At 38.1% G+C, this 144,179-nt stretch overlaps 1 long non-coding RNA gene and 1 pseudogene across 1 annotated transcript; one reads left to right on the top strand and one right to left on the bottom strand.

The window, feature by feature from the left end:
* Positions 1-47,388: 47,388 nt before the first annotated feature.
* Positions 47,389-105,394, bottom strand: LOC116646821 (annotated as a pseudogene).
* Positions 105,395-132,562: 27,168 nt separating this feature from the next.
* On the top strand, positions 132,563-141,927 carry LOC116646845. The gene is made up of 4 exons (XR_004302226.1): positions 132,563-132,661; positions 133,259-133,357; positions 141,566-141,719; positions 141,900-141,927. It is a non-coding gene; the product is annotated as an uncharacterized LOC116646845 (long non-coding RNA).
* The last annotated feature ends 2,252 nt before the right edge of the window (positions 141,928-144,179 follow it).

Genomic DNA, 144,179 nt, shown 5'->3' with positions numbered 1-144,179 from the left:
AATTTATGAGAGAGAGAGAGAGAGAGAGAGAAAGACAAAACAGGAAAATGTGATGTTTTCAGGAGCAAGAACACTGTATGAACACCAACCCCAAGATGACTCTGATAGTGGAATTAGATTTTTAAACTATTCTTAATGACCTAAAAATGTGCTTGCAATCCACAAAAACAGGAAATGTCAGCAGAGAAGTACACTAATTTTAAAATTGTAAGTTTTAGAAGTAAGATTTGTTTAAAAAGTCACTGGATGTACTCAACAGCAGGATGAAGATAAAACAAGTGAGTCTGTGAACTTAAATTGATAGAAATTATTAATTTTTTTAAAATTTTAGATGAACCAAGCCTCAAGGGCAATATCAGAATGTCTAATGTGTACGGAACTGGAATCTCAAAAGTTCAGAAATAGCCCGTGGAAGAACAGTGAATCACTAAAGTAGTAATCGGTAAAAAGTTTGTGCATACGCCAACAAAAAGTCAGTTTGCAAACCCAGGGCACTCAAACCAAACATGGAATGAGGCTCAGGGATATATAGTTATAAAGCAGGTTATATGGTAAGGAGATAATGACTGCTTATCTTTCACTGTGATTGGTTAGAATATTACAATTTTTTTCACGGATTGAGAAATGGTCAGTGGTTACTCCATATCAGCCATGGGGAACAGCTCGTTTTGCTGATGATTTCCAGAGGCATGAATAAGAAATGACCCAGGTCAAGTTCGTCTTGCAAAACAAGCTAAATTAAGCTTTGCTTGTATGACTAAATTGGTTTGGTCTGCTTGGGGAATTGTCAGGGCTGGTCTCCACTTGTTTCTGATTTTTTAACAGTTCCCATTCTTTTGATCCTTCTCTTGCGTGCTGAGTATATGACCAACCAGGAGAGCATTATTCTCAATGACCACCACTGATGTATTCAGGCTGAAAAATCACATAGGCAATGTTTCCACCAGTTGATTCACTGGGCTGGAGGGCCATGTAGCCGTGGTCCTTACCATTTATGTGGTTATTCTTGATTTCATCCAGGTGCCTAATCTCAATGGATACCCTTTGGTCTGTGAGTGTCAGCCGACAGGCATTGAAAACCCTTGAGAGTAGGGGCGCCTGGGTGGCTCAGTCGTTAAGCGTCTGCCTTCGGCTCAGGTCATGATCCCAGGGTCCTGGGATCGAGCCCCGCATCGGGCTCCCTGCTCCGCGGGAAGCCTGCTTCTCCCTCTCCCACTCCCCATGCTTGTGTTCCCTCTCTCGCTGTCTCTCTCTGTCAAATAAATAAAATTTAAAAAAATAAAAAATAAAAAAATAAAACCCTTGAGAGTATATACTGTACTAGATAAGTTAATATGAGGACTTTAGGAGAATAGCCAAGGATTTGAAAAATTGCCCAGAGTGGAGATCCCCAGGAATCAAGACTTAAAGAGCTCAATAATTCAAATGGGTTATTACCAGAATCGGGTCTTACCTTTCTAATACAGTCTACAATTGTACTGGATTATGTGTAGTTGGGTTTCAAATTTTTAAGTTATTTACAAAGACAAAACATGTATTAGCAAACACCTATTCTCATGAACATTCAGGATAGGCCGTGAGGATGTTTTATTTCAGAAGGCAGTGTTGCAAGGGAGCTTCCACCTGAATTAAGCTTCTCTATGACTTGAGCAATCAGGTAACATGATGAAGCATTTCTACAGGAACAAAAGAAAACAAGCGTTCATAGTTCCAGCAAATTATAAATTCAGTGTCTAAATTTAGAGCACATTCAGTTGAGAAGATTTCTAGATTTGAGTTGGAAGCACCTCCAAATGGTGGAATGAGCCTGGCAGTTTCAGTCTGATGGATTTTCCTGGATTGCAGTGTGATGGTCTTTGTCATCAAGTATCCTGCTGCTTTTTCTTGAGTGGCCCCATACAGCAACAGGTGTGAAGGTTGTCAATATGTGATCTGTGGTGGTGGTGGTGGTTTTTCTGAAATTTACAAGTAGGTGACACCTCGAAGATGATTAACAGAACTGGACTCAGATAATGGATACACCATAATGGATCCATCATATTCTATTGAAACAACTTTTTAAGTCATTTTTATTAAATGTTTATGGTGAAACTAATTTGATTGTAAAAGAAGACTTAGTCTTATTGAACTGCTTTGATTATTTACATAATTGTGGTAAAACTAGTGATCTATGCATATTCTCAAGTAGGACACTTCAGTCAAAGCTTTGAATAATATCCATGGGGCTTTATTGGCTCAAAAGTCAAGCTTAACTCTTTAAAATTGTTTGGTAATAAGGAATCTCAGATTATACCTTTAGAGTCTCTCTAAGCTAATAAACCAAGCTCCAGCCTTGTCCAATTGTGTCCTATTACAAGAAGAACTGATTCTTATTATAAACTCACAGAAATATATACCTTGTCATGAAAAAAAAAAAGGGTGTTAAGTTTCTGGGGGTGCCTGGGTGGTTCAGTCAGTTGAGCATCTGCCTTAGGCTCAGGTCATGATTCTGGGGTCCTGGGATCGAGCCCCAAGTTGCGCTCCCTGCTTAGCACGGCGTCTGCCTCTCCTTCTCCCCCTGCCCCTTCCCCTCACTAATGCTCACTCTCAAATAAAATCTTAAATAAGTTTCTGAATTTTGGAGGGATCAGGTAAAGAGAAAAGCTAAATGTTTCCACCTTTGTTGCAAAAATATACTTCACCAAGGGGTGCCTGGGTGGCTCGGTCATTGAGCATCTGCCTTTGGCTCAGGTCATGATCCCAGGGTCCTGGGTTCAAGCCCCGCGTCAGGCTCCCTGCTCTCCGGGAAGCCGGCTTCTCCCTCTCCCACTCCCCCTGCTTGCTTTCCAGCTCTCTCTCTCTGTCAAATAAATAAAATCTTTAAAAATATGTATATACTTCACCAAATTGCTGTAAATTATAGTTTAAAAGAGGAAAGAGGGGCACCTAGCTGGCTCAGTCAGAAGAGCATACAACACTTGATCTCGGGGTCATGAGTTCGAACCCTACATTGGGTGTAGAGATTACTTAAATAAAAACTTAAAACAATTTTTTTAAAAAGTGTGAAAGAAAAGGGAGTCTTTGGAATCTGGAGAACAAAACACTAAAGAACCAGCAACATAATTATAATCCTCTTCTTCACTTCATTTAGTCCCCTGTAATTCTTGTTTTGCTTTATCTTGGGTTAGCAGCTTTATGAATCAATTTTTCATTACAGTTTTAGAAATTCTTATCCAGTTTAGTGGTATGATCTTAAGTATTGGAAACGTGTACTTGCTAGAGCTCTTCCCATGAATCCCCTTAGAGATGAAGCTCTTTTGCAGGAACACTTTTGCAAAAGCGTCAGAATAGAATAACTGCTTATGAGTGACAAGTCTTAAAAATAGCCACGATTAAAGATCTGGTGAGAGTTCACATATGTACAATGAAATGATGCAATTGACACATTTGATTATTTTTGTGATAATATCTTAATAGCTACAATTATGACTGACAGTACTATACTAGGACATGTCAGATTTGGGGGAATTTCCTATAATTTCTGAATTACTTATTTTAAGGTCCTATATCTCCCAGAAATATGATCTGAAAGGTTAAATATTTTATTTCATGATGTTTCCCATGCAACTTAATAGATCAAGTAAGTCTAAATAAATGAACATTTCTTTTTTTTTTTTTACTTCAAAATTTGATTTGGAGAAGTTGTTATAAATGTCAAAATACTAAAAACATTTGATCAAATCGGATCATGGGTCACTGTGAAACGATTCTTGGTTATCCATTCAACCAAAGTGGCAATTAAGATTTCAAAGGCAAGTACAGAAGGTTGCATAGTTTAAAAAAAAAAAAAACTTTGTTCTTTTAATATATAAATAAAGCCTATTCAGATAAAATAAACTAAGAGCACTTGTTGTCAATGGATACACACTTCAAGAAATACTTGTGATTTAACAAGCCTCTCCGGTGATTCTGATCCATGTTATGTTTTGAAAACCACTGATGTAAAACAGGAATTTGGCACTTCCTACAAGGTGAACCTAAATCTTTGCCATCGCCTTTATGGTCTAGGATTGTATGATTTAATAACCTACAGTAGGGACTATGGCCCGCTGAGCTACACCTCCGTATTCTTCATGTGGACGGGCAGTGCTACTACATGATTCCAGGGTAAAAGTGTAGCGTAGAGTTTAAGAGTATTCTAAACTGACGTCTACCTGAAATCTAGCCCTATCATGGCACCCTGAGCATCACTAGCTTGGTTAGCATTAGGAGACAACAGTGTCAGAAGGCCATGTTACCTACAGGGTAAAATAAAGCCATGGAAGCCACAGGGATATTCCTTCAAGTAGCTTTGCAGGCATTGCTTGATCAGGCATAAAAGCAAAGCAGAGAGGAGTGCAAAAAAATATGGCCAATGGACTGATTCACAGGCATACAGGAAGCACCCTTTCGGGGATGATGAGAAATCACTAGGACCTCTTTTTGGTGGGAGAGGGAGGAGGAAGTGTAATGAAGCATTATACAGTTCTTGCTTGAGCTAGTCAGAGGTTCACAGTCACTTAAAATATGGCAGTAGGGTAAACTGTCTTCATTTGGTGTGGCCAAGGAATAATTGAGCTTCAAAGGTCTGTGTGTGGCAAAGGACTGGTCAAGTGGTAGGAAAAGTGTGGTGGAAAAAGAATGCCAAGAGTAACCATTACTCTTGAAAGTTAGTGTTGACACACTGTTGACTATAACATGGTTCATTACAGGGCAGAGGTGAGTGTAATGTGCTCAATGTCCATATGTCGATGCTCAGTGGCCTCAATCTGGTGGGATAAGGGGAAAGAGCCTTCCACTCCACAGTTCACTCGGGTCAGGGAGGAGAATCTAATTGGGGTGTGGGCTTTCATTGGTTGCGAGGGAGACAGTATGGTGTTGTAGGTAGGATCTGGGTTAGGAATCCATACAGATATGAGTTTATCCTTCACATGACCTTGAGTGTTTTACTTCTCCTTGAACTGCAGGGAGATAATCCTAGTTTTCACCTATAGGATATAATTATTGCTATTGTTCTCCCCAACCAGTTTGACATTTGATTTTTTTTTTTTTAAGAGGAAATTTAGGAAGATTTTAGTTTCTAATTTTCCCCCTCTATAGAAAGCATTGTTGATAAATGCTGAGCTATAAAGAAATAACAGCTGGGGAAAACTTGGAATGTCAGCCAGAAGTTCCTGAGCATAAAAGATCTAGTGAAGAGTGTGAGCACCAAGGGGTGTCCTATTGCTTGTGATTTGGCATGAACTTCCCTATGATATCTACCTATCATAAGACTCAGGGTATATATTTTACGTTTGGAGGAAAAACCTACATTATTTTCTATATTGATGTCTGTACTTGTTGCTTGGATCATTTTTATGAACCCCCCCCCCCCACCCCCGCCAAAGACTTTGTAAAGCTAGGAAGTGTTTGCTCACTCCCTATATTAGGTAAATGTGTTGTTTCATGAAAAGTCATCTCCTTATAAAGATAACTCACATTTGGGGATACAGCTGGTGCATGCTCAGAGGAATTCATAACTGCACACAAATATAAATCCCATCCCGAGGATCTTTCCTTCTGAATGCCCCACAGAATTTTGCCATATGGTGTAACCTTGAGTTTTTCTCTCTCTTCTTGCCCAAATGTATCATTTATTACTGTTTTTTTATAGCACTTTTAAAATTCTATGCTTTCCACACTTGGGATTTCAAAATCAGTAATCCTTCCTTTCCTCTCTCCTGTCTTACATGCCTTCCTCTCTCTCCCTCCCTCCCTTCTTTCTTAACCTCTTTCTTTCCTTTTCTCCTTGCAGTTTTTCAGTAAATTAAAAACCTTCTGATGTTCTTCCCTCTGTACGTAAGGAATCTCTTTCCCCTAACCGCCCTTAAGATCAATTATCATATGGTTTCACTTATTTGTGGAACATAAGGAATAGCATGGAGGACATTAGGAGAAGGAAGGGAAAAATGAAGGGCGGGGGGAATCGGAGGGAGAGATGAACCATGAGAGACTATGGTCTCTGAGAAACAAACAGGGTTTTGGGGGGGGGGATTGGTTAGCCCGGTGATGGGTATTAAGGAGGGCACGTACTGCATGGAGCACTGGTGTTATACGAAAACCATGGATGGTGGATCACCACATCAAAAACTAATGGTGTATTGTATGGTGACTAACATAATAAAATTAAAAAAAAAAAACCTGTAAAGGTTAGGGAATAATGGATTGAACACCATGTATTCATTGCCCAGTTTAAAAAATAAGAATAAATCTCCTTGTATACCATCTCCAGCCCAGCTACTCTTCTCTCCCACTACCAGAGGCATCCGCAAAATTTGATGTTCATCATTCCTGTGATGATAGAATTTGACCACATAGGTATGCAACCATATACATATAGGTACTGTCTTTTTTTTTTTTTTTAAGATTTTATTTATTTATTTGCTAGAGAGATAGCACAAGTAGGCAGAGTGGCAGGCAGAGGGAGAGGGAGAAGCAGGCTCTCCGATGAGCAGGGAGCCCGATGCGGGGCTTGATCCCAGGACCCTGGGATCATGACCTGAGCTGAAGGCAGCCACTTAACCTACTGAGCCACCCAGGCGCCCTCATATAGGTATTGTCTTAATCAGTTTTAAAACTTTATATACATAGTTTTATATGATTTCTATCCTGCAACTTCCTTTTGTTCTTTTTTTGGCTCACAATTTTGTTTGAAACCCGGCTTTCAAATTTATTGTTTGCCAAATAGACATTTTAAAAACCACGACACACTTCCCTATCAATTAGAAATCTCAAAAATCCTTTGTTAAATTGTATACCCTCTATGTAAGGTATTGCATTGGTTTTCCTCTGCTGTTTTGCCTTGGACTGAGAGAGATGTCCTCACCAGCTGAGAATAGGGTGTGGTCCAGCACTGCCTACATGCATCTCTGCTCATCTCTTGCCTAGCATGTTGGGGGCTGTGCATCCTTCTGAGGATAGAACGTTAGGCAAGAAAGCAGGACAACAGCTCAAGGGCCTGGCTTGGAGTAAACCTCCAAGTTAGCTTTTGTCTTTATGCAGGCCATGGTTTCACTGTCTCTTTGGAAGAAACACTTCTATTCTCTAAAGGTTCCTTCCCCCACTGCCCAGAACACTGACATCTAGAATTGATGTTGTCCCCTCTGAAAAAGGCTCTGGGTGTCTCTTCACTAGTTCCTGTAGTAGCCTCCACGTAAATAGTGTCAAATAGAACTCACTAAACTGTACAGGAAAAATAGCTTAAAGGGGGGCGGAGCAAGATGGCGGAGGAGTAGGAGACCTGGATTTCATCTCCTCTCAGGAATTCAGCTGGATAGGGATCAAACCATTCTGAACACCTACAAACTCAACAGGAGATCGAAGAAAAGAATAGCAACAACTCTCTGAACAGAAAACCGACCACTTTCTGGAAGGTAGGACGTGCGGAGAAGTGAATCCGAGGCGTTATTCGGGAGGATAGACGGCGGGGGAGGGGCCTCCGTCGGCCGCTTCTGGCAAGTGATAGAGCCGCGGAGCACAAAACCGGAACTTTTAGAAGTCTGCTCCGCTGAGGGACGTCACTCTGGTGGCGAAGTGGGGGGTGGAACCCTCGCAGGACAGTGTGGTCTCAGGACCCTCGGGGTCACAGAAAGACCGGGGGTGCCTGAGTGCGGCAGAGCTCCCAGGTATCGGAGCGGGGAAGCCGGCTGTAGAGACGGAGCCCAGGCGCGGGCTCTCAGCTCGGGGCTGCTATAAACCGTGATCCGCGGCACAGTCGGGCCCCTGCTCCTCCAGCAGGGACCCAACAAGCGGCAGATCCGGGGAGACTCACCTTCTTCCCCCGGGAGGAGAGGTGCGGGAGCGCACCGCGGGGATCTGCTGGGTTTGGAGACTCCACCCGGGGTCGGGTGCCAGATAGAAAGGCGTGGTCACAGGCCGGGTGAGCGCGGAGTGCGGCCGGAGACCGGGGAGACGGGAGTGACTGACTGCTTTTCTCTGGGGGCTCGCTGAGGAGCGGGACCCCGAGTTCTCGGCTCCTCCGGGGCGGAGACTGGGAGGCCGCCATTTTCACTCTCCGCCTCCAAAGCTGTACGGAAAGCTTGCAGGGAACAAAAGCTCCCGAGGGCAAACCCGAGCAGATTACTTAGCCCGGACCGGCAAGGGCGGGGCAATTTTGCCTCCGGCAAAGACATTTGGGAACCACGGCAACAGGCCCCTCCCCCAGAAGATCAGCGAGAACAGCCAGCCAAGACCAAGTTTACCGATCAATGAGAATGGCAGAACTCCAGCGCTAGGGGAATACTGCACATAGAATTCATGGCTTTTTTACCATGATTCTTTAGTCTTTCAAAGTTAATTATTTTTTTTAACTGTCTTTTTTTCCTTTTTCCTTTTTTCTTTTTTTTTGAATTTTTCTTTTTCCCTTTTTCAACCAACATCTTATCAATCCCTTTTTTAAAAAAAAAAACATTTTTATTTTTCATTTTTAAAGTCATATTCTATCCCTTCATAGTAGTTACCCATATTTTTGGCATATATATATAAGTTGTTCTCTCTTTAAAATCTTGAGATAGTTTCTTCTAACAGATCAAAATATATTCTAAATCTCTAGTGTATGGTTTTTTTCTACTCTCCTGCCTGATCACATTCTCTCCCTTTTTTCTTTTTTTTTTTTTAATCCTCTTCTTTCTTTTTTCAAACAACTTATCAAATCCTTTTTTAAAATTTTTTATAATTTCCATCTTTACAGTCATATTCCATCCCTTCATCATATCAACCCTTATTTTTGTACATATATAAGTTTTTCTTTCTTTAAAATTTTGGGAGGGACTTTCTTTTAACAGACCAAAATACACCCAAAATCTAGTGTGTGGCACTGATCTATAATCCAGCCTGATCATATTTGATCACATTCTTTTGTTTTGTTTTGTTTTGTTCTGCTCTTGTTTGTTTTTATCTTTATCTTTTTCTTTTTTCTTTTTTTCTTTCCTTTTCTTTTTTCTCTCTTTCCCTTTCTTTTCTCACTGCTTCAGGTCTTTTCTGATTTGTTTAGAGTATATTTTCTGGGGACGTTGTTACCCTGCTAGCATTTTGTTCTCTCATTAATCTATTCTCCTCTGCACAAAATGACAAGACGGAAAAAATCACCTCAACAAAAAGAACAAGAGGTAGTACCGACTGCCAGGGACCTACTCAATACGGACATTAGTACGATGTCAGATCTAGAGTTCAGAATCATCACTTTAAAGATACTAGCTGGGCTTGAAAAAAACATGGAAGTTATTAGAGAAACCCTTTCTGGAGAAGTAAAAGAACTAAAATCTAACCAAGTAGAAATCAAAAAGGCTATCAATGAGGTGCAATCAAATATGGGGGCGCTAACTGCTAGGATAAATGAGGCAGAAGAAAGAATCAGTGAGATAGAAGACCAAATGATGGAAAATAAAGAAGCTGAGAAAAAGAGAGATAAACAACTACTGGATCACGAGGGCAGAATTCGAGAGATAAACGATACCATGAGACGAAACAACATTAGAATAATTGGGATCCCAGAAGAAGAAGAAAGAGAGAGAGGGGCAGAAGGTATAATGGAGCAAATTATAGCAGAGAACTTCCCTAATTTGGGGAAGGAAACAGGCATCAAAATCCAGGAAGCACAGAGAACCCCTCTCAAAATCAATAAAAATAGGTCAACACCCCGACATCTAATAGTAAAACTTACGAGTCTCAGAGACAAAGAGAAAATCCTGAAAGCAGCTCGGGAGAAGAGATATGTAACCTACAATGGTAGAAACATTAGATTGGCAACAGACTTATCCACAGAGACCTGGCAGGCCAGAAAGGACTGGCAGGACATATTCAGAGCACTAAATGAGAAAAATATGCAGCCAAGAATACTATATCCAGCTAGGCTGTCATTGAAAATTGAAGGAGAGATCAAAAGCTTCCAGGACAAACAAAAACTAAAGGAATTTGCAAACACGAAACCAGCCCTACAACAAATATTGAAAGGGGTCCTCTAAGCAAAGAGAGAGCCTAAAAGCAACATAGACCAGAAAGGAACACAAACAATATACAGTAACAGTCACTTTACAGGCACTACAATGGCACTGAATTCCTATCTTTCAATAGTTACCCTGAATGTAAATGGACTAAATGCCCCAATCAAAAGACACAGGCTATCAGATTGGATTAAAAAACAAGACCCATCGATATGCTGTCTGCAAGAGACTCATTTTAGACCTAAAGACACCCCCAGATTGAAAGTGAGGGGGTGGAAAACCATTTACCATGCTAATGGACACCAAAAGAAAGCTGGGGTGGCAATCCTTATATCAGACAAATTAGATTTTAAACCAAAGACTGTAATAAGAGATGAGGAAGGACACTATATCATACTTAAAGGGTCTATCCAACAAGAAGATCTAACAATTGTAAATATCTATGCCCCTAACATGGGAGAAGCCAATTATATAAGGCAATTAATAACAAAAGCAAAGAAACACATCAACAACAATACAATAATAGTGGGGGACTTTAACACCCCCCTCACTGAAATGGACAGATCGTCTAAGCAAAAGATCAACAAGGAAATAAAGACTTTAAATGACACACTGGACCAAATGGACTTCACAGACATATTCAGAACATTCCATCCCAAAGCAACGGAATACACATTCTTCTCTAGTGCCCATGGAACATTCTCCAGAATAGATCACATCCTAGGTCATAAATCAGGTCTCAACCGGTACCAGAAGATTGGGATCATCCCCTGCCTATTTTCAGACCATAATGCTTTGAAACTAGAACTCAATCACAAGAGGAAAGTCGGAAAGAACTCAAATACATGGAGGCTAAAGAGCATCCTACTGAAGAATGAATGGGTCAACCAGGAAATTAAAGAAGAATTAAAAAAATTCATGGAAACCAATGAAAATGAAAACACAACTATTCAAAATCTTTGGGATACAGCAAAGGCAGTCCTAAGAGGAAAGTATATAGCAATACAAGCCTTTCTCAAGAAACAAGAAAGGTCTCAAGTAAACAACCTAACCCTACACCTAAAGGAGCTGGAAAAAGAACAGCAAAGAAAGCCTAAACCCAGCAGGAGAAGAGAAATAATAAAGATCAGAGCAGAAATCAATGAAATAGAAACCAAAAGAACAGTAGAACAGATCAACGAAACTAGGAGCTGGTTCTTTGAAAGAATTAACAAGATTGATAAACCCCTGGCCAGACTTATCAAAAAGAAAAGAGAAATGACCCAAATCAACAAAATCATGAATGAAAGAGGAGAAATCACAACCAACACCAAAGAAATACAAACAATTATAAGAACATATTATGAGCAACTCTATGCCAGCAAATTAGATAACCTGGAAGTAATGGATGCATTCCTAGAGATGTATCAACTACCAAAACTGAACCAGGAAGAAATAGAAAACCTGAACAGACCTATAACCACTAAGGAAATAGAAGCAGTCATCAAAAATCTCCCAAAACACAAAAGCCCAGGGCCAGATGGCTTCCCAGGGGAATTCTACCAAACATTTCAAGAAGAATTAATACCTATCCTTCTGAAACTGTTCCAAAAAATAGAAATGGAAGGAAAACTTCCAAACTCATTTTATGAGGCCAGCATTACCTTGATCCCAAAACCAGACAAAGACCCCATCAAAAAGGAGAATTACAGACCAATATCCCTGATGAACATGGAGGCAAAAATTCTCACCAAAATACTAGCCAATAGGATCCAACAGTACATTAAAAGGATTATTCACCACGACCAAGTCGGATTTATCCCTGGGCTGCAAGGTTGGTTCAACATCCGCAAATCAATCAACGTGATACAATACATTAACAAAAGAAAGAACAAGAATCATATGATCCTCTCAATAGATGCAGAAAAAGCATTTGACAAAGTACAGCATCCTTTCTTGATCAAAACTCTTCAGAGTATAGGGATAGAGGGTACATACCTCAATATCATAAAAGCCATCTATGAAAAACCTACAGCGAATATCATTCTCAATGGGGAAAAACTGAGAGCTTTCCCCCTAAGGTCAGGAACGCGGCAGGGATGTCCACTATCACCACTGCTATTCAACATAGTATTGGAAATCCTAGCCACAGCAATCAGACAACAAAAAGAAATCAAAGGCATCCAAATTGGCAAAGAAGAAGTCAAACTCTCACTCTTTGCAGATGATATGATACTTTACGTGGAAAATCCCAAAGACTCCACCCCAAAACTGCTAGAACTCATACAGGAATTCAGTCAAGTGGCAGGATATAAAATCAATGCACAGAAGTCAGTGGCATTCCTATACACCAACAACAAGTCAGAAGAAAGAGAAATTAAGGAGTCGATCCCATTTACAATTGCACCCAAAACCATAAGATACCTAGGAATAAATCTAACCAAAGAGGCAAAGGATCTGTACTCAGAAAACTATAAAATACTCATGAAAGAAATTGAGGAAGACACAAAGAAATGGAAAAACGTTCCATGCTCATGGATTGGAAGAACAAATATTGTGAAGATGTCAACCCTACCTAGAGCAATCTACACATTCAATGCAATCCCCATCAAAATACCATCCACTTTCTTCAAAGAAATGGAACAAATAATCCTAAAATTTGTATGGAACCAGAAAAGACCCCGCATAGCCAGAGGAATGTTGAAAAAGAAAAGCAAAGCTGGCGGCATCACAATTCCAGACTTCCAGCTCTACTACAAAGCTGTCATCATCAAGACAGCATGGTACTGGCACAAAAACAGACACATAGATCAATGGAACAGAATAGACAGCCCAGAAATGGACCTCAACTCTATGGTCAACTAATCTTTGACAAAGCAGGAAAGAATGTCCAATGGAAAAAAGACAGTCTCTTCAACAAATGGTGTTGGGAAAATTGGACAGCCACATGCAGAAGAATGAAACTGGACCATTTCCTTACACCACACACAAAAATAGACTCCAAATGGTTGAAAGACCTCAATGTGAGACAGGAGTCCATCAAAATCCTAAAGGAGAACACAGGCAGCAACCTCTTCGACCTCAGCCGCAGCAACTTCTTCCTAGAAACATCGCCAAAGGCAAGGGAAGCAAGGGCAAAAATGAACTATTGGGACTTCATCAAGATAAAAAGCTTTTGCACAGCAAAGGAAACAGTCAACAAAACCAAAAGACAACTGACAGAATGGGAGAAGATATTTGCAAATGACATATCAGATAAAGGGCTAGTATCCAAAATCTATAAAGAACTCATCAAACTCAACACCAAAAGAACAAAGAATCCAATCAAGAAATGGGCAGAAGACATGAACAGACATTTTTCCAAAGAAGACATCCAAATGGCCAACAGACACATGAAAAAGTGTTCAATATCGCTCGGCATCAGGGAAATCCAAATCAAAACCTCAATGAGATACCACCTCACACCAGTCAGAATGGCTAAAATGAACAAGTCAGGAAATGACAGATGTTGGCGGGGATGCGGAGAAAGGGGAACCCTCCTACACTGTTGGTGGGAATGCAAACTGGTGCAGCCACTCTGGAAAACAGTATGGAGGTTCCTCAAAAAGTTGAAAATAGAGCTACCCTATGATCCAGCAATTGCACTCCTGGGTATTTACCCCAAAGATACAAAAGTAGGGACCCGAAAGGGTACGTGCACCCCGATGTTTATAGCAGCAATGTCCACAATAGCCAAACTGTGGAAAGAGCCAAGATGTCCATCGACAGATGAATGGATAAAGAAGAGGTGGTATATATATACAATGGAATATTATGCAGCCATCAAAAGGAATGAGATCTTGCCATTTGCAACGACGTGGATGGAACTGGAGGGTATTATGCTGAGCGAAATAAGTCAAACAGAGAAAGACATGTATCATATGACCTCACTGATATGAGGAAGTCTTAATCTCAGGAAACAAACTGAGGGTTGCTGGAGTGGGGGGTGGGGTGGGAGGGATGGGGTGACTGGGTGATGGACACTGGGGAGGGTATGTGTTCTGGTAAGCGCTGTGAATTGTGCAAGACTGTTGAATCTCAGATCTGTACCTCTGAAACAAATAATGCAATATATGTTAAGAAAGAAAAAAAGAAGAAGAAGAATGTAGCAGGAGGGGAAGAATGAAGGGGGGGTAATCGGAGGGGGAGAAGAACCATGAGAGACGATGGACTCTGAAAAACAAACTGAGGGTTCTAGAGGGGAGGGGGGTGGGAGGATGGGTTAGCCTGGTGATGGGTATTGAGGAGGGCACGTTCTGCATGGAGCACTGGGTGTTATGCACAAACAATGAATCATGGAACACTATATCTAAAACTAATGATGTAATGTATGGGGATTAACATAACAATAAAAAAATTAAAAAAAAAAAAGAATCCTTCTAAACAGTGTTCCATGTAGCCACTTACCAATCAATCTGAGTTAGTACCTGAGTTGAAACTATTTGCTTTATCCTTGTTTGTAGCTTCAGTGTCTTTATAAAGAGTTAAATTGAACTAGTTGTAGTCATGTTAGAGTTAAACTAAACTAGAAGGAACATGGTAAATTTTGAAGAAGTTTTAGAAAATGAAGAAAGAATGAGGAAGATATTGATATCAGGGATGGTGCCCTTCCCTGGACTCTCACTAATAAAATCGCTATTCTAGAACAAATTGATACTGTTTTTGGTGAGTTGTTTCTTCTTACTTTATTAAAAAGAATCATTTAAAAAAAAAAAATAGCTTAAAGAGAAGCCTTGCCAGTAAATGTGAGAATAAGAATTGGCCAAGTGGAAGAATGAAGGGGGGAAATCGGAGGGGGAGAAGAACCATGAGAGACGATGGACTCTGAAAAACAAACTGAGGGTTCTAGAGGGGAGGGGGGGGGGAGGATGGGTTAGCCTGGTGATGGGTATTGAGGAGGGCACGTTCTGCATGGAGCACTGGGTGTTATGCACAAACAATGAATCATGGAACACTATATCTAAAACTAATGATGTAATGTATGGGGATTAACATAACAATAAAAAAAATTAAAAAAAAAAAAAAAGAATTGGCCAAGTGTATAAAGAAAAGATTAAAAGCAATTTTTTTCTTTCCACTTTCCTTCTAATCTATTTTTTGTTTAATTCAAATATGGTTGACATACCATATTATATTTGTTTCAGGTGTAAAAAATAGCAAGTCAACATTTACATATATTACAAAACGATCACTGTAGTAAGTCAAGTTATTATCTGTCAGCCAGCATAGAAAGTTATTACAATATTATTGAACTATATTCCCTATACATCCTGTGACTTATAAATGAAAGTTTATATCTCTTAATCTCCTTTTACCTATTTCACCCATCTTCCCATCTCCCTTCCCTTTGTCAGTTCTCTGCATTTGAGTCTGTTTCTATTTTGTTCATTTTTTTTTAAGATTTCACATGTAAGTGGAATCACACAACATTTGTCTTTCTCTGACTTATTTCACTTAGCATAATGCCCTCTAAATCCATCCATATTTTTGCAAATGGTAAGATTTATTTTTTTATGGCTGAGTAATATTTCTTTGACTATATATACCACATCTTCTTTATCTTACCATTTATCGATGAAAACTTGAGTTGATTCCATATCTTGGCTATTGTAAATAATACTACAATGAACATAGGGGTGCATATTTCTTTTTAAATTACTGTTTTTGTTTTCTTAGGATAAATACCCAGGAGTAGAATTTATGGATCGTATGGCAGTTTTGTTTTTAACTTTTTGAGAAACCTCCATACTGTTTTCCATAGTGGCTATACCAATGTATATTTCTGCCAAGAGTTCATGAGGGTTCCCTTCACTCCGTATCTTCGCCAAAACATTTCTTGTCATTTGGATACTAGCCATTCTGACAGGTATGGTTTGGATTTGCGTTTTGCTGATCTCACTGTGGTTTTGATTTGCATTTTACTGATTATTAGTGCTGTTGAGCATCTTTTCATTTGTTGACTATATGTCTTCTTGGGAAAAATGTCTATTCAGGTCCTCTGCCCATTCTTTACTCAGCTTGTTTGGTTTTTTTTTGGTGTTGAGTTGTAGGATTTCTTTATACAGTTTATCTTTGAACAATGTGGGGGGTAGGGGCCCCAACCCTCCACATAGTCAAATCTGCATATGACTTTTTGTTCCCTCCAAAACTTTACTAACAGCTTACTGTTTACTGTAAGCCTCACCAGTAACAGTCAGTTAACATATTTTGAATGTGTATTATATACTGTATTCCTACAGTAAACTAGAGAAAAGGAAATGTTATTAAGAAAATCATAAGAAAAACAGAGTATGGTATGCATTATAAAAATCCATGTATAAGTGGACTTGTGCAATTCAAACCCATGTTGTTCAAAGATCAGCTGTATATTTTGGATACTAACCCCTTATTGGATATATCATTTGTAAATATCTTCTCCCTTTCAGTAGGTTGCCTTCCCATTTTGTTGATGATTTCTTTCACTCTGCAAAATCTTTCTAGTTTGATGTAGTTTCAATTGTTTTTCCTTTTGTTGCCCTTGCCTGAGGGGACTAACCTGGGGGAAAAAAAAACTGCTAAGATGGATGTCAAAGAGCTTCCTGCCTATGTTTTCTTTTAAGAGTTTTATGGCTTCATGTCTTCTGCCCATTTCTTGACTGGATTATTTGTTTTTTGGGTGTTGAGTTTGATAAGTTCTTTACAGATCTTGGATACCAACCCTTTATCTGTTATGTCATTTGCAAATATCTTCTCCCATTCCATAGGTTACCTTTTCGTTTTGTTGACTGTTTCCTTTGCTGCGCAGAAGATTTTTATCTTTTTTTTATTACTATTATGTTAATCATCATACATTACATCATTAGTTTTTGATGTAGTGTTCCATGATTCATTGTTTGTGTATAACACCCAGTGCTCCATGCAGAACGTGCCCTCTTTAATACCCATCACCAGGCTAACCCATCCTCCCAACCCCCTCCCCTCTAGAACCCTCAATTTGTTTTTCAGAGTCCACAGTCTCTCATGGTTCGTCTCCCCCTCCAAATTCCCCCACTTCATTCTTCCCTTCCTGCTATCATCATGATCTTTTTTTTTTTTTTTTAACTTATAATGTATTATTTGTTTCAGAGGTACAGGTCTGTGATTCATCAGTCTCACACAATTCACAGCACTCACCATAGCACATACCCTCCCCAATGTCCATCACCAGCCACCCCATCCCTCCCACCCCCCACCACTCCGGCAACCCTCAGTTTGTTTCCTGAGATTAAGAATTCCTCATATCAGTGAGGTCATATGATACATGTCTTTCTCTGATTGACTTATTTTGGTCAGCATAATACCCTCTAGTTCCATCCATGTCATTGCAAATGGCAAGATCTCATTCCTTTTGATGGCTGCATAATATTCCAGTGTGTGTGTGTGTGTGTGTGTGTGTGTGTGTGTGTGTGTGTGTATTTTCTTTATCCATTCATCTGTCGAAGAACATCTTGGCTCTTTCCACAGTTTGGCTATTGTGGACATTGCTGCTATAAACATCGGGGTGCACATGCCCCTTCGGATCCCTACATTTGTATCTTTGGGGTAAATACCCAGTAGTGCAATTGCTGGATTGTAGGGTAGCTCTATTTTCAACTTTTTGAGGAACCTCCATACTGTTTTCCAGAGTGGCTGCACCAGTTTGCATTCCCACCAACAGTGTAGGAGGGTTCCCCTTTCTCCGCATCCCTGCCAACATCTGTCGTTTCCTGACTTGTTAATTTTAGCCATTCTGACTGGTGTGAGGTGATATCTCATTGAGGTTTTGATTTGGATTTCCCTGATGCCGAGCGATGTTGAGCACTTTTTCATGTGTCTGTTGGCCATTTGGATGTCTTCTTTGGAAAAATGTCTGTTCATGTCTTCTGCCCATTTCTTGATTGGATCATTTGTTCTTTGGGTGTTGAGTTTAAGAAGTTCTTTACAGATTTTGGATACTAGCCCTTTATCTGATATGTCATTTGCAAATATCTTCTCCCATTCTGTTGGTTGTCTTTTGGTTTTGTTGATTGTTTCTTTTGCTGTGCAAAAGCTTTTTACCTTGATGAAGTCCCAGTAGTTCATTTTTGCCCTTGCTTCCCTTGCCTTTGGTGATGTTTCTAGGAAGAAGTTGCTGTGGCTGAGGTCGAAGAGGTTGCTGCCTCTATTCTCCTTTAGGATTTTGATGGACTCCTGTCTCACATTGAGGTCTTTCATCCATTTTGAGTCTATTTTTGTGTGTGGTGTAAGGAAGTGGTCCAGTTTCAAAGAAATGGAACAAATAATCCTAAAATTTGTGTGGAGCCAGAAAAGACCCCGAATAGCCAGAGGAATGTTGAAAAAGAAAAGCAAAGCTGGCAGCATCACAATTCTGGACTTTAAGCTCTATTACAAAGCTGTAATCATCAAGACAGTATGGTACTGGCACAAAAACAGACACATAGATCAGTGGAACAGAATAGAGAGCCCAAAAATGTACCCTCAACTCTATGGTCAACTAATCTTCGACAAAGCAGGAAAGAATGTCCAGTGGAAAAAAGACAGTCTCTTCAACAAATGGTATTGGGAAAATTGGACAGTCACATGCAGAAGAATGAAACGGAAGCTTTTTATCTTGATGAAGTCCCAATAGTTCATTTTTGCTTTTGTTTCCCTTGCCTTTAGAGACGTGTCTTGAAAGAAGTTGCTGCATCTGAGGTGAAGAGGTTACTGTCTGTGTTCTCCTCTAGGATTCTGATGGATTCTTGTCTCACACTTAGGTCTTTCATCCATTTTGAGTTTATCTTTGTGTATGGTATAAGAGAATGGTCGAGTTTCATTCTTCATGTGGTTGTCCAATTTTCCCAGCACCATTTATTGAATAGACTGTCTTTTTTTCCATTGGATATTCTTTCCAGCTTTGTCGAAGATTAGTTGACTGTAGAGTTGAGGGTCCATTTCTGGGTTCTCTATTCTGTTGATCTATGTGTCTGTTTTTGTGCCAGTACCATACTGTCTTGATGATCACAGCTTTGTATTACAGCTTGAAGTCAGACATTGTGATGCCCCCAGCTTTGGTGTTCTTTTTCAACATTCCCCAGGCTATTCTGGGTCTTTTCTGATTCCATACAAATTTCAGGATTGTTTGTTCCAGCTCTGTGAAAAATGTTGATGGTACTTTGACAGGAATTGCATTGCATGTGTAGATTGCTCTGGGAAGCGTAGATATTTTCACAATGTTTATTCTTCCAATCCATAAGCATGGAATGTTTTTTCATCTTTCTTTGTGTCTTCCTCAATTTCTTTCATAAGTGTCCTGTAGTTTCTAGAGTACAGATCCTTTACCTCTTTAGTTAGGTTTATTCCTAGGTATCTTATGGTTTTTGGTGCAATTGTAAATGGGATTGATTCCTTAATTTCTTTCTTCAGTCACTTCTCCAAAGAAGACCTACAAATAGCCAACAGACACATGAAAAAATGCTCCACATCACTTGCCATCAGGGAAATACAAATCAAAATCACAATGAGATACTGCCTTACACCAGTTAGAATGGCTAAAATTAACAAGACAGGGAACATTAAATATTGGCGAGGATGTGGAGAAGGGGGAACCCTGTTATACTGTTGGTGGGAATGCAAGCTGGTACAGCCACTCTGGAAAACAGTATGGAGGTTCCTCAAGATGTTAAAAATAGAGCTCCCTATGACCCAGAAATTGTACTACTGGATATTTATCCTAAAGATACAAGTGTAGTGAAAAGAAGGGACACCTGCACCCCAATGTTCATAGCGACAATGGCTAAACTGTGGAAGGAGCTGAGATGTCCTTCAACAGATAAATGAATAAAGAAGATGTGGTTCATATATACAATGGAATATTACTCAGCCATCAGAAAGGATGAATACCTACCATTTACATTGACATGGATAGAACTAAAGGGGATTATGCTAAGTGAAATCAGTCAAGCAGAGAAAGACATAATTGTTTGACAATTCTTGTATTCCACATATGGTTTCGCTCATATGTAGAATACAAGAAATAGTACAGAGGATCATAGGGAAGGGGAGGGAAAACTGAATGGGAAAAAATCAGAGAGGGAGACAAACCATGAGAGACTCTTGACTCCGGGGAAACAAACTGAGGGTTGTAGAAAGGGAGGTGGGGGGGGGGATGGGGTAACTATGTGATGGGCATTAAGGAGGGCACATGATGTGATGAGCACTGGGTGTTATACGCAACTAATGAATCCTTGAACACTATATCAAAAACAAATGATGTACTATATGTTGGCTAATTAAATTTAAATTAAAAGTTTTATGGCTTCAGGTCTCACACTTAGGTCTTTAATCCATTTTTGAGTTTATTTTATGTATGGTGTAAGACATGTGGCAGTGCAATTTTCTCAGCATCACTTATTGAAGAGACTGTTTTTTTTCCCATCATATATTCTTGCCTCCTGGTCGTAAATTAATTGACCATATAAGTTTGGGTTTATTTCTGGGCTCTCTATCCTGTTACATTGACTTATATGTTTATTTTGTGCCAGTACCGTTCTGTTTTGATTACTATAGATTTGTAGTATAGTTTGAAATCTTGGAGTGTGATGCCTCCAGTTTTAAGATTGCTTTGGCTATTTAGGGTCTCTTGTGGTTCTATACAAATTCTAGGATTATTTGGTCTAGTTCTGTTAAAACACACACACACATACACACACACACGTTATTTGTCTTTTGGTAGGGATTGCATTGAATATGTATATTGCTGTGGGTATTGTGGACATTTTAACGATATTCTTGCAGTCTATGATCATGGTATATCCTTCCATTTATTTGTATCCTCTTCAATTTCTTTCATAAATGTCTTACAGTTTTCAGGGTACAGCTCTTTCACCTCTGTGGTTAAATTGATTTCCAGGTATTCTTCTTGATGTAATTGTAAAGGGGATTGTTTTCTTAATTTCTCTTTCTGGTAGTTTGTTATGAATATATAGAAACAAATTTCTGTGTATTTTGTATCCTGCAAGTTTCCTGAGTTCATTTATTACTTCTAACAGTTTTTTGGTGGAATCTTTAGGGTTTTCTAGATCTCATCCTCTTTTTTAATGCTCTCTCAAGTCAAGCTTTTACTTCCTCCATGCTACTCACATTTCCAAGGTAAACTTCTTTTATTCCCTCTATTTTATTTTTTGGTGTGCATTCTTCTTTCCACTTGTGTTTCCCATTCTAATTCTACTCATGGGTAGTACAGTACAGTAATTAAAGGCATGAGCTCTAGAGTCAGACCTGTGTTCCAATCCTGGTCCAGCCATTGACACTGGTGTGATTTTTGGCAGATTACTTAACCTCTCTCTATCCCAGTTTTCTCCTCTGTAAAATGGGATGATTTTAGTATCTTCCTCAGGGGTCATAGGAAGTAAAAAATACCAATATTAAAAACCTGTTGCATGTGACTGATACCTAGTCCCCTCCTCAAAGCTATTAAATATCATCATCTTTTACATTGTATTTTTCATTCTCTTCTAACTCTTGTCATCTAATCTTCACTTGTTTTTATTCACCTCACCTCAACTCCCTTAAGTTCTTTTGCTGGGTAAATTCAGGCTGTCTTTTTCTAAAAGTGGGTATCTAGAAATGGAACCGACTCCAGACAAGAACAGCAACAGGAGAGTTAGAAACCCACTGATGTAGATAATGTAGAGACATGGTGTGTGATCTGTGTAGAACACGAAGTTATGTTATCATCCCATTGTGGTTCTGCTGTAAATGATCATTTATTGTACTCTGAAGCACGGAGCAATGATAATGGATTTGGGAACTTTAAAGAAATCATGGATAAGCTAAACCAGATGATCTCTCATGAATGCTGCTGCCAGCTCCTACCTCCATGTACTCACCATGATCAACCTCAGAGGAGTCTTCTAAATGCCTTGCTGGAGCTGGGAGAATATTCCAGAGGAAGGAGAATATATGGCAGGTATTTTCTAATGGAAGGTACTTCAGGAAGGGTGACCAGCTTCAACAATGGGACTCACGTTGTCAAGCTCCCATCACTCTGGGATGGCCTGGTCATTGTGTTTCTTTTGCTCATCCACCCCTGGGGGAAACAAAGGGGCTTCTGCTCTCTAGAGAGTAAGAAATCCTTTGCCAGATCCTCTCAAAATCCCAAGAGTGACATTGGTACAGAATGATGAGCTTAACTGTGCCCAGACCTGGATGCATTAAAAAGAGAAATATGGGAGCCATACCTGTAATTTCAATTTTCTAGTAGCTGTATTTTTTAAATTTTTTAAAAAGATTTTATTTATTTTTTTGACAGAGAGACAGCGAGAGCAGGAATGCAAGCAGGGGGGAGTGGGAGAGGGAGAAGCAGGCTTCCTGCCGAGCAGGGAGCCCGATGTGGGGCTCAGTCCCCATGACCTGAGCCGAAGGCAGATGCTTAACGACTGAGCCACCCAGGTGCCCCTCTAGTAGTTGTATGTAAAAAGTAAAAGGACACAGATGAAATTAACTTTAATATTTAACCCAACATATTATCATTTCAACATATAAAATTATTGAGATAGCTTACATTTGGGGATTTTTTTTTAATTAAGTCCTTCAAATCTGGTAGACATTTTATGCTTACAGCACCTTGCTTTAGGCCAGTCACATATCAAGTGCTTGATAGCCATGTGTAGGCTGGTAGCTACTGAATTGGACACGACAGCTTTCAATCAAGAAGCCTTCTAGTGCATGAAACCTGACATGTTCCCTGACCCATATGAAAGAACAGGAATAGCAAAGTGTCTTTTCTTAGTTTCAGAGAAAAACATTTGCTCTACAGATAAATAGGCTTTCATCAAGAGATGCAGAAGGATGAGACTAGGGCCAGGTCAGACTCCCTCAGGTAGGTCTTTTCCTAGCTGAGTTGCTCCACTATTAACATGGAGTTCAGCAGTCAGATCCATCAGCTCTGTGTCCACCAGGTCAGCTGAACTTGGGGAGTCTATTTACAGGGAACTACTCATTTTACTTGCACTGTTCCAACCTCCTTTCCCTGAAAGGGTCTTTAAAAGGAGAACACCCAGAGAAGCAGCCTCCCTGGAAGACTACTTACAGGGTTTCAAGGAGGAGAGACTCTCAAATCCTGCTGAAACGTTTAAAAAAAAAAAAAAGACCTGAGCCTGGATTGTTGGGGAGGTCAGAGACCACCCCAACTGCACCCCAGCCTGTGAGGCAGACAGAATCCACACTCAGCTGTGTGTGAGCTAGACATGTATGTCCATGGACCTACAAGTCCCAGCACAAGAGACCTGAACTGGGTTTTAGGGAAGGAACAGTGTGAGAATGGGACTGAGCAACTCTTTGGAAGTGGTAGGTGTCACTGTGATGGAGGGGAATTGGGACATGGTCTGTGGGGCTCTGATCACTAGCTAGAGAAACTTACATGTTCAGGAATGTAGAACATTTGAGGTTTTTGAGAAAGGAATGGACCTCTAAGAAGACCTGTACCTTGGGGGCTCCTGGGTGGCTCAGTCGTTAAGCATCTGCCTTCGGCTCAGGTCATGATCTCAGGGTCCTGGGATCAAGCCCCACATCGGGCTCTCTGCTCAGCGGGAAGTCTGCTTCTCCCTCTCCCACTCCCCCTGCTGTGTTCCCTCTCTCACTGTCTCTCTCTGTCAAATAAATAAATAAAATCTTAAAAAAAAAAAAAAAAAAAGAAGAAGACCTGTACCTTGCCTAGGAGGAGGGGAAATGAGAGTGGACTCTGGCCACCCATGGCCTAACTCATCTTCAGCATCTTGGGCAGCCTCTTGATCTTGAAGGTTCCTCCTTCGCCTTGTTGGGGTCAGACAAGGCACAGTCTGGCTTAACAGTGATCACAGCAGGGCTTCCTCCCAGTTTGTCATCTTTACTGGGGTGCAGCCTGTGTACTGATGAGAAGTATAAAGCTTCTAGCAGGACCTGGGGGGTGGCGGGGATGGCATTAGAGAGCTAGGGCCCAACGCTGGGCATCGTGGACTCCCGCCTCAGACCCCACTTACTTTGAGAGGTTCCCAGCAGAGGAATGAGGCCAGGAAACTGCTTAAGAAAAGACACAAGACATTCTTGCTTTGAGTCCCCCACCACCACAGCCACCAGAAGCACAGGGCTAGTGGCAGTTGCTTCTGCAGACCTTCCACCAAGCCTGGGGAGGTGAAGACTCTTACTCTTCTAAACTTTCCTTGCGTGTATGGGTCCAATGGTCTGATAGTCACTGCTATCTCTGATTCCTAACAGAGACCTATAGTAACAACAAAATGGGCAACAGTCCACCCTGAGAACTGTGGAAAAGAACAAAGTCACAACCAGACAGCTTACCCACCCTCCAGGGGTCTGTGGCACCCAGGCTTCTGCCACACTAAGCCACTGCTTCCCCATACCCCCTGATCCAACACTGTGGTCTAATTTTTGGAAATTTTCAGTATTTCTCATCTGCTGTTAGTCTTCTTCCTTGTTTCCTAGATTGTTATTCATTCTTTAAAACTATTGTCATTTTTTGAGGGGCAAGGGAGGGAGGTCAAAGGAAGGATGAAATAGTAGTGGAGGATTACCATTTATCTCACTAACTGGCAGGAAAGCCCTGACTACAGGCAATCGGACATGAAATGTACGGTTGACCCTTGAACAACATGGGTTTGTACTGTGTGCGTCCACTTATACATGGATTTTTTTTCCTATACAGTACAGTACCGTAAATGTATTTTCTCTTATGATTTTAACTTTTCCTTTCTCTAGCTCACTTTATTATGAGAATACATTATATAATACACATGACATATGTGTTAACTGTTATTGGTAAGGCTTCCAGTCAACAGACTATTAAAGTGTTGGGGGAATAAAAAGTTCTACATGGATTTTCAACTATGTCGGGGAGGGTCAGTGGCCCTAACCACTGCATTGTTCAAGAGTTTATTATCTAAAGTAACAAAAAGATGAACAGAAGCCCTAAAAGGAACAATATAAGGAACAAGTTTCACCGTGGTGGAGAGAAGCTGGAAGTAATCCAGATTTCTCCTCTTTCCCAATGGCGACTTAGTGGATTCTAATGTCCATGTGATCAATAAGCAGAAGTATTAACTTTAATCCATGTTATAACTCCCTGATGACCTAAAAGCCAGAAATGGTTCCCTCTTTGGAGGGACTGAGCAGGGTAAAGCACTTTCTATGTCATACCATTCAATTGTACTTGGGCTTGCTTTAACATATAAATTCTTATTTAAGAATTAAAAAAAGAAACTATTTGTGACCTTCAGTTTTGTCAGAGATTCCTGAAACCTGAACATTCCAGCTACACTAATGATTATAAGTAACTATAATCACAGCAGTTTCATTGGAAATTCTACCAGATTTATACCCTTATTATGGATTTCAGCTGACCCAGAGAAAAGTAGCAATGATGGATGTGACCTCTTCCATTTCCCTGTACCACAGGAATTCTGGGCACTCATTCTTTTTCACTTTTTATTTTGAACATTTTTTAAACATTTCTATAAGTGGGTAGAATGGAATAGTATAATGAATCCTCAGATACTTATTATCTGGTTTTAACAATGAATAACATTTTAATATATTTCTCCATCTATTTTGTTTTGTGTTGGCTGAAGTATTTTAAAGTAAATGTCAGACAAATGACATTTTACCTCCCAATATATATGTATGCCTCTTTTTTTAAAAAATGGCATTTCTTACATAAGGACAATGTCCTTTATCATTTCTAAGAAGATTTACAATAATGCCTTAAGTTCATCTAATACCCTATTCATATGCAACATTCCCCAATGGTCCCCAAAACCTCTTTTATCAAACCAGGGTCCAATAAATTATCACACATCCCAGTAATTGGATATTCTACCTCTTTCAAAATTCTCTTTAAAAAGTTTTACTGAGGTATAATTGATACACTGGACGTATTTCATTTATACATTTTGAGTTTGGACATATGCATACACCCATGAAACCATTGTCACAATCAAGGTAGTAAATCCGTCCATCACTTTGAAGTTTCCTTGTGCCCTTTGCTTTTATTTAGTTTTTTTGTGTGTGTGGTGAGGACACTTAACTTGACCTACTCTCTACAATTTAGGTGCATGATACAGTATTGTTTGTTATAGACACAATGTCGTATAGCAGATCTCTAGAACTTACTCATCTTGCATAACAAACTTTATATCCATGTGCAACTCCCCATTTTTCCTTCCCCCAGCCCCTGGCAACCACCATTCTGTTTCTTAAGTCTTAATCTAGGTTAGTTATCCAAAACAACTCCCCCCCTTTTTTTTTTCTTGACCTTGACTTGTTAAAAACAGGCAATTGTTCTGCAGAATATCCCATTTTCTGGATTTTTCTTGTTTTTATTGGAGTATAGTTGGCACACAGTGTTACATTAATTCCAGGTGTACAACAGTGATTGAACAAATTTATACGTTAGGCTGTGCTCACAAGTGTAGCTGCCATCTGTCACCATACAATGCAATTACAGTATCAGTGAATATGTTCCTTATGTTGTGCTCTTTATTCTTGTGACTTATTCATTCCATATCTGGAAACCCCACCCTCCCCTCTGGCAACCATCAGTTCTGTGTATTTATAGGCCTGAGTCTGCTTTATGTTTGTTTATTCTTTTTTTATTTTTTTTTTAGATTCCACATATGCGTGAAATCATAAAGTATTTCTTTCTCAGTCTTATTTCACTTAGCTTAATATCCTCTAGGTCAATCCATGTTGTTGCAAATGGCAAAATTTCATTCTTTTTTATGGCCAAGTAATAGTTTATTGTGTGTGTGTACACACCCATCTTTTTTTATGCATTTATCAGTGGACACTTACATTGCTTCTATCTTGACTATTGTAAATAATATTGCAATAGACGTAAGGATACATAGCTTTTCAAAGTGGTGTTTTCATTTTCTTGGGGTAAACGCCTGGTAGTGAACTTATTGAATCATATGGCATTTCTACTAATTTTGGGAGGAATTTCTGTACTGTTTTCCACAGTTGTTTCACCAATTTATATTCCCACCAATAGTATATGAGGGCTCCTTTTTCTCCCTACAGCCTCTGGGTTTTCTTATTGTTTCCTCATAGTGTTACTTTATTTGCTCCTTTATTCTTATAGGTTTCTTACAGCCTAGAAATTAGGTCTGGGGATACTATTAGATTCTGGTCAACATTCTGGACAAAAATTCTTCCCACTGTATCACATCAGAAGGCATATGGTGATGGATTGTCCCACTTTTAGCAATGTGTAGGGGGTTTAGGTGGTGGCAGGCTGCATTCCCAATTGTTTAGATGTACTTTCTCTGACAGCCAGGAAGTCATTCATGGGGTGATATTTGGGCACCTTGTGAGTATCTTCAACTACTTTAGAATATATTAATGACTATTACCTACATAAATGCATTAGGAGTTTAAAACCTGGTGATTTTCTAATTCTACATTTATTAGCTGGAACAATTCTGTTAAGAACGTTCCTTCATCAGATCCTTTCATCTCTTTGGTTTCCGTGAAATACAATTTACACAGGAAAAGCAAGATGAATTATTTTGCCTTAATTCTCAAATTTTATTTTATTTTATTTATTTTTTATTTATTTATTTATTTATTTTAAAGATTTTATTTATTTGACAGAGAGAGACACAGCGAGAGAGGGAACACAAGCAGGGGGAGTGGGAGAGGGAGAAGCAGGCTTCCCGCAGAGCAGGGAGCCCGATGCGGGGCTCGATCCCAGGACCCCGGGACCATGACCTGAGCCTAAGGCAGACGCCCAACGACTGAGCCACCCAGGCGCCCCAATTCTCAAATTTTAAAGTAAAGTAACTCTATACTAGCTACCTCTAATGATGATAAATGAGATTTTCTCTCTATCCCTCTTTCTCTCCCCTCCCCATGATCTTAAAGAATTTTATATATTCAATGTATCTCAAACAATTGTAGTTCTTTTCAGTGTGCAGACTCCCATATTTGACCGGTGAGAGCCCCCTTGAGTTCCTTTTCAGAGAAGAAAAACTCCACTTTTTTTTATAAAAAAGAATTAAGCATTACCTATGAAACTTTTATTCATGGCTGCCAGAAACCTGAAAAAATAGAGGCGGTGAACTCAGAATTATCTTCCAAGGTAAAAGAAAAGTATGTGATATTGAAGGTAGAGGACTAGGAAGAAACTAAGAAATGTCAGACATTGCAGGGTTGGGAAAGAGTTGGATAGAAGTAAATCAAAGAGCAAACACAAATAACCTCAGGACGGTTTTTACAATGTACATGAAATTTTGCTGCAGTTGTTTTTAGGCTACATTTTGACATTTACACCTAATCCAGATATCCTTCCAAATAAAGGGAAGAGAAGAGACCGAGACAGACCCACTTGGTTCTTCTAAAAGTATTTAGGAATGTGCATAGCTGTCACCATGCCCCTCCATCACCCACACCCCGACCAGAAGTCCTGCTTCTGAGAGTTACCTTGCCCTTTATTATCTTATTTTTATTTTTTTATTATGTTCAATTAGCCAGCATATAGTACATCATTAGTTTTTGATAGTGTTCAACGATTCATTTGTTGTATATAACACCTAGTGCTCATCACCACAGGTACCCTCCTTAATACCCATCACTCTGTTACCCGCTCCCTTCTGTAACCCTGTTTGGTTCCCAGGAGTCCAGAATCTCTCATGGTTTATCTCCCTCTCTGATTTCTTCCCGTTCAGTTTCCCTCCCTTCCCCTGTGGACCTCCGAGCTATTCCTTACCTTGTCCTTTAACTCCATGGCTGACTCCGGAGTCCTTCCTTAATTTTGAAAGGGCCTTCCACGTCTTCTGTAATGTTTATTAATTATATCAATAAGGATTTTTCTATTTTTAGGAGATAAAAATTTAAGGAATTCTGCTATATTCCCCAGAATACTGTCTACTGTTTTGCTAATGGAACAGGGCAATTCCCCTAAGCCAAAGTGATTAAAAACACGAGGTATTTGTACTCTCTCGACAACAGGGAATTGAGGGTTGCTGGAGGGGGGAGGTGGCTGGGGGGATGACGTAACTGGGTGATGGGCATTAAGGAGGACACTAGATGTGATGAGCACTGGGTGTTGTGGGCAACTGATGAATCACTGAATTCTACCCCTGAAGCTAATAATACAGTATATGTTAACCGGAATTAAAAAACAAAAACACTAGGTATTTGTAGCGTTAGTTGGCTTTTCTTTTACATAATACAAGTGCCTGGCAAGCTTTGATTGCCTCACACCCACTTGGAGGAGGGCTACCAAATAAATAAGCATATCACCAGCCACAGGGCTAGTTAAAGAGGCAGGCCACCTCCCCCAACTGAGGCTCCTTTGTTTTAGAGATCTTAGCTGATTTCACCAGTTTTATTTTTTTCTTCTCACACTTTAAATTCCTGCTCTTATGCTTAAAATTCATCAGTAAAGAGTGAGCCTGCAAAATCCTAAGCCTCCACCCTCAACCCCAATAAAAGCAGAACCCTGGGTTCATAGGTACACTCTCTCTCCTCATAATCTTGCTGTGTGGCCCCAGGTGTGTGTAATTTTCAGACCTTATATCAGGAAGACCTTTATTTTTTTCAAAGTTTCCTCATGGTTATTGCTCAAGGGTGTCCTGCATTCATAACCGCAAGGGCCAGTCCAACCACATCATTGGTTATTGATAGGCTGAGACTGGCACAACATAGTATTTTATGATGACAGTTATTACTCAAGTTACAGCTCAACTCAAAAGAAATAAAGCCAAAATTTAAGCCAGAATCTAAATCTGGTTACGCAATTATAAAACCAAAGTTTAATTGTAGGATTGAACAGCAAATTTCCCATAATAAATTTAGTAATAAATATTAGTGAATAAAGTAGTAAAATATTTGGGTGAAGCACAGGGAATGAGATTAAGTTCAGGGGTGGGGTAAAAACTGACAATGATTTGAGAGCGTTCAGTTTTCACATTAGCTAATATGCAGCAATAAAGGCTAAAAGTTGAATGCTACCCCATCCCACCACCTCCAAAAAGGATAAAATTGACCAAAAAAAAAATTTTGCCTCAACACTTACTATTTCACAACCATTATCTTGCATAGGTCTTACAAAAGATCTGCAACCTAAGAATTGAGCATGGTTACATAGATGGAGTAGGGGTGGACATGTCTGTGAAGTAGAGAACTGCTCAGTCAAGAGTGGGCCATGGGGACTTAGGATCTTTTGCTACTAAAATTCAGGCTTGGTTTGATTTCACTGCAGTCTTTGTTCCTTTAATCTGATGAGCATGAGGGAACAGAAGAATAGAAGTATTTGGCTACACTGAATTTGGTTTATTAAAATTAGGCATCTTGATGCATTAGAGTGGAACTATTCTTATGGTGGCATACTTCCTTTCCTTGAAATGATGATCTGAACAACAGGCTAAACAACCTAACGCATCACATCGTATGTATCAGCAAGTGTTGGTTGTTAACGTTGACTTTGATGATAAAGATAGTAACAGCTTACATTGAGCACTTACATTGTTGCAGAGTTATTTCACTAAGTACTTTAGATTAATCCTAGCAAGTAGATACTCTTAGTATCCATTTCACAGATGGTGCAACTGAGGTACAGAGAGGCTAACTAACTTGTCCAAGGATGTGGCGCTAGTAAGGGACAAAGCTGGGATTCAAAACCAGGCTGTTCAGAACTTAGTTTCTTAATCACTATTTCATTATGATTGTATTCTTTTATTGGCAAATACATTCATCATTCATTCTTTTTTTAAATTTTATTTTATGTTAATCACCATACATTACATCGTTTTTGATGTAGTGATCTATGATTCATTGTTTGCAAAAAGCACCCAGGGCTCCATTCAATACATGCCCTCTTTAATACCCATCACCAGGCTAACCCATCCCCCCACCCCCCTCCCCTCTAGAACCCTCAGTTTGTTTCTCAGAGTCCATAGTCTCTCATGGTTCTTTCATCCAGTGGTTATATATTGAATGCTTCCTATATCCAACACAATTATGCTGGGCATTGTAGATAGAAAAATAAGACTAGAACTCTTCCCTTAAAGTGGAATCTAGTGAACATTTTCACCTTAGGTTTACTCAGGATAACCCACCCAAGGTTTTAAGTTTGTCCTTTTCCGAAGTCCCCAGCCAACTCTCTCAGACCTCAAAATTTCCTGGGGCCCAAACAATTCTCGTGACTCTTATCTCCACAACAGACCCAGAAGGAGGACCCACTAGACCCACATCCAGTCCTGGCAGAGAGAGCTGTTCCGAAGATGGAGGAGGGAATAAGAAACGCCTACTGAGTCACCAGGCCACTGGAGAGAAACAAGGGAAGGTATGCCCCAGTGTGTGGTGTATTTACTTGTACCTATTCTTACTCTTCCCAAATCCTTCTCACTGAGAAGCAGGTGGCCTTATTTCAAACTTGCAAATGAGAAAACAAGCTCACTGAAGTTAAGTGGCTTTTTGAAGGTCATCCGACTAGTTAAGTAGTGAAGATTACATTTGAATTTAAGAATGTTTAACCTAGGGGATGATGCTCTTTCCACTCCAGCAGAGGCCTCATGCCTTCAGGGTTGGCTGGCGTCCACTCAGGCGATCTGGCGAGATCTGATTATGTGCATCTCCTCCAAGTCCATAGTCAGTGATCCCCCGTTTGTAGTTTGAAACCAGCCACGGAGGGGAGTACTTACACCACAGAAAGTGGCAGATGCTACAAATCAGGGCATTTTTTGTCCAGGCTGCTTGTTGTTGAACCCTTACCTGCACACCAGTGGGATCTGTTAAATGGAGAACAGGCGTGTGACCTAGGTTAGAAATGACTCTTAGCTGGTCTGCATGATGGAGCCAGGGAGAGTTAGGTTAAGAGGAAGGCCAGCCAGGAATATCCAGGTATGCCAGTCTAAAAGAACTCTAAACCAAAGGTCAGCAAATTTTTCTATAAAGGACCAGATGATAAATACCTTATGCTTTGTTGGCCATATATTCTTCTTTGTTTTATTTTTACAAACCTTTAAAAAGGTAAAAACCATTCTTTCCTTGCAGGTAATATAAAAACAGGCTGCAGGCTGGATTTGGCTGATACCCATCAGTCTGCCAACCCCCGCTATAAACTAGCATCTGTTCTATAGAAATGCCAAACCTATTTGTTTCAATTATTCTTAGAGAAAGGGTTTTTTGTGATTGGAAGGAGTACTGCCATCATCTGCTTAGAGTATGAAACACTGAAAACACCACCTGCCTACCCCCTAAAGACATTAGCCTCATACCAAACTGCCTTCTGAGTAGAGCAGATCTTTTTAATCCCAGAGCTTTTATTTGGCTTAGTGGGATATGCAGCTTGGGGTCCGAGCTGAATTGCTTAGGACAACTGGGGCAGCTTTGAACTTTCTCTGCTTTACCACTGCATAGGCCTCTGCTTACCTTCTCAATTATATGCTCACTAAATAAGTGCTATTCATAGCGAATAGTTAAAATGGTTATTTCTCTGCCTACATCCCACTTTGCAGAAAGTACATATTCTAGACCTGTGATCTAGATAATTAAGACAGAGATGAATAAAGTATACAAGAAACATACCCACCTATATTCCAGAGCATTTTTATTCCATTACCATGCCTCCCTTCTTCCTGGGATAACTAATATGTAGGAAATGGAGTGAACTTCCGTGAGTGCCTGATTCCGCCCCTCTTTTATCTTTTCTTCATGAAGTGGAGCAGAAAAGGAGGCCTAGAGACCTACTTTCACTGGATCCAGAGTGGGGGAGGGGAGGGACAAGCTGCCTGTTGTCAGGCCCCACTGAGGCTGCTTTTCCTTGTCCAACCTGCTGACAAAGTTTCCATGAGGATTGTGAATTACGTTTCTTGGGATTTGCTTCTCTCTACTTCCCACAGGGTCCTGTGGTGAGAACTCAGGCAGGCAACAGGTTTAGACGAGCACTGAGGAGGGATAGACAGGGCAAATATACATACATAATAAACTGTTTCACCTTGGGGAACGTGGTAGAAAGGGGATACCTTAGGGTATCATTCTAAAGTTGATCCTGTTGCCAGATTGCCAGGATGGATGTAGTCGAATTACATTGGAAGACTATTAAAAAAATACAGATTCCTGAGCGCTACTCAGGAAAAGTTTTATTTGGTTGGTCAAAAGTTAGATCTGGCAATCCATGTCTTCTAAAGCCTTCACAGGTACCTGTGATGTCCAGGCCCCTGGGGGAAGCTGACCCTGAAAGTGCCCTCATAGGCAAAGGCATTGGTTCTCTGAGTGTGGCCTGCAGTAGTTTCTAAGTGGTCAGGAGATGTTTGGGTAGTTCTCAAAGGAAACCACTTAAACATTTTGTGTATTTCTTAAGTGTGAAGTGAAATACATTCTTTCACACTCTCCTTAGGCTATTTTGAGGTGGGTTTCTATCACCTGTTTTTTTTGTTTTGTTTTTTGTTTTTGTGAAGTCTTATTGAATACAAAGGACTAAAGCCATGAAAGAATTTATATAATTGTTAGGCAAAATTATGATTTTCCCAAAGCTTCTCTATATTCTTAATAAAAATTGCTTTCTCAAAGATGGTGCATGAATCATAAGGTTGGTTTAGTCAGTTGGTCTTTCTTTAGATTTTATTTTAATTCCAGTAGAGTTAATATACAGTGTTCTATTAAACTCAGGTGTATAATACAGTGATTCAGTAATTCCATATATTACTCAGTGCTCATGATAAGTGTACTATTAACCCCTTCACCTATTTCACCCATCCCCCATCCACCGCCCGTCTGGCAACTGCCAGTTTGTTCCCCTGGTTTTTTGTTTCCCCTTTTTTCTTTGTTCGCTTGTTTTCTTCAAGTCCACATATGAGTGAAATCATATGGTATTTGTCTTTCTCTGACTTACTTTGTTTAGCATAATAACCTCTAGGTCCATCCATGTTGTTGCAAATGGCCTTATTCCTTTTTATGGCTGCATAATATTTGTATATGTATCACGTGTTCATCTATTGATGGATGCTTAAGTTGGCTATTGTAAATAATACTACAATAAACATAGGGATACATATCTCTTTTTGAATTAGTGTTTTTGTATTCTTTGGGTAAATACTCAGTAGTGAAACAACTGGATCATATTGTAATTCTATTTTTAATTTTTTGAGGAAACTTCATACTGTTTTCCACACTGCACCAGTTCGGGTTCCACCAACTGTGCATGAGGGTCCCTTTTTCTCCACAACCTTGCCAACACTTGTTATTTCTTGTGGTTTTGATTTTAGCCATTCTGAAAGGTATGAGGTAATATCTATTGTGGTTTCAATTTGCACTTCCCTGGTGATTACTGACGTTGAGCATCTTTTTTTTGTGTTCCATTGGCCATCTGTATGTATGTCATCTTTGGAGAAATGTCTCTTCATGTCTTCTACTCATTTTTAATTGATTATTTGTTTTTTTGGTGTTATAAGTTCTTTATAGTTTGGGGACCTATATACATATATGTATATATATACATACATATACATGCATATATGCACTTATAGATATGCATATACATATACACATGCATATTCACACAGACACACATACGCACACATACACATTTATCCTTTTACTGGATATGTCATTTGCAAATATCTTCTCCCATTCAGTAAGTTGTCTTTTAGTTGTTTCCTTTGCTGTGCAGAAGCTTTTTATTTTGATGTAGTCCCAATAGTTTATTATTGCTTTGATTTCTCTTTTCTCAGGAGACCTATTTAGAAAGATGTTACTACAGCCCATGTCAGAGAAATTACTGCCTGTGCTTTTTTTTCTGGAAAGGTCTCTTTAAGGTTTCAGGTCTCACAATTAGGCCTTTATTCATTTTGAGTTTATTGTTGTGTATGGTGTTAGAAAGTGGTCCAGTTACATTCTTTTGCATGTAGCTGTCCAGTTTTTCCAATACCATTTGTTGAAGAGACTTTCTCCCATTGCATATTTTTGTCTCTGTTGAAGATTAATTGACCATTTAATTGTGGGTATATTTCTATTGATCTGTGTGTCTATTTTTGTGCCAGTACCATACTGTTTTGATTATTACAGCTTTGTAGTAGATCTTGAAATCTAGGATTGTGATACCTCCAAATTTGTTCTTTCTCAAGATTGCTTTGGCTGTTGGGGGTCTTTTGTGGTTCCATACAAGTGTTAGGATTATTTGTTCTAGTTCAGTGAAAAATGCTGTTGGTGTTTTGATGCATTAAATTGCATCAAATCTGTATTAAATTGCATTGTATTAAATCTGTAGATTGCTTTGGCTGGTATGAACATTTTAAGAGCAATTGTTATCCCAATCCATGAGCATGGAATATCTTTCCATTTGTTTGTGTCATCCTTAATTTCTCTCATAAATGTCTTACAGTTTTCAGAGTACAGGTTTTTCATCTCCTTGGTTAAGTTTATTCCTAGGTATTTCATTATTTTGATGCAATTGTAAACGGGACTGTTTTCTTAATTTCTCTTTCTGCTACTTCATCATTAGTGTATAGAAAATGCGACAGATTGGGATGCCTGGGTGGCTCAGTTGGTTAAGCAACTGCCTTCAGCTCAGGTCATGATCCTGGAGTCCCTGGATTGAGTCCTGCATCAGGCTCCCTGCTCAGCAGGGAGTCTGCTTCTCCCTCTGACCCTTCTCTCTCTCATGTACGTTCTCTCTCACTCATTCTCTCTCTCTCAAATAAATAAATAAATAAAATCTTAAAAAAAAGAAAAAAAAAAAAAAAAGAAAATGCAACAGATTTCTGTAGATGGATTTTTTTTGTATCCTGTGACCTCACTGAATTTATCAGTTCTAGTAGTTTTTTGGTGAAGTCTTTTGGGGTCTCTATATATAGTATCATGTCATCTGCGTATAGTGAAAGTTCTATTCTTCCTTACGAATTTGGATGCCCTTTATTTCTTTTTGTTGTCTGATTGCTGTGGCTAGGACTTTCAGTACTGTGTTGAATAGAAGTGGTAAGAGTGGACATCCTTGTCTTGTTTCCGATCTTAGGGGAAAAGCTCTCAGTTTTCACCACTGAGGATGATGTTAGCTGTGGGTTTTTCATATATAGCCTTTATTATGTTGAGGTATGTTCCCTCTAAACCAACTTCGCAGAGTTTTATCATGAGTGGATGTTGTACTTTGTCAAATGCTTTTTCTGCATCTATTGAAGTAATCATATGCTTTTTTAAAAAATTTATGTTAATCACCATACATTACATCATTAGTTTTTGATGTAGTGTTCCATGATTCATTGTTTGCATATAACACCCAGTGCTCCATTCAATACGTGCCCGCTTTAATACCCATCACCAGGCTAACCCATCCCCCCACCTCCCTCCCCTCTAGAACCCTCAGTTTGTTTCTCAGAGTCCAGAGTCTCTCATGGTTCGTCTCCCACTCCGATTTCCCCCCCTTCATTTTTCCCTTTCAACTATCTTCTTTTTTTTTTTTTAACATATAATGAACTAGAGGGTATTATGCTAAGTGAAATAAGTCAATCAGAGGAAGACATGTATCATATGATCTCACTGATATGAGGAATCCTTAATCACAGGAATCATATGCTTTTTATCCTTTCTCTTGTTCATGTGAGGTACCACACTGATCGATTTGCAAATATTGAAGCACTCTTGCATCCCAGGAATAAATCCCACTTGATCATGGTGAATGATTTTTTAATGTATTGTTGGGTTTGGTTTGCTACTATTTTGTGGAAGATTTTTGCACCTATGTTCATCAGATACTGGCCTGTAGTTCTCTATCTCTCCCCGTTGTTGTTGTTGCTATTGTTGTTGTTTGTTTTAAGCCTTTATCTGATTTTGGTTTCAGAGTAATGCTGGCCTCATAGAATGAATTTGGAAGCTTTCCTTCCTCTTCTCTCTTTTGGAATAGTTTCAGAAGAATAACTCTTAACTCTTCTTTATATGTTTGGTAGAATTCACCTGTGAAGCCATCTGGTCCTGGACTTTTGTTTCTTGGGAATTTTTAAAATTACTGATTCAATTTCATTGCTTGTAATCAGTCTGTTCAAATTTTCTATTCCTTCGTAATTCAATTTTGGGAGGTTCTATGTTTCTAGGAATTTATCCATTTCTTCTAGGTTGTTCAAATAATTGGCATATAGTTTTTCATAATATTCTCTGTAATCCTTTATATAACCATAGTGATGGTTATTTTTCTTCTGATTTTGTTTGAGTCCTTTTCTTCTCTTTTTCTTTTTCTTCTCTTTCTTCTCTTTTTCTTCCCTTTCTTCCCTTTCTTCCCTTTCTTCCTTTTCTTTTTTTCTTTCTTTGAGTCTGGCTAAAAGTTTAACAATTTTGTTGATTTTTTTCAAAGAACCAGTTCCTGGTTTCACTGATCTTATCTAATGTTGTTGTTGTTTTTGTCTTTGTTTTTGTTTTTTTAGTTTCTATTTCCTTTGTTTCTGCTCTAATCTTTATTATTCCCCTCTTTCTACTGGCATTTGGCTTAGTTTGATCTTCTTTTTCTAGCTCCTTTAGGTGTAAGGTTAGGTTGTTTTAGTTTTTTTGCTTCTTGACATAGGCCTGTATTGCTATAATCTTTCCTCTTAGAGCAGCTTTTGATGCAGCCCAAAGATTTTGGACCATTGTGTTTTCATTTTTATTAGTCTCCATGTGTTTTGGTTTTTTTTTTTTTATTTCCTCTCTCTGATTTCTTGGCTGACCTGTTCATTTTTGAGTAGCATGTTATTTAACCTCCATGTGTTTGTGCTCTTTCCAGATTTTTTCTTGCAGTTGATTTCTAGTTTAATAGCGTGGTGGTCAGAAAAGATGCATGGTATGACTTCAATTTTTTTAATTTGTTGAGATTTGTTTTGTGGCCTAATATGTGATCTCTTCTGGAGAATGTTCCATGTGCACTTGAAAAGAATGTGGATTCTGCTGTTTTAGGATGGAATGTTCTGAATATATCTGTTAAGTCCATCTGGTCCAATGTGTCACTTAAAGCCACATTTTCCTTTTAGGTTTTCTGTTTAGATGATCTATCCATTGATATAAGTGGGGTGTTAAAGTCCCCTGCTATTATTGTATTACTATCAGTTACTTCCTTTATCTTTGTTATTCGCTGCTATATGTATGGCTATTCCCATGTTGGGTACATAAATATTATAATTGTTATATCTTCTTGTTGGATTATTCCCTTTATGATTATGTAGTGTCCTGCCTTGTCTCTTAAAGTCTACTTTGTACAATGTTAGTATTCCTACCCTTCCATTTTCATGAAAAATGCTTTTCCATCCCTTCACCTTCAATCTGCATGTGTCTTTAGGTCTAAAATGAGTCTCTTATAGGCAGCACATAGATGGATCTTGCTTTTTTATCCATTCTTTCAACCTATGTCTTTTGATTGGAGTATTTAGTCGATTTACATATCAAAATTATTGAAAGGTATATACTTGTTGCCATTTTGTTACTTTATGGTGATTTTGTATTTCTTCTCTGTCCCTTTCTTCTCTTGATCTCTTCTTCACCAGAACCTGGCACTTCACGGATGTCTTATGTGTGCCCTGCTGTTGTGACTGAGCTGCATTTGCCTTTAGTACAGTCATCTATAGTGGCTCTCTTTGCTTGTTGTGTGCAGGGTTTTGTCCCTGTGTTGTTAATGGGTCAGTCTGAGGCCACCTTGGATCTGAGTGGAGTCAGAGCACGCATTGGCCAGAGCTGCAGAGACACTGAACCACAGGGTGCTCTCCCTGTGTCATCCCCTGAGAAACTTTCACTGATGGGCAGGGCTTGTGGCCAGACAAGATGTCTGCCTCCAACCCACTGCTGGGGCACCAGGCAGACAGGTATGTATGGTTATCTTCCCCTCTCCCTGGGGCAGGAGTCACTTCGGAGTGGTGCTGGCCCCTATCAGGGCTGCTTACACACTGCCAGGCTTGTGGCTTTGCTTTGGAGGGACTCCTGCTGAGGGCATGTTGGAGGATGTGTCTGCAGGAGAACACGGGGGTGGGGGACATGGTGGCAGTAAGGTCTGCCAGGTCCACTCCAGGAGGGGATTTGTAGCTGCCTGGGAAACCTGCCAAGGCTGGCTGGGTCAGAGGGGGCATTTCTGCAGAATCACACAGGGGTGGGGCAGGCTATTAGCAAGCTAGGTGGAGAGGGTTGGAACTGTGCTTGCTCCCATGGGTGTCTGTGTATCCAGGCTGGGGGGTGAGAGAGACAAATAACATTTACCAGCTCCTTTGTTCTTGGAGAAGTCTCCCAAAGATCCCTGCCTCTCTAGCACATGTGCTGGGATTATTAAATCTTCCAGTATACTCCAGACATTTTTCAAACTGCTACTTCTGTGCTGTATCTCAGCTGGGCTATTTGTTGTGCTGTCTTTTTAAGGACGGGGACTCACCTCCCTATAGTCTCCCGCTCTCCCAGAGCCCAGCCTGCTGATTTTTAATATTCCAGGTGTTAATCCCCACTGATTGCCCCTCTGGTTTTCAAAGCCAAATATTATGGGAATTTGTCTTTCCAGTGTGAGTCCCTCACCCCGGGGTACCTGGCATGGGTCTGTTCCTCTCTCCTCTCTGCACCTGGGGCATTCCTCCCTCCCATGGATAGTCCTGCAGGTCCATTTGTCTCCTGATGGTGTCTCCACCCTTCCCTACCCACTTTGAAGTAGCCACTTTTCTTTGATGAAGCCATTTCGCTGTTTAGAGTCTGCTCTGCCAGTCTTCAGATCATTTCCCCTGATGTGGCTCTTACCTAGTTGTATCTATGGGGACTAGGTAAGCCCAGGATCCTAATACTCCACCATCTTCCCTAGAAGTCCTTTTTGACTGATACTCAGTTAACAGTTTGGTCTTTGTGAACATTGTTTTTTACATTATTACAGTGTTTTGTATGTGTTAAATAAACATTCTATTGGCCTCTATTTAATTTTATATGCTCACTACAGAACAAAGGCTTAAGAGTAGATTATTGAAAGGAAATGTAGAGATAAAATTAGTAACATAAATACTTCAACTCAAAGTAATTTTTAAACACAGTGAAGGACTTCTTTTCAAATATCTGTGAATATGGTGATTTTATGCAATTAAATAAAAAAAGTATAAAAAGGCAATAAAGCCAAGAATCTCTCATAATTAAATTTTATGGCATCAGTAATCTATTTGTCCTTTGAGTACTATTTTTTATGAGATTTTGTCAAATATGCAGTAGAAGAAAAATATTTGATGTCTGTATTTCCTTCACTTCTGGCAATAGACTCTGGCCACAAGAGTGGGCATATGGTCTAGGCTTGATAATCTAGATCATTTGTCCCCCTGGCCACTGGCACTGGTTCCAACATGGACATGTAACTCAAACTGGGAGAACCAGAATCTTCTGGTTTTTATCTATATATAGACACTAGGAGAGGGTTCTAATCCTCTGGGATTACAAGTCACAAGGACATGTAACCTTTTTCAGCTGTCACATGTAAAGATCCTACCTGAAAATCAAACCAACACAGAAACACAGGGCCAAAAGGTGGCGAGGGGAGACAGAGAACTAACATTGTACTTTCAGCACCTGGATGCAACATCCCTCGACTTTTCTGCCTTCTCTGCATTTTCCAGTTATATGAGTCAATACATTCCTTCCCATCCCTCATTAAGTAGTTTGAGGTGGATTTATATCACCTGTAAAAAAAAAATTCTAACACAGAAGTCAAAGCCATCAAAGATTTTTATACTTGTCATACAAAACACAGTCCCCCCCTCTGCTAAAGCAATCTGCTTTTCTCTAGAGCAAGAACAAAATATTGCCTTCCAGTACAAATTTGATGAATTCTATCAATAAAGTCAAAGGAAATGCTAGAATTACCAAGCTATCACTCAGCATTGCATACCTCATAGCGAGAAAATGTGTAAGTCAAACCACTGATAAGTTTATAAAGCCAAGCGTGAGGTTTTTTTTAAATTTAATTTTATTATGTTAGTCATCATACAGTGCATCATTAGTTTTTGATGTAGTGTTCCATGATTCATTGTTTTCGTATAACACCCAGTGCTCCATGCAATACGTGCCCTCCTTAATACCCATCACCGGGCTAGAGGGGAAGGGGGTGAGGGGATGGGTTAGCCCAATCATGAGTTAATGACAAACACGGCTAGTGCTAAATCAGAAGGAACTGTTGGTAAAATTCTTTCATCAAATGAAACTGCTGTACAAATATTATGTCAATAACATACAGTGTGAATTGAAAGGTGTGTACTAGAACACATTTTGCTTCGTAGTAGGTTAAAGTGATTGATAAGGTAGAGTATGAGTTATTGGCATCTGTGCACATTTATAAGATTGAAGCTCTTAATTTTTTGCTTCTGGTTTTTCATTGAAAATTCATACTTAAGAGGAAGAATGTTCATGTATGTTATTTTGTGAACTATGGTATAGGATGGAAAGGAGCATTGGGATTTCTCCTACTGGAACAAGAGCTGTGTGTGCAGCATGACTTATGCCTGAAGACCATTCACTTGCTGTTTTATCAACAGAACAGTTTTTAAGCAATGTGCTTCCTAATGTTGATTCATTATGGAAGAAAATAAGGAATTCAAGTCATTATTGGTTACTGAACAACTGAGACTATTTCATTTCAGCAGGTTGGGCAAAGAAATGAAATGCTCTTGATTTCCACATTAAAGTTTATTTGCTATGAAAGGAAAAGAACCTACATCAGGAATTTGTGTGGTAAAAAAACACATAACATGAAATTTACCATCTTAACCATTTTTAAATGTACAATTCAGTAGCATTAAGTATATTCACATTGGTGGGCAATAGATCTCTAGAACTTTCATCTTGCAACACTAAAACTATACCCACTAAACAGTAATCCCCCTTCCCCTCAACATTTGATATTTGCCTTTCTACTTTGTTTTTATGATTGTGATTACTTTAGAAACTTCATATGAGTGGAATCATACAATATTTGTCTTTTATTGACTGGCTTATTTTGCTTAGTATAATGTCTTCAACATTTATCCATGTGGTAGCATGTGACAGTCTCCTTTTTAAAGACCATATTGTATTCCATTGTATGTATATACCATGTTTTCTTTATCTGTTCATGTATTGGTGAACATTGTGTTGTTGCCATATCTTGACTATCATGAATAATGCTGCAGTGAACATAGGAGTGCATATTATCTCTTTGGAAACCTGATTTCAGTTCTTTCATATACCCAGAAGTAGAATTGTTGGTAGAATTATATGGTAATTCTATTTTTAACTCTTTGAGGAGCCCCCATATAGTTTTCCATAATAGTTGCCCCACTTTACATCCTGAGTTCCAACTTCTCCACATTCTCACCAATACTCTTTATTTTCTGTTCTTTTTTTTTTTTTTTCTGTTCTTAGGATAGTGGTCATCTTGATGTGTGAGGTGATATCTCATTGTGTGTGTGTGTGTTAACTTTTATTGAAGTATAGTTGACATAAATATTAGTTTCAGGTGCATGAATTGTAGTTTGACAAGTCTACAAGCTATGCGCACCACAAGTGTAGCTGCCATCTGTCACCATACAACGCTATTACAGTACCTTTGACTATATTCCCTCTGCTGTACCTTTTATTCCCATAAATTACTAATTCCAAAACTGGAAGTCTGTATCTTCCACTACTTTTCACTCATTTTGCCCATCCCCCATCTCCCTCCTCTCAGACAACCATGTTTGTTCTCTGTACTTAAGGGTGTGATTCTGCTTTTTATTCTTTCTTTGTTTTGTTTTTTAGACTTCACATATAAGTGAAATCATATGGTATTTGTCTTTGTCTGAATTATTTAGCATATTACTCTCTAGGCCCACCCATGTTGTTGCAAATGGCAAGATCTCATTCTTTTTTATGGCTGAGTAATATTCATGTGTGTGTGTGTGTGTGTGTGTGTGTGTGTATCACATCTTCTTTTTCCATTTATCTATCAGCACCTACATGTTGCTTCCATATCTTGGCTATTAAAAAGCTGCAATAAACATAGGGGTGCATATATCTTTTTGAAATACTGTTTTTATTTTCCTTGGGTAAATACCCAGAGTGGAATTACTGGATCATTGGGTATTTCTACTTTTTTTTTATTTTTTGAGGAAATTCCATACTGCTTTCTACAGTGTCTGCATCAGTTTACTTTCCCACCAACAGTGCATTGAGGTTTCTTTTTCTCCATATCCTCACCAACACTTACTATTTCTTTTTTTGATGCTAGCCATTTTGACAGGTGTAAGGTGATAGCTCATTGTGGTGGTGATTTTCATTTGCCTGAAGATGAGTGCTGTTGAGCATCTTTTCATGTGTACATTGGCCATTTGTAGGTCTTTTTTGGAGAAATGTCTAAGTCCTTTGACCAATGTTTAATTAGGTATTTATTGTTATTGAGTTATAACATTTCCCTATGTATTCTAGATATTAACCCTTTATCAGATATATGATTTGCAATTATTTTCTCCCATTCTGTGGGTTGTCTTTTCATTCTGTTGATTCCTTTGACATGCAGAAGTTTTTAAATTTGGTGTAGTCCCATTTATTTATTTTTTTCTTTTGTTCTGTGCTTCTGGTGTCCTATCAAATAAATCCTTGCCAAACCTAATGTTCTAAGATTTTTTTCCCTATATTTTCTTCTAGGGTTTGAATAGTTTTAGGCGTTTTATTTAGGCCTTAGTCCATTTTGAGTTAGCTTTTGTATTTGGTGTGAGGTAAGGGTCCAACCTAATTCTTTGCATGTGAATATCCAGTTTTTTCAGTACCATTTGTTGAAAAGACCATCCTTTCCCTATTTGTAGGCTTGGCACCCTTGTTGAAAATCATTTTGCCATATATGCAAGGGTTTATTTTTGGGTCTTGTATTCTGTTCCATTGGTCTATATATCTTTTTTATGCTCCCATTATATCACCATATTTACTCTTGCTTTGTAATATCATTTTGAAATCAGGCAATCCGAGTCCTCTAACTTTGTTCTTCTATTTCAAGTTTGTTATGGTTATTCAGGGTCCCTTGAGATTCCATATAAATTTTAGGATTTTTTTCTATTTCTGAAAAAAAAAAAAAGCCACTGGAACTTTGGTAAGGATTGCATTTGTAGATTGCCTTCGGTAATATGAACATTTTAACAATATTAAGTCTTCCAGTCCACAATTATGGGATGTCTTTCCATTTATTTGTATCTTCTTCAGTTTCTTTTAGCAATGTTTTATATTTTTCAGTGTACAAGTCTTTCACCTCCTTGGTTAAGTTTATTCCAAAGTATTTTATTCTTTCCGATGCTGTAGCAAATGGGATTTTTTTCTTAATTTCCTTTTCAAATTGGTCATTGTTAGGTATGGAAATGCAACTAATTTCCAGATGTTGATTTTGTGTCCTGCAAATATGCTAAATTTACTAGTTCTAACAATTCTGCTGTGGAATCCTTAGGATTTTCTACATATAAGATCATGTCATCTGCAAAGAGATAATTTTAATTCTCTTCCAATTTGTATATCCCTTATTTCTTTTTCTCATTTAATTGCTCTGTCTAGAACTTCCAGTACTATGTTGAATTGTGCTACAAGCCCTTGTTTTGTTCCTGATCTTAGAGGAAAAGCTCTCAGTCTTTCTTTATTGAATTTTGTTAGTTGTAGGCTTTTGATATACAGCTTTTATTATTTTGAGGTAGTTTCCTTCTATTCCTAGTTTGTTGAATGTTTTTCTCATAAAAGGACATAGAATTTTGTCAATTTTTTTCCTGTATTAAGATGATGTGGCTTTTGACATTTTGTCAGTGTAGCGCCTTACATTGATTTTAATATGCTGAACTATCCTTGTTTCTAGATATAAATTCCACTTGGTCACAATGTACAATCCTTTCAATGTGCTGATGAATTTACTTTGTTAGTATCCTGTTTAAGATCTTTGCATCAATATTCATCAGGGGGGATATTGGTCTATAGTTGTCTTTTTGTGTCTTTGTCTGTTTTTTGTATTGAAGTAATGCTGGCCTCACAGAATGTGTTAGGAAGTGTTCCCTCCTATTCTTTGTAAGAGTTTGGGAAGGACTGATGTTAATTATTCTTTAAATGTTTGGTAGAATTCTCCAGTGAAGCTATCTGGTCCTGGGATTTTCTTTGTTGGGAGGTTTTTGATTACTGCTTCAATCTCCTTGTATTAAATGTAGTTATATTTTTTTCAGATTTACTCATTCTTCGAGTCGGTCTAGGTAGGTTACATGTTTCTGGGAATTCATCCATTTCTTTTGTGTTGTCCAATTTGTTGGCATATAATTGGTCATAAACTTCCCTTTTGTAGCACTTTTGCTGCATCCCAGAAGTTTTGATATTTTGTTTTTATTTTCACTTGTCTCCAAATATTTTCTAAATTTTATTTCTTCTTTGACCTATTATGAGCACATTAATTTCCATATATTTGAGAATTTTTCTGTTTTCCTCATGCTAATGATTTCTAGTTTCATTCTATTGTGCATACATGGGTTTTTGAAAGAGGCCTGATAATACCAGTAAAGAACCTTTTTACCATTTCAAATGGCTTACTCAAGTCTTACATATTAGCAATATAGTCAATGTCTGCAATAACCTGAAACTACCACTTTAAGCCCAAAACATTATAAAATATGTAGATAGCAGGATTTTTTTTTTTTTTTAAAGACAGCTGGAAGTAAATGTCTTAAAAGTTAGGAGTTTGACACTTAACATTTGATGAATTCTTTTCCTCACCATAAAATTAATAAAATATCACTGGCTTATTTTTAAAAAACACATCCAAATACTACAACAAAACTTAAAAAAAAAAAAATACTCTCCAAAGGCAATGCAAGCAAATATTGTGCTGTCAGTACAGTGCCACTAGGCACATGTGTCTATTGAACACTTGAAATGTGATTATTGCAACCAAGGAGCTAATTTTTAATTAAACAGTCACATGCGACTCGTGGCTATGATGTTGCACAGTGCAGGTCTAGAACAAGAGAAGTGATAGATTATCATTATTTTATACTAATTGATCACATTTACATTGGGGCGTGTGAGATGGGGTGGAAGGCATGTTGTAGAGTGACATAGACAAACTTCAATGTATTCAGAGAAGAGCCATAAGTAAACTAGACACTTTGTCCTACTAGAACTAGGATGAAGGAATTTGGAATTTGAAGTGGCCTTGGCAGGGAAATGCTAACTCATGTAAGCAGGTAAGAGTACAATAGCTGGAAGAATAGATTTATTTTGAAAGTTTCGTTTAGGGGAACCTGGCTGGCTCATTCAGTAGGGCATGTGACTCTTGATCTTGGGGTTGGGAGTCCAAGCCCCATGATGGGTATAGAGATTACTTAAAAAAAAAAAATCTTTAAAAAAAAAAGTTTCCTCTAAAAAGAATTAGAACTAGTAGGTAACTTGATACAAGAAAGAGCTTTCTAATGTGTGTTCCCTTGTTGAGAGGAGCCCAGTCCTAACCTGAACTTGGCCATGGCACTATTACTGTACTATAATAGTATAGTAATATACTATATTACTATAGTGTGTGTGTATGTGTGTGTGTCTATATATACACACACACTCACTATAATATGTATAATCACTTCCTCTCACTATGAAACACATTCCAAACAAAGGAATCATCCTGGAGTAACAACAGTTCCACTCTTGAGACCTTGAACGTGTTAATGGGAAGAGTGCATACTTTCATGCTGAAAGGAATATTTAGAGACAAAGTTCATAAAGTCATTTCAGGTTCTCTGCAGGGGATCTCACCTCATACTTTTAGGGTCTACAAGACTCAGTGTTTCAGGATCTGTATCTTGACCTAATACTTAGTTTCTCTCAATGCACTCGTGCATTTTTGACTGTGATCTCTGACTCTTACTGGGATCCAAAGGACAACTGGGTACCAAATTCCAAATAATTTTCTTAAGAAGACTTCTTTTATGATTCCACCAAGTTTTCTTTTGCAGCATTATTCACAATTACCAAAAAGTGGAAATATCCATCAACAGATGATGTCCATCAAAAGATGATGGATAAACAAAATGTGATTTGTACATAGAAGGAAATGTTACTCAGTCTTAAAAAAAAATTCTGACACATGCCACAACATGGATAAACCTTGAGGACATTATATTGAATGAGATAAGTGGATACAAAAGACAAATACTGTATAACTCCACTTATATGAGCTAGTTAGGGTAGTCTAATTCATAGAGACAGTAGAATGGTGGTTGCCAGGTGCTGGGGATAAGGGAGAATGAGGAGTTAGTTTATGGATACAGAGTTTCTGTTTGGGATGATGAAAGGTTCTGGGGATAAATCATGATGGTTGCACAATATTGTGAATATATCTGAATTGCACAGCCACTGAATTGTACACTTAAAAATGGTTTAAATGGTAACTTTGTTATGTATATTTTACTATATTTTTTAAATTTCATTTCTTCATACTTGGATTGCATTTAACTGTCCTTATAATGTAAGTTAGGTCATTATAGACAATGGTTAGTACTGGTTTTTCTGTATTTTTTCCTCTAGCAATATAGTTTAAGAACATGGTAATCCAATTTCCAATCACATAATCAGGTGGATGGGCATTATTAGTGCCATATGCAATAATCACGTCCCAGGCATCAATAATACCCACATTGAGACCCACAGAAATATCCCTCATAAAATTTTGAATATAGCCATGGAAATCACTAAACATCTCTGCGTTCAGATATATCCCCCTGGTATTTTCAGTTTTAGGGGTCACCTTGGTCTCTGGGCTTTTCAAGAGTAGACGTTCAATGACCTTTTGAACATTGATGGTCCTATGAGGAAAATCATAACAGAAAAGGATCTAATGTGCTGGCCAAGGGTAATGACAATGGCTGTGTCACTCTATCTGGCCACCAGATCAATTTCCCTTGGGATATATAGTTTTCATCTGTCACTGAAAACAGATTTTTGGTAATAAATGGATGATCATGTCTTTCCACTGAATCAAAATACATCTTTCAGCATCACGAAACATACATTTTTTTTTTCCACTCATGGTTAGTTTTGTTTCTTCCACAATATTCAGATGTGCAAGAAATTTCACAAGAGATCAAGTCAGCAACCTCATAAGAGGCAGCAAATTCTTTACAAGTCAACAGGCTCTTAAACCCACAAAAAGACAAGAAGCAAGTTTAAGATCATAAAACGTTAAAGATGAAATTCCATCATGTCCTTTTTTCAGCTCTACTGCAAATTTAACAAATATCAGTGTTAATTATACTTTGTCATATGATTTGAGCTTGCTTTAACCTCCTACACTGAATAGAAGGCTCATTTCATACACAAAATCTTTCACGTCTGGCTTCCTTAAAACCACAGGTGAACATTTCTAGTGCCAAAAAGAATTTAGCAAAGCTAAACTACAGGAAAATGCAAGTTAGTAAGCTTTTCCTTGGCGCTTTTGAGTAACAGTGTAAAGTCCTCAAACTGATACTTAGAAATGGTAAAGACATTATCTTGATAATTTCATTTTAGTTTCAAAAGCAAACATTGTAGAAAGCATTCATGTTTCTGTTACCATTTTTAATTTAACTTAATCATGATGATCAGTATTTAAGGTCAAAAGGTTAGTGCCCCAATTCTTTTTTTTTTTTTTCTTAAGATTTATTTATCTGAGAGTGAGCATGCACACCCAAGAGCACAAGAGGAGGAGAGGCAGAGGGAGGGACAATCCTCAAGCAGACTCCATGCTGAGCGCCACAAGGCTCCATCTCATGACCCTCCAAGATCATGACCTGAGCCAAAACCAAGAGTCAGACGCTTAACCAACTGAGCCACCCAGGTGCCCCAAAGTGCCCCAATTCTATTTCAAGATTTGCCATGTGTCTTCCATTAGTGTGACCATATTTATGCCATTTACCTTCCCTTTAATAAGGTTGTGGCTGAGGGTGCTTCTGCTAGTTTTCGATGCCTGGAGTTTTCAATGCTTACCATATGTTGAAGACCCCAGTTCCATGATGATCAAAATATTTTAAAGCTGATGGAAAGCAAACCAATAAATCTTTTTAACAAAAGGAAAATAATCATAATTTTAAAATGCACACATTTGTAAAATTCTAACCAAGAGAATTTCTAACTAAAATAGCATTACTGCCTTTGGGAAGAAAACTGTATCAGATATATTAAAATCTTAACACAATTTTTGGGGGCACCTGGGTGGCTCAGTCAGTTAAGCGTGTGCCTTCAGCTCAGGTCATGATCTCTGGGTCCTGGGATCGAGCCCCATGTTGGGCTCTCTGCTCAGTGGGGAATCTGCTTCTCCCCCTCCCTCTGCCTCCTCCCCCCTGCTCATGCTCTGTTTCTGTCTCTCTCTCTCAAATAAATCTTAAAAAAAATAAAATCTTAACACAGCTTTTAAACTTTTTATTAAGATATAGGAAGAGGAAGAAAAATGTTAATATTTGTGAATGAAAAAAATAAAATTTAACTTTATTAAAAGCCCAAATCCAAATGTTTGACAAATTTTTAAAAAAGTAAAACCAGCATCAGGAAAGAAGTAAAATTATTATAAAAACAACCTCAGAAGCCAACTGTAATTTCAAAATAAAAATACATACTTTTCACCACTTTTTGTAAGTAATAAGTTCACTCTTGCAGTGTTGAAGCTCCCATGAGGTAGGGAAGTTTTCTCTTCAAGCAGTCATTTATATTTTGCATTTAATTTGATCTACTTACAAAATGCTATAATCCACCTTCTTTTTACAGTATAACCACTGGGGAAAGGAGTCTTCATTCCAATCTGACCTTTTTTTTTTTTTTTTTTTTTCTGTGTTCTCACTCTCTGGTAATAAAAACACCCACAGTAAATCATTATTACCACAAATTATTTCTGAAACAAATTCTTCATTTATTCCCTTTTCCTCTTTTCCTTCCATCCTTCTCGATTTATACCCTCCTCTCTTCCATAAATATTTAACAAGATCATGTTAAAGGGATGACTTAAAAACTCACTGTTGAATAGTCTTACTAATGAATAGTTTATCCTAGAGTGGGGATAATTTTTCTTGTGCATTTGCAATATCTTCCTCAGTCTTTACCTTGTCCCCAAAGCTACTCAACAGCTAGCCAAATCAGGAGGAAATGTATGGGCATGAAATAGGATTCAGTAGCCCAGCTAAATATTGTACCAATAACATGACCTTGTTAAGTTGTAGATCTTCTCCTCAAACTCTATTTATCCATGAAGAAATTTTGAACATGTTTCTGAAATGATGTCCCACATTGTTTATTTTGAGTGTACCAGAATCAGGTTCTCAGGTTAAACATTCATTGTTGTGCCCAGGCTGAACATAATATTATCATTGTGGTCTGATTAGTGCTGAAAAAGGGAAGACCTCTTTATTCTTAATACTCTACTATGAAATTAGCCTAAGCTTATTCATTGATTCATATGAAGCTTTCACCCACCTAAGACTCAGGTCATTTAAAAAAAATTATTATTGAAGTATAGTTCATATAAAATGTTATATTAGTTTCATGTGTACAACATAGTGATTCCACAGTTCTACACATTACTTAGTGTTCACTGCGATAACTATAGTCACCATCTGTCACCATACATTATTACAGTATTATTGACTGCATTCCCTATGATGTACTTTTCATCTCCATGACTTATTTATTTTATAACTGCAAGTTTGTACATCTTAATCCCCTTCACCTATTTCATCCATCTTCCTAGCCCTATACCCTTCTGGCAACCAACACTTTGTTCTCTCTACTTATGAGTCTGTTTCTGGCTTTCTGTTTTTGTTTTGCTTCGTTTAGATTCCACACAAAAGAGAAATCATACGGTATTTGTCTTTCTCTGACTTATCTCACTTAACATAATACCCTCCAGGCCTATCCATATTGTTGCAAATGGTAAGATCTAATTCTTTTTATGGCTGACTAATATTCCATTGTATTTATATATACCACATATTTTTTTCCCATTCATCTACTGATGGACATTTAGGTTGCTTCCATATCTTGGCTATTGTAAATAATGCTGCAATAAACATAGGGGTGTATATATCTTTTTGAATTAGTGTTTTCATTTTCTCTGCATAAATACCCAGTAAAATTATTGAATTACATGGTATTTCTGTTTTTTTAAGTTTTTATTTAAACTTGAATTAGTTAGTGTATAGTATAATATTGGGTTCAGGAGTAGATTTAGTGATCCATCACTTACATAGAACACCCAGTGCTCATCACAGCAATTTTTTGTGGAACCTCCATACTTTTTTCCACCAGTGAATGCAACAATTTACATTCCCACAAACAATGCACGAGTGTTCTCTTTCATCCACATCCTCACCAACACTTGTTATTTCTTGTCTTTTTGATTCTAGTCATTCTGACAGGTATAAGGTGACCTCACTGTAGTTTTGATATGCATTTCCCTGATTAGTGATATTTAGCATCTTTTCATGTGTCTGATGGCCGTTTATGTATGTCTTCTTTGGAAAAAATGTCTATTCAGGTCTTCTGATTTTTTAATGGAATTGTTTTTTTGGTGTTGAATTGTAGATGTTATTTCTATATTTTAGATATTAGCCCCTTAAAATATCATTTGCAAATATTTTTCTCCCATTCAGTAGGCTGCCTTTTAATCTCGTTGATAGTTTCTTTCAGTTTGCAAAAGCTTTTTACTTTGGTGTAGTCCCAATACTTTATTTTTGCTTTTGTTTCCCCTGCCTAAGGAGACATCTAAAAAAATGTTAGGGCTGATTTCAAGAGATGACTGCCTGTTTTCTTCTAGGAGTTTTATGGTTTCATAAAGGTCTCTAATCCAATTTGAGTTTATTTTTGTGGATGAAGTGAGAAAATGGTCCAATTTCATTCTTTTTCATGTAGCTCTTCAGTTTTCCCAGTATCAGTTACTGAAGACACTACCTTTTCCCCATTATATATTTTTATCTCCTTTGTCATAGATTAATTATATAAGTGTGGATTTATTTTTGGGCTCTCTATCCTGTTCCATTGATCTATGCCAATAGCAGACTGTTTGGATTACCATAGCTTTGGAGTATATCTTGAAATCTAGGATTGTGATACCTGCAGCTTTGGTCTTGTTTCTCAAGATTGCTTTGACTATTCAGGGTCTTTTGTGCTGCATACAAATTTTAGGATTATTCTAGTTCTGTAAAAAAAAAAAAAAAAGATACTATTTTGATAGGGCTTGCTTTGAATCTGTAGATTGTTTGGGGTAATATGGACATCTTAACAATATTCTTCCAATCCATGAGCATGGACTATCTGTTCATTTGTTTGTGAAATCTTCAGTTTCTTTTATCGATGTCCTACAGTACTTTTCAGAGTATACTTCTTTCATTTCCTTGGTTAAGTTTATCCCTAGGTATGTTATTCTTTTTGGTAAAATTGTCAATGGATTTTTAATTTCTCTTTCTGATGCTTCATTATTAGTGTATAGAAATGCAACCAATTTCTGTAAATTTTATATCCTGAGACTTTACTAAATTCATTTATTTCTAATAGTTTTTTGGTGAAGTCTTTAGGGTTTTCTATATGCAGTATCATATCATCTGCAAATAGTGATAGTTTTACTTCTTTGTTATCAGTTTGGATGCCTTTTATTTCTTTTTGTTGTCTGATGACTGTGGCTAGGACTTCTAGTACTATGTTAAATAAAGGTGGTGAGAGTGGACATCTTTGTCTTTTTCCTGATCTTAGAGGAAAAGCTCAGCTTTTCACCATTGAGTATGATGTGAACTGTGGGTTTGTCCTATATGACCATTTTATGTTGAAGTAGTACCCTCTAAACCTACCTTGAGGGTTTTTATCATGAATGTATGTTGAATTTTGTCAAGTGCTTTTTCTGCATCTATTAAGATAATCATATGGTTTTTATCCTTCCTCGTCTTAATGTGATGCATAATACTGATTTGCAAATATTGAGCAATTCCTGCATCCCCAGAATAAATCCCACTCGATCATAGCAAAACATCATTTTATTTTATTGTTTTGTTACTTAAGTACAGTTGACACAATGCTACATTAGTTTCACATGCGTAATGTAGTGATTGGACAACTATATGTTCATCTGTGCTCACCACGAGTAATAGCCACCATCTGTCACGATGCAGCATTACTAAAATACCATTGACTCTATTCCCTATGCTGTACCTTTCATGCTAATGGTTTGCTTATTCCTTAACTGGAAGCCTATACCTCCCACTCCCCTCACACTTTTTGACCATCCCCTTACCTTCTTCCCTCCAGCAACCATCAGTTTGTCTTCTGTACTTATGGGGTGTGTTTCTGTTTTTGTTAGTTTCCTTGTTCATTTGTTTTGTTTCTTGGGTTACACATATAAGAGAGATCATATGGTATTTACCTTTCTCAGACTTATTTCACTTAGAGTAATGCCCTAGGTCTGCAAATAGCAAGATCCCATTCTTTTTTTTTTTTTTTTTTTTATGCCTGGGTAATATCCCATTGTATTTATATACCACATCATCTTTATCCATTCATCTATCATGGACACTTGGGTTGCCTCCATAATTTGGCTATGATAAATAATGCTGCAATAAGCATAGGGGTGCATATATCTTTTCAAATTAGTGTGTTTATTTTTGGGGGGGTAAATACCCAGTAATGGAATTACTGGATCATATGGTAATTTTATTTTTAATTTTTCGAGGAACATCCATACTGTTTTCCACAGTAGATGCCCCAGTTTCCCACCAACAGTGCACAAGGGTTTCTTTTTTTCTACATCCTCACCAATGCTTGTTATTTCTTGTCTTTTTGATTAGAGCCATCCTGACAGGTGTAAGGTGATATTGCATTGTGGTGGTGATTTTCATTTGCCTGATAATCAGTGATGTTGGGCATCTTTTCATGTGTCTGTTGGCCCTCTGTACGTCTTTTTTTGGAAAAATGTCCTATTCAGGTCCTCTGCCCATTTTTTAATCAGATTGGTTTTTTTGGTGTTGAGTTGTAGGAGTTCCTTATATATTCTGCATATTAACCCCTTAGGAGATATATCATTTGCAAATATCTTCTCCCAGTAAGTAGGTTACCTGTTCATTTTGTTGGTTTTTCTTTCCTGAAGCTTTTTATTTTAGTGTAGTCTCACTAGTTTATTTTTTCTTTTGTTTTCCTTGTCTAAAGAGACCTATCTAGAAAAATGATGCTAGGGCTTATGTCAAAGAGATTACTGCCTGTTTTCTTCCAGGAGTTTTATGGTTTCAGGGCTCACATTTAGGTTTGTAATCCGTTTTTAGTTTATTTTTGTGTATGGTATAAGAAATGGTCCGATTTCATAATGAAGTACCTGAAAGAGAAATTAAGAAAACCATCCCATTTAAAATTGTACCAAAAAATAAAATACCTGGAAATAAACTTCACCAAGGAGGTGAGAGGCCTGTACTCCGAAACCTGTAAAACATTGACTAAAGAATTGAAGATGACACCAACAAGTGGAAAAGTATTCCATGCGCGTGATTAGAATAAAAGGTCCATATTACCCACAAACAATTTACAGATTTAATGCAATCCCTATCAGACTTCCAGTAGCATTTTTCACAGAACTAGAACAAATAATCCTAAAATTTGTATGGAGCACCAAAGACCCTGAATAGCCAAAGCTGTCTGGAGAAAGAAGACCGAAACTGCAGGTATCACAATCCCAGATTTCAAGATATACTAGAAAGCTGTAGTAATCAAAGCGGTATGCTGCTGACACAAAAACAGATATGTAGATCAGTACAACAGGATAGAGACACAGAAATAAACCCACACCTGTATGGTCAATTAATCTATGACAGAGGAGGCAAGAATATACAATGGGGAAAAGATAATCTCTTCAATAAATGGTATTGGGAAAACTGGACAGCTACACAAGAGAAGTTTTTAAAATGTATTGTTGAATTTGGTTTGCTAATATTGAGAATTTTTGCATCTGTATTCATCAGGGATATTAGCCTATAGTTTTCTTTTTTCATAGTGTCTTTATCTGGTTTTGGTATCATGGTAATGCCAGACATGTAGAAGGAGTTTGGAAGTTTTCTTTCCTCTTCTATTTTTTGGAATAGTTTGAGAAGAGTAGGTATTAGCTCTTCTTTAAGTGTTTGGTAGAATTCACCTGTGAAACCATTTGGTCCTGGACTTTTGTTAATTGAGAGTTTTTTGATTACCAATTCAATTTTGTTACTAGTAGTCTACTTGAGTTCTCTATTTCTCTCTAATTCAGTTTTGAAATATTACGTTTCCAGGAATTTATCCATTATTTCTAGGTTGTCCAATTTGTTCACATACAATTTTTAATAGTATTCTCATAATCCTTTTTGTATCTGTGGTATTGGTTGTTATTTTTCCCTTTCATTTTTTATTTTATTTGAGTCCTCTCTTGTTCCTGATGAATCTGGCTAAAAGTTTATCGATTTTATTTATCTTTTCAAAGAATCTGCTCTAATTACATTGATCTTATCTATTGTTTTTTAAATCTCTATTTATCTTACACTGTGATCTTTATCATTTCCTTTCTTTACTGATTTTGGGCTTTGCCTCCCCCCCCTCTTTTGTTTTTAGTTCCTTTAGGTGTAAGGTTAGATTGTTTTAGATTTTTATTTTATGAGCTAGGCCTGTATTGCTATAAACTTTCTTCATAGAACTGCTTTTGTTGTGTCTCAAAGATTTGGGACCGCTGTTTCCATTTTCATTTTTCTGCAGGTATTTTATTTCTTTGATTTCTTCATTAGCCCATTGGTTATTTAGCAGCACATTGTTTAGCCTCTACGTGTTTGCATTTTTGCATTTTCTTCTTGTAACTGATTTCTCATTTCATAACTTTCATCAGAAAAAATGTTTGATATGATTTCAATCTTAAATTTATTGAAACTTGTTTTATGGCCTAACATGTAATCTGTAGAATGTTCCATGCACATTTGAAAGGAATACACATTCTTCTGTTTATGGATAAAATGTCCTGTATATATCTGTTAAGTCTATCTGGTCTAACGTATCATTCAAAGCCCCTGTTTCTTTATTGAATTTTCTGTCTGAATTCTATATCCACTGATGTAAGGGGGGGGGGGCGTCAAAGTCCCCATCTAGTATTGTTATGGTCAATTTCTCCATCTGTTAATTTTCGTTTTATGGATTTAGGTGATCCTACATTAGGTGCATAGATATTTACAGTTGTTACATCCTTTTGTTAGAGTAATCCTTTTATCATCATGTAATACCCTTCTTTATCTCTGGCTACAGTTTTCAAGTCTATTTTGTCTGATATAAGTAGTGCTACCACAGCTTTTTCTTTTTTTATCTTTTTGCTTCCATTTGCATGGAATATCTTTTTCCAGCCCTTACAGCTTCAGTCTGTGTATGTCTTTAGGTCTGAAGGGAGTCTCATGTAGGCAGCATATAGATGGATCTTGGGGTTTTTTGTTGTTGTTTTAATGACTGTCATACTATATCTTTTAGTTGGGGCATTTAGACAATTTACACTTAGAGTAACTATTAATAGGTGTGTGTGTGTGTGTGTGTATATATAGACATTTTACTGGGTACTTTTTTGTTTTTGTAGTTCTGTTGCTTTCTTGCTCTCGTGTTTTGATAGCTTTCTTTAGTGTTATGCTTGGATTACTTTCTCATTTTTTGTGTATCAATAAGTTTTTGATTTATGATTACCACAGGGTTCATACATAATATCCTATGTGTGTAGCAATCTATATTAAGTTTATGGTTACTAAAAAGAAAAGTTGATGATTACTTAAATTTAAGCACATTCTAAAAGCACTACAACTTTACTGTTCCCTCCACGTTTTATGTATATGATGTCATTTTACATCTTTTTTACTTTTTGTATCCCTTGATTAGCTTTTGTAGATATAATTGATTTTACTACTTTTATATTTTAATCTCCATACTAGCTTTATAAATAATTATTCTACATTTACTGTTTGCTTTTACCAGTGAATTTTTTTCCTTTCATAATTTTCTTCTAGTTATGGCCTTTTCTTTCCATTTAAAAAATTCCCCTTAACATTTCTTGAAAGGCCAGTTTAGTGATGATGAACTCCTTAAGCTATTTTTTTGTCTGGAAAACTCTTTATCTCTCCTTTTAATCCTGAATCTTGCAGGGCAGAGTATTCTTTGTTGTACATTTCTTCCTTTCAGCACTTTGAATATGTCATGCCATTCTCTTCTGGCCTGCAAAGTTTCTGTTGAAAAATCAGCTCATAGCCTTATGGGATTTCTCTTGTACATTACCAACTTCTTTTCTCTTGCTGCTTTTAAGATTCTGTCTTTATCTTTGATTTTTGCTTTTTAAATTGTTATGTGTCTTGGTATGGACCTCCTTGGGTTCATCTTGTTTGAGGCTCATCTGTTTTGAATCCAGATGTCTGTTACCTTCCCCCAGATTAGGGAAGTTTTAAGTTATTATTTAAGTTTCTGCCCCCTTTCTCTCTCTCTCTCTCTCTCTCTCTTTCTCTCTCTCCCCCCTCCCTTGGGATCCCTATAATGTGAATGTTATTATGCTTGTTGATGTCACAGGTCTCAAAGTATGTATGCATGTATGTATTTTGCTGTTCAACATGGTTGCTTTGCACCAGTGATCCATTCTGCATCCTCTAACTTGCTGTTGATTCCCTCTGCTGTATATTTTATTTCAGTGATGTATTCTTTAGCTTCTGATTGGTTACTTATATTTTCTACCTCTTTGTTGAAGTTCTTACTGAGTTTATCAACTCTTCCTTCAAGTCCAGTGAGTATTTTTATGACCGTTACTTTGAACTCTTTATCAGGCATATTGCTTACCTTTGTTTCATTTCTCTCTTTTTATGTGATTTTTTTTTTTCTAATTCTTCATTTGGAACATTTTCCTCTATTTCTTCATTTTGTTTATCTTTCTGTGTAGTTCTTTTTTTTTTTTTTCCTATGTATCAGGTAGGTCAGCTATGTCTCCTGGTCTTGGAAGTAGTGGCTTTATACAGAAGAATTTCTGTGGTGCGCTGTAGCATAATCTCCTTTGGTCACCAGAGCCAGGCCCCCCATGGGTTTCCCCTGTGTTAGCTACATGTACCATCCTGTTATGGCTGAGCCATAATTGCTATAGGCATGCTGGTGAGTTAAGTTGGTCCTCAGCCCAAATTACTATAATGACCCACTTTGTTTATTGTGGGAGCACTGGTGGGCCAGGTGTGCTCCTTATGCTGCTAGAAGACTCAGCTACAGACCCACTGGTGAGTGGGACCAGCCCTCAGCCCACCTGTCTGCTTTTAGCCACTGTGACAGCTGTGGGAGCATCAAAGAGCAGGGCTCATTCTCTACACAGGCAACTGATAGGCCCAGCTGCAGGAACTGTGGGATGCTAGTGTGTGGGCTTAGTTTCCACCCTCTTCAGTGCATGAGGGGCTGCCCACTGACTGTAACAAGGTGCTTTGGAGGGGTGCCTCCTGGGGCAAGTGGATTGGGTGAGACAGGTCTGCAGGGGAATGCTGGCTCCAGTGAGCATTTGGCTATGTAGGCTGGGGGAGGGTAAGAAAAATGACACCTACCAGCACTTTCATTCCTATAGAAAGCTCCTGCCCCACCCCAGCACACATCCTGAAATTAATAATAAATCTCTTTCACATATACCCCAGACACTTCTCAAACTGCTGCTCTGTACTATGTCTCAGGCTGAATTATCTAGTGGCTAGCTCTTTAAGGGATGGGATTCCATTTCCTATTGCCCTCTGGCTCTCCTGGAGTTAAATCCTGCTGATTTTCAAAGCCCGATGCTACAGGGACTGGTCTTCCCAGTGCAGGTCTCCAAGACCAGGGATGCCCAGTATGGAGTCTGATTCTTTTGTTCCTCTGTGCTTGTGACGTCCTTCCCATTTGTGGTCAGTTATGCCAGGGGTTTGGTTTCCAACTGCATCTGCACCCCTCCTACCCTTTCTGATGTGATCTCTCTACAACTAGCTGTGGAAGATCTCTTCTGCCAGTCTTCAGATGGTTTTTGGAGTCAGTTGCAGTACATATAGTTGTTGCCTCATTGTGTCCATGGGACGAGATGAGCTCAGGATCCTAATATACTTATCTTTCCTCTCTCAAGAATCAGGTCATTTATATGTTTTTCCACTTAAGCAACTATATCTTTTTTGTCATCTACCTGCATTGTTGGGACTTGTGATATAAGTTTAGGAACTTAAATTCATGCATATTGTTATATCAGGTTTATAAATGGCTCAAAAAATAATAATCTGGCATTATCTTCTAGAAATTGTGGTCCAGGAAATAGGGAAACCATAGAAGTGTTAAGAGGACTCAAGTGGTCTTGAGTCTAAGAACTTTCTTCGGTGTAAAATTTGGGCATGGATGATGGCTGCCATGGCAGAGAGAAGGGCTGTCTTTTCCATACACTGTGAGCTTTCAGTGGGTTCATGATTGATTTATATGTTCTCCACAGGGTTTTGCAAAGTTCTTTGCATACAGTAGGTCCTCAGTAAACATTTGCTGAATACATGAGAAAGGGGCAATAGGTAAATGGATACACCATTGATTGTTATAATGAAAGTCATTTGCTTTTTCTGAAATTCACTTCAATTCCAGTATAGCAGAAACATCACTTTTATGAGTGAGATGGCTTTGTATTGACCACTGAATTTCCTGTGATAAAGTTGAAAATATCCACAGTAATTGCTAGTTTGTAGAACTTTAATCAAGATGGTTTGGCTGAAACATATCTGAGAAACCACCAAAGAAACTTTCTAACTCAGTAGCTTATCTGAGACATTTTCACGTTACCCAATTATTGGATTTTCAGGAATAAATCTTAAGTTGAAATAAAAATAACCTGTACATTTTGAGAGTAGGCAGCTGAAATTAAGAGTTACTTAGACTTTTAGATCTGACTCAAGGTGAAAATTGGTTAAAATTGATATGAAAATAATTTCTAAGAATAAAGTCCTTCCTGTAAAACTCAAGATGACTGGTACTCTTTGCCCCAAGAAATGAAAGATGAAAGTGGTTAATGTGAATTTTCTCAAAGTAAGAATGTCTTTTAGATGGATAAATTGTGAACACAGCAAGCAACAGCACAATAGACTTACTGTTACATGGTAAAATCTCAATGGAGGTAAAGTTCTTCATCATTTCAACAGAAAATGGGAAAATAAATTAGCCTGGTATCTGCCCAGATATTAAAGTAAAAATCACTAGCAGGGGGATGTGGGGTGGGGCATGAGGTGCTAACAAGGGATGGAGAGATTAAGCCACTCTTAACTCTCTGCAAATGTTTTTTTCTTCTTTACCTTGATATATTTAAGATATTCTGAGAAAGTAAATGGGTCAAGATTCCGGAAAACTGTTCTCCTGGTAATAGCAGGGATCCAAAGATCCAGAAAGAGACATTTGCAACTAATCCAACATGTCTTTGGTTTTTATCTTCTAAATGATTTTCTACTGCAAGCCAGCCTTTCCGTCTTTACTGCCTGTGGTAATTCAGGCCTTCATCAACATTTTCCTAGGCCAGTACTTCTCAAACTTGAGTGTACATCAGAATTATCTGGAGAGCTTATTACAACTGAGATTGCTGAACTTCATCCCCAGAGTTTCGATTCAATAGTTCTGGGGCACTTGAAGAGCTATCTCTACCCCCCATATTCAAAGCATCATTAATTCACAATAGCCATGATATGGAAACAACCTAAATGTCCATTGATAGATGAATGAATAAAGAAAATATGGTTTATATGTACAATGAAATATTATTCAGCCTTAAAAAAAAACAAAAAAGAAATCCTGTCATTTGCAATAACATGGATGAGCCTGGAGGACATTATGCTAAGTGAAAACAAGCCAGATACAGATTTAGATGAGCCAGATACAGAAAGACAAATACTGCATGATTTCACTTATATGTGAAATCTAAACAAGTCAAACTCATGGAAACAGAATGGTGGGGACACCTGAGTGGCACAGTCGGTTAAGTGTTGGCTCAGGTGGTGATCTCAGGGTCATGAGATCAAACCCCACCTGGGGTTCTGCATTCATAGAATGGTGGTTGTCAGGAGTTTAGGGGAGGGGAAAATGGGGAGATGTTGGTTAAGGGGTATAAACTTACAGTTATAAGATGACTAAGCTCTGGGATCTAATGTACAGCCTGGTAACTCTAGCTAATGTACTGTAGGCTTGAAATTGGCTGAGAAAGCAGATCTTAAGTGTTCTTACAACACTCAGGGGCACCTGGCTGGCTCAGCTGGTAGAGCATGCAACTCTTGATCTCAGGATTGTAAGTTTGAGCCCCCTGTTAGGTGTAGAGATTACTTAAAAATAAAAAAAAAATTAAAAAACACAAAAATGCTGACTATGTGAGGAGATGGATATATTATTCAGCTTGATTATGGTACCCATTTTACAATGTATATGTATATCAAAATATACTGTATACCTTAATGTGTATAATTTTATTGGTCAATCACACCTCAAAAAAGCTGGAAAAAAATAGTTCTGGGCTGAGGTCCAAGAATTTGGATTTCTAACAAACTTTCAAGTGAAGCTGAGGCTGCTGATCCAAGGATATTACTTTGAGACCCTTGCCCTAAATTACTATATTCCTGCTCCTTTAGTTTATCCCACCTAAAAACATTCTCTGTGCTGCCCATTTTATTCCCCCTAGACAAAATACTTCCATGACTTTCCATTATCAACCTACAGTATTAGGACCAAGCTCCTTCTCTGGCTTACAACCTCCTATGAGCGTTCACTTCTCCAGCCTCCTCTTCATGAACTCTACCTTCACAAGACCCCCAGAGGCTATTTTCTGTACTTTATCATCTCCTTGTGAGTAGGACTTAGGTCATTTATTCATTATAATGTTTTAATTGTCTAGCACTGTGAGCTTCATCTCAAGATATGGGTTTTACCAATTAAGATGGTGACTATATCTGGTCAACTGAATTCATTCCATCAACATAAAATCCATCTAGGGAAAGGAAGGGCTTCCAGAGCCAGAGAAAGGATTGATTTTTTTTTTTTCCTCAAGTGAGAATAATACTCCCCTCACTGAGGACACCAGAGGACTGCCGAAGTGAGGGACCAAGGTGTCTGGACAGTGATAGCTAGGTGGAGTCGTGGGGACAGTGCTATAGCCCCTTTACTTGAGAATAAAGTAGATTGGGATTCCAGTTCCAACTCTGCCACTTGCTCGGTGTAACTTACTTTGGCCAAGCTATTTAGTATGTCTGTGCTTAAATTTCCACATATGTGAAATGAGCATAATAGTGTTTTTATTGAGGATCTTATCAGACCTCTCTTTGGCACAAGATTAAAATTTGTCTCAGTGGGGAACTTGAACTTCTGAAATTTGAAACATTCTCCCATATCTATCCCAGGTAAGGTTGAAGTTGACAAAAAAAGACCAATACCTGGCTACCTTGTAAATTTGAATATCAAAGCCAAACTTTGGGTCATTAAAAATAGGTACTCATGGTATAGAAAGGCATTCATTTCAATGTGTCTGGTCTTAGTATTAAGCATGCGTGTGTGTGTGTGTGTGTGTGTGTATTACATTTCAGAAGGGGATCTGTAATAGACCATGATAGAAACTGAAAGATTTATCAACTGTGTTTCCTGTATGAAGTCTTCCTATATGGCAACCCCTGGTTTATTTTCCCACCATGATTATTAATAAAACCCTTAAAATTAAAAAAAATTTTTTTAACTTTGAGGAAGTATTTGAGGAGGTAGCATCTAATTGAGGAGGTAGCCAGGCTTGAGAGAGAGAATACTAGTGAGAAAATGTATTTACTATGTTAACAAATGAAAAAGAAACAGGCTTAGTCCTTGGACTTGTGGGAAGGAATGAGGTCATAGAACCTAACTTGGGCCTAAGAATGGGGCTTAGAATTTAATGATAGAATTATCTGCAAGAGTTCCTGGATATGGAATTAACTATGAAGCCAACCATTCCTTGTGTACACACTAAATCACCTTTGAGGAAACTTATATCTCTACTTACATGCAGTGGGAGAAAAAACTGGACAGTTTGAATAAAGCAGGGAATCCAGAAGTAAATGTGTCTATTAGAAAGTAAAACAGGGTCAGGCATATTATTGTCATAAATATAGCCCACTTTAGAAGCATAATTGGACCCAACATACATGCAGTGTGCCAGCCCAGGAATTTAGGATTTTCTATGAACAGGCAGGAAGGTGTGTAAGGAGAGGTCCCCAAATCCAGGCTGCAATGATGACCATCTCAAGAGGGAGCCATATGTGGCCAACAGGGAAAAAATGACATCAGCCTGGGTACTCTTCCCATAGAGTTAAGACATGGCCTTCAAAATGGGAAGGCCTCTATGTCTCCATGATTAGATCTCCTTTAGTTATTAGTAAAATATATTTTTTTAAAAGTCCAGCCTCTTCTGTCTGAGCCATAGGATAAAGGGATTATTCCATACCTTGATCAGGAAAACAAAGAAGTGAAGGTGACATAGGGGTGAAAGGGAAATCTTACAGAGATGTAGGGTCAGTTTTGCCCTGTCCTCTGCCCTTGTATCATCATAATGTTTAAAATGGATTTGAATTTGACTTTCCAGGATACTATGTTATCCTACTTGCTTTTCTGAACCCACATCACAAAAACAAGGCTTCTCTATAGCAGCAATTACCAAACTATGGAACCAAAATCTCTTAAAATGATCCATTAAATAACTGTTCCATGGTCAAATAATTGTGAAGTTCTGCATTCTATCCCCACTTGAAGGGATAGATACTACAGTGAATGAAAAGGCGCTGTAAATAAACCTATTTATTTTCCCAGATTGTATTTCACTTATTTTTCCATTCAACAGTTGAGAATCTTCCAGGTGGTAGACATCACACTAGGCTAGGAGACAAAATGGTGACCCTCAATGGCTTCCTATCATATATAGATGGCCCCTAAACAATGCCTATTCCTCTGACCTTCTCTCTCATTCATTGCATGTCAGCCTCACTGGTTCCCTCCACAGTTCCTGGAACATTCCAGCATGCTCTTGCCTCAGTTCATATACCCTCTCTTAGGAATGGTATTTCCTCCAAAATTCACCTGGCTCACTTCCTCACTTCATACAAGGTACTATTCAAATGTTCCATTCTCAGGTTGGTATTCCAGACAGACCTTACCTGGCCTCTTTTAAAATAGCAATCATCAGGGGTGCCTGGGTGGCTCAGTCAGTTAAGTGTCTCTCAATTTCAGATCAGTTCATGATCTCAGGGTGGTGAGGTTGAGACCCGTGTCAGCCTCCATGCTGAGTGTGGAGTCTGCTTAAGAGTCTCTTTCTCCCTCCCTCGGGCCCTCCCTCTTACCCCTACATGCACATACTCTCTTCTTCCCTCTCTCTAAAAAAAAAGAAAAAGAAAAAAAGAAAAAATAGCATTCACCATTATATTAAAATTCTTTATTCTGATAACTTTGTTACATACCTGTTTGTTGTCTTTTTATCCCACTAGAATGTTGAATTCCAAACAGCTAGAACTATGCCTGGAATGTAGAAAGTCCTCACTATTGATAAGTTGAATAAGGAAATGTTGAAAAAAATAGTTACGGTTTTTGCCTCACAGAGCTCAGAAGATTAAAACATGTTTGAAATTTAGTAGTATAATGAGTGTTATCATTGGGGGGAAAAAACAGAATGTACTGGAAGAATATGGGACTAGCACTTTACCCTAACATGGAAGAAATGACACTTAAACCAAAGCTTGTAAAGTGCCAGAGTTGAGAGACAGCATGGTCTGTTTGTGAAATAAAAGTTGAGTTTGCCTGACAGAGGAAGGCAGCATAAGGGTGAGACAACAGGCTTCTGAGCTGGGCAAGTCCTTGTAAACATTAAAGAGTCTGGATTTCATCCTTAGAGCAATGAGATCATATAAAGTGTTTTAAGCAAGGAAAAGTAAAAGTCATCTAGATTTTGGAAACATTAGTCTGGGTGCAGTGTGGAGAGTAGATTGAAAGCTATATGGGAGGTACAATTCATAGGGTTTGGTGATTTATTTAATGTACAGGGTCAAGTAACTAAAGAATGATACCATTCACCCCCTCCTTTTTTTTTTTTTTTTTTTTTTTACATAGCATCTATTAATATCCTGTAAGATTGGTGTTCCATGGAATATGTTATAGAAAATACTGGTCTCTAAAAAGTTACCAACTCTAGAAATACTACAAACCATGGAGAACTATAAGCATATGTAAAATGCATCACTGGTTATACTCCTTAAAACCACAGTGTAGAGGTGACCTCTATGGGGCCCTAGCTGCTGACCTGACTCTGAGCAGTGGATGAATTTATAACCCAGTCAACCTTCATTGACCTAAGAGACTTGATTAGGAAAAGTTTCTAGGCAGAGTTGGTTTGAACCTAAGCCTCCCTCTTTGTATCGATTATTGTATGTGAAGGCCTGTTTACCTGTGGAAAAGACTTCGTTCTTCTTTACTAAGATAGGAAATGTTTCCATTGCTGGTGGTCCTGTGGGTCAGGGCCTTGCGGGGAACATATGGAGGCCTCATGCAGTAGAAGGCTTCTTGGTCTCAATAGTCCAGGTATTTGCAAAGTTCAGCACTTGAGTTTAGGGTCAGACCACACTCAGAGAGGACCCAGGAGGTATTATTCTCAAACTGGCCTGTGAATATCACCCTGTCTTGGTCTTGGTTCCTTGCCCACCAGAGAGCTCTTATATTCCTTCACTGGGGTGGATGAGCAGGAGAGACAGACCCAGCCTTCCCAGGACAAAGTGATGCTGACAAGGTAGCTGCCACTGTTAAAGTTTGTCACCTTTCCTGAAGCACCTACCTTCAGGGCTGGGGAGGACATCCTGACCCTCAGGAGATCCCTGCCATATTCCTTTCTGCATCCCAAGTGGTCCCTCCCCTCCAGCAGGATGTCTAGCTGAACCCCCTGCAGTAGGTGTCTGGGGTTGGGGGGGAAGAGGGCAGCTGTGCTGTGTGCAGCTCTGGTGGTGGGGTTCATGTTGGTGAAAGGTCTGGGTGGGATCAGCTGGTCTAGTTTGTCCATGATTCCTTTTATTCTCAGCTCAGTCTCTGTTAGTGAAACTGCTGGGTCCAGTGGTACTTCAAGGTGTAAGGACTTTCTGAGTATGTTCTATTGCTTCAGGGGAGTAGGGCTTCTCAAACTAAACAACTGAAGTATTGAGGGACAAGGGATATATTATCAGCAAATAATATGGCTTGTTTTCAGTATAAATTATTATGGTCTAGCTTATACACATTTCTTTTTTTTTTTAATTTTTTTATTGTTATGTTAATCCCCATACATTACATCATTAGTTTTAGATATAGTGTTCCATGATTCATTGTTTGTGCATAACACCCAGTGCTCCATGCAGAACGTGCCCTCCTCAATACCCATCACCAGGCTAACCCATCCTCCCACCCCCCTCCCCTCTAGAACCCTCAGTTTGTTTTTCAGAGTCCATCGTCTCTCATGGTTCTTCTCCCCCTCCAATTTCCCCCCCCTTCATTCTTCCCCTCCTGCTACATTCTTCTTCTTCTTTTTGCTTATACACATTTCAGTAGATGTAATTACATATCAAAAATGGATTCTAACAGTTTTCAGTTTTGGAATCCTAAGAATCAATTTCCATGAAATGAGACTCCCACTGCTGCCAACAGATGATTTTTTGGGGGAAGTCATTGGCTTAAAATTAATTATATAAAATAAATATATATTATTTTGTGATGTTTACTGAAACTAAACTGCACCTTTAATCAAAAGGATCCTATGGGTCTCATTTCCCTGAAGTGGGAGTTTGGGTGCTGAGGGAACTACCCACTGACCTCACGTGTGTGGGCTTGTGCCCCCTCGTTCATCAGGTCATGGTCTACATATTAGTTCAAGACACCATTCCAGCTTCTCAACACACAAAGAATAAGAGTTACATATAGCACTCTTAATAATACAGAAACATATTTAATCAAATGAAATAGGTTTAGCTGACAATGTCATTGTATTCACCTGGACAACAAGGTAACTGGAGAGAATGTCATCACCAATTTAAAATCTGTTCAGGAGTCTCCCAAGCCCCATAGAGGTTTAGCCATCGCCTAAAATGACATGGGTGAAGCCAGACTTGGAAACCTACCCCTGTTTGTTAATTGGCTTAGGTTTTTTTGTTTTGTTTTGTTTTACTTTTTAAGTTGACTGCTTTTTTTTTTTTTTTAACTGAAAATGCCTTTATTATTTTTATTGAAATGTAACATACAGTGTTATATGTTAGTTTCAGGTATACAATATAATGATTCAATAATTCTATACATTTCTCTGTGCTTATCAAAATAAGTGTACTCTTAATCCCTTCTATCTGTTTTACCTATCCTCCTACCTACTTCCCTCCTGGAAACCACCAGTTCTCTATATTTAAGCATAAGGTTTTTTGTTTTTGTTTTTGTCTCTTTTTTCATTGTCTTTGTTTCTTAAATTCCACATAACCCCTTACACCTGTCAGAATGGCTAAAATGAAAATCACAATAAGTGTTGATGACGATGCATCCTGCACTGTTGGTGGGGATGCAAATTGGTACAGCCACTGTGGAAAACAAAATGGACTCTTTCCATTATTTGGCTATTGTTGATAATGCTGCCTTAAACATCAGATGCATGTATCCCTTTGACTCAGTATTTTTTGGGTAAATACCTAGTAGTGCAATTGCTGGATCATAGGGTAGTTCTATTTTTAACTTTTTGAGGAAACTCCATACTGTTTTCCACACTGGCTGCACCAATTTGCATTCCCACCAACAGTGTAAGAAGGTTCAAGTTTCCTCAAAAAATTAAAAATAGAATTACCCTATGGTCCAGTATTTCCACTTTTGGGTTTTAACAAAAGAAAATGAAAACAATAATTCAAAAAGATATATGCACCCCTATATTTGTTGCAGCATTTTTTACAATAGCCAAGATATGGAAGTAACTCAGGTATCCATCCATAGATGAATGGCTAAAGAAGATGTGGTATGTATATAACCTTTATCCATTCATCTATGGATATGTGTGTGTGTGTGTGTTTGTACACATATATATAATGGGATATTACTTCACCACGAAAAAGAGATCTTGCCATTTTCAACAACATAGATGGACCTAGAGGGTATAATGCTAAGTGAAAGAAGTCAGAGAATGACAAACACCATGATTCCACTCATGTAGAATTTAAATAAATGAAATTGATTGCTGTTTAATATTCACACATAGTCTTGAAGTCCAGGTATACTACTTCCTCTCATAATTGTTATCAAAGACTTTTCTGGAATAAGATATTTAGTTATGCCAAAAAAATCCTGTAACACCTCCTATATGATATGCTATTAATTAGTTGCCTGAAAGAAGGATTCACACAAAATCCATTTTCTGATTGATGAATGGTTGCATGCTCACTGAGGTTGTACTTGGATGTCTGTCATCAATTTAAATATTTTTGGTTAAATTATAAAATGTTATTAAAAAATGTTTGCAAATTTGACAGATGAAAATGGAGACTTACACTGGTACTAAAATAAAAGTAATTTAAAATAGTATTTCAACTGCATTTCCCCTCAAATACTTTTTTTACTAATATATTTCTTCTGAATGGTCTATTTCCTTTGTCCGTTTTTTAATTTCGATGTCAATGTTCAAGGTCAATTTCTGAGTTGACAGTTCTTTATATAACAAACGTCTTAACATTCAGTCTCTCAATTTTGCAGAAAATATTTGATTAATTGCTTGACATTTTAGAAGTATTTAATATTTGCAGTTAAAGCCCTGAAGAATTCCTCTTGACATATTTCTATTGCGTCTAATCCTAGACTCTTCTCTACACTTTCATTTCTAAATATTTAATTTTATTTTAATATTTCTATGATTGGACTTTTTATTCTTTTGTATACCTAGATTCAGCCAAGCGGATAGAAAGGTCTACTCTACAGGTTATTATGATAAAGATACTCTCTGCCCTCTTACTGATCTTAATAATTTTAATTATTATTAATTAATTATGAAAGGAAGACACACAATTATCATTTGCAGCTGATATGATTATATCCCCAGGAAAGCCAATCTAGTGAAAGGAGCAAACACGTAAACTTACTACAAAAAGTAAATAACTTGAAAGATACATGAGCAAAATTTCATGGGTACCTAAAATACTGTAGCGAATTTGGCCTGGGACAGTTAAGAATGGCTTCGTGGGGGTGGGGGATGGAATAGAAGTTATAGTTCAATATATATGAACTATATACGCTGAATATACATGAATATATATGAATATATATGAATATGGTGTTTCCATGTGGAGTGATGAAAAAGGTTTGGAAAAAGAGTGGTGATGGTTGCATAATACTATAAACATAATTAATGCCATTGCTTTGTACATTTCAGTGGTTAAAATAGAAAAGTTTTATGTTATCTATACCCACAATGTTTATAATTAATAATGTACCAGAGACCATTGAATTATAGACTTTAAATGGGTGAATTATGTGGTAGGTAAATTATATATCAATAAAGCTTTTTTTTTTTCTTTAAAAAATGGCTGTACAGGGCTGATGACATTTGATTCTCAAAAGACTGGAAGGAGACGACCAGATAGGAGAAAAAAAAATTTTTTTTTTTATAAGAAAAGCTATCTTTGGCATGGGGATTTTTTTTTTCAGAAAAATGTTATTTTCACTATATTTCTGTAAATCATGTTCATAAGTCCAGAACCACTGACCTTCCTTTAAGAACAAGTTTTTGAGTAAAGAAAGTGACTAGAGTCCAAAAAAGAGTCTAACCTAAATATTTTGAGATTTGAAGGTCTCAGAGAAGCTCTGAGGAGCAAACTTAATAAAGACAGCCATCCATCTTAGTTTCCTTGTGTCTGACATACGCTGTCACTGATTATAACTAAGCAGTGCTGCTCCCTGATCTTTTTGTAATAAGAAATATCCTAAAGTTCTTACATTAGAAAGATCCAGGTAATAACCAAATTAAAAAAGAGTCTAGGCTAGGGGCGCCTGGGTGGCTCAGCCGGTTAAAGGACTGCCTTCGGCTCAAGTCATGATCCCAGGGTCCTGGGATCAAGCCCTGCATGGGGCTTCCTGCTCAGCGGGAAGCCTGCTTCTCCCTCTCTCTCTCTGTCCCTCTCCCCTGCTCATGCTCTCTCTCTCTCTCAAATAAAATCTTAAAAAAAAAAAAAAAAAGAGTCTGGGGGCACCTGGGTGGCTCAGTCAGTTAAGTGTCTACCTTCAGCTCAGGTCGTGATCCCAGGGCTCTGGGATCGAGCCTCGCATCGGGCTCCTTGCTCAGTGGGGAGCCTGCTTCTCCCTCTCCCTCTGCCTGCTTGTGTTCCCCCTCCCCCATGCCTCAAATAAATAAATAAAATCTTTAAAAAAGTCTAGGCTAATAGGTGATGAAGACATTCTGGATGATTTTGAAGATTGTAACTTATTTTTTTAATTGAACTATAACATACAGTGTTATATTAGTTTCAAGTGTGCAACATAATTAACATTTCTGTACATTACTCAGTGCTCATCACCATAAGTTTACTCTTAATCTTTTTTTATTTCACTCATCCCCTCACCCATCTCCCCTCTGGCAACCACAAGTTTATTCTCCATATTGAAAAGTCCATATTTTTTGTCTCTTTTATCTTTCTTCATTTGTTTTGTTTCTTAAATTCCACATATGAATGAAACCATATGGTATGTGTCTTTGTCTGATTTATTTAATTTAGCATTATCCCTTCTAGGCTCATCCAAGCCATTGCAAATGGCATTATGGCATACGGAGTAATATTCCATTATATAATATACACACACCATTGCTTACGGTGCATATATACATACACGCTCGCACACACACCCACACCCCACATCTTCTTTATCCATCTATTGATGGACAGTTGCGTTGCCTCCATACCTTGGCTATTGTAAATAACACTACAATAAACATAGGGGTGCATATATCTTTTTGCTAGTGTTTTCAAAGAAGAATGGTAACTTATTTTTAACATGGAACTTCCAGAGCAGAGTGTTCATCTGATTACTCAGGGCTAACATGATTGTCCTTGAGTCTGTTAAAATTCTTGCCTTTAGGACTCATTTCCTAACACTGGGTGCTAAATGACTGAGGGGAAAAACTCTGAAGATGAAGAGTTGGGATCTCTTCCACTAGCCAATGGCCATACCTGAAATCCAGCTTAGTATTACCAGTAAGTGAGATTGCCAAGGATTCCGAATAGGCCACTTAAGACATCAGATATTCCAAGAAAATAAGGATTTTTCCTTCAACACGATCACAATAATGATTACATGCTCCAGTAAAAATACTTAGTCTTGATTCTCTCTATCACTATTTACTACCTGTGTAATAATACATTAGACAAAGCTCCATTTCCTCATTGTTAAAGCAGGGTTCTTTACACATGAGACATTCGTGTTGAAACAAAATAATAGAATACATCTATTTAATTCCAGATAAGCCTTATAAATAACAAATCACCGGATCATCTTTAAAAATGTTTTTCCTTTGGCCCATTTTTTTTTTATTGTGTTGAAATATACATGACATAAAATTTACCATTACAACTATTTTAAGTGTACAATTTAGTGCCATTAAGTGCATTAAGCAATATATTGTCATTAAGATATTTTCACTTTTTATTACAGATATTAAAAGCATACAGAGGGGCGCCTGGGTGACTCAGTCGTTAAGTGTCTGCCTTCGGCTCAGGTCATGATTCCAGGTCCTAGGATCGAGCCCTGCATCGGGCTCCCTGCTCAGCGGGAAGCCTGCTTCTCCCTCTCCCACTCCCCCTGCTTGTATTCCCTCTCTCACTGTGTGTCTCTCTGTCAAATAAATAAATAAAATCTTAAAAAAAAAAAACAAACATACAGAAGCAGAGAGAAGTGTAAACACCACTTAGTTCTGCAATGTACCCATCACTCAGCTTCAGAAACCTCTTTCAGCGTCCCCAGAATCAATTCCACCTGATCACCGTGAATGAGCCTTTTAGTGTATTGTTGAATGCAGTTTGTTGATATTTTGATAATTTTTGCATCTTGTTCATGTAGTTTTTGTTTTTTTGTAGTGTGTTTGCCTGGTTTGGGTAGCAGGGAAATGATAGTCTTGTAGAATGTATGTAGAAGCTTTCCTTTCTCTTCTGTTTTTTTGGGATAGTTTGAGAAGAATAGGTATTAACTCTTTTTTAAGTGTTTGGTAGAATTTATCTGTGAACTCATCTGGTCTTGGAATCAATGTGCGTTTTTAATTATTGATTCCATTTCATTAAGTAATTGATTTTAGATTTTTGTCTTTCTTTCTGACTCAGGTTTGGAGGATTGTATGTTTTGAGGAATTTAGCAATTTCTTCTACTTTGTCCATTTTGTCGGCATATGATGACCAATCCTATTTCATCTATATTGCTATCCACTTCCTGCCAATATACCTCTTACTGGATTATTTCAAAGAAAATCATATTTTTAATCTACAAATACTTCAGAATGAGTTATAAGAGATGAATACTCAACTTTTTATAAAAAACATAAACACAAACTGTCATTTTATCCAAATACATAATTTCTTAAGGTTAGTGTACAAATATCCCTTAGTATTTCATAAGTGATTTTTCTTTTTGTTATAGTTGAACAATATATTTCAGTTGTACAACATAGTGATTCAACAATTCTATACATTACAAAATGCTCAACACAATAAGTATGGTTACCATATGTCACCATATTTTATTAAAATATTAATAACTGTATTCCCCATGCTGTACTTTTCATCCTCATGACTTATTTTATAACTGGAAGTTTGTATGTCTTAATCTCCTTCACCCATTCTGTTCATCCCTCACACTCCTCCCTCTGGAAACCACGAGTTTTCTGTATTTTGTGTCTATTTCTGGGGTATTTTTGTTTTGTTTGTTCACTTGTTTTTTTATATTCTATATATAAGTAAAATCATATGGTATTTGTCTTTGTCTGGCTTATTTTACTAAGCATAATATCTTCTAGGTCCTTCCATGTTTTATTTATTTATTTTTTTAATTTTTTATTGTTATGTTAATCCCCATACATTACATCATTAGTTTTAGATATAGTGTTCCATGATTCATTGTTTGTGCATAACACCCAGTGCTCCATGCAGAACGTGCTCTCCTCAATACCCATCACCAGGCTAACCCATCCTCCCACCCCCCTCCCCTCTAGAACCCTCAGTTTGTTTTTCAGAGTCCATCGTCTCTCATGGTTCTCCGATTTCCCCCCCTTCATTCTTCCCCTCCTGCTACATTCTTCTTCTTTTTTTCTTTCTTAACATATATTGCATTATTTGTTTCAGAGGTACAAATCTGAGGGTCCTTCCATGTTTTAATGACTGGCAAGACTTCATTCAAAATGTCTGAGTGATATTCCACTGTGTGTGTATACACACACACACACATGCACACACACACATCTTTATTCATTAATTTGTTGATGGACACTTAAATTGCTTCCATATCTTGATTATTGTAAATAATACACTAAGCTTTGGGGTGCATATATATTTTTGAATAAATGTTTTGGGTAATCACTGGGTATTTGGGTGTAACTGGGTTTTCTTTGGGTAAAAACCCAGTAGTGGAATTGCTAAATCATATACTATTTCTATTTTTAATTTTTTGAGGAACCTCCATACCGTTTTCCAGAGTGGCTGCATCAATTTACCTTTCCACCAAGAATACACAAGCGTTCCCTTTTCTCCACATCCTCACCAACACATTGTGTTTTTGATACTAGCCATTTTGACAAGTGCAAGGTGATATTTCATTGTGGTTTTGATTTGCATTTGCCTGATGATGAGTGATGTTGAGTATCTTTTCATGTGTCTGTTGGCCATCTGTATGTCTTCTTTGGAAAAATGTCTATTCAGATTGTCTGCCCATTTTTATTTGGATTAGTTCGGGGAGGGTTGTTGAAGTTGTATGATTTTTTATGATTTGAAGTTGTATGAGGTTTGGAGGATTGCATGTTTTGAGGAATTTAGCAATTTCTTCTACCTTGTCTACTTTGTTGGCATATGATTTTTATCCAATATTTTAACATATTGGATGTTAACTCCTTATTGCATATATCGTTTACAAATATCCTCTCCCATTCAGTAGCTTGCCTTTTCATTTTGTTGATGGTTTCCTTTGCTGTACAAAAGCTTTTTATGTTGTTGTAGTCCCAGTAGTTTATTTTTGCTTTTCTTGCCCTTGCCTGAGGAGACATAGCCAGAAAAATGTTGCTGAAGCTGCTGTCAGAGATTACTGCCTATGATTTCTTCTAGAAGTTTTATGGTTTTAGGTTTCACATTTAGGTCCTTAATCCATTTTGAGTTTATTTTTGTGTATGGTGTAAGAAAGTGGTCCAGTTTCATTTCTCTAATATGTAGCTGCCCAGGTTCCCCTGCACCACTTACTGGAGATTGTTGTCTCCTTGTGTATATCCTTGCCTCCATTTTTGTAGATTAATTGACCAGAGAAGTGTGGGTTTATTTCTGTCTCCTTATTCTGTTCCATTGATCTATGGGTCTATTTTTCTTTCAGTACTATAGTGTTTTGATTATTATAGCTATGTAGTATATCTTGAAATCTGGGATTGTGATACCTCTGGCTTCATTCTTCTTGCTCAAGATTGCTTTGGCTACTCAGGGCTTTTGTGGATCCATACAAATTTAATATCATTTCATCTAATCCTGTGAAAAAATGCTATTGATATTTTGATAGGGATTCCATTGAAAGTGTAGATTGCTTTGGGTGGTATAGATATTTTAACAATATTTTTCCAATTCCTTAGCATGGAATCTTTTCATTAGTGTCCTCTTTAATTTCTCCCATCAATGTTTTATAGCTTGCAGAGTGTAGGTCTTTCATCTCCTTGGTTAAGTTTGTATCTATAATTTTACTCTTTCTCATGCACTTATAAATGGGATTCATAATTTGTTTCTGGTACTTTGTTAGTAGTATATAGAAATGCAACATATTGCTGTATATTAATTTTGTATCCCACAACTTCACTGAATTCATTTATCACTTCCAATAGTTTATTTGACCGAGTCTTTAGGGTTTTGTATGTACAGTATCATGTCATCTGGAAATAATGAGTTTTACTTCTGCTATTCCAATTTGGATGCCTGATACTTCTTTTCCCTGTCTGATTGCTGTGGCTAGAACTTCTATTACTGTGTTGAGTGAAAGTACCAAAAGTTGACATCCTTGTTCTCTTCCTCATCTGTTTTTCACCATTAAGTATGATGTTAGCTGGGGGTTTGTCATATATGGCCATTATTATGTTGAGGTATATTCTCTCTAAGCCCATTTTGTTGTTGAGAATTTTTATCATGAATGGATATTGAATTTTATCAAATGCTTTTACTGAATCTATTGAGATCATCATAAGATTTTTATCCTTCATTTTGTTAATGTGGTGTATCATGTTGATTGATCTGTGGATATTGAACCACACTTGCATCCCCAGAATGAATCCCACTTGATAGCTGTGAATGATCCTTATAGGGATTGTTGAATGCAGTTTGCTAATATTTTGTTGAGAATTTTTTGCATCTTGTTCATCAGAGATACTGGCCTGTAGTTTTCTTTTTTTATATTGTGTTTGTCTGGTTTGAGTATCAGGGAAATGCTGGTCTTGTAGAATGTATTTGGAAGATTTCCTTTCTCTTCTATTTTTTTGGAATAGTTTGAGAAAAATAGATATTAACTCTTTTTTAAATGTTTGGTAGAATTTATCTGTGAACTCATCTGGTCCTGGAATCAATATGAGTTTTTGATTATTGGTACCATTTCATTACTAATAATTGATTTTAGATTTTTGTATTTCTTTCTGGCTCAGGTTTGGAGGATTGCATGTTTTGAGGAATTTAGCAATTTCTTCTACCTTGTCTACTTTGTTGGCATAAGATTTCTCAAGTAGTCTCTTCTAATCCTTTGCATGTCTGTGGTGTTTGTTGTTACTTCTCTTTCATTTCTGATTTTATTTGGGTCCTATCTTTTTTTTTTTTCTTAATGACTCTGGCTAAAATTTTATCAATCTTGTTTCTCTTTTCAACAATCCATCTCTTGGTTTCATTGATCTTTTCTATTGATTTTTTAGACTCTATTTCCACTCTGATCTTTTATTTCCTTCCTTTTACTAACTTTGGGCTTTGTTCTTCTTTTTCTAGTTCCTTTAGCTGTAAGGTTAGATTGTTTATTTGAATTTTTTTATTTCTTGAGGTAGGTCTGTATTGCTGTAAATGTCCCTCTCCGAACTACTTTTGCTTTGTACCAAAGATTTTGAAGCACTGTGTTTTCATTTTCATATGTCTTCATGTATTTTATTTCCTCTTGGATTTCATTGACCCAATGGTTGTTTAGTAGCATGTTGTTCAGCCTCCACCTGTTTGTGTGTTTGCCAGTTTTTTTTTTTTCTTGTGATTGGTTTCTAGTTTCATACCATTGTGGTTGGAAAAAATGCTAGTTATCATTTCAACCTTCTTACATATATTGAGACTTGTTTTGTGGCCTAACATCTATCCTGGAGAATGTTGCATGTGCACTTCAAAAGGAGGTGTATTTTGCCATTTGGGGATGGAATGTTCTGTATATGTCTGTTAAATCCATCTGGTCTAATCTGTCATTCAAAGATACAGTTTCTTCATTAATTTTTCTGTATGGATGATCTAGCCATTGATATCTGTGTAAAGTCCCCTACTATCATTGTATTACTGTCCATTTCTTCCTTTATGTCTTAGTATTTGCTTTATGTATTTACATGCTCCAGTGTTGGGTGCATAGATACTTAGAATTGTTTTATCCTCTTTGTTGATTGATCCTTTTGCCATTATATAATGCCCCTTCTTGTGTCTTGTTACTGTTAAAATCTGTTCCCTTACTATTGCTACTCCATGTTGTTGTTGTTGTTGTTGTTAGAACAACTCAGCAAAACAAATTCCGGTTTACTGTTAGATAACATTGTTTCACACATACATCAAACAGGCCAAAAATAAATAAATTAATTAATTAATAGTAACTTCATAGACAAAAAAGAAAAAAAAAGAAACTTTTTATCTTTGGCCTTTTTTTACCATCTCATACAAACTGACTACTTATACTAGAGCTAAGTACAAACACAAAAAAATTTCCTAGAATGCTCAGAATAAGACTTTTGTTGCTGTTTTTGCCTATTTTTACATGGTTTTTTTTTTTTCTCTCCTTTGAGATTATAATGAACATGGTCACACCACAAGTAGGACAGAACTGTTTGGTTTTCCAAGATCATTAAAAATGGCTGACCCCTAACAATATGTACAAAAATATAAAATGTAAACAAAAATACACATTTTCCTTTTTAAAGTACTTTGAAGAAAAAAAGAGCAGGGCCTTAGAAGTTTGGGTTCTCTTTTCCTCCCCTGTTGCAAATTGTGGTTCTGGTTGGGTGTTGGAGAGCGTGTCATCTGTGGTTGGCCCTGCCCTCGTGGGGCGGCAGGATAGGACTCTACTGGAAGGTGACCACGTTTAGATTCTGAGACAGGAAGTGGAGGGTGAACAGGTCACGGTGGCCTTTTGTTGTTAAGTTGTTGTTAAGTTTAACTTTTTCTTTTTTGCTGTCTAGTTATCCTCCTTGGTCTTCTGCTTCTTGGTGTCAGCATCATCATCATCATCATCATCTTCAGCTCCCTTTTGCCCCTAGCTGCCTCAGCCTCCCCATCTTCATCTCCACCCTCTTCCTCACCCCCTTCTTTCTCTTCTTCACTTATCTCATTGTTGCCTTCCTGTTCCCCATTTTCCTCATTAGTGTTCCCTTTAGCAGGTGCATCTCTTCCATTCTCTGCCTCCTCCATAACCTCCTTTTTTTCCTGTAAGTCCTTGGTGGTGATTTCAGAGCTGGTGTCTGAAGTAAGTCTCTTGTAGGCTGCATATAGTTAGGTCTGATATTTTTCTATCCATTCCATTACCCTATGTCTTTTGACTAAAGCATTTAGTCTATTTACATTTAAAGTAATTTTTGATAGGTATGTACTTATTGCCATGCTGTTCATTGTTTTCCATTTGTTCTTATAATTCTTCTTTTTTCCTTTCTTCTCTCACTCCCTTCCCTAGTGATTGATGACCTTTTATACTGTCATGCTTGGCTTCTTTCTCTTTATTTTTTGCATATCCTAGGTTTTGGTTTGTAGTTACCATGAAGTTTGTTTATAACATCCAAAGTATACAGCAGTTTATATTAAGTTAATGGTCACTTAAATTTGAACACATTCTAAAAAATCTTTAGTTTTACTCCTTCCTCCATGTTTTATGCATATGCTGGCATATTTTACATCTTTTTATTTTGAGTCCCTTTATGTAATTTCTTAGATCTAATTGATTTTACTATCTTTGTCTTTTAATCTTTATACTAGCTTTATAAGTGATTAATCTACTACCTTAATGTTTGTTTCTACCAGTGAATTGCTTTCCTTTTATAATTTCTTTCTTCTACTTATGGCCTCTTCTTTTCCATTTAAAAAAGTTCCTCTAATATTTCTTTTAAGGCTGGTTTACTAGTGATAAACTATTTTAACATTTTTCTTCAAATTTTTATTTAAATTCCAGTTAGTTAACATGCAGTGTAACATTGGATTCTTGTGTAGAATTTAGTGAATCATCACTTATATACAACACCCAGTGTTCATCACAAGTGTCCTCCCTAATACCCATCTCCCCTTTGGTAATAGTTTGTTCACTGTAGTTGAGTCTGTTTTTTGGTTTGCCTCTCTTCCCCCACCCCATGTTTATTATTTTGTTTCTTAAATTCCATATATGAGTGAAGTCATATGGTATTTGTCTTTCTGACTTACTTTGTTTAGCGTAATATGCTCTAGCTCCATCCACATCATTGCAAATGGAAAGATTTCATTCTTTTTGATGCCTGAGTAATATTCCAGTGTGTGTATTTATGTATTTAGGTGGTCTAAAATTGGGTGCATGGACATTTATAAATTGTTTTATTCTCTTGTGGGATTGTTTCCTTTATCATTGTGTAATACCCTTTTTGTCTCTTGTTATAGTCTTTTTTTTTTTTCATGTTCCAAGTTTTTATTTAAATCTTAGTTAACATATAGTGTAATATTGGTTTCAGGAGTAGAATTTAACGATTCATCACTTAGTCTTTTTTTAAAATCTATTATTTTCTGATAGAAGTATTGCTCCCTCAGGGTTTTTTGTTCTTTTGTTTTGGGGTGTTTTTGGTTTTTTGTTTTTTTTTTTTGCTTTAATTTGCATGGAATATCTTTTTCCAACCCTTCACTTTTAGTCTGTATGTGTCTTTAGGTCTGAAGTGAGTCCCTTGTAGGCAGCATATAGATGGGACTTGTTTTTATCCATTTAGTCATGCTGTGTCTTTTGATGAGAGAATTTAGTCCATTTACACTTAAAATAATTACTCTTAGGTATGTATTATTGCCATTTTATTGTTTTCTTGGTTTTTTAAATTCTGTTCTTTTTTACTGAAATATAATTAACATACAGTGTTATATTAGTTTCAGATGTATAATATGATTCAACAATACTGTACATTTCTCAGTGCTCATCAAGGTAAGTGTACTCTCAATCCCCTTTATTTCAATCATCCTGCCACCCACCTTTCTTCTGACAACCACCAGTTTATTCTCTGTATTTTTTTGTCTTTTTTTTCCTTAAACTGTACATATGAGTGAAATCATATTTGTCTTTCTGTCTTATGCCACTTAGCATTATAACACTCTAGATCCATCCATGTTGTTGCAAACGGCAATATCTCATTCTTTTTATGGCTGAGTAGTGTGTGTGTGTGTGTGCGTGTGTGTGTGTGTGTATCACATCTTAATTCACCTATCCGTGGACACTTGTGTTGCTTCCTTATCTTGGCTATTATAAATGATAGGGATGCAATAAACATAAGGTTGAATATATCTGTTTGAATCAGTGTTTTCCATTTTCATTGAGTAAATACCCAGGAGTAAAATTACTGAGTTATACGGTATTTCTATTTTTAATTTTTGAGGAAACTCCATGCTATCTCCCATACTCCCAGTGGCAGTTGCATAGTGGCAGTTGCATCCCACCCACCCACCCCCAACAGCACATAAGTGTTCTTTATTCTCCACATCCTCACCAGCACTTATTTCTTGTGGTTTTTTTATTCCAGACATTCTGACAGGCATGAGGTGATATCTCGTGGTTTTGATTTGCATTTGCCTGATGATGAGTGATTTTTGAGCATCTTTTCATGTGTCTGTTGACCATGTGGATGTCTTCTTTGGAAAAACGTCTATTCAGGTCTTCTGCCCATTTTTAAATTGGGTTATTTGGGTTTTTGTTTTTTTTTTTTTTTTTTTTTGGTGTTGAGTTGGTTGTAAAGGTTCTTTATATATTTTAGATATTAACCCCTTATTAGATATATCATTTGGAAATATTTTCCGCCTTCCAGTAGATTGCCTTGTCCTTTTGTTGATGGTTTCCTTCACTGTGCAAAACCTTTTTAATCTTGTGTAGTCCCAATAGTTTAATTTTGCTTTTGTTTCCCTTGTCTGAGGAAACATATCTAGAAAAATTTTTTTGGCTGATGTCAGAGAAATTATTCTGTATGCTTGCTTCTAGGGTTTTATGGCTTTAAATTTCACATTTAGGTCTTTAATGCATTTTGAGTTTATTTTTGTATGGTGTAAGAGTGGTCTGTTTTCATTCTTTCACATATAGCTGTCCAGTTTTCCCACCACCATTTGTTGAAAAGACTGTCTTTCCCTTATTGAATATTCTTGCCTTCTTTGTTGTAGATTAATTGACCATATAAATGTGGGTTTATTTCTGGGCTCTTCATCCTTTTTCATTAATCTGTGTTTATTTTGTACCAGTACCATAACATTTTTTATTACTATAAATTTGTAGTTTATCTTGAAATCTGGGATTCTGATACCTCCAGCTTAGTTCTTCTTTCTCAAGATTGCTTTGGTTATTTGAGGTCTTTTGTGGTTTCATACAAATTTTAGGATTATTTTAGTTCTGTGATAGATGTTGTTGGAATTTAATAGGGATTGCGTTAAATCTGTAGATTGCTTTGGGTAGTAGGGACATTCTAACAATATTAGTTCTTCCAATCCATGTGTATGGAATATCTTTCCATTTGTTTGTCATCTTTAATTTCTTTCACCCATGTTTTATAGTTTTGAGTAAAGGTCTTTTGGTTAAGTTTATTCCTAGTTATTAAATTATTTTTGGTGCTATTATTATTTTTTGTTCTTTTTGGCGTTTGGCTTGGTTGTTTTACATTCCCTATCGTTCCGATCACAGATATGTTCTTCTGCCTCCTCTAATCTGCTATTGATTCCCTCTAGTATGTTTTTTTCAGTTATTGAGTTCTTCATCTCTAACTGGTTCTTTATATATTTTCTATCTCTTTGTTGATGGTCTCACCAAGATCCTCCACTCTCTTCTCACACCCAGTATCTTTATAACCATTACTTTGAATTCTTTATCAGGCATATTGCTTATCTTTGTTTATTTTCCTCTTTCTTTCTTTCTTTTTTTTTTGCTCATCTCTGTTTCATATAGCTCATTTAGCTCTTTTGTTGTGGTTTTGTCCTCTTTTCATTTGGAACAAAGTCCTTTGTCTCCTCATCTTCTGTCTCCCTCTCTCTGTGTTTGTTTCTAGGTATTAGGAAAATCAGCCATATCTCTTGATCTTGAGAGTAGTGACTTTATGAAGAAGAGGTCATTTGGTATCCTGTAGTACAATGCCCCCTGTTCACCAGAGCCAGGCACTTGAGTGGTGTCTCCCATGGGGGTTGTGTTCTTCCTACTATTGTAGCTCATCCATGTTTGCCTTCAGATCAGTTGACTGCAACGGCCCACTTTGCCTTTTGTGGGTACACCAGGAAGGGTTTGGTCCCTGTGCTGTTCAGAGGCCAGTCTGGGGCTGCTTTGGGCTTGTAGTTGAGTGGCATCAGCAGTCAGACAAGATGCCTGTCTTCAGCTCATCTGCCAGTGCTGCAGTTGCATTGAAGTGCAAAGCATCCTCCCTGCCTTGTCCCCTGTGAGTCTTTCACTGGTAGGCAGGACCAACAATCAGACCAGATGCCTGCCCCCAATTCCTCTGGCATGGCTGCAGTTGCACTGATTGGAAGGGCACTCCCTCTGTGCTGCCAGCTATAAATTTTGGCTGCTGGGACTGAGGGCACTTTGGTGTATGTGGTTATCTTCCCCTCTCCTCAGCGCAGGAGTTACTTTAGAGTGGTGCTGGTCTGCCAAGATTTCTTATATGGTATGTAGGGGCAGGAGGCACTTCGGAGGAATGCCTGCAGAGTGGGGCAGGTTTGACAGGTACAGATTCCTAGGAGAATATGAAGGTGATGGGGTGTGCAGTGCTAGTAAGATAGGTGGAGAGTGTTTGCTCTGGTTCCTGCACGTGCTTGGCTATCTAGGCTGAGGGTAGTGGTGGAGAAATGGCACCCACCGGCTTTTTTTTTTTTTTAAGAAAGAAAGAGAGAAAGAGAAAGGGAGGGAGGGAGGAAGGGAGGAAGGGAAAGAGACAAGTCCTGAGATGAGTAAATCTCCTTCTCGTACACCCCAGGTGCTTTGCAAACTGCTGCTTTTATGCTATATTTCAGTGAGGGTATTTGTTCCACTGGCTCTTTAAGAGCAGGGAATCAGTTCCCTATTGCCCTCCAGCTCTCCCAGAGCTAAACCTGTTGATTCTTAAAAGTACCCGGAGTTAAACCCTGCTGATTGTAAAAATGCACAAAGTTAAGCACCACTGGTTTTCAGAACCAAATGTTATGGGGATTTGTCTTCCCAGTGTGGGGCCCTGTGCCTGGGTGCCTAGTGTGGGGTCTTATTCTCTCATTTCTCCATGCTTGTGGTGTCCCTCCCATTTATGATAAATCACACAGATCACAGATATCTCCACCCCTTCTACCCTTTTTGATGTGGCCGCCTCTCTACAATTAACTGTGGGCTGTCTGTTCTGCTAGTCTTCTGGGTGGTTTTCTGAGTTAGTTGCACTGATATGGCCATTATGGCACTGTATCTGTGTGATGAGGTGAACTCAGCATCCTCCCACTCCACCATCCTCCCAAGGCTATTCTTTCTTTCTTCTCTTGCTCTCTTCCTTTGTAATTGATGATTTTTATTATTATTGTGCTTTGATCACTTTTTAATTTTAATTTTTTGGTATATCATATGTTTTTGGCTTATGGTTACCACGAGGTTCATACATAACATTCTAACTATATAGCAGTCTATATTAAGTTGATGGTTGCTTAAGTTTAAATATCCCAAAAGCACTAAATTTTACTCCCACCCACCATGTTTTATGTATATGATATCGTATTTTACATCTTTTTCATTTTGTGAATCCCTTAATTTTTTATATAACTGAATTACCATTTTTGTCTTTTAACCTTCATTCAAATTTTATAAGTGATCAACCTACTACCTTTATGGTATGTTACCATTTATCAGTGAAAATTTTTCCTTTTATAATTTCTTCTAAATATGGCCTTTTATTTTCTGCATAAATAAATGCCTTTAAAATTTCTTATAAGGCCAGTTTAGTGGTGATGAAATCCTTTTTTGATTGAGAAACTTTCTCTTCTTCAGTTCTGAATTACAACCTTACTGGGTACAGTGTTCTTGGTTAATGGTTTTTTTTCCTTTTGGCATGTTCAATATATCATGCCACTCCTTCCTGGCCTGCAGTATTTCTCCTGAAAAATCATCTGATACCCTTATGAGGGTTTTCCTTGGTTTTCTCTTACTGCTTTCAAAATTCTCTTTCTCAGGGTGCTTGATGGCTTCCTTGGTTAAGCATCTGCCTTCGGCTCAGGTCATGATCTCAGCATCCTGGGGTGGAGCCCTGCATTGGGCTCCATGCTTAGCAGGGAGCCTGCTTCTCACTCTCCTTCTGCTGTTCCTCCTGCTTGTTCTCTCTCTCTCTCTCTCTCAAATAAATAAATAAAATCTTTAAGAAAAAAAGGTTCTCTTTCTCATGAATTGTTGACATTTTAATTATTATGTGTCTCGGTGTGGCCCTCCTTGGGTTCATCTTATTTGGGGCTTTCTGTGATTCCTAAATATGAATGTTTCCTTCCCCAGGTTAGGACACTTTTCAGCTATTATTTCTTCAAAAAATTTTTTTCAGATAATTTTCTGCCCCGTTTCTCTTTTCTCCTTGTGGAATCTGAACAATGCCTATGTTAGTACGCTTGATGTTGCCCCAGGCATCTTTTAACCTGTCTCCATTTTTAAAAATTATTTTTTCTTTGGGGTGCCTGGGTGGCTCAGTTGTTAAGCATCCGCCTTCAGCTCAGGTCATGATCCCAGGGTCCTGGGATCGAGCCCTGCATTGGGCTCCCTGCTCAGCGGGAAGCCTGCTTCTCCCTCTTCCACTCCCCCTGCTTGTGTTCCCTCTCTCACTGAGTCTCTCTGTCAAATAAATAAAATCTTTAAAAAAATTTTTTTTTTCTTTTTGCTGTTCAGCATATGTGCTTTCTACTACCCTGTCTTCCAAATTGGTCATTTCTGCATCCTCTAATGGGTTTGTTTATTCTCTCTAGTGTAATTTTCATTTCAGTTATTGTGTTCTTATTTTTAAAAAAAAATATTTTCTTTTGAAGTTCTCAGTAGTTCATCCACTGTTTGCTCAGGTCTGGTGAACATCTTTATAATTATAACTGAATTTATTTTTTTAATAAAGATTTTTATTTATTTGAGAGAGAGAGAGAGAAAGAGAGAGAGAGCACGAGAGGGGGGAGGGTCAGAGGATGAAGCAGATTCCCTGCCGAGCAGGGAGCCTGATGCGGGGGACTCAATCCCAGCACTCCAGGATCATGACCTGAACCGAAGGCAGTTGCTTAACCAACTGAGCCACCCAGGCACCCCTATAACTGAATTCTTTATCAGGTAGATTACTTATATTCATTTTGTTAAGTTCATTTCTGAAGTTTTTGTCTTGCTCTTTCGTTTGGAGTATATTCCTGTTTCTCCTTATTTTGATTTTATATGCTTTTTTCCTTTTATGAATTATGTGAAATAGCTACCTCTTGCAGTCTTGAAAAATTGTGTTTTGTGTGGTAGTCTCCTTTGTAGACTGTGCGTGGTGGCTTTGGCTGGAGCTGTAGCAGGCATGAGCTGTGGATCTCAGGGCACTCCATGCCAGGGCTGCCTTGGTGGAACAGCTGGAGGTGAAGCAGGCACAAGCAGGGGGTCCTGGGGCACTGTGCCCAGGTGCCACCATAGTGGGATGGCTGGAGCTAAAATAGGCACAGCCTGGGTGGTCCCGAGGTGTTCTGCACAGGAGGTTCCTTGGCAGGATGGCCATAGGTGAAGCAAGCATGGCCCAGTGTTGGCTAGGGCACTCCACCTGGGGTCCCTGCTGGGATGGCTGGAGCTGAAGCTGGCATGGGCCAGGTGTGTACTGGAGTACCTTGTACCCAGGCCACATTGGCAATATGGTTGGAGCTGTAGAGGGCACAGGCTGAGGTTTTCTCAGTGTGCACTGCACCGGTGTATGCTTGCTGGGACAGCTATCACTGGGACGAGTGCAGGTGGGGACCCTGCCTTGAGGGAGTAATCTGGAGCTGGTGTAGGCTAGAATCCTAGAGCTCTCTGAGGTGGAAGGCCTACTAGCACACCTGGACTCTGCTTCTGCCTGTGCTATCGTGGTGGAAAGGAAATGTAAACAATGGAGTTTGTCATTACCACCAACCCCAGAGAGTTCCAGCAATATTTGGTGGGCACTGTAGGGACACTGTAGGGTTTTCTTCATTTATACTCTACGTGCCCTTTAAACCACAAGGATTTTTTTTTTTCTGTGCTCCAAGACAGGTGAATCTGTGCATGGGGGCCTCAGTGATATCCCTCCAAACTCCAGTTTTCAGTGTTGGTAGAGAGGTTACCAACATAACCGTCTTCATCTCTCCTGCTGTTCTCTACGTGGCCTCTCTATCCTTTGTTGTGCAAAAGCTGTTTGATACGGTTCCTCAGGAGGAATGGCTCTATATGTAGGTATAAATTTAGTGTGTCTGTGGGAGGGGGTGAGTTCACGGTCTTCCTATGCTGCCATAGGACCCTCTCCCCCTTTTTAACTTTTAATCCAATATGAAAACCTAATTCCCCCCAACTATTACCTCTTTGGAAATGGGGCTAAAATTTCTCTTTTTATTTCAAGCATACCTTGGTATTTTGTATAAGACATTGGAATAATAAAGGAAGTGTCAGAGGCAAGAGTCATTGAAATACATGATATTGAGTGACCAAGTACAGACTCTACGCCTTTATCATGTTTCCAATATTCTCATTTTCATTTCTAACCTGACCCTAACTAGATTTACCAAATTTACATAAGGCAGGAGCTGGTGTGGGCAGACCTGGGATATATATGCTGTATTTTGTTTTAACTAAAATACAATAAAACTAACTACTTAGTGTACAGTTCTATGAGGTTTTGTTTTTTTTAAGATTTTACTTATTCATTTGACAGAGAGCACAAGCAGGGGAAGGGGCAGAGAGAGAGGGAGAAGCAGGCTCCCTGCCAAGCAGGGAGCCCAATGCGGGGCCCAATCCCAGGACCCTGGGATCATGACCTGAGCCGAAGGCAGACGCTTAATGACTGAGCCACCCAGGCGCATCTGTACAGGTCTATGAGTTTTAACATGGGGTCTAGGTTTGTGTAAGCACGATCACGATTCAGATCAGTTCCATCATCCTGATAAACTGGCTCTTTGTATTTACACTCTCCCTCCTCCTCTGACCTTTGGCAACCACTGATCTATTCTCTATAACTATAGTTTAAATGGAATCATACGGTATGTAACCTTTTGAGACTGGCATCTTTCCATCAGCATAATGCACATGAGATTTGTCCATATTGTTGTATGTCTCAATACTTGTTTATTTTTATTGCTGGACAGTACTCCATTGTATGAATGTACCAGTTTTTGGGGTTTTTTTTTTTTTTTAACCCATTCACTCATTGAAGAATATTTGCTTGTGTCCAGCTTGGGGTAATGATGAATACAGCTACTATAAACATTCATGTACAGGTTTTGTGTGAATGTAAGTCCTCATTGCTCTACGGCAGTGATTCACAATCAGGGCTAATTTTGTTCTTCAGGGAAACTTCGGCCATGCCTGGAGAACATTTCTGATTGTCACAACTAAAGCAAGATCGGCGTTGTGGAGGGAAGAATGGCTAGGCATTTAACGGATAGGAGTCAAAGTACGTTATCTTACAATGGACAGGATAGCCCCCCCACCAAAGCAAAGATTTATTGGCCTAAAACATCAATAATTCCGCAGTGAGAGACTCTGCTCTACAATTCATTTTTAAGAATGAGATTTACTAGAGTATATGGTACATAAGTGTATATTTAACTGCATAAGGACCTGCCAAACTCTTTGCAGACAGGGTATAGTTTTCGGCATTCTCGCTAGCAGTGAAAGTTTCAGTAGTTCCACATTCTCACAAGAAGTTGATATTGCAGGATTTTCTTTAGTTTTTGGGGGTTTTTTGTTTTTGGGGGGAGTTTGGTGGTTTTTTGTTTTGTTTTATTTTGTGGTTTTTTTGGCCATTCTAATAGGGATAGCTCATCAGAGTTTTATTTGGTGTTTCCTTAATGGTAAATAATATTGATTATCTTTTTTATTCCTTTATTTTCCATCCATATATCCTCTTTGGCAAAGGATGTATTCAAGTTTTTTGCCCAATTTTTTATTGTTTGCATTCTTACTGTTGAATTTTGAGAGTTCCTTATATGTTAGTTACAAGTGATTGGTTAAATGGGTGATTGGCAAATATTTTCTCCTAGTCTGTAGTTTGTCTTTTCATTTTCTCAACACTCTTTCACAAAGGAAAATGTGTTAACCTTCATGAAGTTCAAGTTAATATATTTTTTTTAATTTATGGATTATGCTTTCAGGATCCTATCTAAGAACTCTGACTAAGCACAGGTCATTAAGATATTCTGTTTGTTTGTGGTTTTGGTTTTTTTTAAAGAAAATTCTGTGGTTTTAAATTTTACATGTAGCTCTATGATCCATTTAAGTTAATTTTTATATAAGGTATAAGGCTTAGATTGATATTCATTTTCTTACTGTATGGATGGCAGATTGTTCTAACCATTTCTTGTAAAACTATCATTTTTCCATTGAATCTCCCTTCTGCATTTGCAAAAATATCAATTAGCCATATTTATATGGTTACATTTCTGAACTTTCTATTCTCTTCTTCTCATATTTGTGTTTATCCTTCCATTAATTCTATACTGCACTATTGTAGTAAGCCTTGAAATTTTGTATGACCTCCAATTTTCTTCTTTTTAAAAGTTATTTTATGTTTTCTAGTTCCTTTACTTTTCTATGTAAATTTTGGAATCCGTTTATCTAGATCAGCAAAGCTTCCTGTGGGGATTTTGCTTCAAATTGTTTTAAGTCTATAGATTAGTTAGGAGACAATTAAAATATTAACTATATGGAAGTCTTCCAATCCATAAATATGATTTGTCTCTTCATTTATGTAAATCTATAATTTTTATCAGCATTTTATAGTTTTCAGACTATATTTTATCTAGTTTTTTAGAATTTTATCTCAGGATTTTATTTTTTAACCTCTTGTAGATGGTATTATTTATTTTACCTTCATTTCTAAATTTTCTTTGATAAAAATACTATATATGGAAATGCAACTGAATTTTGTGTGTTGACCCTCTATATACTATAATCGATAAACTTTCATATTAGTTCTCAGAGTATTTTGTAGGTTCCTTTGGATTCTCTACATAGATAATCCTGTCCTCTGCAAATAGGATGGGTTTTATCTCATGTCTGACCTACATGTGCTTGATTTCTTTTTCTTTCTCCATGCAATGGCTAGCCCGTCTGGTATGATGTTGAATAGGAGTGGTAAAAGTAGACATCTTTGCCTTATTATGAAAAAGCACTCAATTTTTAACCACTGACTGTGATGTTTGCTGTATATTTGCTGTGCATGTTGTTTAATGGATTAAGAAAGTTCTGAGTTTTGGGGCGCCTATGTGGCTCAGTCGGTTAACTATCTGCCTTCAGCTCCGGTCATGATCCTAGGGTCCTGAGATTGAGCCCCGTGCTGGGCTCCCGGCTCAGTGGGGACCCTGCTTCTCCCTCTCCCTCTGCCTCTGCCCCTGCTCATTCTCTCTCTCTCTCTCTCTCAAATAAATAAATAAAATCTTTTAAAAAAAGAAAGTTCTGGGTTTTTAAAAATTGAAGTATAGTTGACATACAATATTATATTAATTTCTGGTATACAACATAGTGATTCAACAATTATATACATTTCAAAATGCTTCCCATGATAAGTATAGTTACCATCTGTAACAATATAAAGTTATTAAAATATAATTGAGGATATTCCCTATACTGTACTTTTCATCCTTGTGACTTATTTTATAACTGGGAGTTTGTGCCTCTTAATCTCCTTCTCCTATTTAGCCTGTTTCCTTGCCACCACACCTCACAGGCAACCATCACTTTGTTTATGAGTCTGTTTGGTTTTTGTTTGTTCCTTTGTTGTGTTTTTTAGATTCCAAATATAAGTGAAATCATATGGTATTTGTCTTTTTCTGACTTATTTTACGTAGCATAATATCTCTAGGTCCATCCATGTTGTTGCAAATGACAAGGTTTCATTCCTTTGATGCATGAGTAATATTTCATCCTAAATATATATACCACCTCTTCTTTATCCATCAGCAAAAAAATACTTGAGCAGCTTCCATATCTTGGCTGTTGTAAATAATGTTATCCATTTGGTCACACTATGTCTTTTGATTGGAGCATTTAGGCCATTTATGTTTACAGCAATTGATAGGTATATACATATTGCCATTTTCTTGTTTTATAACCATTTTTGTAGTTCTTCTCTGTCCTTTCTTCTCTTTCCCTATTCTCCTGTGGTCTGATAGCTTTCTTTAGTGTTATGCTTGGATTCCTTTTTCTTTATTTTTGGGGTGTCTATTATAGGATTTTGATTTATGGTTACCTTTAGGTTCATATATAAAATATCTTATGCATCTATCAGTCTGTATTAAATAGATGGTCTCATAAGTTTGAACTCATTCTAAAAGCACTAAACTTTTCTCCCTGCCTCCATGTTTTATGTATATGATGTCATAATTTATATTCTTTTATGAATCTCTTGACTGATGTTTGTAAATATAATTGTTTTTACTGCTTTGTGCTTTTATCTCCATACTGGTTTTACAACTGATTAATCTACTACTTTTATTATATGTTTGCATTTACCTGTGAGTTTTTTTCATAATTTTCTTAGTCCTGATTATGGTCTTTTCTTTCCACTCAAAGAATTCCCTTTAATGTTTCTTGTAAGTTTGGTTTAGTGATGAATCCTTTAACTTTGTCTGGAAATTCTTTATCTCTCCTATTCTGAATGATGATCTTTCTGGGTGGAGTATTCTTGGTTGCAGATTTTTTTCCTTTCAGTGCTTTAAATATACTGTGTCACTTTCTTCTGTCCTGTAAAGTTTCTGTTGCAAAATCAGCTAATAACCTTATGGGATTTCCCTTATATGTAACTGTTATACCTTGTTGCTTTTAAAATTCTCTCTTTATTACTACTTTTTGCCATTTCAATTATTTTTTTTTTTATTTTGGTGTCGGCCTCCTTGGGTTTTGTTTGGGGTTGTCTGTGCTTCTGGATCTGGATGTCTGTTTCCTTCCCCACATTAGGGAAGTTTTCAGCTATTTCCTTAAATACATTCTCTGTCCTCTTCTCTCTTTTCCTTCTGAGATTCCTATAGTGAGGATGTTATGATGCTTATGTTCTGTGTTCCCTTAACCTATTCTCATTTTTTATTCATTTTTCTTTTTGCTGTTCAGATTGGTTGCTTTCTATTACTGTCTTCCAGATTGCTGATCCATTCTTACCTGCTGAGGTCCTGCTGATGCTTGTTTGCCATGTTGAGAACAGTGTCATTTCAATGACTAAAAATGACTACTATTCTGCAGTGCATGTAGATATGTTTCAGAACACTTATAATAAAGATGATACTTCCATCTTCCATGCTATGTTGAGAACAGTATTACATCATTTAATGGACGTTTTGCAAAATCTGCAATGCATGTGGAAAAGTGTTTAAGAATGCCTGCAATAGAGAAGCATAGGTAGAGATGTGTTTAAGTATATATGTAGTAAAGATGATTCTAAGAATGCTACTTGCCTACTATGTTGAGAACAGTATTATTTCAGTAAATGGATGTATCAACCAGACTATATTGCGTGAAGAGAATTAATAAAATATACTTGTACATATAAAAAAAAAAAGAGAGGTCCTGTGGTGCCCCATAACACAAGCCCCCTGTTCAGCAGAACCAGGCACTTGAAGAGCATCTCCTATGTGAGTAGGATGCACACTACTGTTACAGCTGAGCTGGTTTGTCTTCAGTCCAGTTAGCATCAATGGCCCACTTGCCTTTTGTGGATGCACTGGGCAGTGTTTGGTCCCTGTGCTATTAAGAGTCCTGTCTGGGGCTTCCATGGACTTACAGTTGGGTGGTGTCTACAGTCAGACAAGATCCTGCTCTCAGCCTGTCTTCCAAGGCAGCAGTCACACTGAATTGCAGGGTACTTTCCCTATTCTGCCCCTTGAGAAGCTTTCTTTGGTGGGCAGGGGTGGCAGTCAAACTGATGCCTACTCTAAGTCCATCTGCTGGGGCTGCAGTCACCCCAACCTGCAGGGTGTTCTTCCTACATTGTCCCCAGTGAGGCTTTTATCAGTGGGCAGGGCCAGCGGTCAGACTAGATGCCTGCTCCTAGTCCCTCTGGCATGGCTGCAATTGCACTGATTGACAGAGCACTCTCTCTGTGCTGCCAGGTATGAGATTCAGCTGCTTGGTCTATGGGCACATTAATGTGTGTGGTTATGTTCCCCTCTCCCCAGGTCAGGAGTCACTTTAGAGTGCTGCTGGTCCCTGCTGGAACTGTTTGCAAGGTGTGTAGGAGAAGGAACTGCTTTGTAGGGGATGCCTGCAGAGTGGGGCAGGTTGGATGGAGTGGATCTGCAAGAGAACATGAAAATGGGGCCCATGGTGCTAGTAAAATAGGTGGAAAGTATTTGCTCTGATTCTTGCTACGTCGGCTTGGGGGATGGGGGAGGAGAGAAATAGCACCCACCAACACTTTTGTTCTTGAAGAAGTCTCCTAAAGATCTCTGCCACCCCACCCTGGAACCTGTTCTGATATTAGTAAATAAATCTTATATACCCCCGGTGCTTTTCAAACTGCTGTTTCTATGCTGTATCTCAGCCAGGTTATTTATTATCCTGGCTCTTTAAGGGTGGGGACTCCATTTCCTATCACCCTTTCCCAGAGTTAAGCCTACTGAGTTTCAAAGTATGCAGGGGATGCCTAGGTGGCTCAGTTGTTAAGCATCTGCCTTTGGCTCAGGTCATGATCCCAGGGTCCTGGGATTGAGCCCTATATCGGGCTCCCTGCTCAGCAGGGAGTCTGCTTCTCCCTCTCCCACTCCCCCTGCTTGTGTTCCCTCTTTCGCTGTGTCTCTCTGTCAAATAAATAAATCTTCAAAAACAATAAATAAAGTATGCAGAATTAAGCCCTACTGATGGTAAAAATTCCCAAAGCTAAGCCCCACTGGTTTTCAAAGTGAAAATGTTATGGGGACTCATCTTCCCGGTGTAGGTATCCCATGTCTGGAGTACCTGTTGTGGGGTCTGATCCTCTCCTCCACACTTGTGGTATCCCTCCCATTTGTGGTTAGTCCAGCACGGGGTTTGGTTTTCAACCAGGGTTTGGTCTCCACCCCTCCTACCTTTTTGGATATGGCCTCCTCTCTACAATTAACTGCAAAAATTTTGTTCTGCTCGTCTTTTGGTTCATTTTCAGCATCAGTTGCACTAATGTGGCTGTTATCTTGGTGTGTCCATGTGATGAAGTGAGCTCCGGGTCCTCCTATTCTGCCATCTTCCCAAACTTCTTCCCTTATATTTAAAGTCCATGATTTCTTCAGTAATATCCCTTCTTTCATTCCTGATATTGGTTATTTATGTCTTTTTATTTCCTTTTAAGTTAGGCTCACATTTTATCAATTTTATTGATCATTTTAAAGAACTAGTTTTAGTTCTATTGATTTTTCTCTACTGTGTTTCTCTTTCCTATTTTAATAATTTCTACTGTACTATTTATTTCCTTCTTGCTTTCTCTAGATTTTTAAGATGGAATATTAGGTTTTGAACTGATACCTTTTTTCTTTTCTAGAATAACCACTTAATGTTATAAATTTTACTCTAAGCACTGCTTTACCTCTGTAAATTAAGTTATATTGCCATTTTTGTTCAGTTCAAAGTGTTTTCTAATATCCCTTGAGACTGTTGCTTTGATCCATAGAAGTGTGATATTTAATTTCCAAATGCTTGGAGATTTACCAGTTATTCTGTTACGTATTTCCAGATTAATTTCATTATGGTCAAAGAGCTTACTTTGTATGATTTCAATTATTTTAAAATTTAAGGTTTGTCTTATGACTCAAAATATGTTTTATCTTGGTGAATGTTTCATGTGCATTGAAAAGAACTGTATATTCTGTTGTTGAGTGAACTATTTTTAAATGTGAATCAGGTCAAGTTAATTGATTATATTCTTTAGTTCTTTTATATTTTTGCTTACTATTAGTTTCCTTGGGCTGCCATAACAAATTACCACAAATTTGGTGGCTTAAAACAACATTATTCTCTCACAGTTATGGAGGCCAACAGTCTCAAATCAAGGAGTCAACAGTTGATTCCTCTGGAGGCTCTGAGGGAGAATCTATTCAATGCTTCTCTAACTTCTAGTGGCTGCTAGCAATCCTTGGTATTCTTGACTTGTATAGCTGTATCATTTTAATCTTTGCCATTATCTTCACATCATCATCCCCTCTGTATGTTGTCTCCCCTTCTCTTAAAAGGGCACTTGTCATTAATTTAGTGTCCACTCTAGGGGTGCCTGGGTGGCTCAGTTGGTTAAGCATCTGTCTCTGGCTCAGGTCATGATCTCAGTGTCCTGGGATTGAGCCCTGTATTGGGCTCCCTGTTCAGTGGGGAGTCTGCTTCTCCCTCTCCCTCTCCCTTTGCCCCTCCCCACTACTCATGCTCTCTCTCACATGCGTTTCCTATCTCTCAAATAAATAAATCTTTAAAAAATAAAACATAACAAAAAACTTAGGGCCCACCCTAATCCAGGATGATCTCCTCTTGAGATCCTTAATTACATCTGCAAAGAGTATTTTACTAACTAGCTTACATTCAGTGGTTTTAGGTAGACCTATATTTTTTGGAGGATACCAGTCAACCTACTACATTACTAAGAGCATTATAGAAGTCACTGGCTATTACCCATTTTGGATTTGTCCTTTCATTTTTCATTCATATGTGCTTTTTGATATATTTTGAAGCTCTCATGTCAGCTGTACACAAATTTATAGTTAAGAATTTAGGGTGAATTGACCCTTTTATCATTGTATAATGATCCTATTCACTTCTGGTGACTTTTCTTTTTTTAAAATCTACATCTGATATTTATAAATCCATACTAGCATTATTTTGGTTAATACTTGCATGGTATATCTTCACATCATCATCCCCTCACAACCAGCATACTGACATTGATATATATAGTCAAGACACAGAACATTTCCACCACCACAAATCTCCTTCACATTCCCTTTCTTACCACTCTTACTTTCCTCCCACTCCATTCCTTCTTAACCCCTTTAGCCCCTGCCAACCATTTATCTGTTCTCCATTCCTATGATTTTGTCATTTCAAAAATATTATGTAATGGAACCACACAACATATGAGTCATAAAGATGAGCAAGAACAAAGAATTTTTGTGCCAAATCCTTAAAGTTAGACATATAAAGAGGAAAGTCTCTTTAAAATAGTAGTAGTAGGGCTAGAGTCAGCAGTCAACGTTCAATTTCACTCTTAGTTCATTGCCTCAATCTTTTAATAACACTTTTCAAATAAATGTTAGAGATAAATATATATGTAATGAATAATGGATGTATATAATGAATATATAAACATATATTTATATATATAAACAATACTTATAATGAATATATAACCATATATATGTATATAAGCATATATATGTGTGTGTGTGTATATACATATATATATATATATACTTCAAATACATGTTTCGTATTATTGACCCTAATATGTAGGGTCTTTCTCAGAAGACTCTAAGCTTTTTTGTTCACCATGATCCATCTGACCAAATATCACCTATTACTACATAATTCTCCTCTTCTCTGACTTTCTAAGCCTTCTACTCATTGACTGAAGATTTTGAAGAATCTAGCTTATAGTTTTTTTCATTATTAAAATCTCTGACATCCTCCAGGTAGACCTCAATGTCCATGGAGACAACTCCTTTGATACCTAGATCTCTTTGCTCCTTAACCTTCTCAGCTTTAGAGATACATAAGAGTAGTCAAATGGCAATCCAACTTCCTGTTACCCTGCCCAGCTTAAATGTAGCCACACCTTTTCTTTCCTACTGCCTAGATGTTTCTGTTAGTTTCTTTCCATAAGAATTTAACTATAGTCAAGTATCTCTCATATGGGGAAAAAAAATATTTTTGAGCCTCCTATGTCCTTTAACTGCTACCCTAACTTCTACTTATTCCCCAACCCCACCCAATTAAGCTTCTCATGAGTTCTCTTCAAGACCTGTGCTCACTCTCTCCTACCACTCACTTCTTTAACCAGTGCTTTTTTGGTCCCTTCAGGCAACATCATTAGCAACTTTTTCTTCTCACTCTATAGCTCACCCAAGGAACCGTCACACACTCCAGTGACTTGAACTGCCATTTATATTCTGATTCTTCCTAAATCAATTTTTTAAAACCAGGTCTTTCTTGGCTTCAACAGTCTATTGAAGCAACATCTCCATTTGGATAACCTAAAAACACCTCAAACATAGACTGTTCATATCTAAATTTATCTTTTTCTTCCAAAACCATTTATCCTACTGTTCTATACTTCAATGAATGGCATGCATCAGCAATGCATCTGTACATCCCTGAAATAATTCCTGCTTATAACTCCACCTCTTTATCACCACAGTTAATCACTATTTCTGTCAATTCTAGCTCAAACTGACTTTTCTCCATCCTCATTGTTAGTACCTTATTTTAAATCACCATTACTTCCTACCTAGATCACTGGGCAGCCTTATGTTATTTGACAGTTATTTATTAAACACCCACTATGTGCCAGACACTGTTCTAGGCACTTGAGATATACCAACAAATAAATACAGATAACAATCCTTGCTCTTATGCAGGTCACCTTTCAGTAGGTGAAGATGGATGACAGTTAATGAACATAATAAATACAGAAATTATGCAATACTTTAGAAAGTGAAAAGTATTCTTGCAAAGAAAGCAAATAGAGTAAGGGAAATGGTAAGACATGAGAGTGCGGCTGTTTCTAGTGTTAAATAAAGAAGATGACATTTGAACAAAAACTTGAAGAAGAGAGTTAGCTATGTGAAAACCTGGAGGAAGAGAAGCCAGAGGAAACAGCCGTTGTAAGAATGTCTTGGGCCAGCTTAAGTGGGTTTCTGATTCCTTTAATTAACTGGACCTGAAAAACTGTGCCAAGGAGTTTGGACCCTACCATGCTACATGAAGAGCCACTGAAGGTGGTTAGGGTAACATATCCAAAGTTTCATTTTAGAAATATCATCTCAGAGTCTTGAACACAAAGATGACATCCTATATTTCTGTATCCTTAATACCTAGTCCAGCACCAGACACACAATCTATATTCAACAAATGTTTTTGAATGAATGATGAGAGAAGGCTTAGACTGGAGGCAGGGAAATTAATTAGTAGACTATTTCAATACCAGGGATGAGAAATGACAAAGGACTGAACTAAATCAAGACAATAGAGATGGAGAAAAAAAGGATCGATTTGAGAAATATTTAGGAGGTAGAATTTATGAGGCTTAGTGGCAGATTGTTTGTGGAGAGAGTTTTGGTTGTGTTGACTAATGAGCTGTGGCAACATGGAAGAAATGGGAGAAAGAGCAGGGAATTTGTTTTCATTTGATTTTGTTTGTGCCAAGAAGGGTGGTAAGAGAGAGATGATAAATTCAGTGTGCATTTCTTTGGTTACAACTCTAGTGGAAGTCTGAAGTGACGATAACTGATAAGCAGCACATACTCAAGAGTGGGGCACAGAAGAGTTTTCAGCTCTTAGGCTACATCAGAGATTCTCAAACTTTAGCAGGCATAATAGCAGGGGAGCTTGTTAATACTTTGTAATCTTAAACTCAAGCCCAGAGATTACTTTTCAGTAGTTCAGGAGCAGGACCCAGGAATCTGCATTTTACACAATGCACAGACATAGGTATTGTTCTGGTTCATAGAATGTCCAGAACTCACTTTAAGAAACACTAATACTAGTAGTGGATGATGGGACCTGAGCATGTGAATTAAAAAGTGTAAGTGTGAAAGAGAAGAAGATTGGAGGGAAAAATCTAGAGAGCACAGTTATTTATTATAGAGAGAACTCATTAACCTGTTCACATCTTTGTCTCAATGTCCTAGACTTATGGTCCTTTTTCTTTTCTTTTTTAAAGTAATCTCTATACCCAACATGGGACTTGAGTTTACAACCCCGAGATCAAGAATTGCATGCTCTACCAGCTGAGCCAACCAGACACCCTTTATTGTCCTTTTTGTTTAGACCTGGAAGTTTGTATTCGAAAAGGTCAGAGATACCCCTTTTAAAGAAGTTGTGTTCAAATTTAGAAGTGTCTTGAATGGCTAAACTAAGGAGTTTGATCTCACTGGTGCTGTCATCTGTGAAAGCAACTGGTGAAAGATTTTGGACTGGGAGAAAAAGACGATGAAAGCAGAAATTTTGAAAGATCAATTTTGTACTACACAGTTGGGAGAAAAAGTGGAAGCAAGATCAGTTAAGAGAGACTGCAGAAAGGGAAAATTTAAAAAAATCAACTGGCTAAACTATGCAAAACAAATAAGACCCCTATGAAGACGGTAGAGGGTGAAACAGATTTCAGTGGATTGGAGTCTCAGAGGCCAATGTCAGAAAGAATTTTTTTTTTTAATTATGTTATGTTAGTCACCATACAATACATCATTAGTTTTTGATGTAGTGATCCACGATCCATTGTTTTCATATAACACCCAGTGCTCCATGCAATACGTGCCCTCCTTAATACCCATCACCGGGCTAACCCATCCCCCCCACCACCCTCCCCTCTAAAACCCTGTTTCTCAGAGTCCATAGTCTCTCAAGGTTCATCTCTCCCTCTGATTTCCCTCCCTTCATTTTTCCCTTCCTTCTCATAATGTCCTCCATGCTATTCCTTATGTTCCACAAATAAGTGAAACCATATGATAATTGGCTTTCTCTGCTTGACTTATTTCACTTAGCATAATCTCCTCCAGTCCCATCCACGTTGATGTAAAAGTTGGGTATTCATCCTTTCTGATGGCTGAGTAATATTCCATTGTATATATGGACCACATCTTCTTTATCCATTCATCTGTTGAAGGGCATCTTGGCTCTTTCCACAGTTTGGCTATTGCAGACATTGCTGCTATGAACATTGGGGTGCATATGGCCCTTCTTTTCACTACATCTGTGTCTTTGGGGTAAATACCCAGTAGTGCAATTCCTGGGTCATAGGGTAGCTCTATTTTTAAATTTTTGAAGAACCTCCACACTGTTTTCCAAAGTGGCTGTACCAACTTGCATTCCCACCAACAGTGTAAGAGGGTTCCCCTTTCTCCACAACCTCTCCAACATTTGTTGTTTCTTTCCCTGTCCATTTTTGCCATTCTAACTGGTGTAAGGTGGTATCTCAAGGTGGTTTTGATTTGAATTTCCCTGATGGCTAATGATGATGAACATTTTTTCATGTGTCTGTTAGCCATTTGTATGTCTTCTTCAGGGAAGTGTCTTTTCATATCTTCTGCCCACTTTTTGACTTGATTATTTGTTTTTTGGGTGTTGAGTTTGAGAAGTTCTTTATAGATCTTGGATACCAGCCCTTTATCTGTAGTGTCATTTGCAAATATCTTCTCCCATTCCGTGGGTTGGCTCTTTGTTTTGTTGACTGTTTCCTTTGCTGTGCAGAAGCTTTTTATCTTGAAGTCCCAAAAGTTCATTTTTGCTTTTGTTTCACTAGCTTTTGGAGATGTATCTTGAAAGAAGTTGCTGTGGGTGATGTCAAAGAGGTTACTGCCTATGTTCTCCTCTAGGATTTGGATGGATTCCTGTCTCACATTGAGGTCTTTCATCCATTTTGAGTTTATCTTTGTGAATGGTGTTAGAGAATGGTCGAGTTTCATTCTTCTGCATGTGGCTGTCCAATTTTCCCAGCACCATTTATTGAAGAGACTGTCTTTTTTCCATTGCATGTTTTTTCCTGCTTTGTCAAAGATTATTTGACCATAGAGTTGAGGGTCCATATCTGGGTTCTCTATTCTGTTCCATTGGTCTATATGTCTGTTTTTGTGCCAGTACCATGCTGTCTTGGTGATCACAGCTTTGTAATATAGCTTGAAATCGGGCAACGTGATGCCCCCAGCTTTGTTTTTCTTTTTCAACATTTCCTTGGCGATTCGGGGTCTTTTCTGATTCCATACAAATTTTAGGATTGTTTGTTCCAGCACTTTGAAAAATGTCATTGGAATTTTGATCGGGATGGCATTGAAGGTATAGATTGCTCTGGGTAGCAGACATTTTAACAATGTTTATTCTTCTGATCCATGAGCATGGAATGTTTTTCCATCTTTTTGTGTCTTCTTCAATTTCTTTCGCGAGTGTTCTGTAGTTCCTAGAGTATAGATCCTTTACCTCTTTGGTTAGGTTTATTCTGAGGTATCTTATGGTTTTTGGTGCTATTGTAAATGGAATCGTTTCTCTAATTTCTCTTTCTACAGATGCATTGTTAGTGTATAAGAAAGCAACTGATTTCTGTGCATTGATTTTGTATCCTGCCATATTACTGAATTGCTGTATGAGTTCTAGTAATTTGGGGGTGGAGTCTTTTGGGTTTTCCACATAAAGTATCATGTCGTCTGCGAAAAGAGAGAGTTTGACTTCTTCTTTGCCAATTTGAATACCTTTTATTTCTTTTTGTTGTCTGATTGCTGTTGCTAGGACCTCTAGTACTATGTTGAACAATAGTGGCAAGAGTAGGCATCCTTGATGTGTTCCTGGTCTTAAGGGAAAGGCTCTCAGCTTTTCCCCATTGAGGATGATATTCACTGTGGGTTTTTCATAGATGGATTTTATGAACTTGAGGAATGCTCCCTCTATCCCTATACTCTGGAGAGTTTTAATCAGGAAAGGATGTTGTATTTTGTCAAATGCTTTTTCTGCATCAATTGAGAGGACCATATGGTTCTTCTCCCTCCTCTTATTAATGTGTTCTATCACATTGATTGATTTGCGAATGTTGAACCACCCTTGCATCCCGGGGATAAACCCTACTTGGTCGTGGTGGATGATCCTTTTAATGTATTGTTGGATCCTAGTAGCTAGGATTTTGTTGAGGATTTTGGAATCCATATTCATTAGGGATATCAGTCTGAAATTCTCCTTTTTGATGGGGTCTTTGCCTGGTTTGGGGATTAAGGTAATCCTGGCCTCATAGAATGAGTTTGGAAGTTTTCCTTCTGTTTCTATTTTTTGAAACAGCTTCAGTAGAATAGGTATTATGTCTTCTTTGAATGTTTGGTAGAATTCCCCAGGGAATCCATCAGGCCCTGGACTCTTGTTTTTTTGGGAGGTTTTTGATCACTGCTTCAATCTCGTTACTGGTTATTGGCCTCTTCAGGTTGTCAATTTCTTCCTGTTTCAGTCTTGGCAGCTTATAGGTTTCCAGGAAGGCCTCCATTTCATCCAGATTGCTCAGTTTATTAGCATATAGTTGTTGATAATAATTTCTAATAATTGTTTCTATTTCCTTGGTGTTAGTCGTGATCTCTTCCCTTTCATTCATAATTTAATAATTTGGGTCCTTTCTCTTTTCTTTTGGATAAGTCTGGCCAGTGGTTTATCAATCTTATTAATTCTTTCAAAGAACCAACTTCTAGTTTCGTTGATCTGATCTACTATGTTTCTGGTTTCTAATTCATTGATCTCTGCTCTAATTTTAATTATTTCTCTTCTAATGCGTGGCTTAGGCATCGTTTGTTGCTTTTTCTCTAGTTCTTTAAGGTGTAGAGTTAGTTGGTGAATTCAGGATTTTTCTATTTTTTTTTGAGTGAGGCTTGGATGGCTATGTATTTCCCCCTTAGGTCTGCCTTTGCAGTATCCCATAGGTTTTGGACCAGTGTGTTTTCATTCCCATTGATTTCCATGAATTGCTTAAGTTCTTCTTTGATTTCCTGGTTGACCCAAACATTCTTGAGCAGAGTGGTCTTTAGCTTCCAAGTGTTTGAATTTCTGCCAATTTTTTTCTTGTGATTGAGTTCCAGTTTTAAAGCATTGTGGTCTGAGAATATGCAGGGAATAATCTCAATCTTTTGGTATCAGTTGAGACCTGATTTGTGACCCAGTATGTGGTCTATTCTGGAGAAAGTTCCATGTGCACTCGAGAAGAATGAGTATTCTGTTGTTTTAGGGTGGAATGTTCTGTGTACATCTATGAGGTTCATCTGGTCCAGTGTATCATTCAAAGCTCTTGTTTCCTTGTTGATTTTCTGCTTAAATGATCTGTCCATTGCTGAGAGTGGAGAATTGAGGTCTCCTACAATTAATGTATTGTTATCAATATGACTCTTTATTTTGGTTAACAGTTGTTAGATCTTCTTGTTGGATAGACCCTTTAAGAATGATATAGTGTCCTTCTGTGTCTCTAATTACAGACTTTAGTTTAAAATCTAATTTGATATAAGAATTGCCACCCCAGCTTTCTTTTGAGGTCTGCTGGCATGGAAGATGGATCTCCATCCCTTCACTTTCAGTCTGGATGTATCTTTAGGTTCAAAATGAGTCTCTTGTAGGCAGCATATGGATGGGTCCTGTCTTTTTATCCAATCTGCAATCCTGTGCCGTTTTATGGGAACATTTAGGCCATTCACGTTGAGAGTGATTATTGAAAGATATGAATTAATTGTCATGTTGCCTGTGAAGACATTGTTTTTACAGATTGTCCCTGTAAATTTCCGTTGTATATCACTCTTGGGGTCTTTCTCCTTTTATAGAACCCCCCCTTAATATTTCTTGCAGGGCTGGCTTAGTGGTCACATATTCTTTCAGTTTCTGCTGGTCATGGAAGCTCTGCATCTCTCCATCCATTCTAAATGACAGCCTTGACGGATAAAGTATTCTTGGCTGCATATTCTTCCCATTTAGTACCCTGAATATGTCTTGCCAGGCCTTTCTGGCTTGCCAGGTCCCTGTGGATAGGTCTGACGTTATTCTGATGTTCCTCCCTCTGTACGTAAGGAATCTCTTCCCCCTAACTGCCCTTAAGATGGTTTCCTTGGTTCTAAGATTTGCAAGTTTTACTATTACATGCCGGGGTGTTGGCCTGTTTTCCTTGATCTTGGGAGGTGTCCTCTCTGCCTCTAGAACGCAAATGTTTGTTTCATTCCCCAGATTAGGGAAGTTCTCAGCTACAATTTGCTCAAATACATCTTCTAGTCCTCTCTCTCTCTCCACTCCCTCCAGGATTCCAATTATTCTGACATTGGAACGCTTCACGGTGTCACTTATTTCTCTGATTCTATTTTCATGGATTCTGAGTTATTTTTCCCTGGCCTCCTCTTTTCCCTTTTAATCTATTATATTGTCTTCCAGGTTGCTTATTTGTTCTTCTGCCTCACTTACCCTAGCTGTTAGATTATCTAGATTGGATTGGATCTCATTGATAGCATTTTTAAGTTCTGCCGATTCAGCTTTCATTTCTGCCTTTAGAGACTCTATGTTGCCATTAATTGATTTCTCCATTCTAGCTATTGTCTTCACAATTGCTAGCCTGAATTCCATCTCCAACATCTTGGTTATATCTGCATCCATTTGTAAATCGGCAGCATAAGTCATGATCTCTGAGTCTTTTCTATTTTGGGGGCTCCTCCTCCTAGTCATTCTGTTGATGGGTGTTTGAGGGAATGTATAGAGTCCAAATTATTGACCAGAACCCAAGCAAGATGCACCTGTTTTCTTGGGACCTTAGGGTTGCTGGCCTCTTGTTTTCCCAGCCTGTCTTCTGAGGGAGGGGCCTGCGGCGCTGTTACTCAGGCAACCCTGTTTGGGCGGAGTTGCCCTTCCCCCCCTGTGGCGGGGGATGGGCTCAGCGGGAATCAGTTTTTGGGGCTTTTGTTCCCTGGGGGCTTTCCGCGTCTCTTCCGCGAGTCAGAGCAGAGGAGGCCGTTTCCAACCCTCTGCCTCAGAGCAGAGAGACCGCAGTCTGTTCTTCAGTGAGCTCTCCAGGCCACACCGTCTCCGTTTCTGTCCGTGCTGCTATAAACTGCAGCGGCCTGGGTTGTGCGCCCCTCCGCAGGGCTCCCAGTCCTGCCTCCAGGTCGGGGCACGTCTCTGCCCTTTGTGCTTCTAAAACCGCCAGCCGCTCCCAGTTCCCATGCGCGCGACCCCGCTGCTCCAGGTTTCCACCCCGGGGGGCTGCCCTAGAGTCCTTTCCCGACACTACCGGTCTGCGAGTCTGTGCCCGTCCCCAGCGCGAGAGGCTGTCACTCACCGGCGGTGTAGGATCCCCACAGCCAAGCACCCTCCCGCCGCCGTTTATCCTCCGATATCTGCCGGCAGAATCACGGCTCTCCGCTTCGTACCTCGAAACCAACCGCCTGCGATATTCTGTTTGTAGAGATCCAGATCTTCTTACATCTCAGGCTGGTTTCGTGGGTGCTCAGAGTGGTCTGGTAGATATCCAGCTCAATTCCGGGGACCAGTTGGCATAGGGTCCCCTACTCCTCCGCCTTCTTTCCCCTCCCTCCAGAAAGAATTTTTAGGCAAGACGGTTAGTAGTGCCAAATACTACCAAGTTGGCAGCCACTGAAAAATCACATATATATTGTCAAAGGGACTAATGCTAAAGAGAGATACTTGTTTACATCAGTTTCTAAGATGACATGTTTTTAAATTTCAGTTCCTGCCTTGATAATCAAGGTGAGCTTCCACAGTCACTATGACCATCCTGGAAATTTTGAAAAAGGAAACAATTCCTACCTTTGTGTGTGTGTGTGTGTGTGTGTGTGTGTGTTTTGTTTTTTTTTTTTGCAGCCAAGTAAATGACCCAGACAACTAAGAAAAATAGTAACATCAGCAGTAATTTACAAGCTATGGCATTTGGAAACAAAATGAGTATCCTATAAGAGGACAGGAGAAATAATTACACATTAACTCAAATAAACATAACACTGCTGGGGCACCTGGGTGGCTCAGTCAGTTAAGCCTCTACCTTCGGCTCAGGTCATGATCTCAGGGACCTAGGATTGAGCCCCACATCTGGCTCCCTGCTTAGCAAGGGTGGGCGGGGATCTGATTCTCCCTCTCCCTCTGCCCCTCCTCCCTGCTTGTGTTCTCTCTCTCTCAAATAAATAAATCTGAAAAAAAAGAAAAAAAAGAAAGAAAAACGTGACATTGTTCTGCATACTTTGCTCAGAACTTTCCAGAACAGGGTTATTTATGTTCTAGATAGCTGCTATCTCCTGGATTTTGAGAAAGTTCCATTTTATGTTCTACTAGAAATCAGATGCAATGGTCCTTCCTGAAGCCAGGAACCAAACTGGTTGAAGGACTCCTGGCTCCTGACTCTTAGGTTAATTCTTCTCTTTAGAGTGACATCAGAGCTCTGAGCCTTTTTTCTCATCAAGTACTCAGTGGGTATAGCAAAGTTTTAGCAACTGTTTAGCCTAAGAAACACTTTTTTCTGGTCCCCTCCAATGCATCCTAGTGTCTAAGTTTCTCTGGGCTACACAAACATACGTATTACCTGGTGCTTTCTCTCCCTGATCTTGCCTGCCTCGTCAAGCTTCATTTTAAATCTCCTATTTGGTTTTTAGGCAGCTTGTTTCTACCGCCAGGTTTTTTATCTCCTCATGTTGAAGTAGTTGAGAAACATTGCCATGAGGGACAAAGACATATTCTTTAGAAAAGGCCATTGTTGAATGGCCGGAATTTTAGTTTGTTTTTTAAACCTAGAATCCCAAAGGAATGCAGCTAAATTATGGCAATGTTTCTCAGACTTTTTTGCTTGGGACTCACAGTAAGAAAATCCTATCAAATTTCATTCCAGAGCATATACACAAACACAAGTCTGGCAAGACAATACTTATCCTAACTGCATGCAATGTACTGTGATATTTTCTAGTTATTCTATGTTACCCCATTCCGTTCTATTCCATTTTTAAAGTACTTTCCACGCCCAAATAAAATTATTTTACTATTCCCTAAAGGGTTGCAACACACCATTTGAAAAGCACAGACGGACCAGTCTGTGGTTCTCTCTCCTGTCTCTGCCATTAAACCTGAAAATAAAAGTTGGAGGGTACCACACGTACGGATGAGCATCTTCTCTATCCTATTCTCTCAGAGGAGTTACAACCATGCAGAGTTGCTTGGGTTCAAGCAGTCTTTATTTCAGCTTTGGAGTTGTCCTATAAGTTTCAGGGATCCAAAGCTGAAATGCCATTTGTGGCCATGGTGTGCCGGCTGGCATCACAGGCCTCCCTCCCCTCCGTGACCCTCACCTGCTCACTCCACAAGAGCCAGAAGAAAGGAGCCAGGAGGGAGTTCTTCAGTCTTAGATTAGAATAGATCCAGTCACAGCCCATTGTCACCTGTGGCTGAGGCCTTACATATTTTTATACCGAATGCATTTCCTTCGCTCATGCCTTTGTTTCGCTGTCACGTGGAATTGGTCACTTCCACAGTAGCAAGAGTAGTATTTGAAAAACTGGGAAGAGGGAAAACAGAAGCCCTTGTCTATAGTTCCTGGACAACCGAGACTTGATTTGGCTAGCTTCTCTCAAAATTTGTAGTGCTTTCTTGGTAAATTCTTTCCCTTACTCTAAACAACTGCATACATTAAGCACTCCAACAACAACCTAAATCTCAGGCCCTAAGTGAAGGGTCACAGGCCTAAATCCCATTGCAGCTTGCATCTGTAGCGGGATGGGAAGAATCCAAAAGAGCAAACTCTGTGGACATGAGTATCACTGCAACTAAAGGTGGTATGTGGTCACAGTTCAGCCACTACTCAGTGGCCTATTACCATCATATTACACTGGCCATGCTAAATTTGCTTTGCTTGGCATGGGGATATCTACAGATATAGAAGTGTGGAGAAAGGTATAAGAAGATCTAGATGAGGGCGCCTGGGTGGCTCAGTTGGTTAAGTGACTGCCTTCGGCTCAGGTCATGATCCTGGAGTCCCTGGATCGAGTCCCACATCCAGCTCCCTGCTCGGTGGGGAGTCTACTTCTCCCTCTGACCCTCCCCCCTCTCATGTGCTCTCTCTCATTCTCTCTCTCTCAAATAAATAAAATCTTTAAAAAAAAAAAAGATCTAGATGATCTAGTTATAGTGATACCTGAATATCAATATGTATATAGATATGTATGCATGTTTTTCACATACATGATATATGTATGTACATATCATACTTGTGTGTGTTCATGTGTGCCAGTTCCGCCAGGCACATATTCATATAACTATGCATATCAGAACTATGATCGTGACATGATGGAGATTGGCACAGAGACATGATAGATCATTTCTAAAGGAATTTACTGGGGGGGGGGGGGGTTGGGGAGGAAGAGAGACCTGTGAATAGGTCCTGCCAGACTGTCCTTCCCCACCCCTTAGGAGGCATGTTTCTCTCAATGATAACAGTAGGTCCAGGATTCTTCAACTAAACCCTGGAGGCTTCTCTCCTACGTGGAATAAAATGAAAACATTTGGCTCCATAAATCCTTGATGATAAATGTGTGCTGTGAGCTACTCGCATAATTACCATGACCACATAGATAATTGCATAATAAACAGACAAGTGCTTCGTGCCCCTAAAATATATAATTAACTCACGTTGGTTTTGTAACAGTTGTTGAACTAGTCAGGGCAGACACCACCCCCCCCTTATAACAAAGAGCCGGGGACCTAGATGGGGGCCACAAAACTGGTCTGAGCTCATAGTTCAGCAACTGAGGTGAGGCTAGAGCCTCAGGCCCTGACCTGTGTGGGCCTGCAGCCCCCAGGAAGGAGGGTTTGGCTCCACAGTCCTTGAGACCAATATGAGAGGAAATAAACATGATGGAGAGCTGATCTTTGGTTGAAGTAACACAGTCCTGACTTGTGCTGCTCAAAGTTATTTTGCCTGACGGTGGGAAGAGTGAGGCTGCATTTTGGGGGGAAGGGGGTTACATACTACAAAGCACATTTTCCTATTAATTTTGCTCAATGATTGTGTGTGTTGTGGGGGGGGCATAGTTAAAGCTGTCTAATTTGTAAGTAACTTTAGACATTTCTGTTAATCTAAATTTCAACCATAGGGAAAATGCACTGTTTGCTTGTTTTTTTTAAGACAAAAGACCGCCGAAGAATTTTAATCTCTTAGCAGGATCTTTTATAGCAATATCTATAGGCCCCTGGAGGTTAGGTTTATTCTTCTTTCTGTTTGGAATATGTTTATGGAGCTCTTTGAGCTAAACTCGGAGAAAGGCTATTGGCACGCACTCAGAGAAAACCATGAGAATGTGTGAGTGTGTTGCCAGCCCCCTTGTGGGAGAGGTTGCTCTGACTTCATGAATCTAACTATCCAGTCTGGGGACAGTGGGGGAAGAAAACAAACATTTGTTCTAGGCAGAACATTAAGAACCCATTCCTGATATTTCCATCCATTTGGAAGAACATTAATAATTTTTAAGAGGGTGCCCAATCTTCTCTTCTTCTTCCTGTTCATGAAGGCCTGCTTGGTCTAGTGCTGCGTAGGCAGGACAGGTAAGTTGCTCTGATTTGGGGATTCAGTATTAGAAACACCACTGGCCTATAGACATTCCACATTCTCCAATTTCTGCTTTCTTACACATAACTGAATTTTGAGAGGCGGTTCTCCATTTGCTTACTCTTTTCTAATTTCTAAACTCATTCTGAACTCCACTGAGAGAAGGTATTTATTAGAACTCCTTTTATTATTTTTGTAAAGATTTTATTTATTTGAGAGACAGCCCTAGCAGGGTGTGGGGGCAGGGGGGAGAGAAGCAGAGGGAGAAGCAGCCTCCCTGCTGAGCAGGAAGCCCTACATAGAGCTTGATCCCAGGACCCTGAGATCATGACCTGAGCTGAAGACAGACACTTAACCAACTGAGCCACTCAGGCAACCCTAGAAACCCTTTTTAAAAAACATGAATTTTGTCAGTACTACATGACATCAACTGCAATTGAACTTTTTGTTCATCTTCTCACTGAACAGTTATAAACTTGGAGAGGTAGGAAGCATTATTCCCATTACATACATGGAAAAAGGGAGACTCAGAAAAGTAAAATAATTTGCTTGTGTCTAAGCTAAGGGGAGAGAAGCACCAACTACGTCCCATGGACCAAATGTAGTCCATGGCCTGTTTTGTAATAGTTTTTTTGGGAAGACCACCATGCCCGTTTGCTTACTTATTGCCTATAGCTGCCTTTTTACCTACAACAGCAGAGTAGGGAACAGAGTTGAGTTAATTGTGACAGGGGTCCTCTAATCCACAAGCCTAAAATTCTTACTCTCTGGCCTTTGACAGAAAAAGTTACCTGACGACCCCTGGTCTAAACAATCTAATAATTTGTTGGATTAGTAAGAGTAAAAAAGTGAGTGGGCTGCAAGAAGAGGAGGTTGTGTTCACTAAGTGGAGTAGTGAAGTGGCGGAGAAATTATGGCTAATGACGAGTTGTAACACGTGCCCATGGATCTGATTTGTGTAGTGGTATAAAGAGGAAGGCCACTGGATTGAAGACAGATAAGAAACTATGAGGATTTAGATGTGTCATCCTTGAAGATATTAAAAATTCACAGAATGAGAATGGGGAGGAAGGTCGGGAACTCCATACTAAACTCTTTCACAATGTAAGAGAGAGATTGACAGATGGCAAAGGAGGGCAGTGAAGGACATTAGCAGAAGAGAATGATCCTCAGAAACAGGAGGAATTCCACAGAAGAGGGTAGGATAGATGAAACCAAGAATGGTTTTCATTCCATATTCCATAGGTAGTGTCCTCTCACCTCAAGCAGAGTGAATGGATTTTCCCTCAATTTGTTCCCGACATGTCATGCATTCCACTATTAGAGTATATATCCCACAGATACAATTTTTGTTTGTTTGTTTTAACAACTTTGTTGAGTTAGAATACACATACCATAAAATTCACCCAGTTTAATTATGCAGTTCACTACTCTTAATAAATGTACCAAGTTATGAAACCATCACAAAAAAATCAATTTTAGAACCTTTCCATTGTCCCCAAAAGATCCCTCATGTCCCTCTGCCATCTTTCTCATTCCAGCTTCCAACCCCAGACAACTGTTAATCTGCTTTCAGTCTCTAGGCCTTTCCTGGATGTTTCGTATAAGGGTAATCATTCAATATATGCTCTTTTATGTCTTTTTCTTTCACTTAGCATAATGTCTTTGAGGTTTTATTCAAATGGCAACATGAATTTTATTCTTTATATTGCTGAACTATAATCCACCGCCACACGCATAGACCACGTTTATCCATCAGTTGATGGACATTGAGGTTGTTTCTCCTTTAGAGTTCTTACTAATACTATTGCCATGAACATTTATGTACATGTTTTTGTGTAGACCTATGCTTTCTTTTCTCTTGGGTAAATACCCTAGGAGTGGAATTTCTGGACATATGGTAACTCAATGTTTAACATTTTGAGGAGCTGCAAGACAGTTTTCCAAAGCAATTGCACCATTTGGTATTTCCACAAGCAACGTATGAGGATCCAATTTCTCCACATCCTCGACAACACTTGCTATTGTCTTTTTCTTTATAGCTAGTCTAGTGGATATTAAATAGTTTCCCATTGTGATTTTGATTTGCATTTCCCTGACTAATGAACATCTTTTTATGTGCTGATTGGCCTTCTGTACATCCTCTTTGGTGAAATGTCTATTTATCTCTTCTGTCCTCTTTTAAATAGGGTTATTTGTCTTTTTATTATTGAGTTGTAAAAGTTCTTTATATAGTCTAGATACAAGTACCTAATTGGATATATGGGGGCAAATATTTTCTCCCATTTTGTGGGTGGTTGTTTCATTTTTTTGAGTGGTGTCCTTTAAAACACAAGTGTTCACTTTCAATGAAGTAGAATTTATTTTTTTCCTTTTGTTTCTTTTGTTTTTGGGGTTATATCTCAGAAGGCTTTGTCTAACCTAAAGTCATAAGTATTTCCTTATATACTTTTAAGAGTTTAGTAGTTTTCCTCTTATATTAGGTCTATAATCTATTTTGAGTGAATTATTGTGTATGCTGTGAGGAAGTAGTCCAACTTCATTCTTTTCCTATAGATACTGGGTTGTCCCAGCACCATTTGTAGAATAGACTATTCAGACTATTCTTTTCCATTGAATGGCCTTGGCACCCTTGCCAAAAATCAAGTAATTATGAATGTAAAGGTTTATTTCTGGACTGTGAATTCCATTCCATTCATTTATAAGTCTATCTTCATGCCAAGACCACACAGGCTTAATTACTATTACTTTGTAGAATGTTTCAAATTGGGAAGTGTGAATTCTCTGACCTTATTTTTATTTTTATTTTTTTGCCAAGATTGTTTTGACTATTCTGTGAATGAATGAATTTTAGGACCAACTTGGTACTTTCTGGAAAAAAAAAAATCCACTGGGAATTTGATAGATATTGTGTTAACTCTGATGATCAATTTGGGGAAAATTGTCATCCTCACAATATTAAGTTCTCTTATCCATGACTGAGGGAGATCTTTCATTTTTTAAGGTCTTTAATTTCTTTCAACAATGTTTTGTAATATTCAGATTATAAACTTTGTACTTATCCTTAATTTTCAGATTGTTCATTGACAATTTATAGAAATACAATTAATTTTTTTATTGCCATGTGGTTTATTTAGAAATTTGTTCAGACTTTAGATTCTAATTAGTCTAGGTTGTTTAGAAATAGAAATTAAAATCTAATCTGATTGAAAATAAAATCTGAGGCACATATTTTATAATTATTTTAGTACTTCAGCTTCTTTAAGTTTTTATTTAAATTCCAGTTAGTTAACATACAGTGTAATATTAGTTTCAGATGTATAGTACAGTGATTCAAAACTTATATGCAACACCCACTCCTCATCACAAAAGTGTACTCCTTAATCCTCATCACCTATTTCACCCATCCCCACCCCACCTCCCTTCTGGTAACCATCAGTTTGTTCTCTATAGTTAAGAGTTTTTTTTCTTGGTTTGCCTCTCTCTTTTTTCCTCTGATTGTTTGTTTTGTTTCTTAAATTCCACATAGGAGTGAAATCATATGGTATTTGTCTTTCTCTGACTGACTTATACTATATCATAATAAAGGGGACAATCCAACAAGATCTAAAAATTATAAATATTTATGCACCCAACATAGGGGCACCCAAATATATAAAACAATAACAAACATAAAGGAACTAATTGATAATAATACAATAATAGTAGGGGATTTTAACACCCCACTTACATCAATGGACAGATCATCTAAACAGAAAATCCAGGAAACAATGGCTTTGAATGACACACTGGGCCAGATGAACTTAACAGATATATTCAGAACATTCCATCCTAGAGCAGTAGAATATACATTCTTTTCAAGTACACATGGAACATTCTCCAGAATAAATCACATACTAGATCACAAATCAGGCCTCAATAAGTACAAAAAGATTGAGATCATACCATGCATATTTTCTAACCACAATGTTATGAAACTTGAAGTCAACCACAAGAAAAAATTTGGAAAGATGACAAATACATGGAAGTTAAACAACATGTTACTGAACAGTGAACGGGTCAGCCAGGAAATCAAAGAAATAAAAAAAATACATGGAGACAAATGAAAATGAAAACACAATGGTCCAAAATCTCTAGGACAAGCAAAAATAGTTTTAAGAGTATTTAGCAATACAGGCCTAGCTGAAGAAACAAACAAACAAACAAAAAACTCAATCTAACCTTACACCTAAAGGAACTAGAAAAAGAACAAAGTCCAAAGTGAGTAGGAGAAAGGAAATAATAAAGATCAGAGATAAATGACATAGTGACTAAAAAAACAGTAGGGAAAAAAAAAAATTGAGGGGCCCTGTGTGGCTCAGTTGGTTAAGTGTCTGCCTTCAGCTCAGGTCATGATCTTGGGATCCTGGGATTGAGCCTTGCATCAGGCTCCCCACTTAGCAGGGAGTCTGCTTGTCCCTCTCCTTCTGCCCCTCCCCCCATTTGTGCCTCGTATTCTCTCTTTCTCTCTCTCAAATAAAATCTTTAAAAAAAGAAAAATAATGAAATCAAGAGATAGTTCTTTGAAAAGATAAACAAAGTTGACAAATCCTTAGCCAAACTCATCAAGAAAAAAGGAGAAAGGACCCAAATAAAATCAGAAATGAGGAAGAAGTAACAACTGACACAACAAAAATACAAAGGGTAAGAGTACTATGAAAAATTATATATCAAAAAACTGGACAACCTAGAAGAAATGGATAAATTCCATCATATTCCATATGTTCCAATAATTCCACTAGTGTGTATTTACTCAGGGAAAATGAAAACACTCAAAAAGATATATTAACCCCTATGTTTATTGCAGCATTATTTAGAATACCTAAGAAATGGATGCAATGTAAGTGTCCATTAATAGACAAATGGATAAGGAAAATTGTGTATATATACACAATAGAATATTGCATAGCCATAAAAAAGGAGGAGATTGAGCCATTTGAGATAACATGATGAACCTAGAGGGTATTGTGGTAAGTGAAATAAGTCAGACTGAGAAAGACAAATACCATATGATTCCACTCCTAGATGGAATCTAAAAAAAAAAAAAAGAAAAGAAAAGAACTATAAATACAGAGAATTGGTGGTTGCCAGAGGGGGATGGGAGTGGGAGTTGGGCAAAATGGGTAAAGGAGAGAGGGAGATACAGGCCTCTGGTTATGGAATGAATATGTCACAGCAATAAAAAGAGCATAAGGAATACAATCAATGACATTGTAATAGTGATATAATGGGACAGATGGTGGCTATACCTGCGGTGAACAGAGCATAGTGTATAAACTTGTCAAATAATTAAGTTGTACACCTGAAACTAATGTAACATTGTGTGTCAACTATACTCAAATTTAAAAAAAACATCTCAATAGATGCAGAAAAAGCTTTAGACAAAGTACAACATCCATTCCTGATAAAAACTCTCAGCAAAGTAGCTTTAGAGGGAACATATCTCAACATAATAAAGGCCACATAAAAAAAAGCCCACAGCTAACATACTCAATGGTGAAAAACTGAGAGCAACTAAGATCAGAAACAAGACAAGGATGTCCACTGTCACCACTGTTATTCAACATAGTACTGGAAGGCCTAGCCACAGCAATCAGACAAGAAAAATACATCCAAATTGGTAAGGAAGAAGTAAAACATTCACTCTTTACAAATGACATGATAGTATACATAGAAAATCCTAAGAGTCCACCAAAAACTGTTAGAACTGACAAATGAATTTAGTAAAGTATCAGGATACAAAATTAATATACAGAAATTTGTTGCATTTCTATACACCAATAATGAAGTAGCAGAAAGCAAAATTAAGAAAACAATCTTATTTACACCTAGTAATTAGTAATTAGAGTAATTTCTCTGACATTGGTCATAACATTTTTTTCTAAATATGTTTCCCAAGGCAAGGGAAACAAAAACACAAATAAACTGTCAGGACTCTATCAAAATAAAAAGATTTTGCACAGCAAAGGAAACAATCAACAAAGCTGAAAGTTTACTGAATGGGAGAAGATATTTGCAAATGATATATCTGATAAGGGATTAATATCCAAGATATATAAAGAACTCATACGGAGTGGTGGGGGGTGGGAGGGATGGGGTGGCTGGGTGATAGACATTGGGGAGGGTATGTGCTATGGTAAGTGCTGTGAATTGTGTAAGACTGCTGAATCACAGACCTGTACCTCTGAAACAAATAATACATTATATGTTAAAAAAAAAAAAAGAAGAAGAAGAAGAAGAAGATAGCAGGAAGGGAAAATGAAGGGGGGGAAATCAGAGGGGGAGACAAACCATGAGAGACTGTGGACTCTGAAAAACAAACTGAGGGTTCTAGAGCGGAGGGGGTGGGGGAATGGGTTAGCCTGGTGATGGGTATTAAAGAGGGCACGTACTGAATGGAGCACTGGGTGTTATATGCAAACAAGGAATCATGGAACACTACATCAAAAACTAATGATGTATGGTGATTAACAGAACATAAAAAACTCATACAACTTGAAACAAACAAAAAAATCCAATTAAAAAATAGAAGACATAAACAGACATTTTTCCAAAGACATAAAAATGGCCAACAGAAACATGAAAATATGCTCAAAATCACTAATTATCAGGGAAAGGCAAATCAAAACCAAAATGACATATCACCTCACACCTGTCAGAATGGCTAAATTGAAGAAGACAAGAAACAAGTGTTGGTGAGGATGTGAAGAAAAAGGAACTCTCGTGCACTGCTGGCAGGAATGCAAACTGGTGCAACCACTGTGGAAAATAGTATGGAGGTACCTCAAAAAATTAAAAATAGAAATACTATATGACCCAGTAATTCCACTATTTGGTATTTGCCCAAAGAAAATGAAAACACTAATTCAAAGAAATGTGCACCCATATATTTATCACAGCATTGATTACAATAGTCAAGATATGGAAGGAACCCAAGCATCTAATCATAGGTGAATGGATCAAAAATAGGTGCTCTGGTCCAGGGTTTCAAGGTGGGGCGGGAAAGTAAACCATGTCATTCCCCAGCTTTCCTCTAGCTCCTCCCCACTGCCATTCTCAGTGTAGGGGGTAGGAATTTCCTTTGTTACCGTGTCTCCATCTCTCTTGCCATTCTCTCTATCTTTGGTTGTTTGGTAGCTGTTCAGTCAGCCCTCATTTGTTCTTCAGGAGGAATATTTCTATTTACAGGTGTAATTTGATGTGTTCTGTGAAGGAAGTGAGTTCAGGGTCTTCCTGCATTGCCATCTTGAACCAGAACTCAATCATGTGATTTTTATCCTTTCTCTTGTTGATGTGGTGTATCATGTTGATTAATCTGTGAGTACTGAACCACCCCTGCATCCCAGGAATATACCTTACTTGATCATGGTGAATGACTTCAATGTATTGTTGGATTCTGTTTCCTAATATTTTGTTGAAGATTTTTGCATCTATGTTCATCAGAGATATCTGCGTGTAGTTCCCTTTTTTATAGTGTCTTTATCTGGTTTTGGTATAAGGGTAATCCTGGTTTTGTAAAACGAATTTGGAAGCTTTCCTTCCTCTTCTATTTTTTGAAACAGTTTGAGAAGAACAGGCATTAACTTTTCTTTAAATGATTGGTAGAATTCACCTGTGAAGCCTTCTAGTCCTGGACTTTTGTTTGTTGAGAGTTTTTTGATTACTGATTTGATTTCATTGCTGATAATTAATCTGTTCAAATTTTCTATTTCTTTGTGGCTTAGTTTTGGGGGGGGGTGGCTAGAGTCTATTTTGTATAAGTATTATTATCCCAGCTTTCCTTTCATTTACCTTACACGATAAATGCATTTCCAGCCCTTTACTTTCAATTTGCTTATGTCTTTAGGTCTGAAATGTGTCTCTTACAAGCAGTTTATAGATGGGTCTTACTTTTTTTTTTTTTAAGATTTTTATTTATTCATTTGAGACACAGAGATACAGAGAGAGAGAGAGAGAGCACGCGCACATGAGAAGGGGGAGAGGCAGAGGCAGAAGGAGAAGCAGATTCCCCGCTGAGCCAGGAGCCCGATGTGGTGCTCGATCCCAGGATCCTGGGATCATGACGTGAGCTGAAGGCAGACGCTTAACCATCTGAGCCACTGAGCAGCCCCGGGTCTTACTTTTTTAACCATTCAGTCATCCTGTATCTTTTGATTGGAGCATTTAGTTCATTTATATTCAAAGTAATTAATAAGTATGTACTTACTGCCATTTTGTTACTCATTTTATGGTTGTATTTGTAGTTCTTCACTGTTCCTTTCTTCTCCTGCTTTCTTGTGGTTTGATGGCTGTCTTTAATGATATCCTTCGATTACTTTCTCTATATTTTTTGTGTATCTACTACAGGTTTTAATTTGTGGTTACCATTAGGTTTATATATAATATCTAATGCATATAGCAATCTATACTAGGATGATGGTCACTTAAATTTGAATCTATTCTAAAAGCACTAAATTTTTACTACCCCTCCCCCTTGTTTTAGGCATATGGTGTCATACTTCACATCCTTTTATTTTGTGAATCCCATGACTGATTTTTATAGATATACTCGATTTTACTACTTTTGTGCCTTAACTTCCATATTGGTTTTATAAGTGATTAACCTACTAATTTTATTATGTATATATGTGCCTCTGAAATCTTTTCCTTTTTATTTTTCTTAACTCATGCTGATGGTCTTTCCTTTTCACTCAGAGAATCCTGTTTAACATTTCTTGTAAGGCTGGTTTAGTGGTGATGAATTCTTTTAACTTTTGTTTGAAAACCTCTTTATCTCTCTTTTCTGAATGATAGCCTTGCTGGATAGAGTATTCTTGGTTGCAGGTTTTTTTCTTTCATCACTTTGAAGATACCATGCCACTCTCTTCTGTCCTGCAAAGTTTCTGCTGAAAATCCACTCAAAGCTTTTAGGGTTTCCCTTGTATATAACTGTTTTTTTTTTCCCCCTTGTTGCTTTTAAAATTCTCTTTCTCTCTCCCTTTTGCCACTTTAATTATTATATGTCTTGGTGTGGACCTCCTGTGGTTGATTTTGTTGGGGGCTCTCCATGGCTTCTAGATCTGAATGTCTGTTTCCTTCCCTAGATTTGGGGAGTTTGCAGCTATTATGTCTTCAAATACATTTTCTGTCCTCTTTTCTCTCTTTTCCCCTTTTGGGATCCCAATAATGCAAATGTTGTTATGCTCAGTGGTGTCACTGAGTTCCCTTAACTTATTCTCATATTTTACTATTCCTTTTTCTTTTTGTTATTCAGCTTAGTTGCTTTCCGTTACTCTCTTCCAGCTTGTGGATACATTTTTCTGCTTCCTCTAATGTACTATTTACTACCTCTATTGTATTTTTAATTTCAGTTATTGAGTTCATCATCTATAATTGGTTCTTTTTTATAATTTTCTCTCTCTTTGTTGAAGATCTCACTGAGATTGCACTCTTTTCTCAAGTCCAGTGAGTATCTTTATGACCATTACTTTAACGTCTCTATCAGGCATATTACTCATCTCCGTTTTGTTTAGCTCTCTTGTTGTGATATTATCCTGTTCTTTCATTTGGGACATATTCCTCTGTCCCCTCATTTTGCCTAACTCTGTGTCTGTTCCTATGTGCTAGGAAAGTCAGCTATATCTCCTGCTCTTAAAATAGTGGCCTTATGATAGCAGAGATCCTGCAATGCCCAGTAGTGCAGTGTGCCCTGTTTACCAGAATCTGTTGCTTTGGCAGGATCTCCTATGTGTCTTATGTGTGCCCTACTATTGTGGCTGAGCCACTTTTTCCTTCAATCCTGTCATCTGCACTGGCTTTCTTTGCTTGTTGTGGGCAAGGTTTGGTCCCTGTGCTATTAAGGGGCCAGTATGGGACTGCCTTGGGGTTGAGTTTGGTTGAACCAAATGTTTACCAGAAGTGGAGTTGCACAAAACTGCAGAGTGTTCTCCCTGAATTATCCCCTGAGAGGATTTTCTTAGTGGGCAGGGCCTGCAGTCAGACCAGATGTCTGTTGAGGTTGCAGTGACTACCAGGCTCTCTCTATGCTGCCCCTTTTGAAGTGTTTGTTGATAGGTGGAGCTTGTAGTCAGAACAGATCTCTTCCCCCAGCCCACTGCTGTAGCTGCAGTTGAACTTGTGTATGTAGTTATTTCCCTCCCCACCCCACCCCCACCCCCCCGCCAGGGCACAACTCACTTTGGGGTGGTGCTGGCCACTGTCAGGTGTGCTTGCACAATGCTGTGCTTGTGGCATCACTTAGGATGGATGCCTACCAGCTGACGTGGGTTGGATGGGGTGAATTCACAGGAGATTGTGGGGTAGGGGTACCTTAACAGGGTATACACTGCTCTGCTTGTGGGAAGAGACCTGGAACTGCTTTTGAGGAGCTCCTGCCCAGTGGGGCAGGTTGGATGGGGTAGATCCACAAGAGAACATGAGGGTGGGATACACTGTTAGCAAGCTAGGTGGAGAGTGTTTGCACTGGTTCCCTTACATATCCATATATCTAGGCTGGTGGACAGCAAAGAGAAATCATGCCAGCCAGCTCTTTTTTGGAGAAATCTCCTAAAGATTCCTGCCCCTTCTGCACCCACTCTGACATTAGTAAATAAATCCCCTTTCTGTATACCCCCAGGCATTTTCCAAACTGTTGTTTCTGTGCTGTATCTCAGTGTGGCTGTTTATTATACTGTCTTTTTATGGGCAGGGCCTCAGTTTCCTATCCCCTTCCAGCTCTCTCAGAGCAAAGCCCACTGATTTTTAAAGTTCCTAGTGTTAAGCCCCACTGATTATAAAAACTTACAAAGTTAAGCCTTCTACTTTTCAAAGCTGAATATTGTGGGGATTTGTGTTCCTAATGTAGGTCTCCTGGGCCTGAGGTGCCTGGTGTGGGCTCTGCCCCTTTCCCTTCCCCATACTTTCAATGCTTCTCTTTTTTGTGGTTAGTTTTACAGGTTAGTTAGTTCCCAACTGGGTCTCTGCCCTTCCTACAGTTTTTCCATGTGGCCTCCTTTCTACAAATAGCTGTGGAGAGTCTGTTCTGCCAATCTTCAAGTCATTTTATGGGTTATTTATACTGATGTGGTTGTTTCCTGGGTGTATCCATGGGATGAGTTCAGCTTAGGATCTTCCTACTCTGCCATCCTCCCCTGTCCCATTTTTTGTTGTTGTTGTTCCTTTGTGCCTTCTTTACTGCTTTCTTTTGTATTAAATGAATGTTTTCTAGTGCAACTCTTAATTCCTTTAGTGATATTTTTGCTATTTAAAAGATTTTAATGGTTGTTCTGGCAATTACCTTATGCAATAGATTGATGATTTGTGGTAATTATGTTCTATAGTCACTGTGTGTGTGTGCGCACACGCACATGCACACACACAATTCAAATTACTCTGAGTCACTTATTTTCAGCCTGAAGAATTCCCCCTTACTATTTCTTGTAAAGCAGGTCTGTTAGTAATGGATTCTCTCCATTTTTGTTTCTCTGGGAATGTCTTTTATTTCTTAACCTTCAATGCTGAAAGATGGTTTTGCTGGATAAAAGATTCTGGCTGATGAGTTTGTTGTTTTTCCCCTCTCAGTACTTTAAAGATGTCATACTATTGCGTTCTTGCTCCATTGTTTCTGATGAGAAAGCAACTGTTTATCTTATGTGATTACCTTGCACATGACTGGTCATTTTTCTCTTTCTGCTTTCTAGATTTTCAGTTTGTCTTTGTCTTTCAACATTTTTTACTATTGTGTCTGGATGTGGACCTTTTTTACTATCCTATTGGGAGTTGGTTGAGCTTCCTGGCTGTGTAGATTTGTGTTTTGTTTTAAGATTTTATTTATTTATTTGTCAGAGAGAGAGAGAGCACAAGCAGGGGGAGCAGCAGAGAGAGAGGGAGAAGGAGGCTCCCCACTGAACAAGGTGCCCAATGTGGGACTCAATCCCAGGACCCTGGGATCATGACCTGAGCCGAAGGCAGACACTTAACTGACTGAGCCACACCCAGGCATCCCTAGATTTGTGTTTTTAATCAAATTTGAGAAACTTCTGACCATTATTTCTTCAAATATTTTTTCTACTTTTTTCTCCCTCTCCTCTCCTGTGGTTCTCCCATTATGTATATATTGGTGTACTTAAGTTGTACCACATATCCCTAAGGATCTATTTTTCTCTCTCTCTCTATTCTTCAGAATGTATAATCCCCATCAGCTTATCTTCAAATAAGCTGATATGCCCACTCAAATCTATTGAGCACCACTAGTAAACCTTTCAGTAATTGTCCTTTTCAACTCTAGAATTGTCTTTTACTTTTTTTTTAAATAATTTCTCTGAATTGATGATCTTTGATGAGATTTTGTCAGAATACCTTTATCTCTTGAAACAAAGTTTCCCTTATTCCTTGAACATATTTATAACTGTTGTTTTAATGTTTTTGTCTACTAGATCTGACACCTTGACATACTTTGAGGCAGTTTCTCTTGTTTTTTTGTTTTTTGTTTTCCTAGTCTTACTTTCCTGTTTCTTTGCGTGGATCATATTTTTTGTTGTTAAAAACTGGACATTTCAGATAATATATTGCAGTAGCTTTATGTACTGATCTCCCCCTATAAATCTTGATGATGATGTTGTTTGCTTGTTTATTTGTTTAGTGACTTGGCTGGCCATTTTAGTAAAGTCTATTTCTCCTGGGGTATGCAGATTCTGATGTTACTCCTCAGAAAGTATAATCTTGGGCATTCATGCAATCACCCTGAGATGACAGTGGTTTTATCAAGGTTCTCTTTTATTGTCTCTTATCCTGATCTCTCTGTTAAGCTCTCTGCATCTGTGGGTATAATATCAAGTGGCTTGTCCAAAGTTTGAAGGTCCCACAATGAAATTAAGTCAATAATCTCAGGGCCCCTAGGAATCTGTCCAAAGATTTGGAGAATATTGTGAAATATTTTAACATTTGGGGCTATCTGGTGTAAGTAGGTTTGAATCTATCCTGAGGTGGTAGCTCCATATCTCATTCAATCAGTCTCTTAGTCTTGAGAATAGATCAGTTCAGTTAAAGGGTTGTGTTTCGTGTCAGCAGTGGTGACCTAACCCAAGTTAGGTCTATATGGTGCAAGTGTTTGCATCAGGTATTTAATAAGTAAGGAGAAAAAAATAATTGTTTCATATTTGTTCATAAAGGTATACTTTACCAAATTGCTGGAAGTCATAGTTAGCTTACAAGAATATTTCCTTAAATCTGGAAAACAAAAGATTAAAGAACCAGCAATGTTTCAAAAAGAGGTCATAAAAAATTATAATCATCCTCATCTGTTCACTCAGTGGTATGTAATTAATTATTGATCTTTTGTTAGCAGTTTTATGAATCCACTTTTTCCTTAATGTTCTGAGTTTTTACCCAATTCGGTGGTATGACCTAAAAATGATCAGAAACCTGTACCTGTCAGAGACCCTTCCATGAATCTCCGTGAAGATGAAGTACTTTTGGAAAAGCATCAGAGTAAAACAATAACTGTTTATAAATGACAAAAGACTTAAAAATGTTAATGGTTAAGGATTTGATGAGAGTTTATTTTAATGCAATTAACAAAGAAATTTGGTTATTTCTGTGACATATATTTTAAGATAACTGGAATTATGACTGATAACATTACAAATCAGATTTTTAGGAATTTCATATAACTTCTAGAACACTTATATTAATAATATATATCCATACGAGGATATCTATAAAGAAGGTATAGCATTATTTCTTATTTGACTATACTTCTCATGTAATTTAACACATCAAATAAGTCTAGTTTAATGTCTCTTTTTATAAAGAGAGAAAACAAAAATTTTAATATGTTCCAGTGACTCTCTGAAAACTCTCAAAGTTGCAATTCAAAAAGACTTCATTTAGAATTTGATTTGAGAAAGTCTGTCAAAAATGCCAAAAGGTTTTGGACACTTAACAAAATAGGATCACAGAACATTATGAAACAATACTTCATTATTTAACCAAAGTGACAAAAGATTTTAAAGGCAAATGCAGAAGGTTACATAGTTTTATGCAAACCTAGCTCTTAATATTGAGAAGACAGTTTTCTTAAGTAATCAAAGACCTGATTAAGACAACATGAAACATGGGAAATTATTTTATAAAACACAAAATCTTGGCTCTCTAGTCAGATTGCTTAAAAGGTAAAAATCTTCCACTATCTCTTATCAGAAGCAAACCAATACTCCAAGAAAACTTTGTCCTTTTAGCAGGTGCAAGAAAATTACATAAGCATGCTACTGATATTAAAGTTTAAAAAAATCCTTGTAATAACAATTCAATTTTAGCTAACTTGACCACACATGGTAAAATTCTCTCTCTCTCTCTCTCTCTCTCTTCCCAACTTACTATAACACTTTGTTCTTTATTTTCCTTCCCATTCTGACATCACCAGCTTTACTTTAAGATAAAATTACTTTTTATTTCCCTTCACAAAAATGTATCTCCATAGTTCATGAACCTTTTGTACTCAAAAGCACATCCTATTTCCCTTGCATACAGAGCTTCCCTTATTATTTCTAAAAGTTTTAATCACATATGTCAATTAGAATGCTTAACCCTTAATAACCTTAATTTCAAGTAAAAACTAAGAAGTAAGCAATTGTGAACTGTTACACCAACTTTCTTTAGATTGATAAAATTGTGAATAAGTTTCAAAATTTCTAGAGACATGTCTTTCTTCAGAGCACAATTTTTCAATAGGGCACAAGACATGTTTACTAATACACCCGAATATCATTAGTCCCTCTGTACTAAGAGGTCAAAAGTAGGTAGACAACCCTGCTTAGCAGTTAATGTTTTAGTATTTTAACTTATTTGGCAATTATCTAGACATTCAGTGAGCTCCCATCATTTAATTTAACTCCGTGAAATTCTAAAAGTAGAACTGATTAAAGGTTTGGGAAACTACTTTTAAGTAGACATACCATAATTATTCCTGAAAAGATCACCTAAAAACTGTTAGCCCACTTAGACCTGTCTAAATCATTTGATCCCAGCAATTATATTTAGACTACCCATGAAAATTTCATTAGACAGTTGACAAAATCACCTGTTATCCCAACAAATTTATTGCCAACAAATTTTGTAATAGAGAAAGCATAAAATTAAGTGACTAATAAACTCAGGTGGAATAAAAGATGTTTATCTGCATTATATTTAATGCTGACAACTCTAAATACATACCTACTTTAAATAAATGAAACGAACTAGTTTTTATTTACTAAAGATTATCCCAGATCATGTGAACTTGACAATTATTTGGGTTAGTTTCTGTATTTCAGATTTTTAGGAACACTTAATTCATATGTGCTTATTTTTAAGCTAATTAAATAGAACTGTTTTACAAATAAATTTGGCAGTTCCATCCAAAGGTAGAAAAATAGCACACATCTGCAATATACATGTATAGACACATACGGACAGACTCAAACAGAAATCTTACATCTTTCATTCCAACATTTTAGCCATGAATTGGGTACAATATAAAACTCAGTAGTTTATAAATAACAGTTGAATCCAAATGGTCTCTGGCAGAGGAAAAAGTAAAGATTACCCACTCCAGTGGCTAAAGCTTTTTACTAATTGTGGAGACTTTTAAAATTTATATTTGTCCTTGACAAGTAATCTTAAGGAGGCTGTGGACTAGATTTTGGGCAAAAAAGCTTTTTTAGCAGTTTATATTTTAAAAGACCTCTTTTGGTTTTGGGTTTTGGGTTTCTGTTTTTCTTTTTCCCTTCATTCTCCAGTGATTGTGGGCAGATCTTTAAGTTATCTTCTGGGGTGTTTACATTTCAAAGTCATGGTAAGATTTACATCTTCAAGGGACAGAGAAAAAAAATGTAAATTTTATCCTAGAAGGTTTAGTGCCTTTTGGATTCTTTTGGTAGTGCCAATTAAAATGGAGTAGTGCCATCCTATAATTAGGGGAATGCCATGTAAAGAATAATTCTCTGGACTCAAGGTCAAGTGGGGCATCTTCAGAGTTGGAAACAAAGAGGGGTCATCTGGGTCCCTATTTGGGGAAATGATAAAACCATTGGAACATGCCAATTTTGTGCAGGAGGATGTGGGCTTCACATTAATGTTTTCTATTCACTGAGAGCCCTAGCTGTGATCACTGTGATGGAAGCGTGGGTATGGAGCTAGGTAATAAATATCCAAGTGAGGAGTGGGAGGACTCTGGTTTGAGCATCAGGGGCTCTAGGGGGACTTTGCCTTCCCTTTTCTTCTTTCCTTCAGCAGGGACCTCAATAACCCTGTCAGATTTTCCCTTGGTGACAGGAATGCCTCATGGGGTGTGTGTTCAGTTCTGGTCCATTCAGGGAAAAGCCAAAGAGGCTCAGAATCTGTGGTATCTTGGAGGAAATGGGCATAAAGCCCAGACAGATCTTTAAGAAAGTTATAGATGGTAGGGTCTTTAGAGATACTGCCCAGCTAATACATTTCGTCCACTGTGAGTGAAAATTTAGACCCTGTTCCAAACAAGAAAATCCATAATAGCCAATTAGCTCCCCTGTCTCCTTCCTGCTACATAAATCTTTAAGAAAGGTTTAAATTTCAGTTAAGGTATAGTTTTTTATCTCAGTTTCTACTTCTTGTTTTTATGTGGTTATTTTAATCTTACGTGTTGTTATCAGAAATTTTTGGATAATGTCACTGCGAGCCTTCCTTAATAGGTGGCTGCTTTCCTTTCCAGTGTGTCCCAAGAGATCTCTCTGGGATTGGGGTCTGCCTCCACTTGCATGATATGCACAGTGTTTTGGAGAGCCCCAGGCCTCTAGAGCGTAATATGAGTCTTGACATGTTGGTATATGGCACTGAGTAATGTCCAGGAAGCATTCATGGGGTTTTGCTTTTATCAGAAAGTTGGCATACTTCCTCAGGGTTCTTGGGAGGCCCTGGACATTTATATATGTCCACTAATTTGTTAGCAACATCACAGCGGGGATTGACCCCATGGGGTCAGGGGAGGAAGAGCAACAGTAGTGAGTGAAGTGCTGACAGAGAGACCATAAGCCTCTGTTGTATTTTCCCTCTGGTGCCACCGTTCGTTTCTGGTTGCAAGGCTCTGTCACTCTTCTGCGCTAGGACACATATTCCAAGCATGACCCACTGACTCAGTGGCCACAAGTGGAGGCCTCCTGTCCTCCTCACCTACAGGAATGTTTTCCTTGTGCCTTTAGCCCAGAACCTCTCTGTGGGCAGTGACAATAGCCTTATAATCCAAACACTCTCCGTATCTATCCTTGGCCTTGAGGCATGAAGGACCCTTATGCACATTAATAATCAACTAAGGCCTTTGTTGTCTCATTGACTGTGTGGCCTCGATCAGCCTGCTCTGGGCAGATATTGAATTATTATGGCAGCTGTGACCTTTGGGTTGAATACAGCCAGCAACACACTACTGAGGCAGTATGCGAATCACATGGCAGCATGACAGACCCCCAGCGAGTGGGGCTCTTCTTCCAGATGGTGGTACCCACCTGGGTTAGGTGCCTAGTCAAGTGAGTTTCAGGAATAGGGCATTCCCCCTGGTTAATCCCAATTGTTTAGTGCCAGTATCAGCCTATCAATAACCAATGCTGGGTTAGACTGGCCCTTGTAGTTCTTACTATGATTGCAAGACCCCCGTTAGCAATAACCATTAAGAAACCTTGAAAAGTAAAGGCTTATTATTTACAGAATCTGGACATTATACAGAACACCTGGGGCCACACAGGTCATGGGAAGTGGGGAGAGATGGGACCTGAGGTTCTGCTTTTATTGGGGATGAGGGTAGGGGCCTAGGGTTTCACAGACTCATTCTTTAATGGTGAATTTAAAACGTAGGAATGGGAATTTACAGTGTGGGAAGAGAAAAAGCAAGTGGCCCAAACAACCAGTTATTGAAATCAACAAAGATCTCAAACAAAGAAGCCTTGGTGGGGGAAGGTGGCCTGGTTCTTTATCTAGTTGAGTGGCTGGCAATGTGTTTATTAGAGATAGCCATCTTTGAAGTGGGTGTCTCAGCAATCAAAGCTTAAACCAGGCACTTGTATTAACAAAAATAAAAACAAAAAAAAACCTTCTCAGGGTTTACACTATGGGATGGGTGTGTGATATGTGTAGGGATGTGTTTTAGGTGTGTTTTATATATAAGTATGTATATTATGAATGAGGGATGGTGCTTGTTTTTCCTTTGGTAATTTTGTCCATCATGACAAAAAAAGAAATTTAGCTCACATAAAGACTATAAATATCAGAAAAACATGAATACGCTGAGAGCTCTCCACGATGAGCTGAAATTCCAGTTACTGTGAGTTTATAACATGCATACAGTAGCAATCTAGAGTGAGAGTAGGGTCTCTAGGACCTCTTTAGAAATTATTTGTCGAAACGACACCTGATTTTTTTTATTTAATTTCAATTAGCCAATATATAGTACATCATTAGTTTCTGATGTAGTGTTCAATGATTCATTAGTTGCATATAACACCCTGTGCTCATCACATCACGTGACTGATTTTTAAGATCAAGAAACTCAAGGTCAAATTGGTTTTATGATTTTATAAACACTACATAGCTGATTAAACAATGAACTTAGGACAGCTCTCTCACCCACCAGTCCAGTGAATTTCAGTTACACCATGTTACCATATCTGGGGTGGGTGGGAAACTCTCTTTGGATTGAGAGTCCATAGATAATATTTGAAAACAAATCAGAACTGATGTGAGAGTATATATTTTAAATCTCGATCATCACCAATTGAATTATTTTTAGGGGGGGAATTTTCCCCATCCTCAAATGCAGGGTAATTGTGGAGCTGTGGGACTTTCACTATAAAGCAAACGCTGACACAGACCCCAGGCGAGAAAGGAATGTTGTAAAGCTGAAGATGCCCCGTGTATCAGGAGATGATCTTGTAAAGAGGAATGAACCCCTTACTGGGGAGAACAGGTGTTTGTTTCAAAAGAACCAAAGTGTAGGAAACTGTCAGGGTCTTAATGAGAGGGGGCCAATTCTGAGGTCTACAGCAGGCCACAAATCATAACGAAGGAGGTAGGGCCACTGGGAAGAATGGCATGGTTGTTTGAAGATGGGGAATGAGTCTTTGGAAATCTGGAAAATGTGCAGGAGGGCCAAATAAGACCAAGCGCTAGGTGGTTTTTCCTAAGATGCTGGACAGTATAGAACAAAGAGAGACCTTGGAATCAGAAGAGATACTTTCACTTCCTGACCCTATGACTAGCTCCGTCTCTTCTCTAGTAAAATGAGAATAATAATACCTGCACAGAAGTTTGTCATGAAGGCACAGGTTTTAGTGCAGGTAAAGGCCCTCGGGCATTGTCTCCTTAGGATAAATGGTAGCTTTATTTAGAGTCAAGCTATGTAGGAGGGAGCAGTTCCAAGGGGAAGCCTCTAACTTCGATATTCTCAGCTCTCCTTTGAGTCCCTGGACTCTGACCCCGACTTTATCTCCATGTTTGCCACCTACACACTCTGCCTTTCTGACTCCAGATTTTAAATTATTTTTAACTTGTCAAATTATCCCCCACCTACACAGAGTCTAGCAGTCTGTTCTGGCTCTCCGTGTCCTGTCCTACCACACTAAATGTTAACTATGTGGGATTCAGAGAAGTTGTCAGAATATGTTAAAAGGTACATGTCTCTTTGCATGCTTTGAGATGTTCAGACTTTTCACACCCCTTCATTTCTAAAACTGATAAATTGGGTACTGATAGAACCCTCAGTAAAGTGTGGTTACCGATGGGGTTAAAATCATCAACTATGTTCATAATATTTTAAACTTGGAATGCGTTTAGGATATACCTTTTTGTTAACAGCTCATCAAGATGCAATAGGCTTACAACCCCAACATTATAATTGAAGGGCTTTGGGGTGGGGGGAATCAGCATTTCCAGTTATTTAGCATGTAACTGGATGAGAAAATATTTTCAAGAATCGCCCACATTTTTTGAATTTATCTTAAATAGGTATTATATTCTGTATTGTACCAAGATAATAGCATTATTGTAAAGAAAGTGGGAAAGGTATGGCAAACCTATTTTACTATCTATAATAAAACTCTAGTTTATGTTTTTATTGGAAAATGGGTATCTAAGATAATATACGATACCATGTGTTTAAGTGTATACAAACTAATATGTATGTCCCTTTAAGGGATCTGTACCTTCAAGGAGCTCCTTTTCTTCATGGTGTACAGAACAGTCTGGCAGCAAAGGTGAAAAATGACACTCTGTCCAGGGTTTTTTTTTTTTTAAGTCAGTTTATTGAGGTATAATTTATAGATAGTAAAATTCAGCATTTTTCGTATATAGTTCTGAGTTTTGACAATGTGACCATTACCACAATTAGATGTAGAATAGTTGCATCACCCAAGACATCATCTCATGTTCCTTTGTGGTCAGTACCTGTTCTGTGTTTATCAGTAGTGGGTTCCTTTTTACTGGGTAGTTTTTCATTTTATGGATGTATCCTGGTTTGTTTACACAGTTTAAGAACATTTGGGTTATTTCCAAGTTTTGGCAGTTTTGAATAAAACCTCTGTAAACATTCATGAATGGGTTTTTGTGTGAACATAAGTTTTCATTTCTCTTGGGTGGTGGGGGTCATGCTGATTAATATGATAAGTCTGTCTACTTTTAACATTATTAACATTATAATATTATATTAACATATAAACTGCCAACCTCTTTTCCACAGAGTCTGCACCATTTTTGCATCTTCTTTATCCTTCATCAGTCGATGGACATTTGTGCTTTCTCCATAGTTTTGCTATCGTTGATAATGTTGTTATAAACATTGGGGTGTATGTACCTCTTCAAATCTGTGTTTTTGTATCCTTTGGGTAAATACCTAGTAATGCAGTTGCTGGATTGTAGGGTAGCTCTATTTTTAACTTTTTGAGGAACCTCCATACTGTTTTCCAGAGTGGCTGCACCAGTTTACATTCCCACCAACAGGGCAAGAGGGATCCCTTTCTCCACATCCTCGCCAACACTTGTTGTTTCTTGTATTGTTAATTTTAGCCATTCTGACCAGTGTGAAGTGGTATCTCATTGTGGTTTTGATTTGTATTTCCCTGATAATGTTGAGCATTTTTTCATGTGTCTGTTAGACATCTGGATGTCTTCTTTGGAAAAGTTTCTATTCATGTCTTCTGCTCATTTCTTAACTGGATTATTTGTTTTTTGGGTGTCGAGTTTGATAAGTTCTTTATAGATTTTGGATACTAACCCTTTATCAGATATGTCATTTGCAAATATCTTCTCCCATTCTGTGGGCTGTCTTTTAGTTTGCTGTGCAGAAGCTTTTTATCTTGATGAAGTCCCAATAGTTCATTTTTGCTTTTGTTTCCCTTGCCTCCAGTGTCTAGTAAGAAGCTGCTGTGGCCAAGGTCAAAGAGGTTGCTGCCTGTATTCTCCTGTAGGATTTTGATGATTTCCTGTCACACATGTAGGTCTTTCATTCCTTTTAAATTTATTTTTGTGTATGGTGTAAGAAAGTGGCCCAGTTTCATTCTTCCGCATGTTGCTGCCTAGTCTTCCCAATACCATTTGTTGAAGAGACTGTCTTTTTTTCCATTGAATATTCTTTTCTGCTTTGTCAAGCATTGACTATAGAGTTGAGGGTCCTTTTCTGGGTTTTCTATTCTGTTCCATTGATCTATATGTCTGTTTTTGTGCCAGTAGCCTGTCTTGATGATTACAGCTTTGTAATATAGCTTGAAATCAGGAATCATGATACCTCCAGTTTTGTTTCCTTTTCAGGATTGCTTAGGCTATTCAGGGTCCTTTGTGGTTCCGTACAAACTTTAGGATTGTTCTAGCTCTGTGAAAAATGCTGGTGGTATTTTGATTGGAATTGCATTAAATGTGTAGATTGCTTTGGGTAGTATAGACATTTTAACAATGCTTGTTCTTCCAATCCATGAGCATGGAATGCTTTTCCATTTCTTGTGTCCTCTTCAATTTCTTTCATAAGTGTTCTATAGTTTTCAGAGTACAGATCTTTTAACTCTTTGGTTAGGTTTATTCCTAGGTATCCTATTGGTTTTGGTGCAATTGTAAATGGGATCAATTCCTTGGTTTCTTTTTCTGCTGCTTCATTATTGATGTATAGAAATGCAATAGATTTCTGTACACTGATTTTTATATCCTGTGACTTTGCTGAATTCTGTAGTTTTTGGTTTTTTTAAGACCTTCTAATGGATGTGTCATAGTATCTCATTATAACTTTAATTTTATTATAAATTATAACTCATTTAATTTTTATTTCCCCAATGTCCAGTGATGTTAAGCATCTTTTTATATGTTCATTTGCTATCTTTGGTGAAATGAATAAACTTTTGCCCACTCCCTAATTGGATTGTTTATTTTCTTATTGAGTCTTAGGAGAAATATATATATATTCATGTGTATGTATGTGTATGTCTGAGTCCAAAGACTTGAGGACTGGAAACACATCTGGGGGCGAGAAAAAATAGGTGTCTCATTTTAAGTAGTGAGACAAAATTCACCCTACCTTCACCTTTGTATTCTCTCTGGCCTCCATGGATAGGATGATACCTATCTACACTGGTGAGGGGTGAGGGTGAGGGTGATCTTTACTCAGTCTACTTGGAATCATTAATCTCTTCTGGAAACACCCTCCTAGATATTCCCTCAAATAATATTTTACCAGCTATTTGGGCATTTTTAAGCCCAGTCAAGTTGACACTTAAAATTAACCATCACAGGGGCGCCTGGGTGGCTCGGTTGGTTAAGCGGCTGCCTTCGGCTCAGGTCATGATCCCAGGGTCCTGGGATCGAGCCCCGCATCGGGCTCCCTGCTCAGCAGAGGGCCTGCTTCTCCCTTTCCCTCTGCCTGCCACTCTGCCTACTTGTGCTATCTCTGTCAAATAAATAAATAAAAAATATCTTAAAAAAAAAATTAACCATCACAGCTACCAGAGACATAGTTCACCTCTGTGACTGTCCCTGTCTGATAATTTCAATATCTGGGTCATCTCTAAGACTGATTCTATTATTTGCCTTGCTCTTTACTATGGATTATTTTTCCTTATTCATTTTGTGTGTTTCATAATTTTTTTTATTTATTGCCAAACATAAAGTTGAGAACAGTATACACTGAAATAAATAGTATTTATGCACAGAAAAGTTATACCCTTTCTTCTAGGCCATTAGTGCGTGTGATGGGGAGGGGGGATTCACTTAGTTTAGTCAGGAGTTGAGCTGGGTTTGGGTTTTTGCTGTTGCTATGGTGACCTTGGGTTCACCATCAGCTTCAAAATTCTCTGGACTTACTGGTATTTAGGGTGGGTATCCTTTCAAGAAAGGGTTTTCCTCCATGTTTCTATTTCATTCTTAGTGTTGTCCCTTCCCTATGTCTTACAATGAGTCTTCAAGCCCTTGCTCCTTCTCTCATGGTTGATTGCTGTTGCTTTGCACTTGGTGCTTTCTACCCTGCTGGGGAGAAGGAGTGGGATTCTCTGGTGTTCTGACTCAGCCTCAGTCTTAGGCACACTTTGTGTCCCTAGGTTGGATGGGGGGTTGGGGGGGGGTATTGTGTAGTGGATTTCTCAGTGATCCTGCCTCCCTCCCTGCAGCATTAGGAAATCTCTAATGGTCTGGGTCCAGGTCAGTTTCCTGCCCTACCCCCACCCCCAGGAGCACACAGTTTTATTTCTCCTCCATTTCCCCAGCTACAGTCTGCCTTCCTATGTGCTCTAGAAAGGCTAGGGTTCATGTTCCTTTCCCAGTGGCATAAGGCCTTAGTTCTTAGTGGGGGAGGATGCAGGGGAGGCTTTGCATCTTTCCCATCAAGGAGCTTCTCTCTCCTCCAGGCCTGCCCCACTGAGGAGGCTTTGTCCAGTCTTCTGCACTGACACCAGTCTTTCTCATGAGTGCTTGGTGGAGATCCAAGGAGAAGAGCGGTCAGTAAGTACAAATGTTCCCTCTGTCTTCACTCCTAAGAGTTCTGTACTCACACACTCAGCCCGCACTCAGCCTTTAGCAATTCACTTTTTAAAAAAACGTAACTAAATTCTTGTTACTCATTGTTCCCTCAAAAGTCAGTGTTTGTGTCCCTTTTGTCCTTGGAAATAGTCTTTCATTAGATTTTAAGTTAGATGTTTGGTCTGTGGCCCCAGTTTCTGGTAAATTAAGCAACAGTTAGCATTTTGTAGATCATCTGGATTTTTCTTGTTTCTGTGGGAGTAATAATGTTCCTGTGGCTAAATACATCCTAGGCTGAAGTTAGAAGTCCTCTGGGGTTTATGTCAAAGGATATAAAACTGTTTTAGGGAGACAAGACCCTTGAACCAGAGAAGAAAATCCTGTTTTTTTTTTGTTGTTGTTGTTAAATTTATTTATTTATTTTGAGGGAGAGAGAGTGGGAGAAGGGGCAGAGGTGGAGGGAGAGAGAGGATCCCAAGCAGACTCCCTGCTGAGCAGAGCTGAGGTGGGGCTAGATCTCATGACCCTGAGATGATGACCTGAGCTGAAACCAAGAGTTGGACACCGAGCCACCCAGGAGCCCCAGAAGACCCTAATTTAAAGAAAACCCATGCTCAGTGAGCTGATTGGACACTGTCTACAACTAAAAGTAAGTAAGTGTGTGCTTTCTTCCTTTTTGATGGAGGAAGATGATGGCATTAAATGAGACTAAGAAGTTTTGCTCAGAATGTAAATTTGAGACTATACACTAATTTCTAACTGAAAACAGTATATTTATCTAAATTAGTGGACAGTATATTATAGTAAGTGCTAGGACAGAGGTTCTTAATCTTTCTTTTTGTGTGTGTGTGCCATAGAACCCTTTCATGATCTCTGAACCTTTTCTGTTATTAAATGTTATTAAATGCATGAATTAAAATATGTAGGACTTCAAAGAAAACCATTTATATCGAATTACAGTTTTCAAAGTATTTCAAAATCTGACGTAGACCTATATGCCCTTCTATTTACCACATTACATAAAAATATCTACTGTTAGGTCTAATAACTACAATTTCAAAATAGTAACAAGAGTAAATGGTTCATGATATCTGCAACAACTGTGATATGATACGAAATAGTTGTGATTTCTAATCATTTGAATGTTAGATATCACTAATACTATGGCACTATTTATTAAAAAAAAATTTTAATGCTGAATTTTAGTGAGATATTAGTGAAAATAAAATTTAATCTTGTTTTCCAGCTAAGGTCACACTTTGATTCTTATCTATGGATCCCCCAAGGGAACGCTGGATTAAACAGTCTCTGTGCTGAAGCAGAGAACCATCAAAAGCAATCTGAGGTAAATCTAACACTATGCTAACTATGCTGGAATTAAAATTTAAAATAAAAAAGCAATCAGAGGTAGAGGGAGGAAAGTCTGAGAAGGGCTTTAGAGAGATTCCAGGTGGAGGTCACAACATCTATAAAAATAAGCAGTTGAGGATGAGTGTAGTACATTCAGAGAACTGAAAGTAATTTTGTATTTTGGAACACAACTGTCATTACTACTAGTTACCTTTTACTGAGAACTTTTTAGATGCAGAGTACTGTGTTAAGTATATTAAAAACACTTTCATGTAATTAAGTCCTCACAATACCTCTTTGAGATAAACATACTTGATTCCCATTTTACAGATGAGGAAACTGGGGTTCAAAGCTTTTTAAATAACTTTCCTAAGGTCAAGTAGCTCATATGTTGCCGAGAATGTATTTAAACTTAAATCTCTTTCATCCAAAGCTCACAAAGGGCTTTGGGTGTGTCTTTGTCTCTGTGGGAAGGAGGCCTTTCAGTCTGGAAATGCTCCGGGATGAAGTCTTGGGGGCCATACTAAGTGCAGATTATATAGTGAAAACCAACTTTCCAGCTTCATCTCCTGCCTCCTCACATGTTCCTTAGCCACCCTGTACCACAGTCATCCCCAAACATAACTTGATTTTGCTACCTTTATGCTTTGTACCTGCTTCTTTCTCTGCCTTGCATGCCCTCCTTCCAGGTATGTCTGTGTCTCTTGGTTAACTAGAACTCAGACTTTGTGGTGAGTTCCTCTCTAGCCCACAAATGTAGATGCCATCCGTGTTTAAGAAAGCTTTCTAGAGGCAGGTGGGGGAGAAAGCAGGGTAAAGGCAGTCCTAACAAGAAAAGAGAATACAATATGGAGTACAAGCAGCAAAGGGTAAAATGTTTTTAAAGCTGTCTTCTCGGTCAGGGAAAAAAAAAAAAGTGGCATCCGAAGAGGAATCAAGAGGAAAATTAGATGGTTTACTGCCTGTATAACAAGATTGTTGAGCTTACTGAAAAAATAAAAGTAGTGTACGCTGACCAAAAAGACTACCACTTCTTGAACAATTCTGCCTGGGTGTTCGTTCAGCCTACATAATACCTTTGTAATGTTTGATTCCTTTGCATCTCTAATCCTAAATTGTTAAATACCAAACAAGAAAGTTAGTTTTAAAATCCTTTCTCCAACCACTTTTATAAATTTGAAACTTATAAAATCAGTAAATATTGGTATTTATGCTTTATGGAAAATCCTTTTATCAAAAATCCATTTATCCAATATTTAATGAGAACCCTTAAAAATGTGCAAGGCACTGTGGGAAGTCCTACACAGAGGTTGCAAATTTGCATCTCACAGTCGTGTTTTATGTCCTCCAGGTTTTTAAGAATATAAAAAATTCAAGAGTTTTCACATAATTATCTGGATTTTGTATAAACAAATAGTAGATTTCGAAGTAAATAATATTTACCCCCGGGGCGCCTGGGTGGCTCAGATGGTTAAACGTCTGCCTTCGGCTCAGGTCATGATCTCAGGGTCCTGGGATCGAGCCCCACATCGGGCTCCCTGCTCCTCGGGAGCCTGCTTCTCCCTCTGCCTTTCTCTCTCGCTCTGTCTCTCACGAATAAATAAATAAAATCTTTAAAAATAATAATAATATTTACCCCCTCCCTAAAAAGAGCATGCTCCTTCTGTCAAGTTACCAGAATGCAGGATTGAGTCAATTTAGTCTATATTGAGCTGTGTCTGGGCTTTGTTACAGCTTTACCTTGTCAGTTCGTCACTGGCTTTAAAATTTTGAGGGTAGGGTCAGAGCTTTCTCTCCAATAGAGCTTGGATCTGATCATGCACAAGACTCCACAGATCCCTTCATGCTTCAGAAACCAGCCACCAAGTTTCTAGTTCATGATGCTAGCTTCCTTGACTCTCTGGGGATTTCTATTTGCTCTCTAGTCTCACTCTCGGAGTATTGCACCTTCATAGAATCCTCTACATCCAGGGGCCTTGTCTCTAGCCTTTGGAGAGCACTGCAGTGCACTAGATCAGTGCAGCCTGAAGTGCTTTGGAGGCATTTCTCTCAGTCTTCCCCTATCTCACCAGCCCCCTTATTTGGGCAGGCCACTGCAATGATGAAGGCTTGGACTGCCTCCAAGTAACGTGGCTCAGCTTTCCTACCCTTTCCACAGCTTCAGCAGGCCTTGCGTGTCTTGACCGGAATCTCTCTCAGCTTTGCTCCTAAATCTCAAGTATAATGTTAGTAAGAACAGATGTCCTAGACGTCCTGCTCTGAGAATGCATTCTGTCTTGCTCTGTTAAGTATGATGTTAATATAGTTTAGTTTAGATGACAACAAAATTGATATATGTCAGAATTTGTAACACACATCTAAACAAAACTTAGAAAGAAATTTACCTTGAATACATTTAAAAGGAAAAGTTTTAATTAGATAACTCTTGAACTTAAGAAACCAGAGGAGACAGTCCCAATAAGCAAGTCAGAAAAAAAAAAATCAATAAATTAGAGAACCAAAAAGCAATAATGAGTGTATGGTTTTATTCTGCCACCAAGTATGTCATTTACCCACATACCAATTTATTCTCCAGTTCCAGCTAGATGTCTAACAATTCAGCTCTATCACTAATCGTCCAGAGTTAGCACAGACCCCACAGGTTAAGCCCTGTCCCGCAAGATAGCCCCCATATCACATACTACTTGCAAGTCTCAGGGGCCGTCTGTATTTCTGACCAACCAGTATCCAAAAATAAAAATGATAATTAAAGATTTTCTTCTAAGCAAGCACTAGATATAGATGGTTTTGCAAGTGACAGTTATCAGACTTTTATGGAAGAGATTATCCTATCTTATACAAGTTGTTTCAGAAAACAGAGGAAAAGCCTGCAATTTATCCTATGAAACCTTATACCAAAGCTGATAAAGACAGTACAATAAAAGAAAATTACTGGCTTATTTAACTTATTAACATACATATGGAAATCCTAAGTGAAACATTAGCCAAATCTATCAGTATAGAGAGAAATAAAATACCTGTACTTGTGTTAAGTAACTGTTCAGGTTATCAGAATCCAACTTGATTAGGGATATTAATGATTACTTGGTACATGATAACAATGGAACCCCACTCCCTGATGCTGCAAGCTGTGGTGGAGAGGGATAGTACTGAGGGACCGGGAGCAGATTCCTCTGCCCTGGAATACAGAAAAAAAGCTGTGGTTTAAATGTGCAACTAGAATATAAAAGAATAAACTCTCCACCCAGTGGGGGAAGGGTAGGAAGTGCTGGTGAGCACCAATGTTTACATTCCCCCTCCACTTTGATAGCACACGTAGGAGCAGGCCTGCCCCTAGCTGGTCTGTCCCTTCAGTGAGTCCCAGGCCCCTAGTCCACACCAGCCCCAGATGCCCTGGGACCCAGAAAAAAAAAAAAAAAGCCACAGCTAAAAACAGCAACTAGAATATAAAGGAACCAGCCTCTAATTCCGCTGCAGAGGAACTGCTGGAATGCTCTTCACGGTTGGAGGGGCAGGCAAGTGCCATTGCTTACATTTCTCTTCCACCTTGATAGTACAGATGGAAGTCTGCCATCTCAGCCAGCCCCAAGACCCTAGCCCACACCAGCCTCGGCCATCCCCCAAGGGGACCCCAGAAGGCAGCCCCGGCACTACATGCCCCAGGACACCCCTGCACAGTGCCACCACAGCCCCAGCTATTTCACCAATGCAACACAGGGGCAGAGCATCTTGGAACACCCCAGGCCTGTATATACTTCAGCTACAGTTGTCCCACCAGAGTCCCCCATGTGCAGAGTTCCCCAAGACCTTCTGGCCCCCACACACCTCTGCTGCAGCTGTCCCACCAGGGGGCTACCTACACAGAGTGCCCCTGGACCACCTGGTCCATGCTGACTTGAGCTCCAGGCATTCTGTCAGGCACCCCCCGAGGTGAGCACACTGGGGCCACCCAGTCCATACTTGCTTTAGCTCCAGCTGCCCTGCCAGTGTGCCCCTTACATGGAGTATCCCAGGACTTACCCAGCCCCTGCCTGCTTCACTTCAGCTGTCCCACCAAGGTGCCTTCTGTGCAGAGACCCATCTGACCATGGCAGCCCCAGTGTAGAATGTCCCAGGTCTCCCAACCTGTGCTGTCTATAATCCCAGCCAGCCAGCCAAGCCACCAGGTACACACAGTCTATGCAGGGGATATTCTTGCATAAGGCTGTTTCTTCAAATCTAGAAGAAGCAGTTGTTTTGTCCAACTCATGGTGGTGGGGGGGGAACCACAGGAATTTAAAAAAAGGGGACAGAGGAATATGTTCCAAATGAAAGAACAAGACAAAACCTTAGAAGAAGAACTAAACAAAATGGAGACAAGCAACCTACCAGAAAAACAATCCAAAGTAATGGTCATAAGGACAAGAGTGGATGAACTCAGTGGGAACTTCAACAAAGAGAGAAAATATTAAATCAAATTTGAATAAATAAATGAAAAATATGCTAGAGGGAATCATTAGCAGATTAGAGGATGCAGAAGAGCAGATCAGTGGTCCAGACAAGGTAATGGAAAGCACCCAAGCTGAACAACAAAAAGAAAAAAGGATAAAAAATTTGATGACAGGTTAAGGGATCTCTGAGACAACATCAGCTGTACTAACATTTGCATTTTAAGGTCCCACAAGAAGAAGAGACCAAGAAAAGGGCAGAAAACTTACTTGAAGAAATAATAGCTGACAACTTCCCTAACCTGGCAAAGAAACAGATATCTGGGTCCAAGAAGCAGAGAGCTCCAAAGAAGATGAACCCTAGGAGGTCCACACCACACACATAACATTTAAAATTTCAAAGATAAAGAGAGAATCTTAGCAACAGGAGAAAAATAAATTGTTATATACTAGGGAAATTCCGTAAGGCTATGAGCTGATTTTTCAACAGAAATTTTGTATGCCAGGGTGCCTGGGTGCCTGGGTGGCTCCTCAGCTGAGCATCTGCCTTCAGCTCGGGTCATGATCTCCGGTTGCTAGGATTGAGCCCCACATCGGGCTCCCTGCTCAGTGGGGAGTCTGTTTCTCCCTCTCCCTCTGCTGCTCTCCCTGCTTGTGCGCTCTCACACATGCACTCTTTCTCTCTCTCTCTCTCAAATGAATAAATAAAACCTTTAAAAAAATTTTATTTTGTATACCAGAAGAAAGTGCCATGATCTATTCATACCGCTGAAAAAGAAAAAACCTACAATCAAGAATACTCTAACTGGCAAGATTATTGTTCAGAATGGAAGGAGATAAAAAGCATTTGCCAGACAAACAAAGGTTAAAGAGGTTCATCACCAGTAAACTAGCCTTAAAAATATAAAAGGGACTTCTTTAAGTGGAAAAGAAAAGGCCAGATCTAGAAGTAAGAAAATTATGAAAAACACTCTCATGAGCTAAAGTAAACCTACAATAAAGGTAGTAAATCAATCACTCATAAAGCAGATTAAAAGACCAAAGTAGCAAAGTAAACCTAATTAAGGAACTCACAAAATAAAGATATAAAATACAACATCATATCTATAACACGGAGAGTAAAAATGTAGTTTTTATAATGTGTACAAATTAATCAACCATGAATTTAATATACACTGCTATATATTTAGGATATTATGTATCAACTTCATGGTAACCATGAACCAAAAATCTGTAACAGATACATGATAAAGAGAAGGGAATCCAAGTGTAGCACTGAAGAAAGCCATCAAACCATGAAGGAAAAGAGCAAGAAAAGAGAAAAACTACATAAACAACCAGAAAACAATTAAGAAAATGGAAGTCATCACATTACCTACCAGTAATTACTTTAAATGTAAATGGTTTAAATGCTCAGATCTAAAGAAATAGGGTAGCTGAATGGATAAAAAAAAAAAAAAACAAGACCCGTCTATATGCTGCCTACAAGAGACTCACTTCACACCTAAAGACACAGAGAAACAAAGTGAAGGTATGGAAAACACATTCCATGTAAATATAAGTGGGGGGAAAAAAGCTGGAATTGCAATACTTAGACAAATTTTAAAACAAAGGCTATAACAAAATCAAAGGGCATTACATAATTATAAAGGAATCAGTCCAACAAGATATAACAATTGTAAATACCAGAGTACCCAAAATAGAAGCACCTAAATAAAGGGAGAAATTGACAGTGATACAGTACTAGTAAGTAAATTTAACACAGTACTTACATCAATGGAAAGATCACACACACAGAAAATCAGTAAGAAAACAGTGGCTTTAAATAGCACATCAGACCAGATCACTTAGCAGATAGATACAGAACATTCCATCCAAAAAGAGCAGAATACACAATTTTTTCAAGTGCACATGGAACATTTTTCAGAATAGATCACAAGTCAGGCCACAGAACAAGTTTCAATAAATTTAAGAAGATTGAGATCCTATCAAGCATCTTTTCCAAACACAATGGTATGAAACTATGTCAGTTATAAGAAAAAAACTGTATATGTGTGTGTGTAGACAGATAGATACCTGTATTTACATATACACACAATGGAATGTTAGTCATAAAAAAGAATGAGATCTTGCTATTTGCAACAACACTGGATGGGCCTATGAAGGTATTATGCTAAGTAAAATAAGTCAGAGAAAGACACCCTGTGGTTTCACTTACATGTGGAATATAAAAAGGAAAATAAACAACATAAAACAGAAACAGACTAATTTATGGAACAATCTACTTGTTCCCAAAGGGAAGGGTACTGTGGGAATGGGTGAAATAGGTGAAGGGGATTAAGTGGCAAACTTCCAGTTATAAATAAGTCGTGGGGATAAGTACAGCATAGTCACCATAGTCAATAATGTTGTAATAATGCTGTATGGTGACAGATGGTAACTACATTTATCATGGTGAGCACAGTGTAATGTATAGAACTATTGAATCCCTATGTTGTACACTTGAAGTTAATATAACATTGTATGTTAACTGTACTTCAATAAAAAATAGAAAAAAAGAATGCCAGACATGTCAACAACTTAAAAAAGATCACTGATCTTAGATCATCACAACAAATATAGTAATAATGAAAACATTTAAAATATTGGAGAATTACCGAAATGTGACCTAGAGATACAATGTGAGCAAATGCTGTTGAAACAACAGCACTAATAACCTTGCTTCCCACAGGGTTGCCACAAAACTTTAATTTGTAAAAAAAAAAAAAAAAAAAAAATTTAAAAACAAAGCACAATAAAAATTTTTAAATATAAACATTAATATTCATTAGTTTGTGTTTGTTTTAGTGGGTTTTTTTTTTTCTTTTTTGTCTTTAAGAAATCATTTCATACTACAAGGTCACAAATATGTTCTTTTACATTCTCTCCTAAAATTTTTAAAGTTTGACTTTTCACAATTTAGTAATGAACCTACCTGGAATTTGCATAATGTGGTGTAGGAATCTTATGGTATTTTCCCCCCAGTATGAGCAATCATTTATGAATTGTGCATCCTTTCCACCAATTTGCAATGACACCTTATTTATCAAACTTTCTTGGTAAGTTGGTTTATGGGCTTTTTATTCTATCATGGTGGTAAATTTGTTTATAGCTGTGCAAATGCCACACTGTCTTAATAACATTGCTTTTTAATAAATTGATATCTGGCAGGGTAGGCCCTTTATTTTTATCTTTTTCTGCAGATTTGGTTACTTATTTTTGTCCTTGTTGCTCTTCTATATAATAATTAGAATCAGTTTATAGAGGTCTAATAGAATTTGGGGGAGAATTACAATCTTTCTAAACCTTCCTACTGATAAACCTGACATACTATTCCATGTATTCCTGCCTTCTTTTATGTCCTTTAACATTTTATAATGTTGTCCCTAAGAATCTTTTATATCTTGTGTTAATTTTATGTGTTACTTTCAATACAGTTTTTACTAATATATTTTAATTGGTCGTTGTTACTGCTTAAGAATACAACTGATTTTTATACGTGGATTAATTTCCTAGGGCTACCATAACAAAGTACCACAAACTGTGGCTAAAACAACCTAAATTTAGTCTCTCATAGTTTTGGAAGCCAGGAGTCTGAAATCAAGGTGTCAGAAAGGCCATGTTCCCTCTGAAGACTTTAGGGAAGAATCCTTGCTTGCCTCTCCTATCTTCTAGTGACCCCAGGCATTCCTTGGCTTGTGGCAACTTAACTCCAATCTCTACTTCCATCTTCACAGGATCTCCTTTCTGTGTCCTCTTGTCTTTTTTGAAGACATCAGTCATTGAATTTGGGGCGTCACCTAAACTGAGAATGATCTCACCTTGAGATCCTTAATGAACTACCTCTGCAAAGACCCTATTTCCAAACAAGGTCACCATCTGAGATTCCAGGTGAATGTCAATTTTGGGGAGACAAAACTCAACTCATAATCTTATAGCAAACAATTTGACCAAACTTTCTTATTACTTCTAATAATTTGTGGATTTATCTATGTGGACTTTTATGTTATCATGAAATAGACAATTTTCTCATTTTGTCTCTTCTGTCATTTTTTTTTTTTTCCTTTTTAGGTCTTCTTTCTTTTGCTACACTCCAGTAAAATGTTGAGTAAAAGTTGTGGTGACAAACAATTTTAATTTCTTCCTAACTAGTATAAATTCTTCTAAAATTTTACAGGTAAGCGTAATGTATTGGATGTAGGATTTTAATAAATATCCTCTATTATACTAATCAAGTTTCTATTTCTAGTTTACTGAGAGCTTTTTACATTGTTTTATTTTTTAATTATAAATGAGTCCTGCATTTTATTGACATTTTTTCAGCATCAAGTGAAAGGATCACATTTCCTTCATCTAAATGTTAATGTGGTTGTCAGGGAGGAAAAACTGTTCCTCTATTCCCTCCTGCTTAGTAACAGGAGTCCTATGAATCACACTGACAAAAGACAGAGTAACATGAAGAGAAAAAGGCTTATATAAGTGCATATGGGAGCCAACAAAAAAGTAGCTGTCTTATTAAATGTTTAAAGTTGGAGGCTTATCCATCTAATTTACTAGGGAAAAAGGAGGAGGGAGAAAAGGCTCTTGGGGAAGAACAAATAGGTTTCTTTAGGAAAGACAACGTGTTTTTTAGAAGAACAAGTAGGATATAAGAAAGTTTATGATAAAGTTGGTTTATGCAGGTGCCACTGGTCATTTTCATGGCCATGAAACTCCCAGAGGGGCATTTATGGTAGCCTCCTTTCCCAGAAGTTGCTGCTCTTCGTCAGATAAGGGATGTTCCAAGAAGGCTTCTATGCGCATCTACTGAATCTCAAATGTCTTCAGCTTAAAATAAGCTCCGTATGAACCCTGGGGTTCTGAGTTGGGTCCCTCATGGCAAAATACAATGGACGTCCATCATTGTCTTCCTGGGACAAAATGAAGCCATGATGGTTTTCTTCCCCCATATATTAGGGAATTCAATTGAGTAGTCATCTATTTAGGATTATTCAGCTCTGTCCTGTGGTAAAATTAATTTTTCCTTTCTTTCCTCACAAAATAGTGTGAGGAATTTTCAGCCTTTTTTTTTTTTTAAAGATTTTATTTATTTGACAGAGAGAGAGAGAGCAAAAGCAGGAACACAAGCAGGGGGAGTGGGAGAAGGAGAAGCAGGCTTCCCGCCAAGCAGGGAGCCCGATGCGGGGCCCGATCCCAGGACCCTGGGATCATGACCTGAGCTGAAGGCAGACGCTTAACGACTGAGCCACCCAGGCACCCCTCAGCCTTTTTTTTTATTTCTAAATAGTTTATATAACATAGGTAAAAAGAGTAGAAATCAGGTAAAACTTGTGCTTTGTTGTACAGGTTGGAGAGGTTTTTATTATGAATTTATATTCTTTAATAATTACACTTTAATTTTTTTAATAAATTTAATTTTTTAAAGATTTTATTTGGGAGAGAGAGAGAGAAAGAGAGCATGAGCGGGGGAGGGACAGAAGGAGAGGGAGAAGCAGGCTCTCTGTGGAGCAGGGAGCCTGATGTGGGATTCAGTCCCAGGACCCTGAAATCATGACCCAAGCTGAAGGCAGACACTTAATGGACTGAGCCACCCATGCACCCCTAATAAATTTAATTTTTTAAAACAGTTTTTGATTTACAGAAAAATGGGGAAGATAGTAGAGTTCCCAAATACTTTTGCATTCTTGTATTATTAACATATTATCATGAAACATTTATATTATGGTATAAACATATATATGTAGTATATGTTACTATGATAACATATTTGCTATGGTATATTGTTATAATTAATGAGCCAATATTGATACATGGTCATTAACTAAGAACTATATTCAGATTTCTTTAGTTTTTAATCTAATGTCCCTTTTTCTGTTCCAAGATCCTGTGTTACATTTAGCTGACATGTCTTTTTAAATTCCTTTTGGCTATAATAGTTTTTCAGACTTCACTTGTTTTTGATGGCTTGATTTTGAAGAGTACTGATCAGGTATTTTACATAAAATGTTCAGCAACTGGGATTTATCTGGTATTTTTCCCATGGTTAGGTTGAAATTATGGGTTTGGAGAAGACTACAGAGGTGAAGTGTCATTTTTATCACTGTATATGAAGGGTACATCTTATCAGTATGATTTGTCACTCTCGATGTTGCCTTGGTCACCTGGCTGAGGATCTTTGTCAGCTTTCTCTCCTGTCGGAGTTACTCTCCCTGCCCCACCACTATGCCATATTCTTTCGAAGGAAGGTACTATGCATAGAATAATTACCTTTTCTGAGTTTATTTCTTCTCCCATCATTTTTATTGTCATATATTTTGAAAATAGTTTCTGTGTCACACTTTGCAAATGTAT

Source organism: Phoca vitulina, unplaced genomic scaffold (genome assembly GCF_004348235.1).
Source record: "Phoca vitulina isolate PV1807 unplaced genomic scaffold, GSC_HSeal_1.0 scaffold38, whole genome shotgun sequence".
NCBI lineage: Eukaryota > Metazoa > Chordata > Mammalia > Carnivora > Phocidae > Phoca > Phoca vitulina.
This window is presented reverse-complemented; position numbering and strand designations above follow the sequence as displayed.